Raw genomic sequence first — 144,179 nt, 5'->3', positions numbered from 1 at the left:
CTACACGGATAAAACAAAGAAAAATCATATTATGTCTAAGGGTTTGTATCTTAGGGACTATATATGTTTAGCAGCAGTCTAGGGTTCATTCACAGTTTTAGTAGCACTTAATCATTAACTAATCATTAACAAGCTTTAGCAGCACTTAATCATTAACCAATGTAATATTTACGAAGTAAGTGTTAGCAGAGCCTACTACAATCACCACTTAATTACGGATTATGCTTACTATTAGTTCACACACACAGAGAATGAAATATATATATATAAATGTACAAAAGGTATACCTGTTAAAAATTCCCCTGGAGTTCAGTGAAGAAGTATTCACATGAAGTGTGTTTCTCTCAACGGGCGAGGGTTGAGCATCAAGGAGTGAAGGGGTTCAGCCCAGGTCCCGTCGTCAGCTTTCGGCGACGGTCCTCCGAATATCGCAGACCCGAGAGGTCACGAGCTCTGAGAGGCGTCCCACTGAGAGGGAGATGCTGGGTGCAGCCCGCGGTCCAGGAGAGCTCAAAGGGCCTCACTTAGGACCACCGATTACAGGTTCGCAAGATGATTGGCTTTAGTCATCCGTAAATTTCCGTCCCGGCCACAGTCCCAGGTGGCAATTACTACAAATTCTCAAGGTTTCAGTGTTGTTCTACTGGACACCTGGGCCAGGCAGTAGAAGCACCTTCCCAGCCTCAGCAGGCAGAGCCTCTGATATGGTCAAGGGGCGCTCAGCCGCCAGACTCAGTACACCAAGGCCGCGGTCTCGTGGAAATTTCTGAGCAGTCTGGGAGGCGAGGCTGGGGGGAAACGCACCACCACAACGTCTACAGCACTAGATGCTGACCGTCACATGTCCGGCTGACCTAGAAAGTGGATGGACCATACATGAGCAAAAAGTAGTGTAGTGGCATCAGCGTGCTACTGAGTTTGAGTTAACAAGCCCCACTTCTCTGCATGGCCTGTTAACTCGAGCTCAGGATGATGCCTGCAGTTTTGATGTTTGCTATCCTTTGCTGGCTAGTTCCAATGATGACTTCCCTCATTCCACCTAAATACCTTTGCTGGTGTCAAGCCTTATTCTGCAGTATACTTAAGCAATATTCTTTCATTTCCATGGTGAAATTTCCAATTTCTGACTGTTTCTTGTCTGATTATTGTGTTCTGATATCTCCTTCTTTGGCAATACATTTTTTTTTATCTCTGTTCTTATACTCAACTCTCTATTCTTATTGCATTGCTTTTTAGGACTTTTTAGGACTTTAGGACCCCACCTTCATTAGACTTTGTATGATTTTCTCCTTTAATTTCCAAAGATTCAGTTTTTCTAGCACCTCTTTCTACCACAAGTTCTGGCTCTCAAACATCATCTACAGCTATATGTTTAGCTATAACTTAATAGAAAAGAAAGTTGGAATTAACAAAATCTGCCATTTTAAAACAAAGCAATTTGCTACATTTAGGAATTATGTGTATCTCTGAAATTTTCAAATGAATATAACTGAACAAATTAATCTGTTACTGAAAGTGATTTTAAGAGGAGAAATATTGTCTAATTATTAATCAGAATTGCAAAAAGTGGCTGATTGTACCACAGTACCTTGGGATTAAAAACAGAAATTTTGCAGTATCTGTGAGCAAGGTTTAAAATTTCAATTTCTTTTATTACAAAATGTTTATTTAATTACAATAATAATATGCCATAGGTATAATACAAGATGAGAATCATGCTGTAACAACTCATGTTGCTCAAAATACAAAGGAATAAGATACAGATCTAGTCAATCTCCCCAAGCATGTTATTTCATTATCTACTATCAATAAAATGTAGTACAGTTATGTTTTACTATGCCTAGTTTCATGCCAACTAAAACTTCAGTATGATTGATCACACTTGATCTATTATATATCTGCATTGTCTTTGCAAGGCTGTAGCTTTGAAATGGAAAAAATGGCCAATGTCTTTAATACTGTTTAGAGTGTTTTATCTCAAATATCTAAATCAAGATTATATTTCTGTTATAAAAGCATGCTTTATATACGTTTTCTTTCCCCCATCCCCCATACGCGTCAGTTAATGTTAGCAGGTAAATGTAGTTTATCTGAATTAGACACATGACCATTTCTTGGCTGGTATTTTAACAAAGTAAAGATTACTTGTAACAATATTCTAACACTTAAGGTGAGTATACAAATATATTCTTTCTATTTTTTTCAAACATAAAAAATTATTCTCATCCAGAGGAAGGACAGTTGAAGTAAATGGCTGCTGAAGCAATTAGGAAGCAGAGATGCATTTCTTTATAAAGACAGAGAAATCTAGATAGATTGGAGCATTGGGCAATCATCAATGGAATGAAATTTTACAAGAACAAATGCCAGATTTTGCACTTGGGATGGAGTAACACCAGTGTGCTGGTTTTGGCTGGGATAGAGTTAATTTTCTTCACAGTAGCTAGTATGGGGCTATGTTTTGGATTTGTGCTGGAAACAGTGTTGATAACACAGGGATGTTTTCGTTACTGCTGAGCAGTGCTGACACAGAGTCAAGGCCTTTTCTGCTCCTCACCCCACCCCAGCAGCGAGTAGGCTGGGGGTGCACAAGAAGCTGGAAGGGGACACAGCTGGGACAGCTGACCCCAACTGACCAATGGGGTATTCCATACCATATGACGTCATGCTCAGCATATAAAGCTGGGGGAAGAAGAAGGAAGGGGGGGCATTTGGAGTGATGGTGTTTGTCTTCCCAAGTAACCGTTACGTGTGATGGAGCCCTGCTTTCCTGGAGATGGCTGAACACTTGCCTGCTGATGGGAAGTAGTGAATGAATTCCTTGTTTTGCTTTGCTTGTGAGCACGGCTTTTGCTTTACCTATTGAACTGTCTTTATCTCAACCCATGAATTTTCTCACTTTTGCTTTTCCGATTCTCTCCCACATCCCACAGCGAGCGGCTGTGTGGTGCTTAGTTGCCAGCTGGGGTGAAACCATGACAGCCGGGCACAAGTATAGATTGGGAGAGGAGTGGCTGGAGAGCAGAAAGAGATCCGGGGGTGCTGGTCGGCAGCAGGCTCCGTGTGAGTCAGCAGTGTGCCCTGGCAGCCAGGAGGGCAAACCACATCCCGGGGAGCATCAAACACAGCATAACCAGCCTGTCAAAAGAGGTGATTATCCCGCTGTGTATCCCGCAGCGTTGGTATGGCATCACCTCTACCACAGTGTGCAGTTCTGGGCCCTACAATTTAAGAAGGATGTGAAGGTCCTGGAATGTGTCCAGAGGAGGCCAACAAAGCTGGTGAAAGGGCTGGAAGGCATGTTCTATGAGGAGCGGCTGAGGACTTTGGGTTAGTCTAGTTTGGAGAAAAGGAGAAAATGAGGGGCGACCTCATTGTTCTCTACAGTTTCCTGAGGAGGGGACATGAAGAAGGAGCTGCTGGTTTCTTCTCCCTCATATCTAGTGATAGGAGACATGGGAATGCTTCCAAGCTGTGCAGGCGAGGTTCAGACTGGACACTAGGAAGCATTTCTTTACCGAGAGGGTGGTCAAACACTGGAACAGGCTTCTTAAAGAGGTGGTTGATACCCCAAGCCTGTCAGTGTTTCAGAGGCGTTTGGACAATGCCCTTAATAACTTGCTTTAACTTTTGGTCAGCCCTGAAGTGGTCAGGCAGTTGGACTAGATGATCGCTGTAGGTCCCTTCTGACTGAACGTTTCTATTCTATTCTATTCTATTCTATTCTATTCTATTCTATTCTATTCTATTCTATTCTATAAAAAAAAATACCAGCAGCTAATTCTCCAGAGTTACCCACAGCTGGAATTTCAATCCCATTGTTATTGTGTAGCTCAAAGGTATGGATGTTTGCAACATCCTTAGGATAAAAAATTAACCTACACCACCTCAGAATAGCAATGACAGATGCTTGATAACTAGTATATGGAAACGCACAGACAGAATTCTTTAAATGGCTTGGGAGGACGGGGGTATGACTCTGACCCCACCAATCCATGTACATTTTCATGTTGACAGAGCTCATTTTAATGCCTTTCATCACAACCTACACTGTTTGTTTCCTCCCCTCTGACATCTCTTTACTTACATCTGCTTATTTATTTTGTAGGATCTATGGTGAACAGGATCTAGGAACTGGTCCACCTGAAAACAACTTGCAAATTTGATCAGACCTTCCACAGAATAAGAGATTGTTAGTTGCTCGATTCAGTTCACCGTCTGGCTCCACAGTCAATTGTGTCAATGCAAAAGAGAGGCAATGCACTCTGACTTCAAATGAGCAGGGAAAAATCAGGGAGGCTTTTCTTAATGTATGAAAGATGACTAAAGAAAGCGTAGGGAAATGAAGACTGAATAAAAACATTATATATACCTTCAGATATTGAAAAATAGAAAAGTCTTAGGCCAGTGCTGCTGTTGAATGTGGAACTTTACCCTAAGAATCACTGCAAAATAGGGTCAGAAACAGCCCTAAGACGGCACCTGCTCTATCTCTAATATCAAAGCACTTTCTCATTCCTGAAAGACATTTTTGTAAACTACTCTTAATGATTCAATGATGGATTTCCACAATCTGCCAAGAAACCTAGAAATATTAAAAAAACCCTGCCTTCTCCATAACCTCTCTGAAACCCTTACATGAAAGTCTTCCTAATCTCTCCTATAAATCACATGTTCTGTGATTTGGAACTATTACTGTTTGCTCTGTGTATCACAGACAGAGAACAGATTAACGTGTTTCTTTTTGCAGTGGCTTTTAAGTATTTGAAAATTGTTATCATATCCCTCTACTCTTGTCCTTCTATCTTATCTCTCAAGATCAAAGATTTCAAATTTTTCCCTTGTCATAGATTTCTCTGGATTTCTGAGAAAGCTTTTTTTTCTCTTAGATTCTTTGAAATTATTCTACCTCTTCTTGAAGCAAAACACCCCAAAAATGAATTAAATACTTCAACTTAGCCATTACCATTGCTGAAAAGTAGAAGAAAAAATACACATCTTACAAATTGTACTCTTCTTTATATCCGATATACTTGCCCTTCTCACGAATGAGTAAACCAGGAAGTAGCCATATGTCTAACTCAGATAAAATATGTTTATCTGCAAAGAATAACTGAAACATATGGCAAAACAGAAAGTCTTCCTTTTGCAAACAAAGCATGGTTTCAATATGCAAATAAATTTCATATTCAGATACTTGAAATGAAACACATCAAACAGTATTCAACAAGCCCAACTCTCGCTCAGCTTGTGATCTGCGCTATTCTATGGATCCTTTTATTTTTGCAGAATTAGTATTTAGTTGTTCCCCACCGTATTGCTGTGTGATTATTTTTTCCTACCTAAATTCATAAGTTTCCATCCTTTCTTGTGGTGTTGTCTCCTACTTTTTCATAACATGATTTCAATTTTTAAAGGCTATTTTGGATTATCTGCCATTGCAGCTCCACCACACCAATTGTCTTTCATTTGTTTACTTGTTAAGTCAATGTTTAAGGATGTTAATAAAAATCCTGACTAGTACTGGATACAGGACAGACACATAGAACTCCACTTGACACAGACTTTTGATGCTGAACCACTGATAACTACCTCCGATTTGATTTTACAGCTAGTTTTGTTTTCACCCTAACATAAATTCATCTTGACCATGTTTCCCTGCTAGCTTACGAAAATGGCATGTGATACAGCATTGAAAGCCTTATTAAAGTCAAGATATCTAATATTTACTGTTTCTTTATCTATGAGGTCTGCTATCCTCTCAGAGAAAGAGATCAAACTGCTTTGATATCATTTGTTCATGACAGAGCTGTTAAGTTACTCATCTACTTGTCCCCCTCTTGATGTTTATAGGTAAGTAGTTCAATTATATTGTTCTATTTCCCTCCTTCAAAATTAAACAGATTCCACTAGCTCTCCCTTTTCGTATGAACTGCATTCAGCAGCTCATTGAGACTGATTTCTTCAATGAAGCTAATTAAAATCTTTGGCCTTTCCACTTTTTAGAGAACTAAAATTCTCTTGGTCTTTCTCTTGCTTCTCTTGCTGTACCAGAGCGGTATTTCACATTTGCCAAATTGTCCCTCTTTAGTCACATCTCGTTTCATGTCTCATGCTTGGGAAAGCTAGGATAATCTTGAATTATAAGAAAACCAAGAGCCTATGCTGTTAATAAGTCAAGGAAGATTCATTCATATTCAAAGGCTTTAAACAGGGCCTAACCCAGGAAGATAAATGTGCTGTATTAAACTGGTCCCTTGAGGGAAAGGATAGGCAAGGCATGTAAGGATCTCCGTAAGGAAAAGAAATATATTCTACAGTAAAATGTGAAAAGGACTCACAAGCAACATTTACTGTAGTAAACAAAATAAGGTCATGGCACAAGCTCAAGCACTAGTATGCATCTGTCCACATCATTTAACAGTTAGCACACTCCTGATCGAGTTTTAGCCTGTTCAAATCAGCACTCTTCCAGAGGGTGCACAGAGGAGTTTGGGAAGTGGCATGGACCAGTCACTGTTCCCTACAGGCAGTATGGGACAAGGCCATACTGGTTTGGAGGAAAAAAAGTTTAACAATATGGATATGGGATGTGTGGCGCCACATCTTCTTGGGGCTACAGAATTGTCCCTGGCTCATTTTACATACTGGTATAGACACAGCCACTAATTTTTGCCTAATTAATCAGTGGTTTCCTTTACTTTGAGTGCTCCAAGTGTTCTGGATTTGTCTGAGTTTGTCCCTGTTTTATACAATTCTCTTCTACTCATCTGTGGCCATTTGACCTAACTTCTGCTTTCTTTGTGCTTACTTCTTATATTTGAGGTCAAACAAGAACTTATGATTTATTTGGGCTGTTGCTCTCTACACTGTATACCCTCTGCATTGGAGGAGTGTGTAGTTAGTACAATAGTATACTGTATTTAAGGTGATACCTGTCTTCCTTTAGTCTTTTCTTAGATTTACCTCCTGTGAAATATTATGTATTAATTTTCAGAGCTGAAGTCTGCTAATTTGGAATCTGATGGTTTTATTTTGCTGTATTCCTTTCATCAAAACATATCTGAGTAGTCAAAATCCTTCACTGTCACTATCGATGGTAGGCGATTCTACTGGTTGCTCATTAGAAGCTTTGTTTTAATGATCTTTCTAGGTTAATTGTGTTTACTGGGCCCTCACCAAGATAATGGTCTACGTGCTTGTTCCCTTTAAAAACTATCCAGAAATTTCAGTACATTTATCTGCTACCGTATTACAGACTCCAGACCAAGTGTCCAAGCAAACATCACCGAGCCTCTCCTATATCTACCCATATGGTCAGTATAGAAAGTACAATCAGCCTGTTATGACTTGATATAGCAGAGAATCAGTAGGATAATTAATATGTATTACTATAAAACAATGTAGCTTCTTTGTGAAGGACAAAGGGGGATAAAAAGGAGGTGGTGTTTGCTTGACACTGGAAACAATGCAATCATCAGCTATATATATTTGGAGGAAATGATCTGAAGTGTAAGTTGGAAGAGCATTCTTAAGAAACAAGAAATTTACACATGAACAACAGTGAAACGGGAGCATGTTAGTTTGGAACGCACCAACAGATATAAACACGCTTTCTGAAGAGACAGAAAGTAAGATAGCCTCAGCATGCAAGAACTAAGCCATTCTGTTCATTCAAAATCCAACTTACTGAAAGCTTCCAGCAGCTTGTGATAGAACATTCTCATGCCTTGAAGCTCACCGTAATGGAAAGCTGTGGGACAGAGGCTGCAGCCCCGGATGAAAAAAAAAATTCAAATTAAATGTGGTAGTGTAGGTGCTAAAGAGAAATTGTCTAAATGCAAAAAACCAAAGAAGGTAAGGACCAGAGACAACTCAAGAAGTCTCCATTGTGGTGAAAGAGCAGGCCTAATTGAGTAACGTGGCAAAATCCAGATGGTTTTAAAATATTGTTAGTAGAAAAGAACCATAAAAGCACATTATATATGTATAACTATGTATAGAGTTGGAGGAGAATTTCCCTAAATAAAAAACAGTTTCAAAACCATAAGCAAGAAACAGCTAGAATAGCAAAAACATGAAAAGGAAAGGAGTCTGATCCATATCTCTCAGTTAACCTCTCAATTAACTATACGTTGCCTGCTTGCAGCATTAACTCTTCAGCACAGAGATTTCTGTTTCTGCATGTCTAAAAAATTCATAAACTACATCAGTAAATTACACTTTCATGTTTTTAAAGTGGTTGTCAATGCTGTGATGGAACCCTGCAGCTCTTGAACTGGAAAAATTACCTTTTTTGAAGTTGTAGTTATTTTCCATTACAGATCTGCCAAAATGACTGGCCTAAATTTGAATTATATTACAGGAATATACCCTGTAAGCTGATAGATGTCTATCCTTCATTACATGCTAACTGGTTTAGTTATAACATTGCTTAATCTTCACTTTGTTTATATACAAATCTTCTAAAATAAGTACTGACAAAACTCAGAGGTCTTATTTTGTTTCTCAGTCAAGATTCAGCAGAGATTGTGATACAGTGCTCAACTACCAAGGTCATAGAATCATAGAATCATTAAGGTTGGAAAAGACCTCTAAGATCATCGAGTCCAACCATCAACCCAACACCACCATGCCCACCAAACCATGTCCCTAAGCGCCTCATCTACACGTCTTTTAAATACTTCCAGGTAGGTGATGATGAAAATAAAATATTTTCCAATATATTTACTAATATATTAGAAAACATCATGGATAGATAAAATTATTCACACCCATTGAAATGTAGAACATACACAAAAAAATTTAGGTGCCATTTTTTTTTTCTAACTGTGCAGTAAAAATAGTCAATCTGATTCAGTTGAAGGTAGCAAACGGAATATGTGAATTGCTTTTTTCCTCAGAACGTGAATTAACTGTAGAACTTGACAGAGACGGCAACAGCATTCAAAAAGTGCACATTAGTGTGATTTAAAACCACATTACGTATTACTTAGATGCTAACAAGGTCAGGAGAATTTTACAGTCTGAAACTAGTACAGGAAACTACTGCATCCATGCTTGTAAATCAAATTATCTAGGAAGATTCCTGGGCATTGGAACCTGATTGCCTATACTGTTAATTGTTGGAATGGTCCCTCACACAGATTTGGTCCAAGTCATCTATTATTCTCCAAAACAACTGCAAATCTGAATACAAATCTGGAGCTTGCACAAGGGACCAGTCCCAGTAGGCTGTCTGGATGCAACTACAGTTTTGGATAGCAAGACAATTTAAAAGTAGGCATATAGAGTATTTCATGTCAGTTGGCCTCCAAGCCAACTAGGTACATTTAATTTACTAAAAAAGATGCAACCATAATGACTGCCTGGTAGAAAGGAATGCTGAAACTTTTAAATATGCATAGGAAGCCTACTGATATTGTACTTAAAGAATATATAAAAAAGAAGCCAGCATGGCTTCAGCAAGGGCAAGCCCTGCCTGATCAATCTAGTGGCCTTCTATGATGGAATGACTACATCAGTGGACATGGGAAGGGCTACACATGTCCTCTTTCTGAACCTCTGTAAGGCCTTTGACCCAGTCCCCCACAACATCCCGCTCTGTAAACTGGCGACGTATGGATTTGAGGGGTGGACTCTCCGGTGGATGAGGAATTGGTTGGATGGTCACATCCAGAGCATAGTGATCAACGGCTCAATGTCCAGATGGAGATCGGTGACGACTGGTGTCCCTCAGGGGTCCGTATTGGGACCAGTACTGTTTAATATCTTCATCAATGACATAGTGGGATCGAGTGTGCCCTCAGCAAGTTTGCAGATGACACCAAGCTGAGGGGTGCAGTTGACACGCCTGAGGGACGGGATGCCATCCAGACGGACCTGGACAAGCTTGAGAAGTGGGCCCGTGTGAACCTCATGAGGTTCAACAAGGCCAAGTGCAGGGTCCTGCACCTCGGTCAGGGCAACCCCCAGTATCATGGGCAATGAAGGGATTGAGAGCAGCCCTGCCAAGAAGGACTTGGGGTTACTGGTGGATGAAAAGCTGGACATAACCCAGCAATGTGTGCTCGCAGCCCAGAAGGCCAACCGTATCCTGGGCTGTATCAAAAGAAGTGTGGCCAGCAGGTCGAGGGAGGAGATTCTGCCCCTTTCCTCTGCTCTGGTGAGACCCCACCTGCAGTGCTGTGTCCAGCAATGGAGCCCTCAGCACAGGAAAGACATGGACCTGTTGGAGCGGGTCCAGAGGAGGGCCACAAAAATGATCGTATGAGGGCAGGCTGAGAGAGTTGGGGTTGTTTAGGCTGCAGAAGAGAAGGCTCCAGGGAGACCTTATTGTGGCCTTTCAGCACTTAAAGGGGGCTTATAAGGAAGATGGGAACAGACTTTTTTAGCAGGGCCTGCAGTGATAGGACAAGAGGTAATGATTTTAAACTGAAAGAGAGTAGATTCAGACTAGATATAAGGAAGACATTTTTTACGATGAGGGTGGTGAAACACTGGCACAGGTTGCCCAGAGGTGGTAACATTCAAGGTCAGGTTGGACGGGACTCTGAGGAAGATGTTCCTGGCCATGGCAGGGGGGTTGGACTAGATGACCTTCCAACTGAAACTATTCTATGATTCTATAATTATAAGAATAAACAAGTATTCTTTTATAAGTATATGTTATGACTAGTGAACTGTAAGTGGTGTTTTATACATCAAAGCTGCATATGCTAATAAAGTATGATAATCTGTAAGACATGATTCGAAGCCACCGAGGCAAAGGGCTCCGGAGCGGAGGATCGCGCCGGGGGACCCTTCCTGAAGCGGCGAAACCGCGGCGAAAACCGCGAAGGCAACAGCGCAGGGGAGCGAGAGGGTGCCCCAGCCCCCCTCCCCCGAGCCGGAGGAGCGAGCTCCTGACGAGCGGCAGCTCTGACTCAGCGTGGGCGGGGCCAGGAGGGACGGCGGCCGAACCCCCTCAGGTACAAGAGCAGTCCCCAGGGAGCGCGAGCGACCCGGAGGGCGGGCGAACAGGGCGTGGCGCGTCAGAAGGGCGTGGCGTGGCAGTTTGCGCGGCAGTTGGCACAGGGCAGGGCGTGCGAGCAGGGCGCAGCCCCCCTCCAGGCTCCAGAGGCCAGCTCAGCTCGTGGTTGTCGCCCTCCCAGAAGAGGACCTGGCCATGGTATCCACTCGGCCGAAAGCCATCGCCAGGAGAAACGTGGCGACCCAGACGGAGCCCCTACGCAAACACACATCTGTCCAGGCCTCCGGCTGCAGGGAGTGCCTGAGGCTGTCCCTTGTACAGGAGGGCAGCAGAGACGATGCCTGTGTGCGCTGCGACCAGGTGGATGATCTGCTCAGCCTGGTGGCAGAGCTGAAGGAGGAAGTGGAGAGGCTAAGGAGCATCAGGGAGTGCGAGAGGGAGATAGATTGGTGGAGCCGCACCCTGCCATCCCTGAGGCAAGGGCAGCACACGGAGGCTCCGCAAGAAGCGGAGGAACCCCTGCCCTCTTGCCACTAGGCAGAAGGAGGAGACCCAGGCGACGGAGGGGAATGGACACAGGTCCCTGCTCGGGGTGCCAGGCGAACCCCCGGCCGGCCTTCCTCGCCTCAACCTTCCCAGCTGCCCCTACACAACAGATACGGGGCTCTGGAACTTGAGGGCCAGACGAACGAGGACGAAGATGAAGGCCCATCCAGGGGGTTGCCCGAGGAGAGGCAGCCAGCCCCACAAATTACGACTGCCTCCGCTAAGAAAAAAAGGAGGGTAATTGTCTTAGGTGATTCCCTTCTGAGGGGGACTGAGGGCCCAATTTGTCGGCCGGACCCATCCCACAGGGAAGTCTGCTGCCTCCCTGGGGCCCGGGTGAAGGACATTACTAGGAAACTCCCTAGTCTCGTGCAGGCCTCCGATTACTACCCGCTACTGGTTATACAGGCTGGCAGTGAGGAGGTTGCAGAGAGAAGTCCCGAAGGGATCAAAAGGGACTTCAGGGCACTGGGGCGACTGGTGGGAGGATCGGGAGCACAGGTGGTGTTTTCCTCGATCCCTTTAGTGGCAGGGCAGAACACCGAAAGGAACAGGAAAACTCATCGGATCAACACGTGGCTCAGGGGCTGGTGCCATCGGCAGAATTTTGGCTTCTTTGACCACGGGGAGGTTTACACGGCACCGGGCCTGCTGGCGACGGACGGAGTTCAGCTGTCTCGCAGGGGGAAAAGGATTCTCGCGTGTGAGTTGGCGGGGCTCATCGAGAGGGCTTTAAACTAGATTCGAAGGGGGACGGGGATAAAACCAGGGTCTCTAGAGAAGAGCCTAGGGACCGCACGCCATTGTCGGGGGAGAAATCGGCAGCCCAGCTGAAGTGCATCTATACCAATGCACGCAGCATGGGCGGCAAACAGGAGGAGCTGGAAGCCATTGTGCAGCGGGGTAGCTATGACTTAGTCGCCATCACGGAAACATGGTGGGATGAGTCGCACGATTGGAGTGCTGCAATGGACGGCTATAAGCTCTTCAGAAGGGACAGGCGAGGAAGGAGAGGCGGTGGGGTAGCCCTGTATGTTAGGGAGTGCTTCGACTGTCTAGAGCTCAATGGTAGTGATGACGAGGTCGAGTGCTTGTGGGTAAGGATGAGGGGGAAGGCCAACAAGGCAGATATCCTGCTGGGGGTCTGTTATAGACCACCTAGCCAGGAAGAGGAGGCAGATGAAATATTCTACCAGAGGCTGGCAGAAGTCTCCCAGTCGCTAGCCCTTGTTCTCGTGGGGGACTTCAACTTTCCGGATGTCTGCTGGAAATACCACACGGCAGAGAGGAAACAGTCGAGGAGGTTCCTGGAGTGTGTGGAGGATAACTTCCTGACGCAGCTGGTAAGCGAGCCCACCAGGGGAGATGCCTCGCTTGACCTGCTGTTCACAAACAGAGAAGGGCTGGTGGGAGATGTGGTGGTCGGAGGCCGGCTTGGGCTTAGCGACCATGAAATGGTAGAATTTTCGATACTTGGTGAAGTAAAGAGGGGGGCCAGCAAAACCGCTACCATGGACTTCCGGCGGGCGGACTTTGGCCTGCTCAGGACATTGGTCGAGAGGGTCCCTTGGGAGACAGTCCTGAAGGGCAAAGGGGTCCAGGAAGGCTGGACGTTCTTCAAGAAGGAAGTCTTAAAGGCGCAGGAGCGGGCTGTCCCCATGTGTCGAAAGAAGAACGGGCGGGGAAGGCGACCGGCCTGGCTGAACGGGGAGCTCTGGCTGGGACTCAGGGAAAAAAGGAGAGTTTATCACTTCTGGAGGAAGGGTCAGGCAACTCAGGAAGAGTACAGGGATCGCGTTAGGTCGTGCAGAGAGGAAATTAGAAAGGCAAAAGCCCGGCTAGAACTCAACCTGGCCACTGTCGTGAGAGACAACAAAAAATGCTTTTATAAGTATGTTAATGACAAAAGGAGAGCCAAGGAGAATCTCCATCCTCTATTGGATGCGGGGGGGAACGTTGCCACCAAGGACGAGGAAAAGGCTGAGGTACTCAATGCCTTCTTTGCCTCAGTCTTTAGTAGTCAGAGTGGTTATCCTCAGGGTACTCAGCCCCCTGAGCTGGAAGACAGGGACGACGAGCAGGATAAACCCCCCATAATTCAAGAGGATGAAGTTCATGACCTGCTATGCCACCTGGACGTTCACAAGTCTATGGGGCCGGATGGGATCCACCCGAGGGTACTGAGGGAGCTGGCGGAGGAGCTTGCCGAGCCGCTCTCCATCATTTACCAGCAGTCCTGGTTAACTGGGGAGGTCCCGGACGACTGGAGGCTCGCCAATGTGACTCCCATCTACAAGAAGGGCCGGAAGGAGGATCCGGGGAACTACAGACCGGTCAGCCTGACCTCAGTGCCGGGGAAGATCATGGAGCGGTTCATTTTGAGGGCGCTCACAAGCCACGTGCAGGACAACCAGGGGATCAGGCCCAGCCAGCACGGGTTCATGGAAGGCAGGTCCTGCTTGACCAACCTGATCTCTTTCTATGACCAGGTGACCCGCCTAGTGGATGAGGGAAAGGCAGTGGATGTGGTCTACTTGGACTTCAGTAAGGCCTTTGACACTGTCTCCCACAGCATTCTTCTAGAGAAGCTGGCGGCTCACGGCCTAGACAGGTCCACTCTTCGCTGGGTAAAAAACTGGCTGGACGGCCGAGCCCAGAGAGTTGTGGTGAACGGAGTTAAATCCAGTTGGCGGCCGGTCACGAGCGGTGTTCCCCAGGGCTCAGTACTGGGGCCGGTCCTGTTCAATATCTTCATCAATGATCTGGATGAGGGGATTGAGTGCTCCCTCAGTAAGTTTGCAGACGACACCAAGTTGGGCAGGAGTGTTGATCTGCTCGAGGGTAGGAAGGCTCTGCAGAGGGACCTGGACAGGCTGGATCGATGGGCCGAGGCCAACTGTATGAGATTCAACAAGGCCAAGTGCCGGGTCCTGCACTTCGGCCACAACAACCCCAGGCAACGCTACAGGCTTGGGGAAGAGTGGCTGGAAAGCTGCCCAGAGGAAAAGGACCTGGGGGTGCTGATTGACAGCCGGCTGAACATGAGCCGGCAGTGTGCTCAGGTGGCCAAGAAGGCCAACGGCATCCTGGCCTGTATCAGAAATAGTGTGGCCAGCAGGAGCAGGGAGGTGATCGTGCCCCTGTACTCGGCACTGGTGAGGCCGCACCTCGAATACTGTGTTCAGTTTTGGGCCCCTCACTACAAGAAGGACATGGAGGTGCTGGAGCGTGTCCAGAGGAGGGCAACGAAGCTGGTGAAGGGCCTGGAGCACAAGTCTTATGAGGAGCGGCTGAGGGAACTGGGGTTGTTTAGCCTGGAGAAGAGGAGGCTGAGGGGAGACCTCATCGCGCTCTACAACTACCTGAAAGGAGGTTGTAGCGAGGTGGGTGTTGGTCTCTTCTCCCAAGTAACTAGCGATAGGACAAGAGGAAATGGCCTCAAGTTGCGCCAAGGGAGGTTTAGATTGAACATTAGGAAAAATTTCTTTACTGAAAGAGTGGTCAGGCCTTGGAACAGGCTGCCCAGGGAAGTGGTGGAGTCACCATCCCTGGAGGTATTTAAAAGACGTGTAGATGAGGCCCTTAGGGACATGGTGTAGTGGGCATGGTGTGTTGGGTTGACGGTTGGACACGATGATCTTAGAGGTCTTTTCCAACCTGTATGATTCTATGATTCTATGATTCTATGATTCTATGATACTTTACTGCCTGTTGTTTTACATATTTCAGCAATGTAACCTTCCTAGCTGTCTGAATGGTTTTTTGGTAAAATGGAGCTAAACAATTAAGAGGGCAGCAGAGAAAAGTGTGAATTTTAAGAGTATCAGTGTTTGGTTTTGTTTTTGGTTTTTTCCCCCTGTAAGCTCAGGCAAGTCTCTTCAATTCTAAAGCTGAAGAGATGGGTGTGGAGAGGAAGGGACTGTTCCTTGAGCCTAATGCTCATTACTGCTATTTGCCATATTTTCTGCATGCTAAAGGAATGGGATTAAGGGAATACCCTCAGCGTATAAAGTACTGTAATACGATTGAACTAATAATCTGATTACAGAATGAGCTGTGCACTGCTCAGGACGTACACAGTGGATATAGTATGCATGCAAACATGCACATACATGCGTACCATCATAAGAAAAACTTTGCATCACAGTACTTCTGATCTCATTTACAATTTAAGGATCATTGTCTGCCAAATCTATTACTACTACATCCTTATTACCCCCTAAAAATTCTTTGTGTCTGACAAACATACCACACTGTTCACTGGATAAAGAAAAGCAAAACTTTGATTAATTTTAGTCATGTAACACAGACATATAGATTATAAACATACACTTTTCAACAGTAAAGTAGGCAAAATGTTAAAAGGAGCTGAACCATCCTCAGCTTCCTTTGAAATCATTCCAAGCACCAAAACAAAGTTCTAGGAAAGACTCAATTATTTACATTTATTTAAAGAAAATCTGATTAATTTCTCTAAGAAAAACATACCTTCCTGAATAGCATACTTAGTAAGTATGCACCTGTTAGGGTATTAAATAAACTAACAGGAACGGCTGTGGCAAATGCTAACTGTATATTATATGCAAAGGCGTTGGTCAGCCTATTAACAGCTGCAGTGTTGATATAATTGGTATCTGGACTCATTTACCTACATAATTGTGTCTGTAAGAGCTGAAATCTATAATATTTTGTAAAGGGCAAAAGATTTGGGATTGGATTTTGGTTTGGCTCTTTATGATTTATTGAGGAATTCAGAAGTTCTTCTTTCCTTCAGGCTTAATGTTAAAGGTAAAATCTCAGGCAGTCTCAAATGACACTTGGAAATGACAATATCACATGAGACAAGGCAATGAAAGTCAGGGAATTGAAAGAAATTTTGTTTGCCTTTTGACATTAAGAGAGCTAGTGATTTTTAAGCAATCCCAACCTCACGTATTAGCTGATGTATGCTAGACAACGTGTGATTTAACACGTATTAACTAATTAAGATAAACACAAGGGAGCTTTGGCTTCAATAAGATTACTTAAAAGGTTAAAGTGTTTCTCAGTGGAGTCCAAACTTTCAATAAAGCCATCTTTCTTTGGATACCCTTCCCCCAATTCAAACAGAATATAAATAGTTGCCTGAGACTGATTTACAGTTTTATTAAAGTAACTTCTTATTTCAGCTGGAAAACACATAAATAGAAAAATGCCTTTAAAATTACTAATGCAGAGTCCAATCCAGATTGTGTGCTAGAAATCTTAACTGTTTTAGCTTGTTGAAATAGAAAAGCATGTAGAAAGATTATAGATCCAAGATCCTAAGATACGTTCCACCCAAATGCCAAATAGACATAAAAAGGGAAGTTTTGATTTTGGATATTCATTGTACTTTCTTAATTTGTAGTCTATTTTTATACTTTTATTTGGGTGTTCAATTGTTCATAAAATTCCAATACCTTAATATAGCCAAAATAAGAATAATCATGCACATTAAATAAACACCACTATCAAAAGAAAAAGAATAACGAAACCAAGAAATGAGTTGTATATGAATATGGAAATTGGAGGAAGTTAGGTGATAGTTTCTACCTTAGTGAACAACTGTCACTAAGAGACAATTAATTGTAGATAATTTAGTTCAAAGCAAAAGCTGATTTTGCCACCTGGCCTGTTGTAGGCCAAGCAGCTGGCAGTTAGTAAAAGTAACTTAAACTGAACCGAAAATGTAACAAGACAATAAGTAGCTGTCACAGTGATTTATGTCTTCTTAAACAAGATTGAAGGAGATAAAGAAAACAGCATAATAGCTCAGAGAAGTAAAACGGCTGAATTAAGTGAAAACATGACAAACAAGGAACTGGGAAAATTACAGAAAGTGACCAGAACAACCAACCTGTGAACAACTCAGAACGAAGAAAAGCTGAGTACTCCTGAGTTACATAATTTCTAAGTTCTCCAGACTCCCAGGATATTTAGAGAACAGATGTAAGATCTCGTTAACGGGGATTATACATCACTGGTGAGTTTTGCATAGTTATATATGCAGCCAGTAAACTTTGTTCACTATGTTATGGACAGTCTTTAGGTCACTGGCTGCCCAACTACCCAGTCACCAGAGTGATAGTTTGGCCAATGGATTTGACATCTATGGGTGCGTTCAAAGGTTGAGTGAACCAAAGTAAGCTTTTTGGATTGAAAGACTGTGACCTTCCAGCTCTTACTGATCTCAAACCCCTTATTTAATGGGGCCCGTAAAGCAATTCTGTATGGTCAATATGCTACGTCCTTCAAAAATAACTCACTTTGCCTAGGAAGGAATGACACAGAAACACGAATTTACATGAATTCTTAATTCAGAGCTTTCTGTACATAACAGTTTTCATTTACACTCGATTAGATGAAACATTTTGAAAAAGGAAATTGAGTTATGATCTTGATACTTAAAAAAAAGACAGCTACTATCATCCAACCTTTCTCAGACATTAATAAGCCATTAGCAGTTATTGGTAATATCTCAAGAGCATCATGATAGGTGCAATCATCTTCTCATCAACATACACAGGAGCTTGGATTTTAATTCCAATGAATCACGAAATTATTTAATTAAAATTAAATGTTGAACTCCTGAGTTTTGCTTAAACTCAAAGTCCCTTTCAATCTACTTAACTTTCCATATGATGAACTTACTTCTCTGAGCACAACTTTGTTTGTAAGAATATGTATACCCTCTATGTGCCAGACGTGCACTGAAGACTTTTCAAGCTTGCTTCTTTTCCTCTCCTGCTGCTATTTACCCTTCCCTCTAACCTCTGTTATTTGAGTCCACTGGGCAATCTCACTCCTTGCAAGCAGTGTAAGTGGGTCCAAATCACGGGAAATGTCACCCAGCATAGCCGCTATGCATGAGAGACATTCAGCAGCTCTAATGGGTAAGCTCTTCCAGCACTCTCATGTTTCCATCATGCCAGAAACAACACGAAGACAGGTCAGTGTTTTCCGTAAAGCCTGTTTTCCAGAGAATGCGCTTTTGCAGGGAAAAAGTTGTGGCAGAGGCCCCTGGGCTACTGCATATCAATTTCATTTTAAGTCTTGTCATATTTTTCTGTTTCAACATTCCTATGCAGACAGGTAAGGTGCAGCTTGGCCAGGTTTTCTAAAACCTCTGTCAAAACAGAAACTCTTGTTGAGTTCTTTTCAACTTTTGAGCAGGCAGGCTCAAATGACTGGTACAGCTAATAGGAGTATAACAGTATGTCTCAGTAACCAGTCAGACTGTGAGTCTAAAGTATGAGACCATCAAAACTACGGGTATAGAAGAAAGGACTAGGAGCAAAAAAGCAGGCCTCGGGATGGAAAAATCTTAGGGACAGAAAAGGCTGGGAGGATGTGATGCTCAAATACCTGCTTCCACCAATCCTCGTTTTAGCTGTTGGATGTACAAGAGCCCTGCAATCCACGATGAGAGAAATAGAGTGGAAAATATCTTCTCTGCATTCATAACTACAGTCTCTGCACAACAAAGATGTGAAAGCAGAAAGGATTCTCAGCAGGAATATATCCTGTCACAGTAGATTTCAACCACCTCCTTAACACTCTTGCATATATTTCTGATTATGCAAAGAAATTAACACTGTATCCATGTATCTCTTTAAATGCTTCATTTCTGTATGTTGTTTAATTCCAAAACCAAAGTTTGGAATTAAAAAAACCCCATCAATCAAAAGAGTTTAAATGAAGCAGAAAGAACTGAGACTTACACCTTGGAGCTTCTTTTCACTCCTAGAAAAGGACTATTCTCTTTTCTCCCCCTCTCCGTCCCCACCCCCTACCCTCCCTATTTTTTTGGTTCTGATTAATGAATCATCATGTTTCTCCCACAACTAGCTATAATAAATATATTTTTCATGAATTAAGTAACATGCATGCAGTTTCTGGGTAGATAATAAGTGGAATCAATTAGAACCAGCTCTAACTCACTAGTATCATTGCAGCCAAATTTCCTGTTTGCGTCACAGATCAAGACCGCTACTGAATCCAGAAATTACAGTGCAAAAAGCTATAGCAAAATGAACAACACTATTTTTTTCTTTTTTTCAGACCAAAGCCTCAGCTAGTCTAAAAATTTGTAACTCTAAGAAACACATTTTTTGTGCAATTTCTATGACCATCAGTAGGGCCCAGAGGTAAAAGATGTATATGTCTTCTTTGATACCTGAAGGTAATTTTGTAGAAATATTTTGTTACATGTAGTCACTGTTACCTAAATTTATAGTATTGTCTATTTTGCTACCACATTAGAAATTACAACTGTGCAACTTTAAGCAAATCAGATGCACTAAAAAAGCTTGCTCAACCAAAAGGTTATGCACAGACCTAACACCAAATGCAAATCCTGTATTCTCCACCAAATGTAGAAAAAAAGTATTTCTTTGCAATGGAAACAAACATTTCTAAATTAACATTAACCTACTGAAGTCATGCCAAAGAAGAAACAGCTGGACTAGTATATAAAACAATACCTTCGCATTTAAGGATTCCATTGAGGAAGGAATTTTCCATGTCAGCTGAGCACTGTGTGGGAAAGAACTGGTTTTATTGTACCATGGTTGTGATCAGAAATATTTATTTCTTTGTTGACATTTACCGAGTTTAATATGCAAACATAAAAATCCTCCAAAAAAGCAATGGAAACCGTTTTACAATCATAGCCTTTCAGAAACCAAATGCACTATAAGTCAGCATAATCACAGGAAAAATATTTCCATAGATTTTTAGTTATCTCTTAGAGTTTTTGAAATTTTAGTCATCACCTTGGAGTCTGAAATCTCCTACTTATCCATAAAATACAAAAAAACTGGCATCATTGAGGAAAGATCTTCTACCTCTGCTTTTTCTTGAAGGGACCAAATAGTTTGGAAAGAAATACCTGCGAATAAATTAAAATAATGTGCTCAACAAAATACTGTAAGCCTCTCTAGATGATGACTAAGCATAATAAATGGTTCTCTTGTGTTTCTGTAATCTACAATTTTGTAGTATTTCAGTAAAAATTTTCAGAAGTACTTCAGGAAGAGATTAAGAAGTCCTTGTAACTGCAACAACTTAAGGCACAGTAGTTTTACCTTAGACCTAAAAATTTTACAGAATTCTGTAGAATAATATCACCATATATTATGCTTTATTCAATAGGAAAAAATTATATTTTCCTTGAACTCTTTTTAAACCTACTAGGGATAGTTAGGTTTTGTGTGTAGTTCCACATTATTCATTCATTTCTCATAGGACTCTTTAGTCAGTTTACAGCAAAATTTACTAAGAAGTGAACAAAATCAAATGCACGAGATAATTCTTAATTATCGTTAATTTCTCACTATGTTGACACAACTGAAAACGACTGAATTAAATTCACGCCATTGATAAAGCTCAATATTGGCATAAATATTATTATTCCAGGTATATCTTGTCAGTATCCTTCAACCTTAAGACCTAATTAGAATTAATTTAAATTTGCTAAAAATGGGGGATGTAAATGTGGTCATTTAGAATGAATATAGACTCTCATAAATCACACCTGAAATAAGAACTCAAGTGGGCTAAGACACAGGTATGCATCCTGACAGCAAAATAAGGAACTGCAAATTACGGCAAAATGAACTTCAATTATTCTATTTAGTGAAGAGCAGCTGTATTAAATCTGGAGATAACAATTCACTTTATGAGTGGAACAAATGAGCAGTTTGCCAGTGCTGAAAGGGAGCGGTCTTGTTTCCTCACTTTCTCCCTGTTCCTCTTGCTTTTGATTCAGTTCCTTCCATCCTACTCTCAGTAATGCAGTTTTCCCACCCTGCCTCACTGTCCAGGATACAGCATCCATATGATCTCAAGATTAAAGATTTAATGAGTTAAACTGCTTCTGGTTTTCCCAAGCTAGTTTGCTGACATTTTAGTGAGCTGGCTATGCTCATGTGCAAGGTAAGCAACGGACATTTGTGGCCAGAATGGGGGAAAGAGAAACAAGAGAGGGGGTTTCCCATCCTGCCCTGGAGAGTTGTTAATGTGTCTACATCTATTTCATGTAACCATGTCTTACTAGCATATTTTAAAGAGGAATTATACTGTTCATCCATTAACTCGTAGCCTGTATCAAAGTTTCAGGATCTATTAATATCTGTGGGGAAAGAGAAACGAAGGCAAAAGATTTTCTGCCAATAAATGTAAAAAACATGAATCTGAAGATTTCAAGAAATCTGTAGTTGGAAGAAGCAATCCTGAAAGTACTACAGGCAACTAGAGGACAGCAAAACACAGTCAACTCTGTCAAGTAAAAGGTCATTGTAACTTGCCTATCTTGGAACAAAGTAATGTTCCCTCTTTAATGAGTTTGACTGAGCTGAACTTTGAGTAGATTGTGTGCTCCCTAAGAGATAATACTTTCAGAACGACAAATCAGGATTCACCTCACTTAACCAGATGCCTATACCTAAGTTTGTAGCTGAGCTATATAGGGGTCCCTATATGGTCAATAGAGCGAAACAGGCTCCTATAGGATGTGCCTCATCTTACCTGTTTTAGATAAAGGATAAGACAAATTCCTCTGAGAAGTGCCTATTTCTTCAGACAATGAACAGGGAGTCTACACAGGCTGTTGTAAGTATCCATACTTACAAGAATTGCAATCACAGTAACAAGTGGATGGAGTTGAGAGACAAACAGCAAAAAATCACAAAAAAAATCCAGAGAGATAGTAACTAAGACTCATCATCACAGAAACTGCAAACACCCTCTAGGGGCATATCTTTGGAGACTGAAGATTTCACCCATGTCCGGGTATGATACCCATCCTTTCTTCACTCTTCCCCCCTGAGTAGCATAAAAATAATGGGAGAATCCTATTTACCTTGATGAACTTAGGGCTTAGACCTGAAGTCTGAATGAGACATGGGGTTATACTTTCTTTTAATAAAATAGTAATGAAAGATTGAGCATGGATGATAAAAGTATAAATTGTAGTAGGAAAAAATACAAGTAGTCAGGCCATCACACTTTTTATGGTTTATGTGGGAGTCTCCAAACACAGAAGATAGAAAGGGAAGTTGAAATGAAAATTAAAGAAATCACTGTTAGGCAATATTGCCTGATAAAATAAATTAGCTATCCTTCCGTCTCCTTCTTACATCACATTTTATTGTTGACTATACTCATTGGGATATTAAGGTCTTTAAGACAAATATATTGTGAGTGTATCTACAGAACACCTACCCTACATGCCCAATTGGAAAGCAAGCTTATTTTTGCTGCCAATTTTTATTAATCATTTTTGGCAACTTCCACATTCTGTTCTATTTTGCTTCTCTAATCAAGTTCATAAGCTGGTATGTGGAATGCACATACCTGGGGGTGATATGGCAGCCCTGTTCAGCACATTCAACATTGCTTAAGAAGGGAGCTGTGGTCCAGGAAATCCACAATCCTGAACACTCAAGAATAGACCAGCTACCTGACTGGATGAAAGAATATCTGTTTGCCTAACTGATTCTGGTTGTCCAGACACCACACCACTCTTTTATATCTGCTTTGACAGTTAGGGAGTTTGTAACCTAGCCTCTTAAAAATTGAAAGACACATTCTAAAAGAAAAAAAAAAGGGGGGTGTGCATCAGAGAATAACACATTCTATCTTCTTATCTCAAGCAGAGAGGACTATACTGGGAGAAACAAATTACTAAGTTTGTACTTAGTACTAAGCTAACAGCAAGAACCTCTAGTCCCATCTCCGCAATCTCTAGTGTATGAGATATGCAAGTTGTCTGTGCTTTGTATCTGAGCCCTGCTCTACAACCAAAAGAACATGGATAGACTTAATTTCCACTTTGAAAATCACATTAGCAAATACAATTTCCTTGATAACTACAAATTCAGTGGACACTGAAAGAAAAAAAACCTACTTGTGCAATCAAATGCACCTGCTAAGAAAGAAACCTAAGAAAGAAACCCCTTTTCTCAATATCCAAAGTTGCTCAGAAGCTTAAGCAAAAACAAGGCATAAGAATTAGAATGGAAAAGAATATTATCAGTGTTCATATGGACTACAGAAATCAAAGACATAGCTATACTAGTAATACTGATTTTAGTTCTAAGAATCACATATCAAAAAAGAAGAAAAGAGGAAGAATACAAAAATAGCAGAAGGAAGTTCAGACAGGAATTTTAAATACGTTAAAAATATAACAAGAGGTATAGAAAAAACTACTATACAAAAGGAAAAAAAATGCTGGACTGTAATTTAGAAAGGAGATGACTATATGAGTATATAAAAACAAATAGTACAATGAAAATAAACTGGGCTGCTATTTCTTCAAAACAAAAAACCGCTAAATTCAAAATTAACAAAAATAAATGCTTAAAACTCCCTTTTTCTCAAGGGAAAAGTTCTTGTTCTTGTCTTGTTTACCATCAGGGGCTGAACATGGAGTTCTTCAGACAACACATAGGCCTCTTATCACTGTTACCTAATAAGCAGTGTATCAGGAAATGTAATAAGCATCAATTAATATCCCAAAAGCCTCTTCCTTCCCCTTACGATATATCCAAGGTTCCCACCACACTCATGACAGACACAATCATATCCTGTCCCTGAAACTGTATCTTGAATTTTACCCAATTTCTCCATTCTTATTCAGGCAGTACCCATCAAATACTGACTATTCAGAAGACACTGTCAGCTAATTGTGTCATTGTCAATCCCTGGGTCTCTGTCTTTCCTCTTCCTTATATCGCTATTCCTTACTGTTCTCCTTTACCCAGCAGCCCTAAGTAACTTTTACCTTTCCTTCATTTTCTCAATCCAACTCAACAGAGCAGAGTCTTCACATATAAATCAAGCCTCACAAGCACTGACTGGCAGAACCTAAAATGAAATTTTATTATTTTCTTTATAATTTATATTATAATATATAATGTTTAATTATATATTATTATATAATCAAATCTGTTGATTATTCTGTAAATGCAATAGATTCTTGCCTTTTTCTCTGAAGAATGGGTTATCAACTCCAATCATAGGCTGAATATCAGAAAAACGAACAACAGCTTTCATCCAGTACAGCAATTTCTATGTCCTTGTGTATGAAAGGACTTAAATACCTCCTAAGGAAGCACAACAGTTTTGTCTTAGCAACCATGTGGCTCAGTATAAATCCTAAGCAACAAGCACTGAAATAATCATCTTCTTGGATATGGGCCTGTTAATACCCTTAAAAAACCAGAACTGGTAATCAAAATGATGTGTGTGTTTTTCCCAGCCAACCTGAAGGTCTGTTAACAAGATGAACATTATTACTTCCAAAAGAATGTTATATGTCTCAGTGGAAGCATCACCAATATTTACTCAGGTTTTATGAAGACTGCAGACTGGAAATGGAGACACCAAAGAATGTTAGCAAATTAGCTGAACCTGTTTTCTCAATTTTTCTATTAATAATTTTCTGGATTTGGTTCTATCACTTCTAAAACATTAAACTGAAACACTGGAGCTTAAAATAAAAGTGGTAATGGAAAATATGCATGTTGTGCATTGTTTCAATAAACAATCTGGAAAAGTGCACAACGCTTATCAAGAGATCAGAAAACCCAACAGGCATTAAGGCTTTCCTAAAGACCCTCTTTCTTAAGGCGTTTGACAACGAAATAATGAAGTAGTAAGCTGTGCATTGCTGGCAAGTATTACACAGCTTCCAGAATTTACTAAGCCAAGCTACCTTGATTCTGAAATGAAACACCTTCCCTATTTACAGACAGAAGACAGGTGTGAAAGCCACTCTTCCCTTTCCTCCAGAGCAGAACTACAACTTTACAGTTCTGTACCTCTGCAGCAGCCTCCTTGCTCTCTGAGCTAAGATGTGAGCAGGCACAGCGGAATGCACTTAGCTGCTACTCACTACTTGAAAGCCATTTGCTGTCTCCTGGAAGACGCAGTGAGCCGTAGGCGAGCGTCCTTAAGCACAGTCCAGCTTGTAGGCTGCTTGTTGAATCACAGTAAGCCTCAGTAAAATCATCTTAAATATGATTAACTACTGCTGCTGCCAAAGAAGTTGAATTTAGGAGGGATATGGATTTGAATATAGTGATAACAGCCTTACAATTGAAGTTTTGGTTTGGTTCTCCATCTAAGTTTAAACTGGGTTGTAAATTGAAAATCAGTATGTAAACCATACACATTTACACAAAAAATACACTCACAGTGAATTGATTTTTAAAAATATCTGTAGATCTTAAATAGCCAGATCTGCTGGCTATTTTTCTATTTGTTTGATAATTTTTGTATAGAAAAGACACATAATATAAATACTAAAGGAGCAAACAAAAATAAAAAATGTGCAGTCAAGTATGCAGAGGAATACAAAAACATTGATGTAAACTTATTGCATAATTTTCTATATAACAAATGTCAATTAGTTTCAGGAAAACAGGGCAAGCAATTTGCAAAAGCATGAGGTACTTTCTGGCTAGTTGTTAAAGTAGTACTCGATTTCTGTTAGGATTATCTATTGCTATCTATTATTGCAGTGATACAAATATACATACTACAAATTACTTTAGTTGTCTTGTACACAGATAGCTACAGTGGCTGGCAGTCTTTGACTTAAAACTGATGGGTGACAGCTACATATTGCTATATGTTATTTATTTAAAGAAACTACACATTTGTTGATTAATATACTTACCAAAAAATCTGGATTTCATAACCTGAAAAAGTGTGCTCAAGTTTGAATGTTTCACTCATCAAAACTTGTTCAGACAGTGATTTATGGCTACTAAATTACCCTCATGAGAAACTTACTTTTGAATGTGTAAATCAGACCAGAAATCTAAAGGTAAGTTAGGGGGGAAAAAAGCATCTGAGGTACACACTTATGTATACGTTTTATGAACCAAATTCAAAATATTCAAAATATTACGATACAGTACAAAAATAATACAATACAGTTTATTCCTATAAACACATAATTTCTTAATAACAATGGAATTAATGTATCATAATCTAAAGGGATAGAATTCATATGCAAAAGATTCAAGAACATATGAATAAATTAATTTGACTTGCACATATTACACTCCTACTTATTTTAGTTAAAACTACAGTTCTCTGTTCAGCTCTTTCGCAATAGTAGCCTAAACACTGGAGGTCTTCCACAGCGCCATTTTTTCTGGCGTTTTGATGTCAATGTTAAGTATATGCCAAATATGAATATTTTGAGTTGATAAAACTGTTCTTCCATTTTACAGCACTGTAAATAGCGACATAAGATGAAAGAAGAAGCAGAATTAGACATGAGTACTGTAGGTCTAGTTTTGATTTCCTCCATACTGATATTACAGAATTGATCTGATTCATTTGGAATATGTTTCCAAAGATTACTCTGGAATTCATGTCTGAATTTGATCAAATAAATTAAAACTCCTTGGTACAAGGCACTTAGAATAGATTGATCAAAGTTATGCCAGTAATTTAAAAAGGAGTGAGAAAATCATGTTTGCCAGCATTTCACAGGGAAGAAAAGATATCTACTACACAAGTTGGAACACCTGAACACACGGTTTTGGGACATGCACAGATGGCCTGCTGTAAATCTACAGCATCAGAAATATCTTACACTTGTTATGCACACACGGATCAGTTGTACAGCACATGCACAGGAGGCATGACATGTCCTGGATGTGCCCAACTCACTCCATAAGCTGGGAAAGGCTGATCTGCCTGTTTGTCCACAAATAATCCAACTAGAGAGACTGCTGCTGCTCTGCCTATTGTTCAGGATTGCAGATCATCCCAGAAAGTGGCAGGGTAGTAGATAACTTGCAGTAATTTACTGGCACACTGTTAAAGCAGTTAGTTGGTTTAAAGAAAAAAAAGTTGGATTCTACTTGTTGGTCCCTAAATTAGTGTTAACTGGTCAAGGTAATTCATATTAGTGAGCTTTAGACTAAAAATTAAACTTAATTCACATCAAACTCCTTATAGAAGCCAGATTATTTAAACAAAAGCATAGATTTTAGTGATTGAAAAGCAAAGAAAAATGACCATAAAGCTACAGATAGAAGATGGACCAAGAGAAAATAAAGGCAGATTCATTTGTACAAAATTAGGAGAAATGTAAGGAGAGGAAAAAGGTCAAGATGCAGAAAACAAATTAGGAAAAGTATCCAGCTCTGTACCTGACCTTCAGAATAACTATTAGACACATAAGGAATAAACAGAAGCACTAGAGGATGTGATACTAGGGATCACATGTGATACTAAGGGACTAAATATGAAAGTAGTACAAAACCACCTGAAAATTGAAAGTAAAAAATTAATAAGGAAAGAAGGCATGGGAATGAGAAACTTTTGGGGAGGCACAACACATTTCCTAATCCTTTTATTTTAAATATTAATACTCTGTCTCTCTAAGCATATTTGGATCCTAGTGGACTTTTCTCCAAGGACTTAAGTCACAGTTTTTTAAGCTAACTGCTGCATATATTCTAACAACTTTGATGTCGTTATGCTCTTAAATATTTAAGCATTAAATATGGTCTCACCTCTAACTTTTCTATTGCACATTTTACATAGTTAAGAAGACTGACATCATACTTAGCTCACAGAAGTGGCCAAGTCTTCCCTGTCCTCTTTGCTTCATTTCTTCCCCTGATGTGGTGATAGAAAATCTTATCAGGAGAGTGGCAACTCTCAGAAATGAAGCAATGAAATCAGCTCAATTTCAAGTTTTCTATAATGGCCTTAAACATGCTGCAAAGTGTCTGAACTTCTCTCTTTAACAGGAAGTATCTTATATACAGAATTTTTCTGTCACATAATTGAAATGGTAAAAATAGCAATTCTGGAAAAAAATCAGATATTTTAAATAATCAAATACAAAAAAGAAAGAAATGCAGAAGCACTGAAAAAAAGGACTGGCATGCAAGAAAAGAATAATCAAAATCTGACAAAATCCATTGGCTTTGGCAAGTATAGATTAACTTCTGTAGGAAAAAAACCCACACCAAGAAAGAAAATAAATCACAAGATAATGTTAGAAGCAAAATCACTATGATAATCAGATATGTCTCATTTCAGTTTGCTTCAGTTCCTCCCTTCTTTGTACAAGACACTGGACAGTATCACTATCATCTGGCATTATCTGCAGATAAACTAACATTGATTTTTTTTTTAATGGGCATGTAACACAAGAGATACTGAAACAAGAAAAAATACAATGGTTAATACAAATAAATCCAGACTAACAATTAAAGCATAGGGTTAATTAAGACAGACGTTTAATCACCTTTGATGTTACGTGACAATGTAAAAAAGAAAAGCACAATAAACTCCAGAGATTCTGCCAAAGCATGTAAGATTTAGTTGCTCGTTCACTCATTCTTATTTATTATGAAGCTTCAACTGAAGTGTAACATTCTAGTTTGCTTTAGAAACAAAAAGGAATAATATTTTAAAGTTTAAGCAGAAAACAAGTAACCTCTGACAGCAATTTAAACAACTTTTTCAACTTCCTTCCCCATCCAGCAAAAAACTATTAGGCATTTTTCTCTTGGACTTATTTATCTCAGTTCCATTTGGATTTTGATTCTTTTAGATACAAAAAACTGGGATGAAATAACACGTGTATATTGGAGTGTGAGTTTACTTCAGTGCATTAATTCTTTTTACTAAAGAAGAACACTGTGGTTGAAACGGTTGACAACTGTTCTGCATCTCAGTGTTCTATAAACTTTGTTTCTTATCATTGGGAAATTAACACATTTTTATAGTGGCACACTTGTGTGTGAATTTTAGCTACAACAAAAATCAAAAAGAATTCCAGAGTTCATCATATTTCAATTATCTCTTCCTCATTTCATAGCTTACAGAAAAACATGTCACATTACTTTCTTCTCTATTATTTAATTTTATTTTATATAAATGTTTTACTTACACAAATGGAGCCTTTTAATCCATCTAACTGGGAAATGCATTCACTTGTTTGAATAATCCAGGTCTGACATTTAAATCAGGTATATTGCATGTATGTTTTTGCCTGTGCATATCTCCCTCACTCGTGAGGGACACCTGCACAGTGAAGAACAGACAGATCTTGTTGCTCCCTGATAAGGTCACCGAGGCTTAGCTATAATATAGCCTTGCTTAATCCTCATTGGTTTTGCCTACTGAGCACAAGGCTGTTTCCTTGACAACACAGCTGCAGTTGCCACAGCATCCAGAGCCACATGTGATGTCCAGGTTTAGGGTATGGCCCAGCTGAAAATCGATTATTCAATGTTATTTGCTACAAGTCATTTTTGGCTAAAAAAAAAATTCAGTGAAAATCTTCCTTACATTCTATTTCTACTGTTAATATTAAGCCCTTTGCTATTACTGAGTTACAGAAACATCTCCTATATGGGATGGACACTTCTGAAACTCAAGAGCCATAACAATTCTTGTCTTGGTGAGCACACAGTCTAAGGGTATTCTTTATTCAAGGCATGTCATTTGCATGTGATACGCAAGTAAGAATTAATCATCAGCTTGTGATATAAGAAGGTAGACAGAATTAGGAAATATATATTAAAAATGCAGTTATAATATGGAAAGTGAAAATATGACTAATGACATCACAAACAGAGAGACGATATTACTTTTTTTTTTACTTTTTGAAATGTTTTTTCAAAAAGTGACTGGCATACGTTATACCCAGTGAACTAGTTTTGAAGGTGAGAATCATGCAAGACCATGCAAAAACTATCCTATTTTTTAAGCCCACCTCACATCTTAAACAAGGTAGTCAACTGTCTATCTTGCTGATGCTAATAAGAGATTTGTCATCTAACAGTATCACTATAATGACTTGGTATTAAAATAACTTCTGGGCTTTCTCTGCTGAAATGGCTAATGCATTAGGAAAAGCGACCCAGAGAAGTTCCTTTCTGGTGTTTTATTACTGCTGAATTAGAGTGAGGTTATCTGATTTATAAGTGCTCACAGTGTGTTTATCAGTTACATGACACAGTAACCTTGCCTAACTTGTGTTTTTGCTTAATGAATTCCACATACTCCTGGAGCTTTTGCACATGACAGTAATTCATCTGGATTTAAATATTTCCTGGAAATTTCAGGGATAAGATGAAATTGCTAGGGGTATATGTATGTAACTGCTGAAAACCATCTTGTTTATTGCATGGGAAGTGGACACTGGGCAATACACAAAGATTTCAGAAGCAGAAGTATGATTAGATACTCTGGTTAGAAGTTGAAGACAGACACACTGAGGACAGAAGTAAGGCGCAGAATTTCAACATTACTGACAATTAGGCATTCAAATAACTGCTGGAGGGCTGTGTGGAATATTCCATGAATTCTGGATGATTTTCTAGGTTATACATTCTACTGTAAAGAACAAGAAATGCATGAAAATTCTACAGCGCCGTACTACTCAGAAAAGCTTATTAGATGATGACAGCATTATAATCTATAACTCATTACTGAGGAAAAGAAGTGTTCAGAATAAATCAATATACAGTAATCTGTTACACCAGCAATTTTAAAGATGCACATATTCTTGAGTTTCATAGAAATAGAGCAGACTCGCCCAGGAACTATACATGCAAGGTTCCAGTGATCAGCTAATTATATGTACTTTGTTTCTGTGAAATGCAGGAACACTGAAAATCTGTCTTTCACTGAGTTTGAGCTTAGCAAGACATAAAACTTGGTACTCAGAGGTTACAGCTGTACTCATCACTTAACTGTGCTCAGTACCACTTCTCTGGCAATCAGCTAACTTCCCTAGAATAGAACAGTACTATTAAACTCTACTATCTTCCAAAACAGGTTGTCTGCAAGCCAACTGGAATGACCCACAGCCTGTACAAACTCCCAAACTTTGGAAATTTTTAGCAATGTCCTGGGCAAAACTCTACTCCCTTGTACAAATACTAAAACAGTATCGACAACTGACTTCCAGTGAGGGGGGAAAAGCTGTCACATTAGTTGCAATGAGAAATAAGATATATCACCAAGAATGAAAAATACTTTAAAATAACTATTTTAGATTATAGCCTGCTCATTTTCCAGAATTCTTAGACTCTGGTGAACCAAGATATTAATTGCACACCACTTAACACAGTCCAGCTTTTCAACATGCTGTGACAGCTGATGCAACTCAGTGGTCATTCACTTCCATCTATGAACCAACAACCAACAACTTTTTATCTAATTTTTTGTATATTTTTATTTTCCTCGTTATTATTGCCTTCTAGGTTAATTTCTATGTTATTTCCCTTTCAGGTTTTCAGAAATGTCAAAGTTTTCACTAACAGATTACAGTCGTAGTTCAATGATTTTAAATGATATAAAAGGCCTTCTAATGAAAAATATAAGCCCATATGAATGTTTTATTTTAAAGAAACAAACCACAAACAGGTTTTTTTCTATTTTGCTGAGTGAGTAGCAACTGGATTTTTTGTAATCTTGCTGTTCTTACTGTTGGTAAAAATCCAACAGTAGTGGATAGGCTTAGAAAGACTGGAGCTAACATATCTTCCAACAGTGCATTTTTTTCCTACTCCAGTCTTCCGTATGTTATTAGACAGAGCAGATCACCCCTTCCTAAGCAGAGGGATAAAAATATTTACAACTGGTTAGTAATCATCTCATCTATAAAAAGTTGGGTAGGCCTAAAGGAAAGACACACAGGGATAAAGTATATAATGTAATAACAAACTACAGTATTCTCAACATGAGGAAAAAATTAAATTTTAAGGATATTTAGGAAAAAGAAAATCTTATTACTCCCAAAAGTTAATCACAATAGGCATCATAAGGACATACATTATTTTCATGGTCGCTTTGCATAATCTGTTCCGTTTCAACCTCCACAATCACCACAAATTTGTCGCTTACCCCCTTTCCTGTGTTCTTCCACCTCAGTTATTGTTGTCTACATCCTTTCACTCTGTCTAGCAAACCTTAGCTTCTCCACTGTTCGAACTTCTATCAGTGCTGCAACCCCTTCGAACGAAGTGACTCCCCACCTTCCTCACTGTCTCCTGTCCCCTGCATGGCTTCCAATCCTACCCTCCTCATTAACCCTGTTCTTGACTATAAAATCATCTTCCAGTTGCATGGAACCTTTTTTTGCACACAGAAATACTACACTTTCAATGGGAAGTGGCTTAACTTTCACTTTTTTAACATAAAGTGGCAGGATACCTCCTGCTTGTACATTAACTTTAGTATGTGCAATACATATATTGTACTGTCTCAGTACAGGTCCTTTTCATATTTTTTCTTTTCATTTAATAATAAGAAGTGAAGAAGTTAAGTTTTTAGCAGGCCTGAATTTTGCAGCAATGCAAAATTTTGCAGCAATGTCCAAGTCAACCAAACTGCACTTCCAGAAGTATGCAAAAAAGGTGGCTTCCCTGTCATGGGGATCATTTTACTGGAATTAGTGCTGACTATCTTGGAGGAAGGATGGAAAACGTTAACAGAAAAGGATACATTAATGGAAAAACTCAAAGAAGGAAGAAAGGAACAAGCTGCTCCCCAGATCCCTTCTTTGTGAAAGGTAAAAATAGCGTATTTACCATTCCTGGTTGCTACAAGAAGTATTTAATAATTTGTCATATCAACTGGCTAGAACATATCTTGGGGCTTCTATTCCCTTGGGAAAGAAAATTTTGACTCAATCTGCTTCAAGATTGATCACGTTAGTGTCATTCTGACAGCTATCAGCCAAATTTCTATCCCAATCATACACTTGGAAGTGTAATGATGACCTATCTACTATGTAATTCACTCACAAACTGGCACTATTTGGTTCACCTATCATGACATAATTATGACTGCAAATCATACTATCTGCAAAGACAAAGAGGCACAGCTTTTCTCATTGCTGTCTCAAAGACAGTACAAACTTAAGCAATCCAGAATTCAATGGACAACAAACAATCAAAGATTTTGTGTCCACATGTGAAAAACTTTTGGTTACTCTGGCTGGTGCAGAAAACCTTTGCTGCATCTCAATATTCAGTTGCTGGCATAGCTAAAGTAGCTTCCCTTCTTTGAACCATACAACAACCATACAATCATCAGTCCTCTGGGGAAATGATACAGAGATTTGAAGCATACCCACCCAGCCATACTTCATAGTAATTGTGCTTTCCATATTTATGATATCAGCTTCCAAATAACCCCATTCACTAATTTGGTAGGTGAATAACTTATCTGCATTCGTGGCCAAACAACAACAAAAGTTTAAGCAATTCTGCTGCCTTGCAGTTTGATCCTCAGTAACTTCTGCACAAAAAAAGAGGTTGTAAATGTAAATATCCATGCAAATCTCGTTTTCTCACTCAAGCTTCCTTTTTAGCTCCCTATGCTTGGGCCCATATTTATAGTCAATTTCATAAGCTCTTAAAAGCTGATGTTGAATAGTCTCAGTAAGTATTCTTGCAAAATATTGTCCAGAGTATATCTACAGCAACTGATTAGAGAAGTTTCAATTGTACTCAACTTCATTTAACTCATTTGTTGCAACATTTTTAAGAATGTTGCTTGCAAATTTTATGTGGTTTTTTGTTTGATGTTACAATTAATTTACACCATCTTGAGCCAAGACAGGCAAGCCAAATGGTTTACTGCAAAAAGTAATGAAAAGAGTAATATCATTAATGTGGTTAGATGAAAAGCTGCACTAGATCAACAAAGAGCTCTGGAAAAATTAGGCCAGCTGCAAGGTAAGATGTAAAATACAGTCAGACAAGCTAAGCTGAAAAATACTTTGTAGAGATGCAGAGAAGCTTAATCCTTTCAAATGGCAGACTAACAGAGCTGATGGAAATGGTGCAGCTGTTTCATAAGCAAATCTATAATTAAATGTAATTAAGGATTTAAACTAATATGAACTAGTTCTAATATTAACTGCCACAAAACTTTAGCCCAATTAATATCTGAAGAGCAACTGGCTTTATCTACAGATCACTACTGATATGATTAGCATATCAATAATTTGTACTAAAATTGCTGGAGAGGATTTGTTAAATAATACAATTGCTCCATGTTTCCGTTTTGGTTCTCTTGTAACTCCAACTAGACTTAAAAAAGAGAATAAAAAAGTTGCTTACAGAAGGCAAAAGGAAGGAGTTGAATTTAGGAAAAAAGCTATGGTTATACAAAGTAAACTGTATGTGTTACATAGAATGTGCATCATATATACCAAAATAATTGTCGCTTTTACACACACCCATTCAGGCTTTCATTGTTTATAAAACAACTCTTTCTTCGTATATTCAGTTCATCATCTAGATGACACTCCATAATGCTTTGTAAGTCTCCAGAGGCAGCTGCTCAAGACATAGTGTACCCATATTTTGATAGATCTCTTTAAAATCCAGATCAAATACTTCAGGGATTGAGATTGTCATCACGATGCTTTCCTATTTTCAAGTTTGTTTTTGACTCCACAATTTCAAAGATAACTTCTTCAGCTCACTGAATCTCAGCTGATTCCAAGAACAAATTCTGACTCATCACATAGAGTGAACAGTTTGAAGTGCAGCAGTAAAACTCCTCTTACCAGTCTATACTTTATTCACACACTCAGACCTGGCTATTGACGCTCTCTCTCTACATCAGTCATAAAAAAGCCAGTCTTAATCCTGACCAGAATTTGCACTTTAACTTACATCACAGGCCACCAAGCGCTCTATAAACAAAACAGCACTCAAAGCCATGCTGACATAGAGCATCAACATCACCACCTGTTTTGTTCATATGGATAAGGAGTGAGGCAAGCCAATATAAATTCCTTGTATTGATTTATATTTCTGTATCCAATTATTTATCTTTATATTCTGGGACTGTATGGCTTTGTATGTCTAACAGGAATATTACTTGCAATGATTGGGGGAGAGTAGGCATGGAAAGCAGGAAATATAGACTTTGCTTAGTGTGTAAGAAGTACTTATTCTGGCTTTCAGGCCCATAAGAGGACAACCCAATAGTCTTACAGGTACAGGTTCATTCCTTATGAATTTAGAAAAGGCTCATTTTTTATCACTCTGTCTGAAGCAAGGTTTCCTCTGATTTCAAAATCATGTACCTGTCTTCAGAAAAAAACCAAAATCAACAGGCAGCATCAATTATTACAAAGTTCACATCATCTTTTTGAGCAGGTTACTGTTCCTCATATACAGTTAAATTACACAGTACAAAGTAATTTATCATACCAGCTTACTAACTTAAGTTAAAATACATAAAAGAGAGTAGGGGACATTATTTCTTTCCTAATGTCAATACAATTTTATTAAAAAACAAAAGTTGGAAAATAAACGGACTTTTATGCCAGTTCAAAATGAGTTTTCTCTCTCCAATATTATTGCTCTTTCCTCTTTTGACAATGACTACTGTTAAATTAAAGACAGTAAAGATTTTCTCCCAGGGCCAAGAAAAGTAATTGCAAGTTGCAACATTTCAATCCCATTTTCATTTTTAAAAATGTGTTTTTTGAAGTATGTCTTTCTTATGCGCTAAGCAAAAGCCATTAATTAAGCTAGTAATGATGAATACTTTCTAACAACTCTAGGGTACAGATTTATAAAGAGATAGTTTCATATAGAAGGGGTAATACTGCATATGTATATACATGAGTTATGTATGTTTACAGATATATACACATATATGCATAAAAATAGATATATTAACTAAAATTTATTCTGAAATATAAGAAAAAATCTATATACATGTTCTATAATGTTTTAAAAAAACTCAACATAATGCAAATACACATTTGCTTTTATAATCATATCACGTGCTTCCAAAATTTAGTTACATGTGCAAAAAAGCCTGTATTCTTGAAGAAAATAGGACTACTAGATAGTTCATGTAGTTTTCATGATAGAAAAGAAAAAAAAACAAACCACCACCCATACAAAGAATACATAAAAACAAGTCTGTTCATAATACCATTTAATTTTGTAATTAATCTAAAAAGGAAATTCAGAAACTTAAGGTATATACAATAACTAGTTTAACAGCAAAAGTACAGGTAATATGTTAAATCATTAAAAAATCCTCTTTCAGACTGACTGCTCTGGGATCAAAGTGAGAAATAGATAATACCAAGAAGGGACAGAATGGGAGAGTACTAGACTGATAATTTCTCTTATAGTTTGATTTCTTATAAGTAAACATCTTCCAGACTAATGTAGAATTACATCTTTAAAAGACTATTACAACAGATCCACTTTCAATGCTGTAAGCCAATTTAATATCAAAAATCCAGAAGACATGCCTGAATTAAGAAAAACTTGGCATTCACTGTATCTAGCAGAAAGGATGAAGAATTCTGATGAAACCATAAAACACATATTAAAGTTAAGACTAAAGAAAAGGTTGTTGGGCAATATTAAGACCAGCAAAGCAGCACAGTTTAGGTAGCAACAAATACGGTGTACATCTGCTAGTGTATACTGTGGTGATTTCCAGAGATTGTCCCTCAATTAAATGATAGACTACACCATATTTTTGCAGGGACAATAAAGTAAGTGGATAGCTCAGTATCCAGCTGTGGATAGCACACTGAGAATTAGTCCCAAGTTATATTAACTGATGAGCCACCACAAATAAAACATGTTTAAAGTCAAATGCTAAACTAAGAAAGAAAGAAAAAAAAAAATCCCAAACTGGAAAGTATGTTTTTAATCTTCACCTCATACATTTTCTCAGGCGTCATCAGCTCTTGTGTTTAAATCCTATCATAAAAAATCCTCTGAGTCATGGCAAGGCAATAAACAGTAATTACTGGCAATAACTATAAATTACAATGTATAATTTTCTACTCCGGTTAAGCTTATAGTCTGCCTATCAAAGGACCGCACCTGTCACAAATGAGATCCAGTATATTGATCATAATGTCAAGTCAGACTGGTTCCTAATGATTTAGCAGGCTGGCATTTTATTGCGAGGACTAGTGTTTTGTGTTCCAGAATTTGATTTTATTTTCTCTAAAAAATAAGCACAAAATGGATCTACCATAAAGTGGATTAAATAACAAACAATTCACCAAATTAGAAAAAAATTAGAATTTCATACTATACCTAATTTGAAATTGTAAATAAAAAATACTAAATTGTGTAAGAACAGAAATAAAACTGAAAAAAAATTCCAAGTTTACAACTTGATTGAAAGTAAATCTTCAAATCAAAAAATCAGTGGTACAGTATTCTTGCCAAAATATTATAGGAAAAGATAATCCTAAATCCTTTAAGTAGATTGCATTTTATCTTAACAATGGAGCTGGAAGCCATTGCGCAGCGGGAAAACTAAGATATAGCTGCAATCACAAAAACATGGTGGGATGTCACACAACTGGAGTGCTGCAATGGATGGCTATAAACCCTTCAGAAGGGATAGGCAAGAAAGGAGAGACGGTGGGATAGCCCTGTATATTAGGGAGTGTTTTGGTTGTCTAGAGTTGATGATGGTGATGATAGGGTTGAGTATTTATGGGTAAGAATCAGGGGGAAGGCCAAAAAGGCAGATATCGTGGTGGGAGTCTGTCATAGACTACACAACCAGGATGAAGAGGCAGACAAAATATTCTATAAGCAGCTGGGAGAAGTCTCACAATCGTTAGCCCTTGTTCTCGTGTGGGACTTCAACTTACCAGATGCCTGCTGGAAATACAATACAACAGTGAGGAAACAGTCTAGGAGGTTCCTGGAGTGTGTGGAAGATAACTTCCTGACACAGCTGGTGAGTGAGTCAACGAGGGAAGGCGCCCCGCTGGACCTGTTGTTCATGAATGGAGAAGGACTTGTGGGTTGACAATTGGAGGATGTCTTGGGCACAGTGATCACAAAATGATAGAGTTTTCGATTCTCAGAGAAGTAAGGAAAGGAGTCAGCAGAACCGCTACCTTGGACTTCCAGAGGGCAGACTTCGGCCTGTTTAGGAGACTGGTTGACAGAGTCCCTTTGGAATCAGTCCTGAGGGGCAAAAGAGTCCAGGAAGGCTGGACATTCTTCAAGAAGGAAATCTTAAAAGCGCAGGAGCAGGCCGTCCCCATGTGCCGAAAGATGAGCTGGCAGGGAAGACTGGCCTGGCTGAACAGAGCGCTTTGGCTGGGACTCAGGAAAAAAAAGAGAGTTTATGACCTTTGGAAGATGGGGCAGGAAACTCAGGAGGACCACAAAGATGTCATGAGGTTATGCAGGGAGAAAATTAGAAGGGTCAAAGCCCAACTAGAACTTAATCAGGCTACTGCCGTGAAAGACAATAAGAAATGTTTCTATAAATACATGAGCAAAAGGAGGGCTAAGGAGAATCTCCATCCTTTATTGGATACAGGGGGAAACATAGTGACAAAGGATGAGGAAAAGGCTGAGGTACTCAATGCCTTTTTTGCTCAGTCTTTAATACTAAGACCAGTTGTTCTCTGGGTACCCAGCTCTCCCTGAGCACCCAGCTCTCCCTGAGCTGGAAGACAGGGACAGGGAGCAGAATGAAGGCCCCATAATCCAAGGAGAAATGGTTAGCAATCTGCTACACCACTTAGACACACACAAGTCTATAGGGCCGGATGGGATCCACCCGAGGGTACTGAGGGAGCTGGCAGAAGTGCTCACCAAGCCACTTTCCATCATTTATCAGCAGTCCTGGCTAACCGGGGAGGTCCCAGTTGACCGGAGACTAGCAAATGTGACACCTGTCTACAAGAAGGGCTGGAAGGATCTGGGGGATCTACAGGCCTGTTAGTCTGACTTCAGTGCTGGGGAAGATTATGGAGCAGATCATCCTGAGTGCTATCACATGGCACGTACAGGACAACCAGGTGATCAGGCCCAGTCAGCATGAGTTTATGAAAGGCAGGTCCTGCTTGACTAACCTGATCTCCTTCTATGATAAGGTGGCCTGCTTAGCAGATGAGGGAAAGGCTGTGGATGTGGTCTGCCTGGACTTTTGTGGAGAAGAATTAAGAGGTGGCCTAATGAGCACCAACTGATTAAAGAGCAGAAACAGGTGAAGGGAATTGTGAGCAGACATGTGGTGGTTGCCGGAAGGAAGATATAAGAGAGGCAATGGAGAGAGACAGGGAGAGAGGTGCAATGAATGGAGAGAGAGATGGTAGGGCTGCCCTGTTATGATAAAGGCTGTGCAACAATTGGTGCCCGAACAGGGACTGAAAGAAGAAAACCTGAAGAAAGAAGGTCTTGGAGAAAGAAAATAGAAATATCCAGTGGCGAGTCCCGCTGAACTGCAAAAGCTGTTGAAAAGAAACAGGAAAAAAGCCGTTGAAAGGAAATGGGATAGAAGCTGTTGAAAGGAAACACAAAAAAAGCCGTTGAAAGGAAATGGGATAGAAGCTGTTGAAAGGAAACACAAAAAAAGCCGTTGAAAGGAAATGGGATAAAAGAAAAAAGCCATTGAAAAGAAACGGATACAGAGGTGAGCAGCCGCGGGGAAGTTATATGAACTTTATACATTGGTCATGGGGCAGTCGGCATCTCAGTAGAAGAACTGCAGACAAGGAAAACTTTGCAACTAGAAGTTCTAGAAGGAATATTGTGTGTATGCAGCTCTGCAGAAGTTGTGTCCTGCAGAGCAGGTGTTGCAAAATGTGACTGATTCAGCAATTCTGGAGGGAAAATCAAAAGATAAGAAAGATTCATTTGAACTTGCGCCAATGGCAGATGAAGCTTTACAGCGACAGAGGCTAAAGATGAACTTGTTCTAGTGAATGTAATGGCAGCAATTCTGGAGGGAAAATCATAAGAAAGATTTATTTGAACTTGTGCCAACGGCGGATGAAGTCTTGCAGCGATAGAGGCTAAAGCACCATTTGTTCCCGCCCTCCCACCCCAAGAAGATCTGCTGCAGGGATTCGTACCCCCACACACACATATCAGTGATGTTCTAGAGGAAAGTGAACTGTGTGATGGAGAATAGGAAAAAGAATTAGAAATGTTAAGTTTGTGTAAGGAGGTACGCAAATCAATAAAAGAATATGGGTTATGGAGAATAGGAAAAAGAATTAGATTAAGGAGGTATGCAAATCAATAAAAGAATATGGGTTATGGAGAATAGGAAAAAGAATTAGAAATGTTAAATTTGTCTACCATATGAGGTGATTAAGGAGGTACGCAAATCAATAAAAGAATATGGGTCACAGGTTTCATTTGAATATGAACTTGTTTTAGTGAATGTAATGGACAATTTAGCAATTGATAACAAAAAAGGGGGTGATGTGGAGAAGAATTCTGGAATCGGGAGTTTCGGATAGGACTTTGGCAATGCTACAAAACCATGAACAAAAAAGGGGGAGATGTGGAGAAGAATTAAGAGGTGGCCTAATGAGCACCAGCTGATTCAAGAGCAGAAACAGGTGAAGGGAATTGTGAGCAGACATGTGGTCGTTACCGGAAGGAAGATATAAGAGAGGCAATGGAGAGAGACGGGGAGAGAGGTGCAATGAATGGAGAGAGAGATGGTAGGGCTGCCCTTTTATGATAAAGGCTGTGCATGTATGCCACAACAGACTTTCGAAAAGCCTTTGACGCTGTTTCCCACAGCATTCTCCTAGAGAAACTGGCGGCTCACAGCTTGGACAGGTGTTGTACTCTTCGCTGGGTAAAAAACTGGCTGGACGGCCGGGCCCAAATTGTTGTGGTGAATGGAGTTAAATCCAGTTGACGGCCGGTCACAAGCGGTGTTCCCCAGGGCTCAGTTTTGGGCCAGTTCTGTTCAATATCTTTATCAATGATCTGGATGAGGGGATTGAGTGCTCCCTCAGTAAGTTTGCAGATGACACCAAGCTGGGTGGGAGTGTTGATCTGCTGGAGGGTAGGAAGGCTCTGCAGAGGGACCTGGACAGGCTGGATCGATGGGCCGAGGCCAACTGTATGAGGTTCAACAAGGCCAAGGGCTGGGTCCTGCAACGCTACAGGCTTGGGGAAGAGTGGCTGGAAAGCTGCCCGGAAGAAAAGGACCTGGGGGTGCTGGTTGACAGCTGGCTGAACATGAGCCGGCAGTGTGCCCAGGTGGCCAAGAAGGCCAACGGCATCCTGGCCTGTATCAGAAATAGCGTGGTCAGCAGGAGCAGGGAGGTGATCGTGCCCCTGTACTCGGCACTGGTGAGGCCGCACCTCGAATCCTGTGTTCAGTTTTGGGCCCCTCACTACAAGAAGGACATGGAGGTGCTGGAGCGTGTCCAGAGAAGGGCAACGAAGCTGGTGAAGGGTCTGGAGCACAAGTCTTATGAGGAGCGGCTGAGGGAACTGGGGTTGTTTAGCCTGGAGAAGAGGAGGCTGAGGGGAGACCTCATCGCGCTCTACAACTCCCTGAAAGGAGGTTGCAGTGAGGTGGGGGTCGGTCTCTTCTCCCAAGTAACTAGCGATAGGACGAGAGGAAATGGCCTCAAGTTGCGCCAGAGGAGGTTTAGATTGGATATTAGGAAAAAATTTTCTTCATTGAAAGGGTTGTCAAGCACTGGAACAGGCTGCCCAGGGAAGTGGTTGAGTCACCACCCCTGGAGGTATTTAAAAGACGTGTAGATGTGGTGCTTAGGGACATGGTTTAGTGGTGCACTTGGCAGTGTTAGGTCAGTGGTTGGACTCAATGATCTTGAGGGTCTTTTCCAACCTAAATGATTCTGTGATCCTATGAAATTACTATGTACCTGTCCTGGCCAGGAGCTGGAGCAATATGCACAGATATCTTACTGGGGCATGAAATACATAGGTTAACGCTCTAAATGTATGTGTCTGGGATATATAAAAGGTAAACTTAGTCATCTTTTCATCAAAAATTACTCATCATCAAACCCTTTCTTAGAATTTTAGATTACCAAAATTTTAAGGATTGAGCAAGGAAACATACCAACATACAGCCAATAGCCTCCACTTTCTTTGCTTCTCTTTTCTCTCTCAAAACACCTTCTTTTCTTATTACTCATGAATGGACTCTGAACTAAAAGGCCTTTGCTTCATCTATTTTATTATTCTATTGATTTCTTTGATCTACAGCTTCACACAAGATTCTAGTCAAAATGGTGATTTTTTTTTTTTTTTTTAAATTAACCAGAACTCCTCCTCTAATTTTTTGCACATTCAAGTTTACTAGTAATTGCTTGCTTTTTTTGGGAAACTGGCATTTTATTCTATACTGAATGTCCTATCCAGAAAAACTGTTTTAATGAGAAATGCTTCAATAATGGTTGTGTAATCTCTATCCAGAACCTGATTATTAATGATTTTATCTTACTGCTTTACATACTTGCTAGCTTGAACATGTTGAAATATTCCCAGGCTTTCAATGTGCTAGCAATACAGCATGCACATGTTTCATACTACAAAATGAAAGTGTTTATCATACATCAGTAGTTTATGAGAACACTGTGATAAATCCAGGTTCAGTAAACCATTTGCTAGCAAATTTCTGTTTAACTTAACAAAATTATATGTTAGCAAAGAATGTGGTCAACTGTTATTTACTGTGATATACATGCCTTTTTAAGCTTTAAATTATATCTTGCTCGGTGATGACAATACTTAAGAAAATCACCTATGATAAGGATGATATTTAAGCTTAACTTCTTTGATCACGAAGTTAAATCTTATACGTATTTTTTCTATGTAAATATATTGTTTTCTTCTGGCTGCTGTAAACGAGCAGATTGTTAAAGAGCTGCTGACAGAACTTGCTAGACTTCATAATGCTAGGGCAAAATTATTTCCCTTAAACTCACACATTGTCTTCTTTCTTTTGTGGAGACATCCTATATATTTAGATTACGAGTTTTACTTACATTGCCAAGACCTGATGTAAAACCCATTATAATACAAGGAAATACAACTTTGTGGAAAAAGAATGAGTTTTACAGACTGGTTAAAATGTAGAAGAATTTTAGGCCTTCTAATATTTCTGAGATATGAAATAAGTATGAAAGGAAATGGAATCTCAATTGAGTAAAGAGGAAAAAAATCCTCTCCAGTGAAGAAATATGACAACATAGAAAGAAGAGGGGTAGCAGAAAGAAGTGTGAAGGAAAATGAGCAGCTCTTATATAGGAGAAAACAAACGCTGATAGAATTAAAGATAGTATGCTTCCTGAGTCCTCACAAACTTGCACAAACAGCTGTCAATAAAAATTATAGTAATATCAGTTGAATAAGGAGGAGGAGGAAGTAAGCAAAGGTTGGAGAAATATTATGAATAAGATTCAGCTAAGGTCTGAAATGGAACTTCCCACAAAGTGAGAAGTGGTATTTTTTTATTATTTTTATTTTTAGGAATTTTGCCATTTCACCCAACACGGTTTGAACTGTTATTACATTTTTTTCCCAAACACTATTCCAGAGAATTACAATTACAGCATTACAAATGTAAACAGAATATATATATGGAATACAAACTATACCTGAATATCCAGAATATAGGATAAATAAGGTTTGCAATAGGAATATTACAGCATAGTAGCTACAGTTCTCGTAAGAAGTTCTTGATAGATACAAGGACAATGCATGCAAAAGAAGAAATTAAATAAGTTAGAATTTTGCCCTGTCTCAATTCTCCGTTTTTATGCTTTAATCCTGAATACGATCTTAGAAACTGAGACAGGTCTTTCAACTACATGAAACTAGCGCAGAGACAATTCTGTGACATGACACCAGTAGGATGGGTTCAGCATAACACTGCGATAGAGGGCAACTGTAACTTTCTCATCAGGGTAACTTACTCTCATTGGTAAGCAGCAATTCCTTGTGACAGGATTAATTTCTGAAAAAGTCAAAGATGGATCACTGTTAGAGGTCAGCATAAATTTCTAAATGGTATGCTTAAAAGTTATGGCTGGTACACCTAAACTGCCTCCCCAGTTAACCCAGGCCGGAATGTAGTGAGCAGGTAAGTGAGCTCTCAATAGATTTACAGAATTCTATGAGAATTTCTGCTAAGCATTATCATTGTCTCTTACTTTTCTACCACATGTATTTTACTGATTATGACTGAAGACACATTTGGATTAAAACCAAAAAGCCCTCAACCTTCAAAGTGTTTTTTCCTTTAAGTAACATTCATACCACCAAACAGCTCTTGCTGAGGCAAACTGTAATTACAAACTCTTTATACAGTTTTTACACCTCCACTATTTAATAATTACATCATTTATGCTTCCATTATTTGTCCTGAATTTCTTGTAGTCTATCACCTGGCAAAACATGCATTTTTTTCTGCTTGTTAAATTTCCACATTACAGACTTGTCTCGTAAACCATGGCTGAACCACGCCTGCATATTCTGAACACTGTAAGGGATCCTCCCTGAAAATGAATGATCAACAATTAAGTCGTCTTCACTAGTGAGGATATCTTCATTAGAAACAAAACACAAGCTGTAAAATAAATATGGATCATCATATTCAGCTCAAAGATGAAGGGAAAAGACTAATCATATTTAAAAGTCTCTGTGGTGTAATACAGACATAGAGTATAATAAATCATAAAGCTGAACAAAACAAAATGTCACAATTATTGAAAAACTATACCTCTTTAGCAGCTGCTGTTCTATATGTTGACAGGTTATATACAGAATGGAAATATTTACTTTTAACCTTACAAAAAGTTTGTAAATAGTAGCTCACAAATATAGAAGTGATAGGGACAATAGAAATATATTATCCAAATATCAAAAACTATCATAAGCAAAGCAATGTTGCTTACTCTATTTCACAAAAAGAAAAAGTAAGCCAGAGATATTTGTAAAAAACTGTTATACTCATTCTCTTCTCTTCACACAAACCAGTTGATGGTTCACAAGACAAATGTTTCATGAAGCTGTATTTATATAATTATTCAAATTTCAAAAATATGTAAGGAAGGAAGAAAGTATTATTAATTCCATTAATTACATTCAGAATTCAAAAAAAATGTAATTATTTTATTTTTATTCAAATAAGTAACTTTATGGGAAAGAAACTACATTGCAGCAGTAAGAAAGCAATCGTTATTTTTTTGTTTATTAGTGATTTGAAACACTGAACTTTGTGTTTGCAAAAGAGCTTATAAAATCATTGGATGTTTTAAAAAAATACTTAAAAGCATATACACATGTGCTTGCACACCCACACGTAATCTATACATAATTCTTCTTATGAATCTTACAGGTTTCTGTAAAGCTGGGTGTCATGAGACAGACGGGATAGAGTTTGACTTCCCAAAATGTCCTTTGATTTTCTCCCTGAGTTGCATTGGGGTGGTTGCGATCACCAAGATCCATTCCCACTAGTAAAGGGTTTTCCATGTTAACATACCAAAGCAAAGCAAACTTAATTGCTTAGCTTTAAACAAAAATGATAAGATGACCAAATCTTGAAACAATTGAACCAAAATTCATATGCATTTAACTGCTGCACTGCCCGATTTTGTTTGCATGAATGTCTGGGTCTGTAAGAAAGCAATTACAATGTCGCAATTTCATTCATTTGATTTTGGCTATGTCTGCCATTCTTGGGCTTTCCATATCTGATTCCTCTCTCACCATGGAACAGAAACTATTAAAAACATTCCTGAAAAGGAATTGTTGAACAGAGTTTCCGAAGGCAGCTAATCATAGGAAGCAGTTGCACAATTCCAGAAACAGAATTATATGAATCTTAGGTTCCACGTATCATATTATGCAGTAAATTTTATTTGCATGGTGAGATTAATTTGATGCTGTATAAGCAGTAAAGTCTGTCAGGTACATTTATGTCTTTTTTCAAAATTAAAACTATTTTTCTCTGCTTCACCTGGCCCATTCAAATAATATCGTGCATTAATCTGTAAAAAAAAAAAATTCAAACCAAAGGATAGAATTTATTTGATTTAAAATAACTTAATAAACAGTATGCTGCACTTGCCTTTTATAGGCTTTGGCCTTTTGTTATTCCAAATATGATGGAGAAGAAACCAGAAATTTATACCTAAATCTTAGAAAGGCACCCTTCTCTAAATGGAGGATACCCTGTCTCTGTAAGATTCTTGTGATGCATGCAGAATATATGGATTATGTGTCTGCAGCAGGTATGAGCTTTAGTGAAAGGATTTTCTGCCACCCCCCAATGGTAAACTGACCAAAAGATGGAGTAAGTTGGCTTTATTTACATAGTTTATTATCTACCATGCAGGAGAATTCTTGTCACAGAAAATGGGATCATTTTCATTTTTAAAGTGGAAATGAAACAAGAATTTATTAAATTGCTATGAGCAGCAAGAATTCTATGAAAGGTTATGCTAAACCTTCAAATCCTCTACTGAATATAATTTCAAAAAAGAGGAAATTCTACCAGCGACTTACTAGTACTTGTATTGTATAAGAAAACATTTAATATCAGTAAGTAGCCACTCCTATAACTGCAGTTGAAACAGTTGTTTTGAATGGTGCAGCCTGAGCATCTGTATTCAGTATTGTAAAAGAGAAGTAACAGTATGGTGAGAGGTAAAACAAGAAAAAGGGCAGAATGAACTTTACTGTTAGAAGTCATCAGTGAGAAGAAGAAAGAGAAACAGTGATGTGACATATCACCTTTTTATTGACACTGAAGACAGGTCTACCTGAGTATATACCTAGACAAACACTGCTTCAAACTCACTAAGGTTTTCAGAAGAGGCAGGAAGAAAATGGTGCATTCTGGATATTGTTAATGATTCAGTCTGACAAATGCTGCTACTGTGCTGCTAAAAAGGAACTTGTCATTGATAATAACTTCTTTGGGAGCATTCATTCTGCATGAAAAGCTAAGCACACTGACAACTACCTGATCCTAGGGGAGAAAGCAGCTTTTGAAACCCAAGGGCAGAAAAAGATGTGCCAGACTTGGAACATAAATTGTGTAAGATAAATTAGAATTTATATCATAGTTTCAGAATAAGGCACAATATACATATGAACACAGGCATAATTATGCAAATTTGGGGATACATGATTAATGGTTTCCCAAGATACTTGGGAAAAAGATACTCTGTCCAGTCTTAGTTTTTTTTAAAAGCTGGCATATTCACTAGCTTTTTTTGTGCATACCTGACAGTCCAACCATGATTTTGCTTGGTTTTAATTTTAAATCTCATTCATACAACATTTCTCTGGGATGGAGCAGGACATCTACCATCCCTTTGGGGAAGGAACTTCAAAACTGTAATTTGCAGAAACACTAAGCTGTCTAGATAGGCATGTGGCAAACATCCATATGCCAAATAGCTTACAAAGTACTTGTACAAAAGGAACAGCTGAAGGGTTTTTTGGCCTACCACTCTATACATGACTCAAATGGCCAAAAGGGACAAACTCTTGCCATTGAACCTAAAAAGCAACTTTAACAGTTTCTACTATCACTCTGGAGAATGAGGGGAAAAAAGAATGATCAGAGTTGTTACCGTAAAAATCTGACATAACATGTAATTCAGAATGTGTATAAACTACTACCAAAACAAAATGCACATATGAGCCTTGGTAGGAAAGAAGGATTAGGGCAGTCGATGAAAACAAGAAGACACATCACCAAATGTGAAGACCTGAGGAATATGAAGAAGGAAATAAATGGAAACATATGAGTAAGAATATTTCTGATCACAGGAGAGAATAAGAATTAATGGAGCAGAAAGAGTTGGAAATGGGAATAAGTGGTAAGACAGCTGGAGAAAATCAGAGGCAGAGTAGCACACTATTTTAGATTCTTACTACTGGTTTGAACATAGAGCATTCTACGTTATTATATGATTTGAAGTGATCCATCAGTAATAGTAAGGCAGTCATTGCTCCACCACACAAGTCCCTAACAGTTATAATTTCTGTCACTTCTTTAAAATGCTTATTTGTGCAACAACTTAAGGTATGAACAGTTGGATGGCTTTTTTGCATTTTTCACTAGTGCCTGTGTTAAGGCATTCTATATTAAATTAAACTTTTTTACAGAATTTCACTTATTTTAAGGCAGATCGTTTACTCCCATTTAAATCTTCTATTCAGATTGCGTATAGTCAAAAAAGAATCTGCAGCCATTAAGCACAAGCACAACATTATCCCTGTCGTTATCAGCAACTCTGATGTCCAAGAAGAAAAAAAACACCTACTGGAATCAGTCCGAGAACGAATTTATTTTGCCATAAGATGAGAGAAATGTGCAACTTGAAAGATAAATCATTATTGTAGAAAAGAAAGTCTACACATATCTTCTCCTTATAAAATTAAATTCTAATACTAGCATTATCATGTCATGATTTATCATTAATTTATTGTTAAAATGAGCACCTGGGTATGTTAGCCCATGGTTTCTCCCTTGTCTAGCTACATCAACATCACTTTAATTTTTTTTAAACTATTTACATCATCAGTTTTACCCTAATTATTTAACAATGGTTGTGGATTAAAGAACAATTGTGAAAGCCTAATGTTCTACGAAGAACATTTCCAATTTACAGTATGCTTGACCAATGTTCTCATTCAACATAATGAGAAAGAACAAGTATCCAAAGGTTTTAAGTGCTGGCATTAGTTGCAAAGATGCTAGCCAAATTCCAGATCACTTAGTTACATTGTGCTTACTTGCATTCCCTCTCCACTCCAGAACAGACACACTACTCTTCATTTTATACCTTAAAAATATAATTGAACAGAATTGTTAGTGCACAATAGCTGTCCTATTGCTAAAAGAAAAAGCAGTTGCATTTCAGTAATAGCCAAAAGAATTCTAGTTACGTTGCATACATTCTTTAATAACGCTAGACAAAAGCTATAGTGAAAGAACATAGAACATGGTGTACAGTTAATGAGCATTTATTGAACTACAAAGATAAAATACTAACTGATGAGGCCTTGTGAGTATTCCAAATACTATTCAAAATATATCAGGCCATTGATACATAAAATAATGCATCCATAAAATGACAAACTTATATTTTGTAACTGTCTGGAAAAGTCTGGTTTCATTAACCTGATTTGTATCTCGCAGAAACACTATAGCAGAGACTGAATTCAACTGTGCACAGCAAAAATGCAACCGACTGGAGAGAACTTTCATTCATCCACATCAAGTGCATAACTATTCTGTGCATGAAAGAACGACTACAAGAAAAATGTTCACGTAATTTAAGTTAAGATGTGTGTGTGGATGTGGGTAGTTATTGGGACTGATTGAAAACATCCTTTGCCAGTATGTTTTACACACAATTTCCTATGGCAGAGAAATAGTGAGTCAGAATTTCAAGGCTCTGTTCAAGCCATAGAACTGAGGCAATTTGTGTTGCCTCGATCCCCTTTGTTCCATCCCTAATGAAACCCTCTTCTTGGCTAGCTATCTGTACAGTTGCATTCCTTTATGAATCTTTATCCAATTCCAGTCTCTAATCTTCTAGTCTTTTACCCCTTGCCTACTGCCTTTCCCAACCACTCCTAGCACGCTGCTAAGGGATCACAGTCTGCATCCTGGAATCTCCACCCTTCTGATGGAAAAAAATTACCATACAGGTATTAAAGGAAAGAAATCAGTAATAAAAAGGAAAATAAACTATTAAGAAGACTGAGATGCTCAGAAATGGGTAATCAATTCAGTGGCATCACAGTGACCCCTTTAAAATAAAAATGTCCTTAATTTCCCATTCCTTTGTTTAACACACTTGCTTAAATCTGTATCTACATGATACTCTCTAATTTCCCTGTAATTTACTGTGTGCTTAAGACATGTATGTACTCATTATTCAGACAGGTTCTAATGAGCTTTCAATTTCCTTTTCTTTTGCTTATGTTAATTTTCATTCAGTCAGGCAGTTTGGCTCTTTATTTCCATCACTTACGTTCAGCTTTTACTGTTTTGATGCTTTCTGTATAAAGTGTTCCTTCGCTCTTGAAATGGTTGAGAAACAGTGTCTACCTTAAAGCCACAGAATCTCCTCAAGAACTTTCAACGAAAGGCAGTAATTCTATACATTTTAAAAAAAGTAATTTTAAAAAGCTGCTTTAGTAAGTATTCTTACAAATGAAACCAAAGAGCATCAATATTTCAAACATTATTCAATACTATATGCCACTATGCACTGGATAGCAATTCCTGACAAACGCATCAGACTGGACACACTGAATTCTCATTTGAAGCTGAAAAATTCTTCAGACCTTGGCTTAAATGTGGAAGTGCCATAACTGAACTAAACAGAACCATATTGTCTTAGTACAACAAGCGAGTTACAGTTCTGTGCAATTGGTTACATTATCTTCTTCCTTACTTGGTTACCAGTATGGAAAATAAATAAAACATCAGTCAGCCATAACACTACACTTGTTCCTCATACTGGAAGCATTTTGCCCTGTTTCTTCTTCATAGTGTCAGAACCTGTCTGCAGTTCTCTTGCCTTAATCTTGCCCAGTAATTTATTGAGTTTTATTCAGGTTGAACCTACATACTAATAAGCCACTTTGCAGTACAGAAAACAATGCACCCAGTTACAATCTTTTCCTGCACACAGCGTACCTGGAATTTTCCAGACTGCATCATGCACTCTCATCAGTATTTGAACACAGGTGACACACTTGTTTAAAATATAAAGAGGCTACTTAAGCAGTAACTGCAGTTCTTGGATATATATTGTATGTAGCCACATTAGCACTGCCTAGTGTTTGTTCTACAACTACTTAAAGCAGGGGACTTTTTTTTACAGTATTTGTACAGCACACTGACACCTTAGCAATCTTTATGCAGATAATAAAAAGAGCAGAATATGCCATAGGAACCACAATTCCTCTCCAGAGATACAACCCCCCAAGTCCAAGCCAGGCAAGGAGAGAGAATAAAGATGGACAGTAAATATACATATAAAATATATCTATCATACAGCTATTGGAAGCAAGACAGCACTTGAAACATCAGTTCAACTTGCAAGTCAGATGCCTGCTGGTCTTGTTTAAAATTAACAGTATTACTACAGCACTGAAAGCAATGAGCAGAGAATGGAGCTTTAAAATACACAAAACAATGTACTTCTTCACATAATGAAAGGTAATATAATTTGTTCATAGAAAGCCTGGCTAACCTGTGGAAGTCCTTACCACAGACCACTGTCAATGTTAAACATTTACACAGATTAAAAACTGTCTGCATGTGTTCATGGAAGGAAAAGTTAATTGCACTAGCTTATGTGGATGCAGAAGGTCCTTCATCACAATCAGTCTTGGCTGGGAGAATGTTCTGCAGAGTGTCTTAGTATATGCTAACAGGATGCTTTCCCCTAATTTCTTCCCCTAATTTCTTCTTGTTATTGATCATTGTCAGATTCAGGGAATTGGACTACACGAACATCTGGTCTGAATTAAAATAGCTGTTGTCCCGCAGCAACAAAGAAAACCAAGGCAGGAGTCAGGACAGGGTTCCAGGGTCATGGTGTTCTAAATGTCAGTATGGGCAATGGAACTGAGAGATGTAGCTAGCAAACAGCTGCAGAAACATGCAGTGAGCACAAACCTCAAGATCATGGTTTTTTGTTTAGGGCTTGATCCTCTTCTGCCCTCAGTACAGACACGTATAAGAATCTAGAGGTTATAAGAATCCCCAGGAGGAGAGTATCTGTGCAGGATGAGTATAGTTGAAAATAAATTTCAAAGAGGACATTATCATTTGATCATGCCAGAGGGAATAAATTATGTTAAGTAAAATGAATAATCAAACTAGAGAGGGGAAAGTGGAGAAAAAGCCATATCAGAAGTGGAGGCTATTTAGACTCTTTGTAACTTCCCAAGAAAGAAACAAGGCAAGCAAACAATAAAAAACATTAAATTACAAAAAATCAGACTTAAGTATGTTTACAAATGATCTTAGTGATGCAGCAACAAATTCTGGTGCAAAAAGGAAATTCCTGAACCCACACGTTCTTTAATTACTCTGTATCAGTTTAGTGCTACTACTGTCTGCACGACTTCAATATAAACGCAATTTAACTTAAGAATTCAGGCACTTCTCCATTTGACTTTTCTTAATCTTGGTTGTATTAAGATGAAATCATTCCTCCTAATCAACTCGCCCTTCAGTTTAGAATCTTGAACCTTTAAAAGTACTTTGATTGTCCTTTTGTGATAAAAGCTTAGGTTTATTGATAATAACTTTAAAAACTGAATTTTTGCCCTTTTATTCTTCACGCATACACTATTACATTCAGGTGATTCAAAACTAAAACCCACAAGAGCTCTAGGCTTGATTATGTCATAAGCTGTTTTTTTGTTCTTCATAGATGCTGTTTCTTTCAGGAGAGCAAAAGGAACGAAACCCAACAGATATCCCTGGCACTTCAATTTCTGTGCTCAACAAATTGCTGTTTGATGTCTCCTATTCCTTTGACCATTATAAATACAACCTGCAGATAATTCTCTCCTCTTTCAAAGCAAGTCCACAGGAAGATGCATGAAGTTTAAAATACACAGTTTTAGGTGAAAAATGGAGATGTGTTCCATAGCCCAGTATTAGTGTCTAAAAACTACATTATTCAAAGTACAGTATCCTGTGGAAAATCAGTTTGGAGTTTCCAGGACAGTCCCACTGACATTCCTAGCAGAGAAGTAAGAAATTAACAGAACACAGAACAAATAACTGTATTGTTTAAAAATAATACGTGTTTTCAGCAAGGGTAGAATTAGGGAAACAGTTATCTTACCTGTTTGCAAGTCTGCAAGTATTTTCCTTTGAACACTCTCTGGACTCAGCTTTCACAGTGCAGAACACAGATATCTTTCCAAGTTCTTAAATTCAGGGAAAGAATGAAGTAAAAATTGATTACTACATTATTCCATCACTACTCAGAATTCTGTAAGAAAGCTACATTAATTTCTTAAGAGCTAAGTCAGCCTTAGATGAAACAGCAAACCATTACTGAATTTACATGAGAGAAATTCCACATCTTTTTCAGAATTCTACCTTATTTGACTAGGATTTTATTATGTCCTTCTCAGCAGACAGAACAACCAATGCTATTTTTAAACAAAATTAGCTATTTAGATATCCATTGCATAGGACAATGAACTTGAAAGAATATATTCCATAAAAAATTCTTACAGATACAGGAAGTACCAGCTTTTCAAAGTCAGAGGCGATACGGAAAGAAGTTCTAAGCTTAATCAGTTCTGATTTGCATTTTTAAAATCAAAATAAACTTCTGTTAATGACTACTTACAGCAACATTTAGCTATATATATATAAAGACACACACATTGATTTCTGGAGCTGAGGAAAATATTCCATGATGAAGCTAGAATAGATTTGTTCTTTGCATTCTGGCATATCAGAAACACACTATGACGGTACATACTCCCACTGCAAACATTATTGGGGGAAAAAAAAAAAGATCAAGTTTTTTTTCTTCCCTTAAATTGTGGGTACTTTGTAACTTAACATATCCACAAAACTTTAATCTTTAAAAGGATATAAATATTAAACATCTGCCCTGAAAGTACGTCCCCTCTGCATTTATATTGAAGCCTTGCAGACAGTAGTAGCACTAAACTAATACAGAGTAATTAAAGAATGTGTGGGTTCAGGAATTTCCTTTTTGCACCAGAATTTGTTGCTGCATCACTAAAATTGAAGTTTCCTGTTACTTGATTCATTCATGTGCCACTAATTATACAATGACCTTCTCAAGATATAAATGACTGGCCAATTACACATTTACTTTTACAAAACTCTGTAATTTATTTTGATTTAAAGCACACCCTCTGTAAAAGCACAGAGATTTAATCAGAAGACTTCTAGAGGAACAGAATCTGTAATATTCCAAGTTGTTTATGTCAACTGTTAATCATTACCACTTTTGAAAATTATGTTTAGTTTGTTGTCTGCCTGTCATTAACTAGATCCTCTTGTTCCTGGCTTTTCTAGATTAAATAATCCTTTAGCATTCTGTACTGCACCGAAAGGTACTTGAAAACTTAATTAAATCAACTATAGATCTTTTCCAGGGAAAAAAGCTGGCCAATTTAATTTCCTGTATTTTCCAGATGTCGTTCTTTTCTCTATGGTCTACGTTTTTGTAACACACTTTTCAAAATGGGAGCACCAAAACTATGCATGGTATTTCAGCGGGATTCTAAAACAAAGATGATCTACTACAAACAAACACAGAGCAAAAAACAATACCAGTGAGGCTTATTTCAAACCAAACTGGCTTACTGCAGAGCCACACGGGCAGCTGTATGGGCACACAAATGCTTCTGAGACTTCTTACACGAACACTACTGTTGAAAAACATCCTTGTAAATGCGTAGCACACATTTAAACTGGCAGAGCTTTTTTCAGCAGTTTTTGCTCGCCCTCCCCCCTTTCATACAGTGCCAACGTAGTAATTTGTGCCGTTATGTGAATTGAGCTGGGAAAATTACCCCAGATTAAATTTTTATTTTTCTTTTTCCTGCCAGATTGTTTTTCAGCGTAAGAGTCCCCTGCTCTACACCATCTGCGCTAGGACAAGAGCAAATTCGGCAACGAGCAGCCTAAGGTTGGGGTGGAATGGGGAAGTAGTGATTTAAATACGTTATTGAACAAGCAGCTAGACACGCAGCCGGGAGGAGGCGGCTGGGGCCGGCAGGGAGCGCGGCTGAGAAGGCAGCCGCTGCACCGCCCGCCGACGCTGACAGACCTCACAGAAAAGGGCAGAGGATCATCGAACAGGACGCCGAATGACAGGGGCTACCGACCGCCTGTGACTAGAAGGATCCTGCTGGCCCCCAGCCAGGAGCTCCCTTGTGCTCCGCCGCTCCCTCCTCAGCCCACGGGCAGCCCCGCCCTCGGCGAGGGAGGGACGCCCGCCCCGCCCGCTCAACGCCTAACGGCCCCGCCGGAGGGGCGGCTGGGCCGGAGAGCGGCCGCGGATGCGGGCACGCGCTCCTCCTCACGGCGCGCTCACCTTCCTCCTCGTTTCCCCGCCCCGGCCACACCCGCGACCCCGCCCCACCTGCAGCGCATGCGCAGCCTTCCCGCAGCCGCGCGCGCTCGTGGCGGTTGGCCGCTGCGGCAAGCGGGGACGCCTTCCCCCTCCTCCACCGCGCATGCGCCGGGCCCGGTCGTCGCGGCAACGGGACGCGGTGCCAGGCGATCGTGAGGGCTGCCGCCGCCGCCGCCGCCGCCTGTCATGTCGGAGATTTTGTGCGAGTGGCTGAACGAGGAGGTGAAGCTCTCCCGGAGCGTGGGTGAGTAGGGGCCCCGCTGCCTTGGGAGGGGGGCTCGGGGGCCAGCTGGCTTGCCTGCCAGCGCAGGAGAGTGCCGCGGGGTCAGGCCTTCGTCCTGCCGAGAGATTTCGGGGGTTCCCCGGGGCCAACTCCTGCTGACCTACCCGTGAACGCTCCCACTTCCTCGCGTCCAGATACCTCCTCAGGTACGTTTTTAATCTTCATGCGGAAGACAGTAATTTTCGAGGTGAAGTTAGTTTTCCTCAAGGTGCAAGTGCTCTCAGGAGATATGAGGAGCTTAAGCTTCATCTGCTAATAAGAACTCCAGAGGATAAAAATCTTTTAATATGTTTGCAAAGCAGTGCTTTGTTTTGAATGGCAGGTGTTGTGCTGGCTTTGGAGAAGATTTGTTCTGCAAGGAGGGAGCAACTTTCCATGGAAGAGAAGCACATTAGATCTAGCTTTGTTTTCGTTTGCATTTTTTTACAGAAAATTTAGTAATTATCATTTATAGATATTGCCACAATCTTAATGGCTTATGACAATATTTACTTTTTAACACTGAAAATAAGAATTAAATGACTACCTAAAGCTTACATTGCAAAATAACTACACTGAAAGCAGATTTATTTGTGACTAGTTGCTGCTAGATCAATCTCCTAAAATTCCTCTGAATTATTTAATAAAGTTTGGACTTAATTTTGTTCTAAAAATAATAACAAGTTGTATTAAGATTAATATATGAATTATTTTAATTATCTTAATTTTTTTTTAAAAAACAAACAACAAAAACCTGAACTTAGTTCCAGGATCATTTTCAGAAGAATTTTCTACTGGCTACCTCCTAGGAGAACTTCTACACAAATACGGTCTTCAGGATGACTTTAATCAATTTTCACAGAGCAGGTTAGTACATTTGGATAACGTCTCTTACAGAAATTAGACAAAATATCTATTTTTCAGTTAGGATTTGCTAATGCAGAGGGAAAGACATCTAGAACTTACCAAGATTTTATACATTTATCAGTAAGTCAACAGCTACTTGTATTTGACACACAGATTAGCTTCATATTTCCAGAGAGATTGATCATACGACTTCAAGAAAATTATGCATTGTGATTGTAATTACAATAGTAACAGTTTAGACCAAAAGTTCAACAAGCTTTTCAAGGATGTCTCTAAGATTGGAGATAGTGACACTGTCCCCGTGAGCTGTGTAGAGCCAGGAATCCAGAGGAGTGGTGTGGTGGTGACCATTACGTCTTCACTAAAATGCAAATGGTGGAGATGCATTGTGAGGCTCTGAGTGAAGCCCTGGCAGAAGATCGTATATGAATTTATAACTACAAGTAAACTGGTGTAAGAAGAACAATGAAGAAGAACAGAAAAACCAGGAAGTTGATAAATCTTGTGCAGATCTGTGAGCCTTGTTATGTTGATGGTATGTTCATGGGTTTCCTTGGCTTATGCTCTATTTTGGCAGACGTTGGTGCACATGTATATCAAGTGTGCCAGGCTGTACATCATCTGCCTGTTTCTTCTGAATCTCTTTTTTATGTTATTTGCACTTCTCATTTATTTATACCCTTTCCTATCCAAGTCCCACCAACTTGTAGGAGAGCAGCTTGAGCACAGCTAACAAAGGCAGTCAACAAACACAGCAGTTTTGCACAGCAGTTTTTTGGCTCTGCTTCTAGGGCTTCTAGATCTCTCTAGAATTTATGGGATCATTGGAGAACTCTTGGTAACTCTTTGAGGAACTTTAGAGTGCCTGCTGCTGCTGAGAAAGGATAGCTTCAGGAGGCTTTTACTTCTAGCAAACTCTAGCAGCTTCTAACAAGTTTGGTAAACTCTTCCTGATAAAACAGTGCTTTGAGCTCTTGTCTCCAGCTGACTTCTGATTAAGGAGGTGCAACTAGTGAAGATGCACTTCAGTAGATGCGAGAAGAAGTTAGAAACTCTACTGAGACAGTGTATGCGTGCTCAGCAAAGGTGGTGATGCATGACAGGGCATGATCCCCAGTACCCACTGGAGCAACGACTCAGAATGTCAGAGGCCTTAACTCGGATTGCTCTCCAGAGAAAGGAGGCAATCTCAGGCTCTAGGGAATGTCCAGAGTCTTTGCTTAGCCTTGGGCAGGGGGAGGTGGTGGCTTTGCCTGATGGGGTGTGTGCACGTGGAGGATCTGTGTCACCAAGTCAAGCTGCTGCAGAAAGAGGTCAGTAGACTGTTCATCATCACAGATGATGAAAAGGAGATTGATTGGACCTTCTCGGAGACACTGCAGATATAGGAACCTGAACCCGCAGCTGTGCTGTGGGAGATGCAGGCAGAATCTGTTGTGTTGGGAAAAGGAGGTGACTGGCAGCTTGTGAATTCTGGCATGAGAATGAAGGTTCCTGCTCCACCTGCTGATCTGCAGCTGCAGAACAGATTCATTGCCTTGGTAGCAGATGAGAGGCTAGTGGCTCTGTGCAGCAAAATATCTGAGCTGGCAAAGCCTGAACCACACAGGAGCACCAGGAGGAAAAGGTGAGTGATAGTAGCGAGAGACTTTCTCATCAACGCCCATCTACTGACCTCACATGCTAGACAGGGAGGTTTGCTCCTTGCTAGGGGTCAGATCCAGAACTGCGGAGGCTCGTCCAGCCCTTGCACTGTTACCCCTGCTGCTTTTCTATGTGGGCACCAAGGATACTGCCAGAGAGACCTGGAGCATATCAAGAGTGGCTCTGGAGGCAAAAGTCAAAGGCATGGGGGCCCAGGTTTTTTCTTCCTCAATGCTGCTGGTGAGGTGGGAAGGCTTGATGAGGAGCGGATAGATTCTACAGTTGAATAAGAGGTTGTGCAGCTGCTGTCAACAACAGGGGTTTGTTTTTCACAGTTGTGGGATCCTCCTTGAAGATGGAGGACTGCTAGGAAGGAATGGGATCCACCTGACCAAATTGGGCAAAAGCATCTTTGCCAACAGGCTGGCAAACCTGGTGAGGATAGCTTTAAACTAGGAATGAGGGGGGAAGGAGATGATTACTCTCAAACAAGTGAGGAAGTGATGGCCTAGACTGGCAAGCAAGAAGAGGAGGGTGATGTGAATAAGAGGCGCAAAACAGTGCAAAAGGCTGCCTGCCCCAAATGTATGTACGCCATTAAGGAAGTGCTGAGAAGACAGCATTATGGAAGAAGCATTCACACTTCTGGTAAATTGACACAACTGGCTGCCTCTCTGAAGTGCCTGTATACTAATGCATGCAGCATGGGGAACAAAGGAGGAGTTAGAGGCCTGTGTGCAGTTGCAGGACTTCAGTGTCACCAGAATCACAGAGAGGCAGTGGGGTAGCTCACACAACTGGAGTACTGCCAGATATAGGCTTTTTCGGATGGACAGGCTGGGAAGGTGAGGAGGAGGAGTTGCTCTTTATGTGAAAGAGCAGAGAAAATGCTCTGCCTTGGATGGATGATGACCAGTCAAAGTCTTATGGGTTAGGATTAGAGGAAAGACCAAACTGGGTGATGCTGTGGTGACTGTTTGCCACAGATCACATGAGCAGGAAGAAGTACATCAGGTTTTCTTGAGACAACTGCAAGAATTCTCATTTTCACAGACCTCGGTCTGAATAGGAAACTTTAACCAAGTTGGTATCCGCTGAAGAGAAACATTGCCAGGCACAAGCAATCCAGAAGGTTGCTGAAGTGCATTGATGATAACTTCCTGAGAAGCGTGATTGAGGAGCTGAAAAGGGGAGATGTTCTACTAACCCTAGTATGTACAAACAAGGGAGGTTGGGCGCAGCACTGATAGTGACCATGAGATGGGGGAGTTCATGATCTTGAGAGGAGTGAACAAGCTGAACAGCAGCATCACAACCCTAAGACTTCAGGAGAACAGACTTTGGCTTGTTCAGGGATCTGCTTGGAAGAATCCTATGTAAAATGGTCCTGGAGAGAAGAGGGGTCCAAGACAGCTGATTGGTTGTTTTTTTTTTTTTCTTCCAATGATCATCTCCTCCAAGAGTAATCCATCTCAATGTGAGTAAAACTGAACAAAGGCAGCAGGAGGCATGAATGGAAGAATAAAGTGGTACCGACAAAGCTCAAACATAAAAAGGAAGAATACAAGATGTGGAAGCAGGGTCAGGCGACCCAGGAGGAGCACAGAGACACTGTCTGAGTTTGCAGAGATGGCTTTAGGAAAGCCAACTCCCATTAGGAGTCAAAACTGGTGAGGGACATGGAGGGAAACCAGAAGGGCTGATTGCAAAAGAAAGGCTAGAGAAAACATGAGCCTACTGCTGACTGGGGCACAGGACCAAGTGAAAAAAAAAATCAGTGCTTACATTGAGGAAAACACTACTTGTGCTCCCGAATTTTTTCGCATTCTTCCCAGGGCTCTGAAATCTCTTTTGATTGACCTCAGACTTTTTGTTGCAACATCATTTGTACCTACGTGAAAGAGCAGGAATGGGTTGTAGTGGAGGTTATAGCCTAGAAGGTTGTACTAGGCTCTTCAGTCTTGTGGTAATGTCCCTAATTTGGGCCCCAGGGAGGCAGCAAACTTCCCTGAAAGAGGGTCCAGGTACTGCAAACAGGTGCTTCCATTCTGCACAGGAGGGAATCACAAATGACCATAACTCACTGTTGTTTCTTCTTGGCACTAGTCTTAATGCAGGTTTTGTTGCGAGGGATTGGTCTCTATGACCTTGGCAAGACTACTTGTGCAGGTTCCTCCTCTATCTCATTATGCAATGCGTCCACTGTACCCATGGCTTTGTACCTGTTCTGTAAGGGTATCTTAGAGGGTAAGGAGGGATTTCTCTTGCCAGTCCATACTGTAACCGTCTTCCACCCCTCCTTATCGCTTGTAATGCTGCCTTCCTCCTGGCACAAAGCAGATCCGGGACCTGCCTCCATAGTGGCCAAGCTGAGTTGGCATCCATGCATCGCAAATGGCACAGTACAGCTCCGTTGACCAATCTGCGTCTCAGACTCTTAAATACTCCTCAGTCTGCCATGCAAAAGGCTGAGGTACTTAATGCATTCTCTGTCTCAGTCTACTCTACTGGTAAAACTTGCACTCAGAAATCCCAAGCCCCTGAGGCTAGCGGGAAAGTCTGCAGCAAGAAAGATTTATCCTTGGTGGAGGAGGATCAGCTTAAGGAACATTTAAATAAATTGGAAATACACAAGTCCATGGGACCTGATGGCATATACCCACCCATGCTGAGAGACCTGACCGATGTCATTTTTGGGCCACTCTCAATAATCTTTGAAAGGTCTTGATGACTGGGGGAAATTCCTAAGACTAGAAGAATGCAACTGCCACTCCTCTCTTCAAGGAAAGCAAGAAGGGGGAATTGGGGACGCCTCACCTCAGTCAGCCTCACCTCAGTCCCTAGGAACTGATGGAGCAAATACGCACGGAAACCATTTCCAAGTATATTAAGGACAAGAAGACGATTGGGAGTTGTCAGCATGGATTTATGAAGTGGAAATCATGCCTGACTAACCTGACAACCTTCTACAATGAGGTGGTGGACTCAGTGGTTGAGAGAAGATCAGCGTATGCTGTTTACATTGACTTTTGATGCTGTCTTCCTTAATATCCTCTTAGACAAACTGAGGAAGTACAGACTAGGTAAGTGGACAGTGAGGTGGACTGAAAACTGGCTGAACTGCCAGGCTCAAGGGGCTGTGATCAGCAGTGTGAAGTGCAGCTGACGGTCAGTGATTAGCGGTGTAGCCCAAGCGCTGATTCTGTGACCAATACTGCTTAACATCTTCATTAACGGCCTGCATGATGAGACAGAGTGCACCCTCAGCAAGTTTGCAGACAATACAAAACTGGAAGGAGTGGTTGATACACCAGATGGTTGTGCTGCCCTTCAGAGGGACCTTGATGGGCTGGAGAAAAGGACTGACAGGAATCTCACGAAGTTCAGCAAAGGGAATTGCAAAGTCCTGCGTCTGGTGAGGAAAACCCCATGCCTTCAGTACCAGCTGGGGGCCAACTGTCTTGAAAGCAGCTTTGCAGAGAAGGGTCTGGAGGCCCTGGAGGAGAACAAGTTGACCATGAGCCAGCAGCGTGCCCTTGCAGCAAAGAAAGCCAACAGCATCCTGGACCACATTAAGAAGATACGGCTCTGGTGAGACCACATCTGGAGTGCTGTGTCCAGTTCGGGACTCCCCAGTGCAAGAAAGACATGGATGTATTGGAGCAGGTCCAGAGAAAGGCCCTGACAGTTATTAAGTTCTGAGAGTTTCTGACATATGAGAGGGAGGAGGACTCTTTGTGGTGTTCTTTACCACAGTACTCCATGACTTTGTAAAGATAATTTGATGTTTTCACCTTCCTTCATTATTTTTTTTCTAATAATTACTGACATTGATCTTTTGACAACTATCGAGAATTGAGGCAATGTTTTCTCAATTCCAAGATTTTTATTCTGCACATTAAATCAATTAATACTGTGTAATAGTCATTGTGTGGTCCTGGAATCTGGAAAGATACTGTACCTGCCTAATCTTACTTAATATCTATAAAGTAATACTTTTAAAGTTTGGAGTGTGCTATTAAGGAAAAGCATATTATTCATGAATCATTTGGTAAGCTGGCATCACTTTAATATGTTTTAGCACAGCCCAAGGCAAGATCATACCTGTTGGGGTGGTGGCGGGAGAAATGTAGGTTCATTTTTTAGGATAGGCAACTGTAATCTAGAAAGCACTAGCAGAAAAGAATGTGGGGTCATTGCAACTAACTAGTCAAGGTCTACTTAACTGTATTAGCTGCTTAACTATATTAACTGGTGCATAGTTCTTGGATATATAAGCAAGGGAATAATAATTGAGAAAGTGATACTACTTTTTTAGAAGGAATACTACTGGAAAACTTTTTCCAGTTTGGCCGTCCATATTTGAACAATAAAATATTATAGTTTTCCCTGAACTCTCACAATGATATTGAAATAAGATTTATAACAGTTTTGTATAATGAGGCAAGGTTAAGAAATTCCACCTGATCTGATTACAGAACAAAAAGTTAAGAGGTGATATCACCACAGCTTCTCAATGTATGTGAGGTGATTTCTGACAATAGGGCTCACCTTAACCTTGACTCAATGGCAGAAAAATGTTCAATAGTTGTAAGCTGCAGTTATATATAATTGTGTAAGAAATAAGGCATGGACTGTTGTTGTGGTGAATGGGGTTAAATCCAGTTGGCGGCCAGTCATGAGCGGTGTTCCCCAGAGGCCGGTCTTGTTCAATATCTTTATCAATGATCTGGATGAGGGGATTGAGTGCTCCGTCAGTAAGTTTGCAGATGACACCAAGTTGGGCGGGAGTGTTGATCTGCTTGAGGGTAGGAAGGCTCTGCAGAGGGACCTGGACAGGCTGGATCGATGGGCTGAGGCCAACTGTATGAGGTTCAACAAGGCCAAGTGCCAGGTCCTGCACTTCGGCCACAACAACCCCAGGCAACGCTACAGGCTTGGGGAAGAGTGGCTGGAAAGCTGCCCGGAAGAAAAGGACCTGGGGGTGCTGGTTGACAGCCGGCTGAACATGAGCCGGCAGTGTGCCCAGGTGGCCAAGAAGGCCAACGGCATCCTGGCCTGTATCAGGAATAGTGTGGTCAGCAGGAGCAGGGAGGTGATCGTGCCCCTGTACTCGGCACTGGTGAGGCCGCACCTCAAATACTGTGTTCAGTTTTGGGCCCCTCAGTACAAGAAGGACATTGAGGTTGCTGGAGCGTGTCCAGAGAAGGGCAATGAAGCTGGTGAAGGGTCTGGAGCACAAGTCTTATGAGGAGCGGCTGAGGGAACTGGGGTTGTTTAGCCTGGAGAAGAGGAGGCTGAGGGGAGACCTTATCGCGCTCTACAACTACCTGAAAGGAGGTTGTAGTGAGGTGGATGTTGGACTCTTCTCCCAAGTAACGAGCAATAGGACGAGAGGAAATGGCCTCAAGTTGCGCCAGAGGAGGTTTAGATTGGACATTAGGAAAAATTTCTTTACTGAAAGAGTGGTTAAACATTGGAACAAGCTGCCCAGGGAAGTGGTTGAGTCACCATCCCTGGAAGTATTTAAAAGATGTGTAGATGAGGCGCTTAGGGACATGGTGTAGTGGGCATGGTGGTGTTGGGTTGATGGTTGGACTCGATGATCTTAAAGGTCTTTTCTACCCTTAATGATTTTATGATTCTATTATAGTGAGAATAATGAGCTTCTGGATTGTTTCATCTAGGAATAAGGTGAATACTGTATCACCAGAACATTGGACATTTTGATAGAATTCTGCTGTAGCTCAGCTGACCTCAAAAGCTTGTTGGTTCATGTGAAGAAACTATTGTGAACTCAAGTCATAGAGCAGTATAGAAAGCATGATGTTCTGACTCAGGTTGAAGTTACGGATTTGTTGAATGAAATTTGATGTGTTAATTGCAATACAGTGATAATTTATTGTTATTGCGTTTTGGCCTGTATAACTATTGACCTTGAGTGCTTCCTGAGTACAGAAGAATCAAGAGAAACATTAATCTGCGATCCACTATTTCAGTTTTGAATGTAAATTGTTCATTGAGACCATAGTCTTTGTTTTCAACACTACTCCAACACGTGTCCATTTCTTTTTATTGGAAAAGTGTTCTGAGTGTTAGTAGATTAGACTTTTTTAATAATTTCCTATATTTTGGCTAGTTAGAGCTCAAGTGGATTGATACAGTTAATATAGAAACTTCATTCTAACTCTTTGTATTTTTTGTGGATGGTATAAAATTAGCTGCAATTGGGGGTAAGCTTTTGCTGTCAGATGCACTTTGTGTGTGCATGTATCAAGATTTATATAACTCAATGTTCTCTATTTGTTCCAAAAGTTATGCCTAGTAGACCAATGCAGTTACAGGTACTGCAGTATAAAACCTAAGCCAAAGAGTCTATCACATTACTTTAAGGAAGTCCTTTGTGTTTTTTTTTCCCCTCCTATCTTGCTATGAGACAAATGTCACGACCATGCTTATTGCAGCAAGTTGCAATTGAAAATAAGTTAATGTTCTGATTTTGTTGTTCTTGTTGTTTTTAATCATCTAGAGTTGCAAATGCAAAACTTAACAATTTTTCTCGCCTGGAGCCCACGCTTCACCTTCTTGGTGTACAGTTTAATGAGAACGTGGCCCAAGACATCATGACAGGACAGCATGGGGCTACAACAAAGCTTTTATATGAATTGTATATTGCTTTAGAGAAAAAAAGAAAGGCAAAGCTCACTGGAGTAGCCATGGAAGCAATGAGACCTGCAGCAACTGCAAAGCTTAAATCTATTGGAAGTGTTTTGTATCGAGAGGTAACTAACTATGCCTATTTTCTATGAATATATAGGAAAAAAGGTAGCATATTTACATGTACCTCTGAAGCATGTTGCATGCTTCCCCTCCCCACCTTTTAAATCCCCTATTCAAAACCCAATACTTATATGGAAAAAGAAGCAGTCCTTTGCTATGTCTTATACATAGACAGTTGGATTACATGGTTTATCTGTGTTTTGTATTCCTTTGTTTTGTCTCATTCTGTGTTACCTGCTCTGTTTTTAAGCTTTCTCCAGACTTAAAATACATGTAGCAGCAAAGGCTAATAGTTGTTCAGCAGCTGCCATTTTACTCATTTGATCAGTGCAGATTGCAGTCTGCACTGCAGTCTAGGTATCAACTTCGACTAACTTTCCCTCCAGGAAACCTATTTATAACTGTGTTGAGCTATGTGCCACAGTGGTTTGGTTCCTTCTGTTGCACGTCACTCCATATATTTATACTACACTCCAGCCTGCAATAACCGTATGCTGAGTAATACGAAGAGGAAAAAACAAAGAGGAAAGAGAGTATCTAAGAGGAAGTCAGCATCAATGTAAAAGATTCTGTTAAGGACATTCTTCTTGTCTTCAACAGTAATGTTCAGTATGTGCAGACCATAATTTGTTATCAGGATGAGCAATCTTTAAGATGCTATATATTGTGAATCAAATTCAGCTGGGTGAAATTTCACATTTTTTTCTGGCACACTTCCTGAAAAATAGTCTACAAGCAGAAAGTTTACCAACAAGTGCAAGGATAGTCCAAACAGTCGAAATATCCCTTCATCTATAGAGGGATAGCTTAAAGAAGATAAAGCAATTGAGAGTAGCTCTGTCAATAGATAGGTTCCGAATGGCATCTGAATCATAGAATAGTTAATGTTGGAAGGGGCCTCTGCAGGTCATTTAATCCACGCCCTCCCTGCTCTAAGCAAAGTCAACTAGAACAGGTTGCTCAGGTCCTTGTTCAGTTGGGTCTTGAATATCTCCAAAGATGGAGACTTCACAGCCTGTCTGGGCAAATTGTTTATCACCCTTTCAGTAATTTTTTTTTCTTATGTCCATGTTGAATTTTCTGTATTTCAGTTTGAACAGAATAGAATAGTTCCAGTTGGAAGGGACATACAATGATCATCTAGTCCACTGCCTGATCACTTCAGGGCTGACCACAAGTTAAAGCATGTTATTAAGGGCATTGTCCAGATGCCTCTTAAACACTGACAGGTTTGGGGCATCGACCACCTATCTAGGAAGCCTGTTCCAGTGTTCCAGACTACCCCCTCGGTAAAGAAACGCTTCTTAATGTCCAGCTTAAACCTCCCGTGGCGTAGCTCTGAACCGTTCCCACGGTTCCTGTCACTGGATACCAGGGAGAAGAGCTCAGCACCTCCCTCTCCAAGTCCCCTCCTCAGGAAGCTGTAGGGAGCAATGAGGTCACCACTCAGCCTCCTTTTCGCCAAACTAAACAAAGTTTGGCATTGTTCAAGTTCAAATCTGCATGTTCTTTTCAATGGAGCTAGTCCTGTTGTTCTGTGTATGTTAACACAGGAAAACACAGTTTCAAATGACTGTTGCAAAATTATCATATTTAAATATGTTTCTTCTGTTTCTGACTCTTCATTGCTTGATGTTTAATTTTAGCGTTTGAAAACTTTAACGCCACGTCAGGCTGACTTGCAACTACAGCAGATTTCAGAGCATTTTGAAATAAAATCTAAGGCAATAGAAGATAAAACAGCTCGTATACATATTGCAGAACAACAGAAAGTTCAGAAGCTCCAAGAGGAACAGAGAGCCCAAGACATTGAGAAGGTGACTACTTACTTTTTATAGACTTGTGAAGAAGTATTTTCTTAAGCTCATGTATATAATGTGTTAGTTAAAGCCAGTGTGAATGCTTGTTAATTCTGTGCTACACAGTCATGTTTATACAAAAACAAGGAAAAGGAGTACGTATGGCAATCATTAATATGTAGATATAAAGCCAATATACTGTTATAAGACCCTTAAAAACATTAATATTTAAAAATCACTTAATGTTAAATGAGAGTATTTGCATATTGTCATGCATGGAAAATATTTATAGATTTGAAGACAAAGTGTAAATTTCACAACTGTATGTGTTTAAGGTGTCCTTGTAAAAGAGGTTTGTGACATTCTTCATTTGTGAAGAAAAGATGAAGCATTGTTCAAAAGCAGGGAAAAGACACAGGGAAGGGGACCTATGGTATGGCCTCAGAACATCTTGTAGCTCTGTGTAGCTGTTCTGATAAAGTAAAAAAGAGGAATTAATTTCTTAAGAAACGGGAACACTCATCCAAAGTACAGCCTGTAGTTTATACAGCAGAACTAGCCAGCTGTCCAAGGGGTGTTGAACCACAATGAAAATGAAGGTGACTAATTTGAGATGCATTCTATATGGCTAATTAAAGGGAGAGTGTCTTGCTCTGGTTATTTAGCTGTTCTATTGCCACTGTATGAACAAGAATGAAAAAATGTCTCTTCGTGAATCTAGAAAAGAAAATACAAGCAATATCCAAAGTATTCCAAATAAAATCTTAAAAGAAAATTTATTAATATCTTGATACATTACATATTTATTTTTAACTATCTTTGCCTCTTTGTAAAAAACCTTTTTTCCACTCAATTCCACCTTTAACTGCATGTATCTGTAGTGCACTTTTAAGTAGTATAATTTAAATGTTTGTTACTTCTTGATCATCTGATCAGTGGTAATATTACTTAATGGTATTGTTCAGTGGTAATATTACCTAATGGTATTCTCAGTTTCTGTACCAGGAAACTGGTATTCTCAGTTTCTGTGCTGAATTCTGACCTGAAACAGGTGCCATACTAGAGCTAGAATTTAATACAAGCTCTTAAATGTCTATTAGGCACCGAGCATGAACTGTTTTTCTTTACAGATGTGCTTCTGTTGCACCACATTATTTGTTAATGCAGACGTAGCATATATAGATGTAGCATTTTCTGATAATGGTACTTAAAAAAATATATCTTAATCCTCAAATATTGAGAACATGGACTAGCATATTGCTAAACTATCAAATTATTGAGAATGTAGAATGATCCTTTAATTTAAAATGCATTTTACAACATCTACTTCTTGATATAAAAATGGTGATTTATGAGTGCAGTGGCTGAGAATAGTCTTAAGACAAGGCTTAATGGTGGACAGAAGATAAATAATTTTTTGCTTTCATGGCATTTTAGTGATCCACTTCAAAAAAAAAAAAAGAAAAGAAAGAAACAAAAGTCATTTGCTCAAGCCCAGAGCATGATAAGCTCTTCTATTTTCTTCCTGGAAGATTTTTTTAATTATGGCCTAATTACATTTACTTCATAGACATGTAGGTAGTGTATTAGGGCCATGTGGTGTACTTTGTTTCAACTCAAGTATCTGAACACAAGATGTTGAATATTCAGCATCGCATAGGAAGAAGGAGACAAAATGAAATAATGGCCAGGATTCGAGCAGCCATTATACAGATTCCAAAGCCACCACCAAGCCACACCATAAAAGCTATTGAAGCCAAAAAATTCTTAAAGAAGAAAAGAGAAGCAGAGGTAACTATCATCTGTATTCTTTTAATATTAATTATATGAACTTGCAAAACATATGATTTTTGGGAGCATTTACATTTACAAATACTGTACTTGCACCATGCAAAAGCTGCTGATACAACTGTTAAAATGATATAGTAGACTCAACCAGTGAAAATTGGGCTAAATATTAATATGATTATGATTCTGCATTTGTTACTTAGTAAAAATTCATTTTGATGTAAGAGAAAGTTCTTGTTGAATAAATATCATAGATAGGTACTAATTTAATTGCTGACAGTATTTTAACTTCTAGTCTTCTGAGTAGAATGTGTGAAATAGAATCATAGAATCATTAAGGTTGGAAAAGACCTCCAAGATCATCGAGTCCAACCATCAACCCAACACCACCATGCCCACTAAACCATGTCCCTAAGCGCCTCATCTACACATCTTTTAAATACTTCCAGGGATGGTGACTCAACCACTTCCCTGGGCAGCCTGTTCCAAGGCCTGACCACTCTTTTGGTAAAGAAATTTCTCCTAATGTCCAATCTAAACCTCCCCTGGCGCAACTTGAGGCCATTTCATCTCATCCGATCGCTAGTTACTTGGGAGAAGAGTCCAACACCCACCTCACTGCAACCTCCTTTCAGGCAGTTGTAGCGCGCGATAAGGTCTCCCCTCAGCCTCCTCTTCTCCAGGCTAAACAGTCCCAGTTCCCTCAGCCGCTCCTCATAAGACTTGTTCTCCAGACCCTTCACCAGCTTCATTGCCCTTCTCTGGACACGCTCCAGCACCTCAATGTCCTTTTTGTAGTGAGGGGCCCAAAACTGAACACAGTATTCAAGGTACGAATAAAAGCATTAATGTTTCCTTCTCATTTGTGCATGATGAAATTTTGCACCAGAATGTAGGAACTTTTCTGTAACACACTATAAAACTATCTGCTCTCTCAAAAATATTAGTAACAGCTAATTAACAATAGTCTTAGGTCAGACCAAAAGATGATGGCAATGCAGCAATAAAAAAAAAATTCTGTGTTATCTAGTGCTGAAGAGTACTTGGGTTGTAATCTTACAGTTCATGGATTGTATTGTCATCAGGAGTGCAAATATTATCAGTTTTCACAACTGCGCAACCACAATATGCATTTACATATAAAGTGTAGGAACATAGTTGCTTAAGTAACTATCAGGGATAAATTCAAGCTACTAAATCTAAAGCAGATCATAGACCAGAATATCTTGTTTCAAATCCCTGAATGGTGGGAATTATATAAACTGCTAGAGTCTACTTAAAATCAGAATTATCCTGCAGAATGAACAGCTACAAAATCTTAGGATTTTCGGGCTATGGTGGACATAGGTGTAGCTAGGAAAGGGGGAGGGCGAAAGGAAAAGAAAAGTAGAAGAAGGAAATAGTCTTCCTTTTTTTCTTTATCTAGCTGATGTGTAAAATATTTTCAGTGTAAACATTTCTGTTATACTAGCATGACATAAAAATAATTCCCTAATACTTAGACTATTGAACCTTCCTTATGATGCTTTGTGAAGAGAAAAGAAATACTAAATTTTGTGTTATTTCTTCAGGACACATACAAGGAGATTAAAAAGTTTGAGAAGTCTATGGCAGGAAATGCCTCTGCAGCACACAGCCAAGTCACTGACAGGTAATATTTGGATATTAGATTGTTAAGATTAGACAGGGCGCTACCTCAGATGTCTACTATCTCTGTAGACAGCTACTTGAGGAAAATGTAATGGCTTGTTTAGTTTAAACTGTGATTGTCCTTTGAGTGATTGTCCCACTAGTATGGCAAATATTCCAGCTTCCGCACTGTTACAGTTACCTTACCTTTAGTTGTAGTAGGGATGGCTCAAGCTTGCTTCTCTCCTTTTTGCTATATATGCAGCAACAAAGGACACAAAGTGCATCTCTTCTTCTCTGTTTGTTTCAGTCACTGAGTCTGTAAGGTCAGTTAGACTTGCAGAGAGTTGAGAATGGTTGTGGATGTGCATACACGATAACACATTTCAAAGAAAATAGAGAAAAGTAACCTTTCTCCTTAGACTTATCTGTATGTTGATTTATTTGTGAATAATTTTAACTAATAGTCATGCTGTCACTTTTAGTGATATATTATACCATACTCAGAAGAGGTGGCACTCATGCTTACTGCTGTGGATAATTCTGCATGTAAACAACCTGTGATTAATAACTCTGCAAAACTGCACTCAGAGTGTATGGATATACTGAAGAGTAACCCATCTTTCTTTGATATTCTGTGAGCCATCCTTATTTCCTCTTTCTGCAGAATTTGGCTTCATATTAGCAAATGAACTAATTGACCATTGGCTCAAGTCAGTGCTGGACCCCTCTGGACTTAGTGGTCATTGTGGGGCATAAAAGCATCAAGAAGTAGCCACAGTGCCCACAAAGAGTGCTGTTGTGTGTTTGTCAGACTTGCACATGACTATACAGGGATCTGTATGAAAAAACCTCTAAGAACTATAATTCCTATAAAGTCAGCGATCTTTTTCTTTTTAATCTTTTCAATCAGCAATATACAAGAATCATTGCAAATACAGAAGCTGCAAGAAACAACTCCAGAAACTACAACACAGAAGGCAACTGAGCTGTTAAATATTTATTCAGATGATGAATATATAAGGAAAATTCAAAAACGTTTAGAAGAAGATACGTTTGCTAGAGAACAACGAGAAAAGAGACGACGAAAAATGCTAATGGAACAGTTAATAGCACATGAAGCTGAAGAGGTGAGAAAATGTATGCTGAAGTATATAAACCATGCACAATTAGTAATCTAAAAATTTGTTTACAAATATAAAAGAACAGAATTTTTGGAGGATTGAATAAAATTTGGAGGGGATAAAGGGAAATATATACACTTATCTCTGAAAATAACTTTTATGCCAACCATTGTCTTCCCTTGAAAAATATGGAAGGTTGTCCATTCTTTCTCGCCACCTTTATGTCATACTTCACCCTTATGGATCATAAAGGATCAAATGAAGGCAGCAGAGCTAAGATTGCTAAAAATCAGTTGAAGACCTGCCTTCTATTCCCCCCTCACTCCAGAGTTGAACTTTAAATTACCAACATGTATACTGGTTCTGAAAAAGATACTTATTAAAAAACGACAAACATGGCATTCCTTGGTTGAAAACCTGTATTTACAAATATGTCATGTAAAGTTTTTGATCTGGACTGGGTGAATTCTGAAATGCTTGTGGTGGGTGATATGAAGAAGGAAAACACTTACTGTGCGGATCAGAGCTTTGATTTTTGATGTGTTATGGAATAAAAGATGTGTCTCTGGAGGATGTCTGTGTTGTGACTAAAAATGGATGTTGCAGGTTATTCCATTTGAATCCTGTCCCATAAAGCACAAGGCTTTTCAGAATCCTCCTCAGACTCCTCATTTGAAAAGCAGCTCTTAGATTACTGACTTCACAGATCTTCTCTTTCATAATGATTGTATCAAAAGAGAACCTTGTAGCTTACTGGGTTTCTGTGATTTCTAGTTATCTTTTATCTCAATATTGCACTGTGAGTCCTTAGCTTAGCTCAAATGTGTTGAACCCAGTATAGCCGAGCCTGTCTGCACTGCTGTTGCATAATAACAGCACTTCAGATGTGTGGCATCTCTGAAAAGGAAAGGTGTGTATATATATATATATATATATATATGTATTTAAGCATTGGCATATAATGTTTGGAGATGGTTTTGGAGTTGTTAAGAAAAAATTTAATTTGTTGGGGTAGGCATGTAGAAATTAGATGACTTCTCAATGTCTATCCCAGACCTATATTCTATGAAAAATACCTGTATTGGCTTAGACCAAGAGTCCGTCTATCCATGTATCCTGTCTCTGAGCTCTCATTCAAAGAGATTTTATATCATGTTCTCATTGGTATGCATAGGCCATGAAGAAGCTTTGCAGCCCAGTTGTCTGAAATCACTGTAGTCCCAAAACTTGCTCTTTACCTGCTATCAGCTGTTGCAGCCCCAGCACAACACCAGCAGCCTGGTCTAGTGGTTCTGATAGCCATGGTTATCAGCTGATGCCTATGTGGCCAGCAGCAATCACTGGGGCATTTGGTGGATACAGCAGCTGTAAGCCAGCAAAGCCAGCCAGTGCTGTCGAGGAGGTCATACAGCTGGTCCACCTGTGGTTGTAGTACAAGCCTTGTCAGTTTGACATGGAGGAATTGTTGCAATGTGCTGCCAATCAAACTGGCTCCAGTGAGGCTCCAAAGCAAGGCAAAAGTAACAATAGTGTTCCTAACTTCCCAGGAAGAAAAATCAGCCTTGGTATAGGAACAATAGAAGTTACAGACTGCAGGAATTAGAAGAAAAGACAAGTGAGCAGCTGACTGGAACACTAGTATGACCAGATCAGAGAATCTGTTTAGTGATAATTTTGTTCTAAATTTGTTCTTGCTCTAAAGAGGAAGAGGTGTCTGGTTGGAACTCTGTCAGACTTTGGAATTAGAATTTGCTTGACTTAAGAGAAGTGCGAAGGAAACTGAGATATTGTCTTTAAAAAATAAAAAAATATACAAAGTATATTGTACGTTCTCCGTCCATTAGACATCCAACCAGAAAGGATTTGTAGACTGAAATTGTAGCTTTCTTGTAGATCTTAGGGTCAGGTTTTTACCTATACTGCACAAAACTTGAACACAGGGCACGGGATCGTTTAGAGTCCAATGAGTTTCATCCCTTCAGAGTGTTTTAGTGTGCTTCATGTCCATACGTATAAACCTCTACTAAAAGAATCTTGTTCAAGTTTTTGAGTTTTGGCACACTACAAGTTAGAGCCTGGGAGAAAAAATTCTTTACCATTACATGACACTCCTCTATGGGGAGCACAGAGTGATGCTAGTCAGATTTTCATAAGCAGGAGTTGAAAGTGTTTAACAGTAACATGGCTTCATCCCAATTGAATCTTTGATCTCCACCATTTCAACAAAGTATTTGTTCTAAGTACTCGCTATTTTTAAATGTGCTGTTCAGATTTTATCTCTCTGAATTTAAAAAGTTATCAGGAAGAAGTTACTGTTAGCAATAAATTGACAAGATGAAAATGGGAGGGGGAAAGAATTGTTACTAGATTATTGCTTGTCAACCAAATAGATTTATGTATGCTAAGTTTTGGTAAAAAATTTTATGGCTACACAACAGGACAGAATTGTTTCATTTGTATGTAAATTAAATAAAGAAGTAGACAAATCGAAGAATGTAATATAGTAATTGTGTATGAACAACATGAAACATAAACACATTAATGTTTGGCCACTGGATGCCACTGTTGTCTCAAGTAGGTAAGCTGAAAAAAAGTGTGTATTATGCTTTCTCAGAAGCAATTTTTCAAATGATTACTAAAATGTCCCATTTGTGGTATTTATGATTTCTTCAGACACTTCACAGTCCTCTGTGGAGAAGTTGATGTAAAATATTAGGTCAGAAAATTGTACTACCATTTTTACTTTGTCTCCTAGTATGCCCAGAAGTTTCAAAACTTTTCAGCCTTAGGTTTTAGTACTTTGTCCATTCCAGTCTGCATGAAAGATAACTACCAAGGCTTCACTCCCCTATCCAATGAGCACCCTTTTTGAAATTGAGTTTGATCTTCAGAATCCTAATTTGTCCATTGCGTCGCTCTGAGTTAATTGCCTTTTCATATATTCTTGTTCCTCAAAAAATTTCCTGCTGGCTCTTTCTAGGCCTACGCAGCATGTCAAAATATTTGGTCACTTAGAATATCGAAGTTCTCTACCCTTCAGTTAACAAAGAAAAGGTCTCTTTTGGCTGCTCTGAAGTGTACTAAAGAATCATCTTTCCATTTCCTTTATAAAAAGCGCATTCACCTAGATGAGGTGCTTTAATTTCTCACTGGGCCAACTATTTGCACCATACAGTTGATGGTTTGAATATGACAAATGACTGTTAGGTGGCTCCTTCAATCCCCTGTGAATTAGGATTTAAAGATCCGTTTTCCTCTGGTGGAGTACTTACTGCTATACTAATGTATGGTTAAGGATAAGCAGTTGTAACTAAAGAAAACAATGAAGGATTTTGCAGCCTTTCAATACTTAAAGGGGGCTTATAAGAAAGATGGGGACAAACTTTTTAGCAGGGCCTGTTGTGTGACAGGACAAGGGGGAATGGTTTTAAACTGAAAGAGGGTAGATTTAGACTAGAGATAAGGAAGAAATTTTTTACAACGAGAGTGGTGAAACACTGCCACAGGTTGCCCAGAGAGGTGGCAGATGGCCCATCCCTGGAAACATTCAAGGTCAGGTTGGACAGGGCTCTGAGCAACCTGATCTGGTTGAAGATGTTCCTGCCCATGGCAGGGGGCTTGGACTAGATGACCTTTAAAGGTCCCTTCCAACCCAAACCATTCTATGATTCTATGATATTTACCTGTAATAGGAAGCAAAGTCTGTGCAACCTCTACTCTTCTTTGAAATCTTAATGAAATACAGAGTCCAAAGAAGCAGTGGATAAAACTGAGGCAGCAAAGGGCATCAAGTCTCCTTTTATTGCCTTGGCTTCATGAATGTAAGAGGCAAATGGACAGATTAACTCTTCATTAGCAGTGCTATTGGAAAATTTTATCACCTGAACTATATCAAATGACACATAGCATGAATATGAAAATATAAAGTGCATATAAAGTTGTTACTATTACATTGTTTTCCATTTTAGTTGCATGCATGATGATGATTCTGTGCACAGAAAAATAGTGTACAAACAGTACACTACAAATAGAGTACAAAACAAAACACATTCAAAATTAGATCCTCATTTTCTGATAAACTTTGTAGAGAGACAATATTGCATACAGATGAAGCGCTCTGGGATTAAAGCCTGAGATGACTGCATCTTTGCCATTAGAACTGTGATGCAGTGTCATGAGATTCACTGCTGGGAAAAGTGGAGCTCACATTTTGGCTAAAATAAGCAAAATGTTGAGGGATTTTTTTTTTTTTTTAGCTTAGTCTTTTCAAGTCGCCAGTTTTTAATTGGAATGTACTTTATTCCCAATAATTTTGAAGGGAAAGGAACTTAAAAATCGGAAAGAGTTTTGTTTGAAAAATATTGATTTCTCCCTAACGTCAGCATTAAAGCATTAGAAATCTATTACAGATGTCCTGTTTGCATGTAGGAGATCTAGACCTCTTTGTAGAGTTCTTTCATAGACAGTATGATAGTATGTAATGAAGTTTGATTTTTCTTTTATAGGTGAATTTATGTAATGTGTTCTGCCCTCTCTGTCACAGACAGCTGATCAAAAATAAACCAGATTAAAAGAAAATAGAAGTGATACTTTATTCTGATTTATTTTTTGTACTATTACTAACTGGCTTTACTTCTTCCTCTGCTCCTAGGAAAATGAATTTGAAATCTTCAGATCAGTTCCTAATTTAGGTCCTTAAATTTGAATACATTTCATAGCAGTTTTGCTGCATCTGAAACAAATGTCCAGGGGATCAGAAATATCCTCTAAAATTCTGCTATAGGAGTGATATTTGGCAATGGGGCTTGAAAGCTGATGCTTTTGCGTAGAACGCAGAAGTGGTTCTGGACTGTGAAAGCAGTGAGGCAAGACTTTAGGTTAGGTTAAGCATCAGTTTAGACACCAAAAACAGTCTAGAGAAGTGTACAAGAATTTTTTGAAATATGCTGCAGTTTCTTTGCACACAGGAAATACCCAAGTTAAAATTGAGTTAATCTGAACAAATGTGTTTTTACTGAGTATCTCAGTTAAGAATACTTAGAATTCACTTCTGTAGTTCTACAATTCTTATATAGTTTATAAAAATAGTACTCATAAATTGATACGTATGTTGTTCCTGAATTATGTTTCAAATGAGCAGGTAAATGCAGTTATATGACTTCATTCATATTTCTCATATGAGACACTGATGAGTTGTCTATGAAATAATTTATAAGCTGTGCTTAATACTCTTATTTTTTATCTTTTAGGAGGCTTACCGGGAGGAGCAACTTATTTACAGACTAGTGAGACAATCTCAGCAGGAGCGGAGGATTGCTGTTCAACTCATGCATGTTCGACATGAAAAAGAGGTGTTACGGCAGAACAGAATTTTCAGGGAAAAACAATATGAAGAAAGACGACTGAAAGAGTTCCAGGAAGCTCTTGATAGAGAAGCGGTAAAAGATTATTTGCTCCCTGAATTGCTGCAGGACTGTTACAGTACCTTCCTGTTATAAAATGGAATTTGTATTGTCAACTCTTAGAACACTTTTCTAGGGACAGGGTGATTTAATGATGAAAATATTCTTTTATCTAGGTTCAAAGTTACAGCTAAATTAATAAGGGATAAAGCTGAGCAACTTGAAGTCTAATTTTGATCTTTTCTTCCAAACTAATTTTAACTTTATAAGAAAACATCTCTGAATGCTGAGTTTAAAAGGCACAGTCTTGCAGAGGCAAAATGACGAAAAACAATGACATAAGACCTTGTTTCAAGAATCATGTTTTTCATTTCCTTTAGATGTAATCTGTTAACATCCATTTTGGACAAATGCTGGAGGAGTTTCACGCATGAGCGCTAATTTCTACCTTGGAGCTTGGGGTTTAATAAATTAAAAGGACTCATAATCCTGTGGCAAACTGCCAAGTGCTATGCTCATCGTAAGCCATAATGTGATGGTAGAAATCTTATTTTGCTCCTGCCAAAAACGATTAGCAGCTCCAAATCCTCTAACACGGCTGGAATTCTATGTAATCAGCAGCTATAGCTGTTGATTACAACTTCTCTTTAAGTACGCTTTTGGCCAAAAGGAACACACCATCACAGGAACTACTGATAATTTTCTACCATAACCAGAAATCTTTCTCAAAGATTGAACAGCATCAATAATATCAAATTATTTGCTGATCAGAATGTTGTAAATTAAATTATTTGTCACATATTCTAAATGAGTATTCCATTACGGGTTTCAGTGGAACTAAGCCTTTACCAATGCATCTGCATTGTCGTTTCTTAGGAAGAGTAGACAGCATCGTTTCATGTTTCCCTGCACCCTAAGCACTGAATATGTTCTTAATCTGTTTGTCATGAAAGAAGTAATATATTTCTCCGTTATTTCATTATATTTTAGCAGTTAGAAAGCAAATAAACTGGAATTTATAGAGTGAAAAAAATTTTTAAATTTGTCTATATGTTAATCTGCTTGCTAGCTATCCAACTCTGGTTGGAGAATCTAGCTGTTTTCATTTCTTGACTTAAAGGAACAAGTTAATTTTCATTTCCAGGACTGTGCATTTCTGCTCTTTCATTGTCTTTGCAATCTCAAATTTACTCTTTAAAAAAAAATTCTAGGCTCTTGCAAAACAAGAAAAAATTGATTATGAACAACAAATTATCAAAGAAAGAGAACGCCATGAGAAAATTGCAGTTGAAAGAGCTAAGGCACGTTATAAAAAGCATTATTCTATATGTTGGGAAGTGATCGACCAAATCATTGATTTGTCAACAAAAGTAGGAGAATATCGTCTGCTGACAAACAAGTGAGTATGGTAGCTGTTAGGCAAAAATAACAGCTGTTTGGTAGCTGTTAGGCTTCATTATTTAGGCTGGTTTAAGCACCATAACATCTTCTGTAGATTCTCAGATATTTCACAGGACAGCTCCAATTAGTTCGTGTGGGAAAATAATATTACTTTTGTGTGAGGATTCACTGATGTGTAATACAGGGTGAACTAATGCTAAAGCCTTAGCATAACTTCTTGAAAACTCAACTAGCTTGAATACTTAGGAGACCAAGATCCACTACTTCTACAGCTTGTGGAACTACTGATTTCCTTTTTTATGAACAAATTCCTTAGTTTAGAAGTTAAAAACTGAGTGGTGCTCATCTCATTCTAGATTGCTCAACTAGCTGAACACTTCCTCAGTATAATATAAACAGAATGAATTTCCTAAGATATATCAACCTGCCTAGACTGTTGTAAGAGTAGCAACTCAGTACAAAATCTTCCAAGCCCTACATGCTGTGATTCCCTCTTCTAATGTGCCCTAATTGCACAGGGTTTCTGAGAATACCCTAAAAAGGCAGTAACCTCTAAGTGCCTGTGCTGTAGGAGTGTTTCCAAAACCACAGAGTGGGACATTGTCGCTGTTGTTCTTTCATTAGTATTCAGTGATTAGACTATGGGGTAAGGCTTACAGCATTAGAAAGTATGCCAAAATCTTCATTGCCTTTTAGTGTAATTGTGTGTTAAAATAATAAAGCTGTAACCATATGAAATACATATCATTATATTTTATGGAAATTATATAAATTTAGGCCCAGTAAGTACATGATAAAATAGTCAGCCTACACACAGCTTAGTGATGATTTGATGATTTCCTTGTCCGACACAGTGATGGTTCCAGTGTAAACTAGTGTCACATTTGCTTGTACTGAGTGGTGCACAATATGTACAGATATTTGAAATATCAAAGTATGCATATCAAGGTTGTATCTGCATTTACTGCCACTACCAGTATGCTTTGTCTGTCCTTCCATACACTTCACTGTGCAGAATGAATACAATAGGTATTCAATTATTTTTGAACAGAATTTATTTAAAGCTATAACACTCAACTATCTACAATCATTACTAAAAAAAGGAAGTCCAAATTGAAGTAATCGTAAGAAATAGCAGAAACTTTCATTTTGACCATTTGTTAAATTTAAGCTGTTATTTATATTTTTTATTTAGCAGCCATAGAATTCTAATGTGACATATGTCAGCATCCTGTTTGCATTTAGCTTGCTACTTTAGGCAGTTTGTCTTGCTGTTTCATATGAATATTTTTCCTTTCTAAAAGAAAAAAAAATTGAGTTTATTTACTCATATAATTCTAAATTAATTTTAGTTTCCAGGAAAAAATTCTATAGATCTTTAGTGAGAGGAGGCTTTACCCCATAAAAGGGAAGAATATTTTGGAGCAGGGAAAAATAGCTATAGCAAAACTGTTACTACACATCTCTGCCAGCCAAATAATGTGTGGTGACACATTTGTGAAAATACTGAAGCCTACAAGTGCCTACGGCTGTCATATAAGTAATCAAGCTATAGTAATTACAGAAAACATTATAAACTATGCTAGTTTAGCATATGCTTGTTTCATGGTTGTGATTCTTGTAAATTTGGGTCCACTATTCTCAAATATCGAACCCCTTTAATTTTTGCTTTGTAATGCATTCTTTTTTTTCCCTTCTGCAGCAGAATTCCATTAAAACTGATGCTTGATTGGAAGGAATTTTTTTTTAATGGAAAACCAATGTATGAACAAGCCTCAATTCAACCTTTGCCAAATGAACCAAGCCCAGAACAACTTGTAGAGCTGAATAAAATGAATCTGTTAGATGAAAAAGATTATGGTGAATACAAGGTACATCAAACTGATAAGACATAGTGGAAGATAATACACCTTGATTTTTCATAAACATAAACATTTTGTTGTGGTATTTCATTTTGTTCTTTTACTAGTTTTTCTAGTTTACTAGATTTTGACATGCATTTTCTTTTCATTGCCTGAGGTTCTATATGAAATATATGGCTTTGGCTATATTTTTTGTTGGTAGCACTGGAGAACTAATGCAATTTTAAAACACTGTTATAATTTCATTCTTGTATATAGCATTGGTTATATTTCTCTCTTGAGTCCGTAGAACCAACATATTAATTGCAATGCAATTGATTTTTGGCTAGTTGGAATTTGAAAGTGTGGTTAATGCTACCATGTTTGAAAATGCAACAGAAAACAGCCAGCAAAAGCAAGTAAAATTAAATACTGTATCTGTTACAAAACCTGACAGTCTTAATTTCAGTGATTTTGAGTTAAAAGTTTCTAACAAGGTTTACTAGTTTGAGTGATCCATTTATTTTAAGATGGTACTGCTTGTGAAAATTATTAAAAATGGCTGACATTTTTGTTAACCTTCTATTAGAATACAAGTAACTATTTTTCAGGGTGCCTTGAAACTTTTCTTCAACTTTACAATACCTTAATGTAATTTCACAAGTGAAAGGTGAAGTATGAATGTTTCCCTGTTAAAATGTATTGTACAATTTTTTCCAAATTATATTAATGATGCTTTTCTTTGGAAAAAAAAAATCCCGCTATGTATTTAGTCTTTTCAAATAATCTGTTTAACCAAAATATGGCAAAATCATGGCAAATAACCTGTCTTTGACTTATTGGGAAATTATAATAACAACATATATGTGTGCTTTTATCCATATCCTGAACCAATTGGTACATTTTCTTTTGCAGTGAGTATAAATGTTTGTTACAAGTTTCTGTGATGAATGCCTGACAGCTCAATTTACTTTGGTTTCAATTTTAACATGTTTTTCTGATTTATCTATTTATAAGGTCCTTGTTCAGACCATGTCAACTCAAGTAATGAATTTCATGATCACTTTCTTTAGGAGAAAAAAGGCATATATACAAGACCAATAGGGAGGACATATAGGACAGACAGGCAGGAAACAGTTAGTGGGGAGCACTAATGAAAAATTAAGTTTTTCAGTCATATTGTTGTTTATCTCAGTAGTCTTCTCTACATGTAAGGGCACTGAAGGTTGTAAATGTTTAATGACACATTTAAAGACTCTTTTTCGCTACCAGTGTGTTTCAAACCCACACTCACATAGTTAATTTTTTTTCCAGATGTTGTGAGTCTTATGCCTTTCTGAATCAGTATACATCAAAAGCTGGTATCATATGACATGTGTAAAATTGTTGGCACCAATTCATATTTATGTCTTCTAAAAACCTAAGTGGACAGCTACATAGTTATCTGCTACTAGATAAAAATGTGTTGGCAGGGCATTCTGGCAAAGTTTATGCTGATTTTCTTAACCCTTGAGAAAAAAGCCCAGTACAGGCAAATTGGCATCTCTCAAGAATACTATGTTTACATTAGGAATACTGACTAAAAGTGTCAAATATATTTGATAAAATTAAAAAAAAAATACAGTGCTATCAGTCCATTGCACATGCTACATTAGATTAAGCTTGAGAATACTTGGAAACTACCACATCATCAGTTGTGGCTAATCACTTAATAAATTAATGGAATCACCCAAAACAAGCATAACAGTAGGCACTGCTCAAAATATCAAATAATTTCCAGTTTCGATCAAGAGTGTTGACCAGGAGTTATATAACCTTCACCTGGATACCTGAAAACTTGTTTCTGACAGGTAAGCTACTTTAGTTCAAGACAGGCCAAGAAATCTGAAAGGTGAGTGCTTCAAATGGGGAGCCCATTCCATTTGGAATTGATTTTTCCTACAGGTCTGATGGAATTTAAAGCAATTGATCCATCTCTACTTATATGTTTAAGGAAGAATGGTTCAGATAAGAAAAGGATTTGTTTTTTTTAAGCATGTCTTTTCAATTACATATTAAGAATTACATTTTCTGAGATATATTGGAGAGTGGATATTGTGCAACCCAAAAAGATTTTTTTGTTTGTTTTTACTGATTAAAAATAGATGATATTTTAATTTAGGGTGATAGTAAGTTACATTCTGTTATTCTATCTAATGCACATATGTTCAAAGTCAACACTGATCAAGTTCTGTTAGCTGAATGTGTGCTGTGGCAATATATCATTCATGATAGTAAGTTCAGGAAAAGGTTGCATATTCTACCTGGAACATGAATTAAAAACATTATCTTTCTGTAGAAGTTTGAAACTGGTTGCTTCTGTTGTTGGTGGTGAAATATTTAATTTATAGAATGATACAATTGTTTAGTTTGAAAGGGATGTGGAGGTCATTCAACCTCTTTGCTCAAAGCAAGGCCAACTTCTAAGTCAGGTAAGGTTGCTCAGCACCTTGTCTGGTCAGCGTTCAAGTATTTCCAAGGATAGAGATTCCACAGAATCTCTGTGCAACCTGTTCCTGTGCTTAACCACTCTCATTGTGAATATTTTTTTTCTTCATTTTTTTCATAGTTGGAATTTCTGTTGCTGAAACATTTGACTTTGCCTCTCAACCCTTTATTGTGCACCCCAAATGAGGTGACAAGCTAGAATCTAATTGGGAATATTATTAGTCCACATATCTTCCAAAAAGTTATTTAGTAGCCTGCAACCAAATAATAATTGATACAGGACTAGTATTATCCTGCATACTAAAATGTTCTCTTTTAGCTTCTCATAATATAGACTGCACATCAGGACTTTCCTAGTGTTATAAGATCCAATACTGGTAGAGCATGGTATTGGTGAAGTGATTTTTCCTGTTTTTGGAATTAAAAAAAAATTATTCTAGGAATCTGTGAAAATGGTTGTAGGAGTATTTGTCTGTCTCAACCAGGTATTGTGATATAGATGGTGAATATCAATAAATGCTTAATGATTATGACATAATTACAGCTTTTAACAAGAAGCTATTCTAAATAATATTAAATAATATTATTATTTAGTACTATTCAGATTTGGTTATTGTATGTATTATGTTTGTGTACAAATACATATAACTAGAAAGATGAAAGACAAGGCATATTGACAAATTATTCGCTAATTTGTCATTTATACAGAGTATGACAGGGGAATGGTGCCCAACTGAAGAGAACAGTGAAAACAAACCTCCTCTTAATAATAACATATTGGGTCATGTGCTTCGTAGACTGATGGAGATTTTCTATCCTCCAAAACCCAAATCTTCACCACCTGTATTTCCTCCATTTCCTATCAAGGGATGTATTTTGGGAAAACTTTTTAGTGGAAAAACTACCTGTGTAAAGTTTATTGAAAAAGGTAGAGATTTTTTTTTTCCCTAAAATTCTTAAAAATGTTTATTTGCGTTAAAATCCCACTCTTACAATTAAAATCATTTGGGCAAATCCTTGCATTACTAATCCTTGAACCTCAGATGCATCTGTATTTTGTAGAGGTTGGTTGCAAGTCATTAATTCATTATCTTCCAAATAAGATTAAAAACACCTGAACTTGAATATATGTTAATATAGTATTACTTCTGCATTGAGAATTTGAAAATGCTTTTGGCAAACTTCTCTGGGGATGTTTGTTATAGAAGAGAATAGCAAAATAGCTATGTGATTGTGGATACACACTGTGCAGTGGTAACAGAGAAGAGACAGTGGAAACAACTTACATCAAAAACCCAAACGAAATAATTGATTTAATTGCCAGTAATAGTATGTATGCTCAACTCAAACTGTGAAGTTATCTAATTTTTTTGTGTATTAGTTTGCAATATTCAGGTACTGTCTGTTGATACTCTGGTTCAGGAGGCCATCCAAGCTTTTCTTAAAAATGAAATGAAAAGTGAACACAATGTCATTCTACAAGAAGCAGAGAGTTCTGAGGAACAAAATGAGGTAACCATTTTTGTTAATTTTGATTTTGGCTCCTACAGGGAGATGAGAATGAAATATATAAGGAAGAAAGCATATTGTTTCAATTTTTTAGTCAATTTAAAATTTAATTCTAAGTTTTGACTTACAAGACTTCAAGAGTCAGCATGAATTGACAGGCTTGTTTTTCCTGTAATATGTAGTTTCCTTTCTAATCCATTTCCTTTCATAATCGATACAAGGTCCAGAAGAACTTATCAAAATCACCACTGAAAGTTCTAAATAAACTCCATACAGAAACATCCATCAATGGAACCAAAGGTGTGTATATATTTTATTTATATATGTATATATTTATTTATAAAATTTAATTTTAATTCTTATCTTATCTCATTAGATTTAAATGACAATTCCCCTTTCTCATGTATGTTTGAGGTAGTATCCATGACATCTGAGTTTTCACAGTTGTTTCCATTATGAATTTCCTGTTTCCACACATTCCGGTTGTCTGGGAGCAGCAAATGCAAGCTGCTCCATGAGGGAAGGTGAGCTAGGTGACAAGGGCAAGAGCGAAGCAGGAAGCGCCAACATTCACCAACAAGAGTGAGGATATTGACTGAAGTCAGGGTCACTATCAGGTCCAGAGGCATTGATCAGCGTGAGCCTCAGTCTGGTGATAACCTAGCAATTCTGCCAATGAAGCAAGTCTGAGGTCAAACCAGAAACTCGAGTCAGCAGGTGTGGATCAGATGAGACAGTATACGAGGTGCAGACATGGTTACTACACAGCTATAATGTACCACAAGCAGAGTCCAGGATGAGAAATTCAGCTTAGAAGCAGCTTCAAAGGAAGGAAGGGCAAGCCCTCACTTCCCCTCACTTTACCTTTCTTTACAACAGATCTTATCAGCAAAGGAACTGACACTGGGCTCAGCCACCTAAATTCAGAATCACAGAATGATTGAGGGTGGAAGAGACCTCTGGAGTCCAATCCTCCTCCTCAAAGCAGGGTCACTACTGAAGGTTGTTCAGGACTATGTTCAGCTGGATGCTGAACATCTCCAAGGATGGAGACTCCACAACCTCACTGAGCCACATGTTCCAATATTCCGTAACCCTTACAGTTAATATTTTTACGTTTAAATGGAATTTCCTGTGTTTCAGTTTGTGTCTGTTGCCTTTTGTCATTTTACTTGGCACCACTAAGAAGAATCTGTCTCTGTTTTCTTTACTCCCCTCCCTACCCCTGATATTTCTACATGTTGATAAGATTCCCCTCAGGCCTTCTCTTCTCCAGGCTGAACAGTCCCAGCTCTTAGCCTCTCCTCATATGTAAGATGCTCCTAGACCTTAGGAATCGTCAGGGCCTTTCTCTGGACCTGCTCCAATACATCCATGTCTTTCTTGCACTGAGGAGTCCCGAACTGGACACAGCACTCCAGATGTGGTCTCACCAGAGCCGTATCTTCTTAATGTGGTCCAGGATGCTGTTGGCTTTCTTTGCTGCAAGGGCACGCTGCTGGCTCATGGTCAACTTGTTCTCCTCCAGGGCCTCCAGACCCTTCTCTGCAAAGCTGCTTTCAAGACAGTTGGCCCCCAGCTGGTACTGAAGGCATGGGGTTTTCCTCACCAGACGCAGGACTTTGCAATTCCCTTTGCTGAACTTCGTGAGATTCCTGTCAGTCCTTTTCTCCAGCCCATCAAGGTCCCTCTGAAGGGCAGCACAACCATCTGGTGTATCAACCACTCCTTCCAGTTTTGTATTGTCTGCAAACTTGCTGAGGGTGCACTCTGTCTCATCATGCAGGCCGTTAATGAAGATGTTAAGCAGTATTGGTCACAGAATCAGCGCTTGGGCTACACCGCTAATCACTGACCGTCAGCTGCACTTCACACTGCTGATCACAGCCCCTTGAGCCTGGCAGTTCAGCCAGTTTTCAGTCCACCTCACTGTCCACTTACCTAGTCTGTACTTCCTCAGTTTGTCTAAGAGGATATTAAGGAAGACAGCATCAAAAGTCAATGTAAACAGCATACGCTGATCTTCTCTCAACCACTGAGTCCACCACCTCATTGTAGAAGGTTGTCAGGTTAGTCAGGCATGATTTCCACTTCATAAATCCATGCTGACAACTCCCAATCGTCTTCTTGTCCTTAATATACTTGGAAATGGTTTCCGTGCGTATTTGCTCCATCAGTTCCTAGGGACTGAGGTGAGGCTGACTGAGGTGAGGCGTCCCCAATTCCCCCTTCTTGCTTTCCTTGAAGAGAGGAGTGGCAGTTGCATTCTTCTAGTCTTAGGAATTTCCCCCAGTCATCAAGACCTTTCAAAGATTATTGAGAGTGGCCCAAAAATGACATCGGTCAGGTCTCTCAGCATGGGTGGGTATATGCCATCAGGTCCCATGGACTTGTGTATTTCCAATTTATTTAAATGTTCCTTAAGCTAATCCTCCTCCACCAAGGGTAAATCTTTCTTGCTGCAGACTTTCCTGCTAGCCTCAGGAGCTTGGGATACCTCAGTCTTTTGCATCTCTCTTTCAGCGGCCCCACATTTTCCCTAACCTTCCTTTTGCTGTAGAGACACCTGTAAAAGCCCTTCCTGTTGCCCTTCTGATTATACGTAAGACAAGGCCTTTTCCCCATGAGAACCATCCAGCATTGAAACAGATTGCCTGGAGAGGTAGTAGTCTCCATCCTTGGAGGTTTTCAAGATCACACTGGGTAAACAACTGAGCAACCTGGTCTGACCTTTTAACTGATGCCACTTTGAGCAGAAGGTTGAACTTGAACTAGGAGACCTCCAGAAGTTGCTTCCAACCTGAATTAATCAATGATCCTATGACTGTAACAATTGTATATACCTTCGGTATTGATTTGTTCAAAGAACAGTAATGAGGCATATACTTTTATCATTTATCTATAGTAATAAATATTATAGTAGTAGAATTGTCAAACTTTGTAATGTACCTATTTTAGGCAATTGTCCTGTCAAAAAGGATCCATCTGGGCAAGAATTTAAATCAGCTAACAGTCAGGATGGCCTATCCAAGGTTTGTAATCCGATTTTAGCTTCTACTTTGTAAAGATGCATTAGTTAAAATGATTAAATTACTTAAATGGTGACACCTTTTCATCATTCTGAATCAATTTATTGACCTCACTGCAGCATTTTCTGTATGAAATATGAAAAGGGTTATTATGTAAATCTATTGCTGTATATGTTGGTTAGAGTTGTACATATTGTTAAAGTTCTGTATCTTCTTGTTAAGTCTCACATTTATGTAAGATACGGTACTTTCTATGTAATTTCTAAGTTAGCAAAAATGTATTCCTGATCCTGCTGCTGCTAAGCAGATCATTCATCCCATGACAAGATTTCTTTTATTTATGTTCAAAAATACTTAATTCTGCAATGATCTCTTTGACTTTGTTGCTCACTGGAAAATACTTCAAAAGCTAAGATATAAAAGAATCCCTATAGAACTAATGAAGTTAAATGCTGTTGTAGTGGATTTAGGGTGGTGAAAATCAGAATAATCTTAGAACCAGGACACTTAATGTTTTATTTCTTGGCCTTCATATCCTTTGTTTCTCAACCTTGTTTCTGTCTGGCATTTTCATGGGTGTAATGATGGAAATCAATTGGAGATTTCAATTAAATTAGGCCTCTTTTACATCAGCTGAAACTATTTTACATCAATTGAAACGATATTATAGGTAATAATATATAGTAAATATAAATAAACAACAGAATAAATATTAAATTTAAATAAATAAATAAATAAATAATATATAATTTGTAATATATAAAGTAGAATCATACTGGTTTTGACAGTGAGTGTTGTGAACACTCTGAGCATATTAGTCTTACGCTGCACTCTTCCACAGCTATCTGTACGTGCCCAGCTTGGTGCCGCATCACAGAAATTGTTGAAGAAAGGAAGAAGTATTCCTGATGAATTACTAATTGACATCCTATTGGAAGCCATTAAGTATGAAATTGTATAGCTTTTTTCCCTCAGTTATTTAGAATGTAATAATCCAGCTTGTAGTCCAGATTCAGCCATTTCTCTTTATTAAGGTGTTTTTTGAACACTGGAGTCTTCTTCTTGGAAAGTGGAGCTAATTAGTGAAGTTAGTTAATGCTCATTTTATGCTAGCAGTAGAATGCTAGCAGTAGAGTCTAGCCCTAAATTATGCAAACATTATTGTACACTGCTGAAGGTAAGTAAAAATATACATGACTATGACATAGTCATTAAATATAACTAATGTCTCTATTTTGTTTGCTAGTTGGAAGCTATTCAGCACGTGCCAGAGTTTTTTCTTTTAGATTTTGTGAAATGCATAATCCAAGCGTTCATACTTCAGCAGTTAGGTTACTAGTTATTTTTGTGTACTTTTGTTTGACAGAAAATTGTCTCAACTACCCTGAGATGTGCGAGTAGCACTTAAATTCCCACATGAATCATTTAAGTTATCTTACTCCCATTAGTATATTTTAAAGTTACGAAACAGATTTTGCTATTTGTTACTTCAGTGCAAAAGTTAGTAGAGCAAATAGTGAAATTACACCTCTGATCATGGTCTGTATACAGAGTGTTTTTGAAAACTATGTATCAATTACAAAATTTGTTTTGTTTTGTTTTTTTTCACTTTTAGTTAGGCTTGATGTTATTTTTCTGATTTAAAATCCATTGCTTTACAGTTTAAGTTTTAATTTATGTCTGTCATATTCTGTGTTCATCAGGATATTTAATATACTGAATTCAGAATGAAAGACTGTTAGGGCAAGCTCTTCTTTAGGTGTTATGATTATGCTATCAATTCACTGTATAATTCTGGTTCTTCATTTACTTTTAGCCAAACACCACCAGAGAAGGGGTGGATTATGGATGGGTTTCCAATGACAATTAATCAGGCAAAGCTATTTGAAAAAGCCTATACAGGCATTGATCCAGAAGTAAACGACTCAAATTCTGGAAAGCTCTCACTTGTTATAGATCCCAGAGCCCCTAACAAGCCTCCTGTTATCTCACCTGCATTTGATGTTTCTGTATTATTGGATATTTCAGACACTGTGGTACTGAAACGTGTGGCTAACCTGAAGCGTAAGTTTCCAACTACTTTTAACAAAGTAAAATGATAAGCATATCCTGATGTATGGGAATGTAAAGATTGTTATAATACTGAAATGACTAAATTGTGAGTACTTTTCAACATAATAGCAAATTGCATATTTTAATTAAAAATACTAAATTATGTAATATCTATATTTTTCTCTGACAATTATGAAATTAAAAATTGTTTAGATTTCTTGACAGCTTTCTTCTCCATTTGTAAGGCCCCTTTTAACTTTAGCTATTTAAATGTATATGACTAGATATAAAGTAATGCATTAATTCCAAACATTATTTACCAGATATACCTGTAAATTTTATTTATTGGAGCAAAATAGCATTACTGCACAATTTCTCTACATCTCACAGTATCAGTTTCATTAATTGTGCATGATCACGTGAATGCTTCCAGATTATTTAAAATAATTTTATTTGTTTCAGTCAAAGGCAGATCAGAAGTGTGCAAGTGCATGTGTATATGCTTATTTGTATTTGTACTGAATTCTTACTGGAGCTGAGATAGCATAGTGGCTGGTGTTAGATATCATGTAAAGCAGCATCTGGAAAAAACACAAGTTACAACAGAAATATGCCTCATTATGAATGAATATGTGTAAATAGTATTTTTCTCCAGGAGACACACTTGGAAAGTGAGGAAGGAAATGATAAACAAAGGAGTGTGCCAACATTCAATCCCTGGAAGTGCCAACATTTATACCCTATTAATTACTGCCTTTGTCTTGTCTTCAGTTAGTCAGTGAACAATCAGAAATTGTCAATTTTGGCCCACAAAGGCAAAGGCATTAAAGGCTTTTTGAAGGCTATTTCACTTCCAGACCACACATTTTTAATTGCCGTTACTCACCTTGGCGAAACATGAGTTTTTTTCATGAATATGTCCCATATTGTCGAAATTATAAGGAGATTCCTCTTCATTGTTTTCACTGCAGCACTTACATGGGACATGGCTTGAATTAAAGCACCATTTACCTTTAACTTTTATGTATAGGTAGGAGTGAGGATGAGGCAAAATCATTCTAACAATGCGGTGAAGATAAATGTATAGACACTTGAAATGTATACACACTTGAAATTCTTGTTAATTTAAAGACCTTGTGTTGCCAAAACACTTTGAAAATGTGATAATACATGATATAATCTCAGAAATCCAAGCTGAATTTATTTTATAAGATGTAATGTGGTGATAGAAAGAGTCAAAAAAACAATAAAAAAATCAGAAATCTATAAAAAATGGCTTATTTCTAATCAATTAAAGGGTTTTTTAAATTTAGAGAAGACTCAAAGAGAGAGAATACCTTTGTCTTCCAATGCAATGGAATATCTGCCCATTGTTGTGAAAAGGAGTAGTTACTTCAAGGAAGATTCAGATTAGACTGGGAAAATACCTTCTAACTGTTTGAATAGATAAGCCTGAAAATAGTCCACCCACAGGAATGCTCCCTCTCTACAGCTGGAGATTTCTATGACTGCAAAGCATCCATCAGGAAATGCTAGTGCTATAATTGGCTATTCATTTAAACAGAGGAAGAGGCAATACACTGTCTTCAGGTCCTTTGCAGCTTAATTTTATGTTTCTATGGTTTTCTCTGACTTTTCCGTTCTTTTAGGAAGTTTGGTATCCAATTTTTAAATCAAGAAATGTAAGATCAGGGGACACTGAAATTTTTCTTTTAATAATTATCTTACTTTGGGTGAATAACTACCTGCATAATTGCCTTTTTCAATATATGCTCATATTTGCTGTTTTCCACACAGCAGATAAATTAAGGTCATCTCAAGCTGAACAGGAGAACAACAATCAAAATTCAGATGCTGATACTCTGGAAGAGAAGATTGACTTAGACAGGGACCAGGTGCTACATAGGTATGTTATATGAAGTACAAAAAAGTTGCTTCAGCCAGATATTTAGGCATGTAATTAATCTGAATCTCATATGTGATCCGTGATAGTACTGGCATGCCTAATGTTAAGAGTTTACTTAGGAGTTTCTCTAATGTGGAGCCTAAAGAGTACTTTCATTTTTGGCACAATATAAATAATCCCAGGAGATAAGAATTCATGTGTTTTGCTTTTCCAAGGTATTTTTCCAAGGAGGATTTCTTTTTCAGATGTATATTGCATGAACCATACATATACATACACATGTATATATGTACCTATGCATATATATATATGTCATACATCATGTGACTGCCCTTGAGTGAAATGCACTTGATTCGAATTACAAATTTTCTAAAATGGTATCTTCCAGTTTTACATTTATAAAAAAGAATTAGTTTTGTATTTTTCATTGAATCATTAGATGTTTAACTTTACATAAAGTTTACATAAAGCTTACATAAAGTTTACATAAAGAGCAAAATCAGGAACAACAAGTTTTGTTTCTAAATATTTGATACTATTAACTATTTCAGAGTATTAGATTATTGATTATTATTGTTTTAGTTGTGATATAAGAAAGTAGGTTTAGCTTGTGACAAGAAAGAGCAGGAAATACATAAGACTAGTTAACAGTAGGATTTTGAAAATTTTCCTATGTTGAAAATGAAGGCATTGATGGGGATGGAGTATTATTTTGCAAAAAATATTACCTGGATTTGTTTTAGTATTAAATTGGATGGTCTGCTTTTTCTTTTGTTTATTAATTTGGGAAAATGTTTTCTTTTCCATTAATTAGATTTTAATTTCATACATGAATATGATTTTTGTAGAATTTCAGGCTTTCTAGACACGTGGCCAAAATTAGAGAAATGGTTTTCAGTCCATCAAAATATTCTAGTGAAAGTCAATGCAGAGACAGAAGAAAGTCTCCTGTGCGAAACAGTGAAGGAAATTATAATGGAAGAAATTGCAAAAAAGCAGAATAGAAGTAAGTTTTCCTGTTCTTACTTTTTACAATTCAGTAAGAAAAGACTTTGTCCTTTATAATTAACACTAATAATTAATATATAAAACTATATGGAAACATACATTTTCACTGGCACTGCAGGACTTCGGGAATGTGTAAGTTAGTGATAACTGCCCCAGAACTCTGAACTTTTCTGTTGTGTTTTTACCTTTTCAGAGGGTATGGACCAATTTCACATAATTGTAAAGATCACTTGAGAAGAAGTTTTAAAATATTTTTTAAAAAGTGTCAATTGGATTTATTTAAATTCCATGAAGTGGAAGTGATTACTAAATTCAGTCCTTTCTTCCTGGTTTAAATATTACAGCTAGCATCTTCACTATATGGGAGAGCATAATGTTATAAGAAAGACTAACTTGCCATTAACATATATTCATTTATCAGCAGCAGCTTAAAAACATGGATAACTTGGAGTGGTTTTGACATGAGTTTTGGTGCATCTTCATCCCATTTTTCGTCTTAATCACCCAAAAGAAAAGAATCATTTAAAAATAAAAAAGGAAAAAAAATGAAATATACAGGGGAAAAGATGCATCAAGTAAACCAGGATTAGTAGACTTCTGAGTAATCAGATTTTTTCTTCATAATTATTGCAAGAAAGTCTTGATGTGTCTTCTACCACCAAAAAAAAAAAGTATTAACTTGAAAAGCACTCTTAACAGTAAGTTTAGACCACTACTCCTGCACAAGGTTTCCAGTTCATGAAAAATTCTTGGAAATATCACACCTGACAGAAAACGGGAATTGTTTTTTTTATGTGCTATTAATTGTGTGTTCATATGCAAGGGTCTGCTCAAGAAAAATCACCAGGAGAAAAGCTTTTATCAGGTACAAGTCAAGATCTGCTTCCTCCCATCCCTGTGGCACTACCACCAACTGAACCAGGATCAGATGAATGGATTTATGTTGATGAACCACTTCCCAAGGTACATTCATTCGTGATTAAAAGTCTTAGATATCAAAGTATAGATTTTTCTCAGTATTTTATGCATATTCTACCTAAACCTTTTGTCTCACTGCATGTTGTTTTCCTCAATATTTTTCAATGAAAGATACACTAATACTGTATTATAAATATCTAAAAATACAAATAACAGTTGCTACTAAAATATATAAAATAAGGAAACACACTTTAAAATTTTGATCTTTTTTTTTTTTCTAAATTCTTCACAATGATGATGAAGAATAGTACATGGATGCCAAAATAATAATAATTTTTAATATTATTAAATACTAGCATAGACTTAGTAGGTCGGTTTCCTGTCTCTGACAAGGGCCAGTTGTAGAAAGAATGTAAGAATGGGGAGAGTGTGCACTGATCTTTCTCCTAGGATACTTTTTTCTAACATGTTTTCTGTGAGGACAACAAACCTTCTTAGCTTCCAATAGTCTGAAATTTTGGGGTTTCCTGAGGTGACTTTGTATCTGCATCTTTGTATTTAGTAATAAATAGTCAATAGACTTTTCTTCCGTGATTATGTCTAGTTGCTTTTTTTGAAGCAATTTACTTCTTGATCTCCATGATATAGCCTATATAATTATGCTCATTTTGAAAAAATATTTCTGTCTCTTTACTTTAAACTTGTTGTTTGCTTGGGTCATTCTATGACCCTACTTCTTGTATTGTGAGATACAACGAATAATAATTCTGTACTCATCCTCTGAAGTTATTCAAGATGTGACAGGTATCTATTACATCTTTATTTTGCTCAGTGTTGCTTTGCTTCTCTAATCCAGTCATAATCTGTTTAGCTCTCCTCATGTGGAGCAGTTCATATGTTCAGTCATGATTCTTGCCCATCTGTCTGTCTGTTCTAGTTCTACGGTAGATTTTTTGAAATGGGTAGCTGAGACTGCATGCAGTATTTGAGATGTAGATTTGAAGGGTCCATAATGATGCTTCGTATCTTCTTCTGTAATCCCTTTCCTAATATTTACCAGTTTTGCCTTCATGACTGCAATTAGCTCACAGATGCTGAGTTTCCTCTACCCATGGGCTTTATTTTGCATTTCCTGACAGTCCGTCAGTCAAATGTCACTTTTGCAACACTAGACAGTCAGCTTAGATTTTTACCGGCTTGAACAGTTGTGTACCACCAAGTTTTGATACTTAAGTACTCACTTAGTATCTTCACTTAATTTATGAGTATATCCAAAACCACAGATATTGGAGTGTTCTGCTGGGAGTTCCCATTCATTTTGAGTGCTGCCACTTTTTTCCAAAGAAATGCACAGTATAAACTATATGTTGGTACAGTGTCTATAATCAGTTGTAAATAGTTGTAAATCAAAAGAAATGCATAGTGAAAAAAAAATCAGTAATATGATTTCATGAAATAATCTTTCTTGTATTTGCTGATGCTACAGCTAAATGGGTTACCAAGAAATATATCAATTAACTTTGATGTTTTTAAAAAATTCACAGGAGATACCTGGTTTTCTAGTTCCTTACTGGGAAATGGTAGAAGATGCATATATGAATACCATCAAAACTATACTTAGATGTCTAAGGGATGAACAGCACTCTTTGATTTATTACTTAGCAGATGCTAGGTGAGTAGAAATAGTAGCTTATTACATTAATATTAGTATTCTGTATTTTGCCTGTGGCATTCTATATATCTTTTAATACCAAAATTATTTTTACCATAATTTACAGAATAAAATTCCAAGATTATCTGAAGCGTCCAGATCTTAAGCAGGAGTTTGTTTCTCAGTGGCAATCAGATTTTAATTCAATTGCTGATGACCTGCGAGAAGATGAGGAAACAAAAGCAGAACTGCACCAAAGAGTTACTGTAAGTAAATGGCAAAAGTTATAATATACCGTAAAGTGTTATTTCATCGTATACAAGCTCGATGTAAGATGAATTATATTATTATTTACATTTTTTTCCTTTTTACCACTCCTCTTAAACTATTTCACTTCCTCTTGTACATAAAGTGTTCTTCACAACTATTTCTGTGGGTTTTGGCCATATCTTTCTTATGTCTTACTTCTTTTTTTAGGTTATACTGTGGTATTCTGGCACATTGTAAAATAAATATTTCTTTGCTTTCTTTTTCTTTATGTTTTATGGTTTTCAGAGATTTTACTCACAAATTTGGACATTTCTATTACATTCTAACAAATCTTGGCAGTCATTTAGTTTTTCCATAAATAATACATGGTAATACATGTTTTCTAAAACTGATTCATAGAAAGTACAGAGAATTTGTTTGAAATGTTTTGACTCAGGTGGATCTTTGCTAGGTCTTACATGTCTTTTTGTTCTTCACAAAAATCCATAAGAGTAAAGGTCCAAACAAGTTCAGAGCCAGATTTAACATAGGCAGGAGGTAGAGCTATCTTTGAATTTATCAGATTCGCATTTCAGAACAGACAAGATTTTTAGTTGAAATCATATCAGGAAATGCTCCCAGAAAAGGGGAAAAATAATGCTGGCAACATTGTTAGTTGAAGGGAACATTGGTGAAGTCATGGATGAATTCACTGAGATGGAAAAAGCATCTGTAGTATTATTTCAATAGAATGAAGTAGAGGACTTAAAAATCATCATCCATATTCCTAATTTCTACTAAATGGAATTATAAAAAGACTGAAATCCATCTGACCTATATTTTAGAAAGCTAAAATTTAAAGTATTTGGCCTTTCACTCCTAACAGAAATACGTTTGACATTGTCCATTTCAAATTAGGTTAAGAGGAGGTGATAGTCCCATATGAAGCAGTGAGACTCAGATACTGTTATAAGGCTAAGCACAGTGAGTAAGGCAGTTTGGAGTAAATATATTATTTCCAGAATTTCTGTTTCTGAATGACCCATTCTAGTCCTTGTGGATCCCAAACCTGTGGGTGAATGTGAAAATGATATTTCCTCTATGCTTTTAAGCCCTGCCCATTGTACCTCCCTGAATGTGAGAATTCTGTCATCTATCATTCCTTGATGCTAGAAAAGGAGAGAGAGGAAATGAAAACAGTGATAATCTGTGGAATGTTTTTCCTCAAACGTTTTCAGCTTTCCCAGACTGCTCAACTCTGTCATCTCAGCTGGACCCTTTCTGAAACATTATCCACACTGGAAGCTGCCAGCTGTGAAACCTGAAAACCAAATTTCTCTGATATCAACTGGAAAATGTAAAAATCCACCCCATTTTATGATGTGTGAAAAATTCCTCAAAGGCGTAAAGCCCAAAGGGCAGTCAAGGCTTTGACATCCTAAAGATCCAAACTCAGAATCACTGTGGATAAAATACGCAGCCCATCTCTGTTACACTGTCTTTCAGCAATTTCTCCCAACTTCCCTCTCACTCCATTGCTATCATTAAACATGGTCAGTCACTTGGTCCCACTACTTCTCTTGTTCCAGATAGGAGAAGACTTAGCACATGCATCCATTTTTTCTTTTTTTCACCCACCTGAGTACAAGGAAAGAAGGAGAGAGAAGCTGCTTGCTTCACTTTGAAAAGAGGAAGAGTGGTGGGAGAGAGAGAGTTACATAAAACATGCTTTTAGCTTCTCCCAGAGGAAGATAGCTCTCTGTTTCCCTCTCCAGTTATCTTCATTGTGACTTGAATCAAAAAATCAAAACTATGACTTGAATAACATGAGGACAAAGAAGAAAATGCTCCTCCTTACATGTCTCAGGAAGGTACTGGAAAGAGCTTTTGTACATCAATTTGTACAAAACATCAGTTTGTTTTGTTTGCATAGTATTGAGTTTATGTGGCAAGGTTTTGGTAGCAGAGGGTCTGCAGAGTTGGCTTCTGTGAGAAGACATCAGGGGCTGCCCCCATGTCGAACAGAGCCACTGTCAGCCAGCTCCAAACGGACCTGCTGCTGGCCAAAGCTGAGCCCATCAGCAACAGTGGTGGTGCCGCTGTGATAGCGTATTTAAGAAAGGGTGAAAAACGCTGTGTGGCAGCTGTGAGAGAGGAGTGAGAAAATGTGAGAGAAACAACTATGCAGTCACCAAGGTCAGAGAAGAAGAAGGAGGAGGAGGTGTTCCAGGCACCAGAGCAGATGTGGAGAAGACCATGGTAATGCAGGTTGTTCCGTTGCAGCCCATGGAGGACCACAGTGAAGCAGATATCCACCCTGCAGCCTGTGGAGGACCCCAGGCTGGAGCAGGTGGATGTGTCCTGAAGGGAGCAGCAGCCTGTAGAGAGCCCACACAAGAGCAGGCACCTGGCAGGAACTGCAGCCTGTAGAGAGGAGCCCACGCAGGAGCAGGTGTTCTGGCAGGACCTGTGGCCCATGGGGGACCCATGCTGGAGCAGTACGATCCTGAAGGACTGCACACATAGAAAGGACCTACGCTGGAGCAGTTCTTGAAGAACTGCAGCCCATGGGAAGGACCCACATTGGAGAAGTTCATGAAGGACTGTATCCCCCACTCTGGAGCAGGGGAAGAGCACAAGGAGGAAGGAGCAGCAGAGACAATGCGTAATGAACTCACCGCAACCCCTCATTCCCCATCCTCCCTGCGCCACTTAGTGGGCAGGAGGTAGAAGAGTCAGGAGTGAAATTGAACCTGGGAAAAAGAAGGGGTGGGGGAAAGGTGTTTCTAGTTTTGTTCTATTTCTTACTATTCTGCTCTGTAATTAATTGGCAATAAATTAAATTAATTTCCCCAAGTCGAATCTGTTTTGCACGTGACAGTAATGGGTAAGTGATCTCCCCATCATTATCTTGACCCATGAGCTTTTCCATCATATTTTCTCTCCCTGTCCTGTGAGGAGGGGGAGTGATAGAGCAGCTTGGTGGACACCTGGCAGCCAGCGAAGATAAGTTGTATGCTTGCATCTTTTTTATTTAGTAGCATATCCTTACGTGTATATCCTACAATGTGGGCAACAAAATATCATGACTATCTGATAGCCTTCACCTTTGCTGCCTTCCATCTATGCCATCACTGATGTGTTAGGTAGCCCAAGGACTACTCATTTGACAGCTTTCCTGTGGCTTTTGTCCAACAGAGGACAACTGGATTTGTCTGAAGTCTTTGAACGGGGGGAGAGAAACAGGATCTGACATATTAGGCTGAGACCAACACCTGGTGAATATGGAGTCACTTATCACCAGAAGCCTAAGCTCCTCATTGCAGGGCTAGTAGTCTGGAACACCTTTTATCTTTATCCCAAAACAGGTCAGGTAGGGTAGAACCGCTTGGAGCCCGAGAGACAGCTCATCTTAGCCTACCTTAGCACTGCATTTAACAGCGCTCTTCTCTTCCCATTGCCTCTTATTAGAGGTCTGTCACACTATTTCTGTGTAGAGATGACAATGGGGAACAGAGGGTTTGCATGCATGTTGTATGCTTAGTAGGTCTTCAGTGCTGTCAGTGAGCCACATAATGCTGCTATTAGAGATAGTCACTAGTTGAAGAGTCCTTAGTTATAAAGAACATTAAAGAAAAATGGCATGGAGCTATAAAATTTGGAAGAACGCTTGAACTCTGACATAATTTTCTCAGAATTTTTCATATTGCACATCCCCTTAGAATATTCTTTATAAGTGTATCAGTTAGCAAACCATTCAAGTGGAGAGTTCTTGGTGCAGTTGGGAGCTTAGCTATTCATATTCTTACTTCTTTGTCTGCTTAGATAGATCTTCTCTGCCTGAGGAAAGCAAGGCAGCCTACACATTCATCTCATACCTTTGTATTCTTCTCTCTGGCACATTTGTTAAAGCTACTTTCTGTCAGCTCACTGTAAGCACATGACTTGTTGACCAGGCTTTGACATTTATAACAATAAAGAAAAAGCCCCAACTGGAAAGATGCCCTATGCATAGGCAAAAAATACAATTTTTAATAATACATATAAGAAAAGGTATTTAAGTTTTCTTTTATAGTTATTTCTCATATTTGATTTTGTGTTTTAGGACCTAAGAGATCTTCTCTGGGATATCTGTGATAACAGAAGGGAAGAAGCAGAGCAGGAACGTACTGATATCATGAATGATGGCTGGTTACCAGATCATAGGGGCATTGCAATGAACCATTTCTTTTCACTTATGCAGGTATGGATCTATTACAGAGTCTGCAATGGAAGGGGACAATGAATGAGATTTGGAGGACTGTAAGCCTCAGAGGAATTTCATATGGTTGGCTCCAAATAAGTGAGGGATTGAGAATTAGATAAGCAGATGTTCATGCCTCTTCTGAATTTATCTAGAAAGTTAAAAGACAAAAAGTAGGTGACATTCCATACATTTAACTGTTTGGCAGGCAGAAAAGGTTAAGAAAAATACCATTGCTATTGTCCAACCCTCCAAACTTTCAATAGGTAGTGTATAGTGCTACTTTTTGCAGTTTTATCAGTCCAGTGAATCATCTGAGTTTTGTAATAGAAATGTTAGAGCTGTTTATCCTTCTGTGATCATATTGACATCTGCTCTTAATTTAGAAATTACATAATTCACTGCTGTTGTAGACCCACTTGCTGCCAAGCTTGTCCTTATTTCCCATACCACAAAATTATTTCAGCTGTAACTTCACAAATGTGGCTTGAAATTTTACTTACAGACTGAAAAAAAAATTGCAAGGAGTGTTTTTGAGAATGTGATGTCATTTGTTGCTCTTGAGAAAATCCGTTAAAATATGACCCAGCATTCACATATCTAACTTTAAAGTTTTCAGGAGACCATCTTCAATTAGTTGGCTCTCCCCTCCCCTCTATTAAGCCTTTCGTCTCATTCAGCCTGACCATTTATTACTTCAGTTCCTGAAGTAAAATAAGATTTCCCTGTGACTGCTGTTCTAAGTGCATAGATTTGATTTTAGGGCTGGACTGGACTAGACGACACTAGACTAGTCTAGACTAGGTAGGCTTTTCTGTAAACTGAGTGACCATTCTGTGAAAGTTTTAGCAACTTTAAAGAAGACAATGAAAACAATGCTTTAAACACGTGCCATGTGATGCTAATCTGGCTGAAAAATCAGTCCTAAGCAGTTTAGGGTGGGCTTCCTTCCTTTAATTCTCTGTGTTGTTTTTATATGTTTAAACATATAAAGGAACCACTCTCATCTCATATGAGTGTTGTGGTAAGTTAAGTTTGTGAAGTAGTCAGTTGCTATAGTAAGGAAATTATTAACTCTGTTTTCAGAGAGCCTAAATAATGCCCTAAATAAAGACTTAAGGCCACTGACTAAAGAGAGAGGTCGAAGTATCAAATAACTGTTGAGTAACTGAACCACATTCATCCTCTAATTAGGATATTTATAGGACAGAATATTTAAAAAAATATATCTTGAATTAGATGCATAAGGGAGCCAAATTAAAGTAATATTGCTGAGCTTAAATCTTTTATTTTTTGCTTTTTATATTCATGTATAACTTTACAATCCTAATTCTATTCTAGCAGAATTTCATGGACATGTATGATGCAGTCCAGAGGAGACTCGCATGAATCTAATTTAATCTGTCTTCTGTGGATATGCAGAATAGCCATTTAAAATTACAAATACATGTATTAACCATATATAAGCTTTTATTTTCCTGAAAAAAAAAAGCAAAGGATACCATTTTTTCTTTCTTTACTTAGCATATACTCCCCCAAATAAAAGAATTATTAATGCGAACACTACAGAATTAAAAATACAATAATTATCTTTATGTTATGGCTTTGTTTGAGAAGCAGCCAAAAATAGGCTTCTTTGGTCTTAAACTATCTGTCTGTGGGTTCTTCTGTGGGAAGTTCACATATATTCCCCAGGTGGCTCTATTACTGTATAAAGATAGATTTGTATAAATGCCGTTTATCAGATTTCTCTCCACCTTTCTGTGTACACATTGTTATACTAGAAGTTATTTTCACCTTAACTTATGGATAAGTGCTGGTTTACACCACAAAGGTTTTATCCTTCGTTTTGTGAATGTGGTTTTGTGCATTTTCCCATGAATATTTAGTACTGTTTTGTCAGTTAGAAACTAACACCATACTGTATCAATAAATCAAAACATGACAGGTGTTAAATGTTTTTTGAATCTTACTTGATTTCTTCCAAGATGATTCACACAAAAAAAATCTTCAAGACACTTAGGTGTGTTAAGTCTGTTGATTTCTTTGGTGCAGAAAAAACTGTCTGACTGTTCAAATTTTCTCCATCACTTTTTATTTTATGCTATTAAGGATTTTATTTCTTTTGAACAAAAAGATCCCTATAATTTGTTGGTACCCATGTACTTGCTACTATAGAAATACATATACGTCAAAATATATTGTATTTAAATATAATACATCAAACATTATTTACTGTAAATAATTTTTCCCATTCTAACAACTAAGATTTTTTTCAAGCCTTAGAAATACCAGTATGAAGACATTATAGATGCAAGTAGAGTTAGGTATTGAATACACTATAAATTTTCAAACAAATATGGTTATGTTTATTGCTCTCCCTCAAACTCTTAAGATTTAGAATTGCCTCTGCTATCATGTATTTAAAAATGTAACAGAAATTTGTTTTGTCCTGTTTTGAATTGCAATCTTTCTGTCCTTTCTTCTTGAGGTTGAAGTGGATCGTTTCCAAGATACGAAGAGACTTCTTCATGACTATTATAGGGCAATGGAAGGAAAAATCCCAACGGATGACAGTCAAGATTTTACTAGAATCCCATTGTTAGATATTATTGATGTAGAGCAGAAAGAAGATCAAAACAAATCAAGAAGGTAGAAATGCATTATTAAATTATACAAATATCAACAAATACAATCCACTGATAGCTTTGTAGGTGTATGTGGAAATATATGTGTGTATTTTTCAAAGGATGGGGAAATAAGAATTTTTAAGTAGGGATTATAGTCAAATGATGAATCTTGAATCATCTTACAGGTTTAATTTATCCCTGATTTTTTACTGATTTACGTATATAATTTTCACTAATGCATCTCTGAATTACAAAACATTTTAAAAGCTGCCTTAGAAAGAAATCTGCTATAGAAATGTTTCCTACTTCCTTCTGTGTTGCTGACAGTTTCCAGCACAATCCTCACCTAACTAAGTTAAATATTATTATGGAACATTAACAGGTTTAAAATTTGCACCAACAAACGTAATTAAATGGGTTATGTAAAGACAAATATAAATCAAAGCAGCCTACAAAGATGCACAGAACTGAATGCCATATTAAAAGGTAAGGGATACCATCAAATAATTTCACAATATCAAAAATACTGTCAACAATGACAGCTTTTTAAAGTAGAATCATAGAATCATAGGATAGTTTGGATTGGAAGGGATCTTTAAAGGTCATCTAGTCCAATGCCCATGCCATGGGCAGGGACACCTTCAACTAGATCAGGTTGCTCTAAATAATTACAGTTCATTTAGAAACTATCTGAGTAATGAGTCTGTGCTTCTAGCCCATGTGGAATATATCAGCAGATCACGCAGTCATTTGACGTAGTTTTATCCATCTTTTATTATTCCTTAGCTTCTGTAGTTAAACTAGACAGTTTTCTTGTCATCCACACATTTTACCACTTTTGGTCAGAAGGGAAAGTTCATCCCTTTTCTGCTGCTATGGCAAATTTTGAAAATAGCATTCTCATTTTCTTAGCATATTCTCCAATGTAGTTATAAATTAACACTTTTTATAAAGAGGCGTGTGAATTATGCCTTATATTTTATTTCTAAGGATTCCTCTAGTTTCTTGGAAACTGCCTTCACCAGAAATAAATACTACCAAGTCAAAAAGCAAGGTAACTCTACAGAAGAGTGCTAAGGATGAGAATTCTGAAAATGGACTGGCCACTTTTGGGAAAGATGAAAATCTTATTACTGATACATGGCAAACAGCAGTAACAGCAGTATCAAATATGGTAAGAATGTTTTATTTACTTAAACATTTCTGGATGGACAGTCAAAGCCTCCCATTCAGTAGGCAGCCTAAACACACAGCCTTTGCGCTGTGTATCTCAATTTCATGCCTCTTGCTCCACCACTGATATTTCCATTGAATATGTTTGTGTTTCTATGAGGAAAATATTGGAATCTGTGTATTATCAGCACCTCTGTATTTGTAACTGATCCTTCCATTGCATTACTGAGAGAAATACTTTGAATGTTGACTCTATGTATCTACTTCTTCCATGATAAACTCCCCTCTTATCCCTCAATAGAAGCGTGAGAAGAGGCACAAGTATTATCCTGTGATGCAATGTTTGCTCAAACCTTTCACAACTTCAAAAGCTATGGTTACATCCTTTTTTATATATAGCTAAAAGTAAATTAGGTGGGTTTTTCAAATGCTTGGTTTCTAAGTTTGCTTTTTCTTTTCTCTTTGAACATTGTAAAATAAGTGAATTTCTGTACCCTTATGGTGTAGTTGTAGTCTTACTTTGCATACTATTGATTCTTACATTTCTCCCTTTTCCTGGAGTACAGGTAATGGGTTACAAGAATTAAACCCACTATCTCTCTGTCTTGCATTTTTGCTGTAGAATTTTATTTTTGATAAATAATCTAAATGTAATAAATTTAATTAGTTAAAATATCTCCTTTGTTTTATTTATGTGTGTATATCTCAGTAAGTACTTTCAGCAAGTATAGGCTATTTAAAAAAGTAGTTGCACAGTGTTGATACTATGTACTTTACTGTGCGTGACTATGGTGTCAAGGTAACAGCTGAAATACAGTCTAAAGAACTGGAGGAAGAAAAAGAACGTCAGCAGCTAGAACTGAAAGAAGATGTGAAATCTTCAAAGATACTATCAGGCAAAGCTACTGGGAAAGATGCCAAAGATGCCAAAAAGCTTTCTGCCAAATCAGCTACTAAAAAGAAAGGTATTTGAAATGCAGACTTTGTTTTAGCAATGCTTGAAATTACTGAAATGTAAATATGTCAGTAATACAGAAAAGAATCAGCCAAGACATTTAATTTGGATTTAATTTGTCCTCCGAAATGTCAAATGTCACATAGCAATGTGAAAAGCTGGTGGTGATAAAGGAGTGCAGAGGCTTTTGAATTGCAATTGCATTTATTTAATCATATGTGTTGTCGTTATTACTATGTAGGAATAAATATTCTAAATAGAACCTAGAAAGTAAATATTAATTTTTCTCCATGTGCTGTTTTGGAATTGAATAGTTAGAACTAGTTTATCAAATTAAATAAAATTCCATTAAATTCTGCCTACTTTCCATCCACAAGTCAAAATATTTCAAATATTAAAATAAAAGTACTGGAATAGCTTGGATAAATTGTCCAATCCCCCAAGATATTTTGGAATTAATTTATCAGCCGCATAGTGGCATGGATCTATCAAGGTCCATCATTTTTATATATAACTGTAACATAGTGTAAATAAAGAACATAAAATCTAATGGCATATGTAGTCCTAAAAAAGAGCAGACTCCCATTGAGGTAGATCTTGCTCTTAGGCCGGGCAAGGATCTGTCCAACCAGGTGAGAGTACAAAATTTATTTGCCAAAGAGAAACAGACCTAAAAAACCCTATTTCTTTAGCCTAGCAATTCAGGGAGTCTGCTGGAAGGAATCGTGGCTGTTTATACATTTTTTCATAAATACTTCCTTGAGCAGGTAGTGGTTTAAGTGACTTCCACTTCTTTCTGCAAAATGTCATGGCTCCAGCAGGAAGCAAGGCTAGTAGCCTAAGCCTCGTATCTTTTGTAAAGACATTCTACATAGCAAGAGAGGGGCTCAAGCCCTGCAGATGTGAGAGTAGCCTGAAATTCAGGACACTCCATTTCCAAGTGAGAAAGCTGTAACTGCAGAGTTAAGATGCATAAAGCGGCTGACTTTTTTTCTTTTACAGATATTTTATTTGCACTGTACTCAGTGCTGTCTCTCTGATTCTGCTCATAGTACAGTGAACAAGTGTAGCCCTGCAAATACTTAGCCATATGGATATCTAATTTGTGAGCCCCAGGGAGTCTTAGGTGTGTGCTTAGCCAAGAGAGTAGCAGATTTCCACATCTCTAGAAAAGCTTTGTGATAAAAAATCAGCAGCTGTCACCTATTGTATGCTAAGTGGCGAGGTTGGGGTTTGTGGATTGCTTCTTGGAACTAAATTTTTGTTCAGACCTGGTACTAGATGACTTACCTGAAATCACAAAACTATAAAGTGACAGAACTGCAGCTAGAACTCAGCTGTGCATTCCTCATGGTAAAAGATGAAGATATATAACTGATATATCTGTAACTGAAGTATCAACTTTGATTTCATGCCAAATACAGTGTTACTGTAGTGCTCCTGTTACAGAAGAATTCCCTAGGATACAGCTATGGGCTAGTAACTGAGTGACAGAACTTACCACGTGATTTTATCACTTCTAGATTTGACCTATTTTTTTCCATAACAGCTCCATCTGCTCTTCTTCTAGGACAAAGCAGTTACAAATATTTTAATATTTTTGAGTAATAGTCAAAGTGTTGTGACTGCAGAATTTCATGCAATCTTTAAAAGCATGATAAAATACCTTTACAATGTCTGTTCATAGATAGGTAAGTTAAAACAAGCTGCAAAAGCAGCTAACAGAATGGCTTAGAAAGGCATGAAATAACATACCTCTCTTTTTGTTCTTCTGACATACTATGATTTTTTTAAAATAGCATTATTGTTCTTTTCACTGCTATGATGATAACCTATGATATTTACTAACATAGCATTTTTACTACAGTTTGCTAAACTTTAATTTCCTCCAGAAGGAACAGCTATTGTTCAAAAGAGATTTATTTATGGGCTGGTTGACCCTCTTAGGGTCAAAGAGGACATTTTGAACATCTAGGATCACAACAGAGGCACCTACTCAGTCATGATTTTCCATTCAGAAATACATTTTAGGATGTTATTTAAACAATTTTAATACATTTGCATATGCTGGTGTAATTTTATGCAGTGTTAATCTTAGCATGTCTTGCAGATGTAAATCACATTTGAAGAAATCTAAATACGTTATGTTGACATAAGACACCTGAGTAACCACCTTTGTATTCTCATAAATAGTCACATCAAATAAGGTGGAAAGTACCATTTTTCATTTTAAAAAATGTGCTGTCCTGTGGGTGCCTCTGTACGGATAGACAAACTTATCAGCGAAGTCCAAAGACTGAGAGAGGTCTGTTTTCCTGCAGGACCACCTTCTGCCTCATCTGTGGTTGAAGTCAGTCCAGTTCCTATTACCCCAGAAGAATTAAAGAAACGAGAACTGACACTTAAAATAAAGGAAGAATATTTCAGTGCCTTGAAACATGAGGGTATGTTACTATTTGGTTATTTAAATTGTGGAGTGATTGTTATTCCTAATTTAGGTAGTGTAATAGTTAAAAGTTAGATAGTTTAAAAAAATAGCCAGAAAGTAGTAAGGGGAAAATGGATGGATAAGTAAGAAAAAGGAGGAGAGAGAAAGGAGTGTCTGGAGAAATCAGGAATTTTTTTAGGATGGTAGTCATCAGTGATTTTGTGGTAAATATATTAAAATAGAAATGTGTTTTTCATTCTTCTTTTTATTCTCTTCTGTTTCATTTCATTTAATTTCATTTTCCATGACTAAGAAAGCATTCATCATGAGAGAATAAGTTTCACATAGGTATTCAATTGAATTGAATACAGTATTTGAAATGTTTTGATCTGGGAAAGAATTTGTTGGCAATTATATATTTCATTGATGCTCTTCTCTCTGGTTCCCTCTTCCTCAAGCCTCATGGGATTCAAGACATAGATTTTGTTTATTCTTCCAAACTCCTTTCCAGACAGACCCTTGAAAAAACTATGTATTGTTCAGTCATTCTGTCTCTTTGTCTGTCTTACCCAGTAACTTCCAAACCAACTAGTCAATTTCACCCAGACGTAGATGTTTGAAAAACAGAAGTCCCAAATTGAAAATGGGTTGAAATTTTTTTTGAAGATAGGTTTAGACTAGAAGAAAAAGACCTCATTCTCACTGAAGGGAAGATAGAACCTAGTTGTTAGAGATTCTGTTTGGCAACAGTTGGCAAGCCCATCATCATGTCTGTTATCTCCTTGGCGAGCTAACTTTTATGTAGTATTTATTATGAAAAGTAGAGGGCAAAAAGCAGTTAATGAATAAAACACAAATTCGTACGACTTCTTTAGGTCCACACCAGACCAAATGCTTGTACACCTATCACTTTCAACATGGTTTATCCAAACGCAGCTTAGGAGTAAATATTCTAAGATTTTGGGATAATGAGGAGAGGAATGGTAGTAACTTTGGAGATATTAATAGTATGAAGATGAATTTTAGTGATTCATTGACATGTTTTGTTTTGTTTTCTTGAGGTTGTTTCATTTTCATCTTATGTTTAACAAAAATCCAAGATAAGAATCTGAGGAAGACTAAACATATTGAGCTATATTCATAATTGCACAGGCACATAGCTGGTACATTTGGGAATCATAGTTTCACTTGCAGCTACGGTAACTAGATGCTTGTGATTTTGGTTATACAGATACATAGACAGTAGCGAAGTCACTAGTTGGGGACAGTTGCTAAGTTTTTAATGTTGATTTCATATTCCATTTCTCTTCTGCATCAATGTGCTTTGCCTTTTACTCTGCTACTGTTAAGAGAGCAGCTTCCTCAGCGGACTGTGCAGTACCTGCTTCTGAAAATGCAGGGAAACAAAAATTGTCATACTGTCATCTTTGTAACATACTGATAGTAGCTACTCAAAGAAAATGCAGAGAAGTCACAAATAAGGCAGGCTTAAACTGTATTAAAGAAAGGTGACTAGACAGGCACAAAGCATCCTCTAAGGTACTTTCAGTTGCTCAGAACCTTTACTCTTATGTCTTTGCCATCAAATAAAATAACCCTCTGTGAGACCCAAATCCATTCTATGTTTAAAATTTTGAACATCAACTCTTTCTTGTTCAAAACAGAAAATGTGCAGAGAACATTAAAAGGACATGCCTTGTTTTTTTCAGAGTCCATCTTTCTACATTGGTTGCCTAAAGACAGTTTCAGCCACAAACCTAAGTATTTTGAAAACTTAGTAGCATATAGAATAAGGATTATAATGTAAATAATTTTACAGTATTTAACTTTGAAGTCACTGTACCAATTACGAGATGATATTAATTGTTTGAAAGATTCTGCAGTACAGAAGGTTAAATACAAAGAAAAATCAAGTTGAATACTGAATTTGCCTTCAGGATTGAAAATAATCTCTAGCTACTGGTCGTCTTTTTTACTCTTCTTTTGTAAGGCTTTGAATGTCTTTCAGTGCCTGTTCCATGTGTCTCTCAATACATTACGTTAGCTTCCTTTTCATACACTTGGCATCCTTTTCCCTTTGGACATTGCTGACCTGTTCCCATTTCTTGTCCTTTTAGCTCCTTTTTTTAAGTATTAGCCTCTCAGTGAGAAACTGATTTTTTTTTTCTCAATTCTTCCCATTCTGAAAACTAAAAATCATGTAATTCTCAATGTTTTTAAAAGTTTTGTGTAAATACTCTATGCATAATTTTGGTAGAAGTGAATTATTTTCTTACTGCTCACTAACCAAACGCTTTTCTAATGCAACCTGAATTTTAGGGTATAAAACAGTCATATGTAGGAAGCTTGGAGCAAAACCAGTGAGATTAATTCTAAAGGGCTGGGGGTTAGAAACAGAAAAGCAAACTTTTATTGTGATTAACATACATAATGATTTAGATGTGTTTTCTTTAAAATTTATCCATAACAGGGTACTCACACTTGTATCATGAAGCTTCTAGGTCTGTTGCTGTATAGTGTTAATTTAGTTTAATGTCACTGTCTACTAAACATCCCCTGCACTTCTATATTAGTTTTATTAAGGTATTTGTTACCTTGTGAATTCTGATGCTTATAGAAGACACACTTTTGTAAAATACATTGTGCAACAGGGGTGATTGTTCACCCCTATTTGTTCAAGAATGTGAGAAATTAAATAAATATTTTACTGCCTAAAAACAGGTTAACATGTTAAACTTTAGGTGCTTAAGACTGAGTATTTTCTTCAAATTTTATAAATATTAATTATTATTATATTACTGTTTAAACAGAAGTAGCAGCAAAATCTCGACTAGAACTTATAAAAGAAAAAGCTTTAGCATTTGTTGAAGAGCTAACAACAAAAGCAGAAGAGGCTTATAAAGATATGGAAAAGTGGCTTGGATCCAGGTTCTTGGCAGAAATGTCCAGGTAATGTAAATCCAATTTTAAACAGGAACCTTTTTTTTCAAACTAGACTGAACTGGTAAGGATAGTTGTTTAAATAGAAGAAATAATTAAAAAAAAAAATGTAGAAAATAATAATTTCATTTAATGAACTGGAATTTAATTTTCTCTTAAGTACCTGAATGGTAATAACTCATTTCTTGGATGATTAGAAGGTTATGCTGGCAGCAGTAGAGGTAATTATCAGTTCTGCTGTTTTTCTAGACTACAGATTTAGCAGATTTATAAGCATCAGCAGACAACCAGTTATTCCATTTAGTAATAGCCTCTATATCATTTCAGTAGCTTCTGAAATGATTGTGGAGTTATTTTCTTTTCTGTGCTTTACACATGCTTGAAAATTCCACCTACTGTTATTACCACAACGTATAACATTTCTCAAAATTCTTTCAAGGTCCATTAAAAAAAGAAGTTTTTTTTCACAATTTTTCTGTCCTAGTAAATAAAATGTGCTTGGGACCACTCTATGACACTTAGGCCATCTGGCATAGAACAGCCTACGTCCATATCATTAAAGGATTTTACTCTCCAAAAGAAAGGGGTCACTGCCTTTTGGAAAATGTTTCTGGCCTGTACTAACTTTTGAAGCATACCTAGGGCAGTCCTAGTTGATCCATGTCAGGGCAAGCCCAAGACAAGAGACATGAATGTAGGATGTGGAGGCTTTAATAGGCAATAGCTCAAAGAGGCTGAGCCTCTGCCTTCCAGCCAGTTTTATTTGCTCTCCTGACAACAACCGCTGCCAAAGACACAATATTTACAGAACATCATGTCCTTTGACCTGACACCCCAGGCCAAACCTATGTCTAGTTGAACGTTACGGAAGGTAATGTCTTTCCCTGTATAAATTGTACTCATTACACTTGAAACAGGAGTTCATATGCCCCTCCACAATGCTACTCTAGAAAGTGCTTTGAACATCTGGGATTTGGGGGCAGAGCAGAAGACAAGACATTGAAATAGGCTAAGGGATGATTACAGATGGAGCATGTATGCTCCACCCCTATAAAAATTACAGAATAAAGAAAGTCTCATCCTTTCATATTTTTCCATCAGGTCTCTTCAATGGCTTAGATCTGCCTTTATGTAAATTTCTTACCACAGTCAAAAGATTTCTTGCTGCCAGAGGAAGAGTGCACTTCATAATGATTTTGCTGAGTACTGAATTAATGCAGAGGATGTGTAATTCTTACTTCAGGAAAGCTCTCAAAGTGTAAACACATTAAAATTTGAACCTAAGTTATTAACGTCATGTATTAAAAGTACTCATTGTTTTCTGCATTTACACTTTCACAGTGTTGAAAAGCTGATTGAGGTTGCACGACATCATATTGAGAGTTCTAGCAAAATCCAATATGAAATTACTTTAGAAGAAACAGATTTCTTCGTCAGCAGTGATGTAAAAGTGATTCCTGACCCTGTTCCTTCACCACATGTTCCACACATAGAGACCTCTGGAAGTGGTACTCTAACCATTTCACAACTTACTACACTTCATAAGCAGTTTCTACAGGTGGCACCTAAAGGTAAAGAAAAATTTTTCCTTTTCACTCCTGAAGGACTGTTAGTTACCTACTTAAAATTTAAAATAACTGCTGAGAACTACTAAACATTAGTTGCTTATATTGTTAAAGATCATACTACAATTAAAGATCCTGCTACATATAAAAGTAAAGTCATAGTGCAGAATATTGAAAATGTGAAATAACAGACCACTTGAAAGTTTTTAATGTGTTTGCTATGGGCTTTATATCCTCAAGACCACGTGCTTAATATTTCTCTAAAAGGTGTCTCTGTAGTATGTTTTTATGAATGGTACGTATCATGCTTACTTTGCTTAAAGATGCAAGCCTTTAACTTGTTTACGAATTCATAGCTCAGTGAACACTGAAGCTATATTATTTTAAAACACTTTTTAAAAGAAATCAGTATTTTCATGAAACTATTATATAGGGTCTATTATAACTGTTAACCATTATATTCTTTAAGTCAATGTGTGCCAGTTGTTTTGGGACAATGGCAAGGAATTATTGTTTAAAATAAGGTCCCAAAGAATATGCAACAGCATTCTTCTGCTGTCTGGTGACTATTAAGTCAAGATATTTATCTTTTTGGATAGCTGGATTAGGATGGGAAGCACAAGCTGTGCAAGTCATCTTTAAAATACTTCCTCCCATTCTCTTACACACTTTAAGACCACATAAATCGCATTCCAGATTTCCTAAGGCAACCACTCACCTTCATTATAGACACTCCACAAGAAAAGTCAAATCCTTTCTCTCCTAAAACATCAGGAAAATTTTTCACATCCTTCTGTCTCCCTTTGTTCAATAAAATGCTCAACAGAAAATACATGCCTCCTTAGTAGTTAGTCTCTTACTGAACAGAAGAGGGAAAAACACTAAAGCACCCAACACACTGGCAGTGAAGCTGTTGGACAGCAGCTCTAAAGGATATACAAAAAAGTAACAAACTAATCCCTGACTTGGAGTACCTCTAAACAGATCTAGATTGGCTGCCAAACATCTTAATCTTCTAATTCTTACTCACCTGAGTGGTCCTCTGAGCATTCATAATGGAAATCCACACAAACAAGCACACGAGAGCAAATCTAAATAGAATAGATCTACCAATCTTCTCTACTAAGTAAATTCCTCAAGTTGTTCTGAAAATTGAATATTAGGCTTATTTTCTATGACATTATGGAGATTAGATGAAGAAGAACATTACGTAGAAATCCAAGCAAAACAGGGTAACAAAGGAGAAATTATCATATTGAAAGAAATAAACAATTTTCTCACAGGATATTTGGTAAATGTCAGAAGGATGTCTTTTCAAGATATGTTTAACAAATTGCTGAAATGAAAGCAAAAAGTGGGAGTGCTAATATATTTAAAAATTGTTTGGTATTTACAAAAGAAATCTTACAAAAATTGTAAACAGTTTTGTGTTTCCTAGGAATTTAAAGTATTAAAGAACTGCAGATTCATCACAGACAACTTTGTTCTATCCCGCACACTTGGTCCTCCATGGAAGCACATTACTCACCATTCTAAGCACCGATGGACAAAAAATACAGCCTATACTGGATCTTCCTACCTACTGACACAGTCTTTCATTTGATAAGGAAATACTTAAATTATTATTTTTTTATTATTCCAAGTGCCATTGCCCACACTCAAGGTGGCTCTGCAGTATTTGTTAATTTCACTGACTCTTTTGATCAATTTGTTAACAGTGCTTTAATATATTGCCTCAGGAACGTGCTGCTTTTTTATAGGAAGAACTGTGGCAGGTCTTAAATGGAGCAACTAACACTCACTTTTTTTCCTTTTCTCTTCTACAGTCTCTTTGGATATGTGCTGTTCTTATCAACAAAATTAAACTAACCATCCATTATATCTTATCCCCTTTGATTCCCTTTAGCACCATATTCTTCCTATGACTACATCTATTGTCGATTCAATTAGCACACATCTGGAAAGTCTCAATTAGATGCTTCAGAGAATGCAATTTTGGTAATGTTTTGCATTACCAAACAGATCAAAATAGATTCTATCCCACACTTTTGTTCTCCACCTTATGACTGAATTACACATGGGAATTTTAAATTGTATTTGGTTTTTCACATTCGTGTTCCTCATGAACCATTGCAATTTGAATTATAGAACTGATTATTCATCAGAAATAATTTTCAGTCAGGTTTAAAAAACTTCTATATCCAACATCCAAAAAATGTTTAAAATGCTTGTTTATAAAACTATAAAATAGTCTGCTATGATGTGAACCAGTGAAACATAGAGGACAGCCTATGACCAAATTGTATTGTTACTTCTTTTCAAATTGTAGACTTGTCAATTGAGTTTTAATGTGTTGCTAGATTTGGAACAGATAGGCATATTGAAGCATATTAAATTTCAGCTGAAATTTTACCTTTTTAATAGAATATTTTGCTGAGTGGAACAGTCAGAATTATATGCTGACCCTGAATAATGTCTATATATGCTTTCCCTTCCCAAGTACTTTTGTAGAAAGAATTCAAGAGATTACAATAGTAATCCTCATAATCTGACTTTGATGTGAACAGAGAGTGAAGTCCGTATGTGAGCATAGAAATAAGTTTGTCATCTTTAACTTACCTTTTCTAAGACTATATTTCTTTTCAATATGCTTTTTTCAAAAGTTGAAAATAAGAAAGGTTAAGTTTGTAGACAGAGGAAGTATCTTTTACTAGACAAATAATATAGATAGAAAATGCCTAAACTTTTGGGATATAAAGCCCCCCTCCCCAAAAAATCAGAGATCCGGAATAGATACAATACCTCTCCTTACAGATAATAGAAAATTTGGTAATTCTACTGACTTAGTTTCACTTACATCTCTCTTACTAAATCATGTATGTTATTTAATTTTAGAAATCTATGACTATTTGCCTGTGGTGTTTAAAAATCTGTGTATCCAATTACTTCTATGAAACATATTTAACTTGTTTGTATATGTTTCTGTGCATTTGAATATATATATCCAAGTATTAAGATTTCAGTCAGCATGACAGAGGAACTCTCCTTTCCCCTCATTGCATCTGTGCAGCAACAAGCATACCTTACCCTGTGTGATTCTAAATTTAAAATCCCAATTCTTGCTAATTAGTGAAAATTAGACATATAACATAGCAGAATCAGTAATAATTAGTGAATAAATGAAGTAAATATTTACAGTGAAAATCACCTGCAGGGGGTGATGAGTATCTCAATATCTTGGAAAAAATGAATCATATTTTTGAGACCCGTGTCTTTTTCATCTAAGGACAGAAGTATCCCATATTACTTGCTTTTAGACTTCTAAAGTTAGGTGAATTTAATTCAGCCTCAGGGTTCATTTCATTCATTCATTCCTTATAGCATTGCTGCAGACTCTGGTGCATAACTTGCATAGATCATCATCTAAACTTCTAGTCAGAAATTGTTATGGAAACATTTTTCTTACTGAAAATGGAGGGGAATAGAAATCTGTTTGAGAGTTTTGGTAAAATATGATGAAAAGGGAATAAAATGTTAACATAATTTTCATCTCTAGTATGGATTTACAATCTCTTCATATTTTGGTGCCTGTGTAAATTTATAATCTGAATCTTTACTACAGTTCTTCAGTTTAGGGAAATATTTTCATATAGCGCCTGTATGAAAATATTCTGCTGACTGGTGTATCATTAAGAAACAGTCTCTTTTGTATATCTGTGCCTTATAACTGAGGCATGGTGATTGCTCTTTATTTCTCATGTCCCTTTAAAATGTTACAGTCCTGGTTCACAGGGTGCACATCTAGTGTACACTTATGCTGCTGTCATTCTTAATGCTCCTTTTTGAATGTTTATTTTTCTGTTTTCAGTTTCACTTGTGGTCATAATCGTAATTTCTTCACTAATTAATTTTTTGCATTTGTTTATTATGTTTCTGCTCTGCTTATTGAAACATATATAAATGCTTGTCAATGTCACCTTCTGTATCGGTGAATGATACTCACTTTTAAAAAGATGTGAATGAAAAACAATTCTACCTTGTGTAGTTTTTTCTACATTAGTTTTCCTTTTGATTTAATTGATGACAAACTTCTGTGTGAAAAGGAGGTTGCTTCATAAGTAGTACATGCTGGCTTCCTTTTGTATCCTGTGTTCTTTCCATAGTACCACTGCAACATGGCTTTCCCATGTTCCCAGTTTCCTCCCACTAGTCCATCTCTTGTTCCTTTCCATGTCTGTTAGCCTCATTTGAAAAAAAACCCAGCTGTTGTCTTTTTTTCATGTCATCTTACCTACATGTTTTGCTTGCACAGCTATGGCCAGGATACACTGGATGCCGTGTGTGATCTGGAACTGAGTTTAGGCTGACTTATGCCCCTTGGCCACAGAGTGGATAAAAACTGGTCATATCCCTGCTTTTTCCTCAGTGGGAGCGTTATGAGGATCTTTCTCCTGTACCTCAGAACTGAAAGAAATTTATAGGACCTTCATAACTCTACCCTACTGACAAACTTGGTTCAAATTGGCCATTCTAAAATTATCAGTGAGGGAGAACTGGCAGACAAACAAATTGATGTAGAGACATATAGGCAACACAACTGTATAACTTTTATTTCCTTAGGTAAGCATGATAAGAATATACTAGAAGGGAGGATTTGTAATGAGTATAATCATAGTTTAAATGGGTTATAGAGCTGATCTGATGATTCATGCCTCTTAGCTATCTATTTACTGTTCTCACGCACTGTAGGATATGCTGTCTTTCTAAAGACACATACAACTGATCACTTACAAACACACAATGTCCCAAACATATTTTTCTGAGAGTTTAAACTCTTGTGTTTTGAAATAAAAAAATTCAAAACTTGAAAAGGATTGGTAACATTGAAGGTCCGTCTCACGGGGAATCTTATCCCTCACAGTGGCTCACAGAATGTACTCCATTTTTCTAATCAACAGTAAGTTTCTACAGGTGCCAATACACCTCAAGAAGCAGTCGGCCCTATAGATGTGTTACAACCATTTTGTCCCTTCCACCCTTCCTCTTGTGCAGTTGCAGATCCATCAGTCCTGCCCCCCAACTCTTTTTCACCTTTTCTTGCAGTTTTGTGGTTGCCTAATGTTAGGGAAGGTTTTTAATCCTTACTATATGTTAAGAATGCTTCTCCTCCTGTATTTTTGGTCCTGGGTATGGTACTTGGGCACATGTCAGAAAAAGCTTCTGTGGTCTAGTTGTTTTTGCTGTCCTTGTGGACCACAGCTGCTACCTCAGATTTAAAGTTCTTTAAAAGAATCACTCATAGTGGAAATGTATTTAAACTGCATGTTCCTAACACTTTTTAATATTATGACCTTTAAGGATGCTCAGAATAGAATGGAGCAGACAAACTGTCATTTTTATGACAATGGGAACAAACAGTTCTTACAAATTGTAGAATGCATATGTGAAAATTTGCCCCTTCTTGTAAAATAGAAAAGAATGGGGTACAAGGACTCTTTTTCTTAAGACCTTTTAAAGCACCAGAAATGGCATTTCTTTCTATGATTAGCTTAATGTAACCGCTAATTTTGCCTCTTGACGTACATATCATAATAAGGAGGGTGGGGAGTCAGATTGTTCTTAGGTCATTTCCTCAGTGTTTTACTTCTGCTATTTCCCAATGAATAGATTTCTAGTTTTATTGCCTCGGTTCTGCATGGACTATTTGACTGCTTTCTTTTCACAGTCATGACTTATGGCAACAGTGTACTAAAAGAATCATTAAATTACTTGCCAAAAGTTGGAGATTCACGAGCTCTAGAGACTGAATTTTCTAAAATGTCAGCTTATGGCATTTGCTCCTACAAAATGTAAGAATGACCATCTTGAGAACAATTTGGGAAAATAATATTGAGAACAATCTCAATGCTTTAAGAATGTTTCCATTTTGAGAACAAAAAGTGAAGCTTATATGGTTCCTCTTTCGTAAAGCAGTAATAAAATCATTCTGCAGATAAATATATTTTAAGAAGATTAGGTCACCTATGCCGTGGAACATCTTATGCATTTGTGACAGGTATTTGATTATGTATTTACGGACTTGCTCCAAGTTAACTTTTCTGTTAATGTCAGGTGTAATGGGCATTATAATAGGTTTGTGACTTCAGTAGTATTTTCTGGAGACATTTGCCTGAAAGACATTCCAAATTCCACTCTCTAACTTTGTTTGTTTTCCTCTGTTTCAAAAGTGGTATTGATGCTGCTGCACATTACTGGTTGCACATTCTGGTAGTCAAAAGGAAATTGGAGTCAAAACTAACCATTTCTTACAAGCGTCCTGCGTAGCCTCCAAGTGATTTAAGAGTTGATCTCAGTTTTCCTTGTTTTCTTTTATTTCAAGTCACAGGCTAGTCCCAAATTAACAAAATAAATGTGGATGAAAAAATAAAAAATACAATTGATAATTTATGAAATAAAAACTAATTTATATTTAGTTGTTTCTTTTTAAATTATAGCCATAAGAGCACTGAAGCAATTTAAAAGCAAGAGTAATTCTTCTAGCAAGAGAGAAGTTGGTGAAAGAGGGAAAGAGAAGAAAGTTTTGGAACATCAGAGAACAAAGAGGAATCGCCAGTTTCCAAAAATATGGCTAACAAAATACTCCTGGTTAAAATATGATGATGAAAGGGGAATAATGTTTTGTGCACCATGTCGTAAGCATAATGTGGATTTGGGGGAAAATATTAATAACTTTTGTTCTGGCACTGATGACTTCAAACTTGAATTTATAAATACACACCAGAGTAGTGAAGCTCATGCCTGGGCTACCTGCATGGAAGCTGCCAGTACTGCTTCACCAGATACAGCTTCTGCTGAGCAGATGTTGAAGAGCATGAACTCCATAACATTAGGCAGAGTAGAAAATATTTTTAGAACATGCCATGCTATTGCTAAATCTGGTCGTCCCTTTACAGACCTTGACTGGATGTGCAAACTAGATGATATGAAAGGAGTGGATATTGGTTCTGTATTTAGAAATGACAAGTCAGCAAGAATGTTTATACATTTTATTGCTGAAGTCGAAAGAAGAGCTTTGAAAGAGAAACTGGAGAAATGTAAATTCTTTTCTGTTATTAGTGATGGAGTCACAGACAGTATACTCAAAGCAGCTGCAGTTGTCTACGTACGCTTTGCAAATGAAGGAAAAGTCCATTGCCAGATTGTTGGGGTTCAACCTGTTCACAAAACTGACGCTTCAACTATAAAAAATGCAATTGAGGAAACATTACAAATAAATCTTCAACTCAGGCTGGCAAGCCAAGACTGGTCAAGAAAATTAGTTGGGTTTGGAAGCGATGGGACAGATGTCATGGTAGGAGAAAACAGTGGGGTAGCTAAACTTCTGAGGGAAATTCAGCCTTGTGTACAGTCTGTGCATTGTTTTGCTCACCGCCTAAAGCTGGCTTACAAAGGAGCGCTGAAAAATATTAAGCTATACAACATCTTAAGCAATGTCTTGAGAAATATGTATTACTTTTATCATAACTCACCTCTAAATAAGACTAATCTCAAAGCCACATATGAAGCCATTAAGTTACGCCCAGGTATTCCTTCTCGCATTGGAGGCTCCCAGTGGCTTCCTCGTCTACAAACAGCTCTACAAATTCTCCTTAAAGGTTATCCTGCAATTGTTCTACATCTGAGTAAGGTAAATGATTTAAAATTTGGATGTAACTTCAGGAAAAATGAATTGCTATGGCTAATTTTGGTCCACATACCTGATGCTTGCTTTTTCTATGTTGATTTCCAGATTGAAAGAGATTCAAGAGCCTCAAACCGGCAGAAAGTCAAAGGCCTTTTACGCGTCCTTCTGAGAATGGAGATAGTCAAGTTCTCTCACTTCTTATTGGATGTCATCAATGTCCTCAACATTCTGTCACGTGTTACTCTGGATCACAACTCTTCCATTGCAGACATATTTGCAACTGTGCAGTCAACGCTGGAAACACTTCACATGTATCAAACAAGGTCTGGCATTTCTACCAACTGAACCATGATCTCTTAGAAAAAGAGTATTATATATTGTTTTGTATTCTGTATTTTTCAGAGCTGGTCCAAAGGAACGCCTGATGGAGACCATTCAGCACTTTCATGGTTACCAGCTTGTTGGAAATGGAAATATTTCAGCAGTACGAACCAAAGTACTAAGTAATTTGGTGAAGAGGCTACGTGATTGTTTTTGCGATGCAAGTCAAGATGTTTTGAGAGCAACTACTATTGGAAGTTTTAAACTATGGCCTGACAAAATGAAACAAGGTATAGAACTGTGATAGTGGCTATTTGAAGTGCACCTGCTAAAGTTTTTAAAAGCATAAAAATAATTTTATTTTGCCTCTGTTATAGAATTTGGTGAAAAGGAAGTGTCTGTCTTGACTAAGCATTATGAAGTCATACTAGAAGCTGCTAGTGTGAAAATAGGTGAAGTAGAAACTGAATGGAGCATGTTGAAATTAGAGCTGTATAACAGGTAATAAGAAAACTGCATTTGTGTCTATTTATTGATTTACTCAAAAGGATTATGGAAATACATTTAGTCTTAGTTATAATTATACTTCTTACCATGCCTTTTAGATTTCAGAACATCCAGACCTTGACATGGGATTCAGTGAATTCAGATTATTCAAAGAAGTATCCTAACATCCTGACATTGGTAGATTTGATCCTAACTCTGCCAGCAAGCTCAGCTGAAACAGAGCGAGGCTTCAGTCAAATGAAACTCACCATGATGCATTTGCACTCTAAACTAAGGTCTGAAAGTGTGACGGATCTTATGATAATTCAGATGAACTCTCCAGAGATCAAAAAATTTGACCCCCAGAAAGCAATTCATTTGTGGAATGCTACTTGGCAGAGAAATAGAAGACTACAGGGAGTTGATACGATGACAAATGAAAGACCAGAATACTCCTCTGAGTTTGATTTGGAGAGTCTCTGTGGAAGTGAATAGATGAAAACTGTTAGTTTTTATTTCATAGTCTTCTTGTAACATACGTGGAATGCCTTGCAGGGTTAATGAGTGTAAAATTTATATTTTTTTCATAATGTATTATAATGTTAAAATATGGCCTTTCTTTATGTTCCCTGCTGAATCGTCAGTAGATGTTTACATTTTCCCTTCTATACCTGACTTCTGTAAATCTGAAGACAATGAACAAAACTAATGAAGTACATTGTTACCTTGATGACATGTGGACAGAGAGATGACTCATAACTTCTATCTGATGGTTTATTGCATTTAACTGAGTCAAAATACATTATAACCACTGGAGTTAACTGTCATCTTGCCATCAGTCTCTAATAGGTCAAGAAGCTTCATGGATTCTGAAAATCCTGATTTTCTTTTGATAAATGGGTGGAAAATCAGTGCATTATTTCTGTTAAATGATTGCTTGACCTCTGTAGCCTATGAATTTTGGGTCATACCTTCTTTCCATATCTGTATGTGTTGCTACTTTTTATTCTCTTGTGGATAAGGTTTAACATGACCTTTCACAGATTTTTGTCAGACTTGTCCTTCAGAAGACTTTCCTACAGATCCGTTTTCCATTGCTGATTATTAATTGCACAAATCAGTCTTCCCATAGCAAATACTCTTACAGCCAGGATATGACTAATATACTTCACAGCTTGAACCACTTTTTTTCCCTGTAAAAATGTTTGTGAGAGTTGCAATAAGAATGCTGTATCTTGATTTTTAATCTAGGAGCTGAGAATGAGAATTGTTTGAAGTAGTATCTGATTTCATAATTTCATAATTCTACATGTTCTAAATGCAACTTTCTACCTGATAATTTCCAATCAAGGTAAAGCATGCCAGCAGAATATATTTCTATCATCAAGGAAAAAGCAATGATTTATACCAAAACGTAGCTAAAGTGAAATCATTAATGGCCCTACTTAGTTCTTCCAAGAGTGATGAAGATGAACTAGAAATAATTGGGAAGAAATGAATGTGAGGTCATTCACCTTTAAATCAACCCTTTTCTAAATCAAGATCAACTCTACTTTCAATATAAAATATGTCTAGTAATTGCAGAAGACATATCATATACACAGACAAACACACACATATAGTCTTTTTTTTGTGTGTCTTGCATATATATTCATGCTGCTTCTAGGTCTAAATAGTATGTCAGAAGTAGAGTAGGTTTTGAATGCATGCCTCATTAGGGGATGTTAGTCCACCCAAGTAGAGTTAATCTGTAGGAATCAGAAAAAGAGATCAGTACTGTGCATTATATGGCTGATCATAAAAGATCCATCATTGAAATATCTTCATTTGTAATTTCTCATATAACAAAAATGTTTAGTTATACTTTACCTAATAAGCCACAGGATATATATTATACAGGGTACTTTATTAGATATGTGGCTTTGCTAATTCTAAGGATTTTCTCTTAAGTCACATAATACCAAGTTTTTCCCCTCAAAGTTTTCAAATGGGAAGATTTTAACTATGATGAGATTAGAAAAAGTTCGAAAATGTGTCCCCAGAATGACCAACAGCAGAAGACAAAAAACAAAGTAACAAACAAAAGTATATTTAGAATCTATAACACTGAAGTCACTTCCACGATGCACAGGGGCTACATCACATTTTTAGTATTAGGATTGAAAATTACGGATACATTGCCCTTGGAAAAATACTAGCAAAATATTAGTATCATAACAAGTAGTTGGAAAGGGATATCAATAAGCCATCCATGTCTAAAAATGGGATCAAGTACAGTCAGACAATCTCTATCCAGTATTTGCCCCTCGTTCTCTTTTGATAAGCTTTTAAAATAGTCCACTGTAGAATGTGTGGTTTGTTTTCCTTAGTGCTTTGATGTGCTTCTGATTATATGGTTTTTTTACTACTATCTGAAATATTTTTGTTGCAAATAAATTTTATTTCCTGCCATTCTTCCTAACTGCAGCTATGGAGAGGGAGTTATCCCTATCCTCTTCGTAACATTTGGTTTTAACTGGAAAACTACTGCTATATTTTCTTATAATCTTCCTTTCTTAGATGAAACTAGCAGAATTCCTTCAACCTTTGCCTCTGAGGACATGTTTTCTAAGCCTGTGATGATTCTTGCTGCTTTCTTCTGGGTGCTTTTTAGTTTCCATACATACTTCTGGATCTGCAAATTCCAAAATTGTATGCCAGCAGAAGCCTTAACAGCGGAAAAGAATGCAAGGATTATTTACAGTGTCTTCTCATGTACTTTCTGGTGATATTGTAATCTGCCATAATCCCTAGAGCCTTTTCTACAGAAATTTTACTTTGTAAGATTCCCATTGAGGCATTTATGCAGTTCATTATTTCAGCCCAGTGTGGCACTTGACATTTATTCTTATTGGATAGTGTCCTTTTTATCCTAGACTATATCTGCAATTTGAATTCTAATCCTCTTCTCCAATATGCCTGAAGTCCTTTCCTGATTGGTTTTATCTGCAATGTAATAAGTGTATTAATTTGTGCAGTCAGAGTACTTTGATCTGTTTCCAGTGAAATTTACTTACTGATCTTGACCATCTCTCCAGTTTTTCAAAATCTTTTTGAATTCTGATTGTTTTTCCAAAATGCTTGCTATCACTTCTAATTAAAAGTGTTTCTACACATTTAATATTCTACACATTTCATTTTCTATTCAGTCTCCTATGTCATTCAACAAAAACCTGTTGGGTTTGGTTTCTTTTTTTTTGGATTTAACAAAGAGATTTTGTGAAGGGTGTACCTGTTGTGAAACCAGTCTTGTTAGGTGGACAAAGCTGATTCTGGGAATTGTTTTCCCATTCTTTCCCAGACAACATTATTTCCTTTTACCACTTGCAAAGTACCATTTGCAGAACACCAGTACTCTTTTCTCAGCACCATATGTGTAGCTGCCCACTCATAGCATCTCTCCATGATTATAAAACATTGGCAACCCCTGAATTAAATTGATGAATCACCTTTTGTCTTGTAATATAATCAGATATTCAAAAACTGTTCCATGCTTTAGAATATAAAAACAAATACATTAAATCTAGAAAAAAAATCTTAAAATACATTGAGGAAAATTATTTGATATCTTTTTTATATGCTTATGAGGGATTTCCTCTCTCTTTCCGAGACTCCCTCATTCCTCATAGGTATGTCATGAGGAGGAATTAGGTCACACTCCTTTTGAAATTTTTGAACTATTTTAAGTTTTTGAAGACACTTTGGAATTGCCCCACATCAGATGTTTCAGGAGGAGATAGTAAAGTAAAAGAAATTACCCTACATCACATCAGCATTTCTATAATTAATAGATAGAAAGTAACTTAGCTCTGAGTGAAGGAGAGGGTTGTTTCTTCACATTTGCCACAGAGGAAGAAAAATGGGTAGACACTGCAGATCACCTGGCAGTGCTTACTCATCTTACAATATTACAATAATGCATGTTTGCCATAGGCTTACATCAAACAATGTCAAATTTAGCTGAAAACTATGTTCTAGCATGTTCTACAATCCAATCAAAGTTCTATGAATTGTGATTGACGTTTTAGACTCCAATCCTTTAATCCCGTTTCAGACATTATCTCTTGATTCAAGTTCTTTAATTTCCTTGCCCCTCAAATACTTTTTAGGTATGTTTCTGAAGTCATGTAGCCCCACATGACTAAAAAGTGACACCAGGATATTAGTATCCTTTTAGAATTTTATGCAGAAAAACAAAATTCAATTTCATTTTAGGAAGCCAGAAACTCATAGGAAATAAAGGAATAACATTTTTTATTGTCATATAGGGACATCATAGTAGGAATTGAACAGTTTAAACCATAAGATAATGTAGAAAGAAGTTAGATTGCCAGAGTACTAGCGATCAGATGTGGAAAGGGAAATGTTTAATAAAACATGAAATAAAAATTATGATAGATGAGCTTTTCATGGTAAAGTACTAGACAATTTGAGACTGCAAATAAGATGTAAAAATTCTTCTTGTTATTTTAATATAAAGTTTTCACTGGCTTCTTAGTGGACCATAGCCTATTCTCCCCATGAACCACTAAGAAGTTACCTGGTTTATTGAATCTTCTGTGAAGTCTCCCAATAATGATACTTCTGTGATGTAGGCTTTATTGTGCCATATGAAAATGATTCTAATTCTTGTGGCTTGAAGTTCTCATCAAAATACAAGTTCTGGTTACCTTAAAATTATTAAATCATCAATCCAAGGTGCTTCAGGGAACAGCCTAACTCACGTGAATTTTAAAAGATGTTCTTTCTCAAAGTAGATAACTCAAAAACCTTCAAGAGGTGACATCAGATCACTGTTACCAGTCTGCCAGTATTTTTTCCCAGCTTTTGCTTTCGTGCTGAAATTTATGGTAGGACGTAAGGCTTCAAGTCCATGTGTTCCTTCCTTCCTTCTTCCTGTCCCAAAAGACATTAAGCTTCCCAAATCTATTTTTTTCCTCTTCTCTCCAAGCTTATATATCTATGGGATTTCTCTGCTGTATTAAGACATGCTGAGGGCATTACTCCTGGTTTTGCTGATTGGAGGCAAACAGGTCTACAGAGATTGTAGACTCTTAATTCAAATTGGCAACTTGATTTTGAATAGTGACATTATGAAATTAATATTCAAAGACATTCTTAATATTCCTACCACTTAAATCTTTCTTCATAAACTTAACAAATTTCACTTCACTGTTCCACTTCAAAGAAAAAAGTTTGTTAGCCATACAAATCAGCTTTGTCTCAGAAGTTTGATCATTTGAAACTTATTTTACATTTTCTGTCGTTACTGCAGAGGTTTCGCAGTGAATCTTCACTCAGCCAGCGAAGTCCATTTCTGAAAGAAAAGACTCATATCTGTCTGTTGAATTTTGGTATACCTAATTTTGTGGTTTAATACTGTGCATGAAGTTTGAAGTTTCTATTTGCTTATAATAAAATCCATGCCTATTTTAAAAAACAAATAGGTTTTGTTGCACTTATTTATTTTTATCTTATGATTTCTTTAAAATAAAATTGACTGAACTATTTATAACTCCCACAAGCCAATTCTGAGAAGCTTGTTAAGCAATTCAATTTTGTTTCAAAGTTTAACAAACAATTGTCTGTGTTTTCCATCCTATTCTCTAACAAACACTTGCTCTCAAGAGTAGAGATAGTTTTATGATTGATTAAAATAGAGCATAGTGAAAGAAAAGGTTGATAGGTATTCAATACACAGAATATGTGTGTGATTGGTATTTGTGAACTGATGATTAACTGTCAATGTAGACTGTGTGAGGATGGGTTAGTGATCACAATGCAGATCAGGACAAGTATCAAAAGAAATGCAGTGTATTGGAATATTTGACATTTTGATATTAGACAGGCCACACATGATTTATTTTAAATGAGAAAATTTTATGTCTGGCTTGAAAGATATTACCACTATCAATAGTACATAGTAGCAAAATAAATAATTTTCCCATATGGCCATTAAAATTAAAAAAATAGATTTCCTTTAAAAGAAGTCTATTTAAAACAGTAAATATATTTTTTTTATATATTGACTTTCTTTTATTAGGTTTTATACAAAAGAAAGTATTTATTGACATTTTTATTGACTTGATTAATTTGAATCTTGGAACAAATTGCCTTCCTGATGCATGGATGAACTTAACGCTTCCAAATGTAAGTTAACCCCTATTTTCGTTTCAACTGAAGTATTGGTTTGTGTAGAAGATGCAGCATTGTCTGTACTATGATAAAGTCACAAGTATAAATATTATAGGGCATTATCAGTTTTTCCTTAAAAATCTTCTGTTTCACTAGAGAAAGATTCTGCAAGCCACTGTGCCAGATGCTTTTGTCAGCATGATATTTATTTACGATTTTTGAATTATATCGGTTCCTTAGACACCATTGAAAATTCATTTCCAGGAGTTAAAATAAGACTGTTTATGTTCTTCATTCCAAGACAGGAGAATAAAATTTGGAGCTGTATGACCTTAAACTTACTTATCCAAGATTTTCAGATTTAGGATCATGAAAAATTATGTGTTAGTCTTTCCAAATCTTCCATCACTGAATTCTCTGACTGATTTTACTTTCAGATGTTGCTGGTAAGCCTATGGGATGAAAAGGTTTATTTGTTTTAGCATACTTTGATAATTATTTCTGACAGTAAGCCATGATTCACATTAAGATTTTAATTGGATTTTACATGAGGGAAACATCTGTATTCAAATTTTCTTCATACAGATGAACTGCTTGAATAAACCATTTTAAAGTTTCTGAGTGATGGACTTCCACTGAGTTTAATGAAAATTAGGCACAGCTGTCATCATCATCATAATCTAATCTTAGCATAGGAAATTAAGTATATGGGGAAAACATTGTTTATTAATAGACCACATGTGCATGTATCCCATGTTCTTGATTCTTTGAGAATTTTTAGTGCTTATCAGTACTATTTTTATTTTAATAACAGCATTTCCTTTCCGTAAAAGCACCATTTTAAAATGAGACTTTTAAATTTATAGAACTTACATACAAAAGGAAATGCATGAAGCACAAGCTAAAGTGTATGTTTATTCTGCACTGAACTCACAATTTCAAATTATAATAAGCGGTACTATACCTGCCAATGTTAGGGCAGACGACATCTACAACATTACCAAATTGTCTCACTTTATGTTGCCCCTGGCCCTTTTTCCTGTAAACACATTGGTTCCTTCTCGAACTCCAGTCTGAGGCAAACCAGACACTTCCCTTGACAGGGAGATTTGGGAGTGGGGCAGAAGATAGTGTAGAGGTACATAGTAGGGTCTCACCACACCGGTAGTGCAGAAATGAACTGTGCCAATTTTGTTCCTTCTATGAGATACAGCCTTCACAATGCTGTGTCAGGAGACTTTACAAGTATTCTCCTATTTGTGTACCCCACTCTGCTATCCACATACAACGTCTTCAGTGGTAAAAAGAGACATTCAGCAAGCTGCAAAGCAGCTTTTGTACTACTACCTTTTTCTAACTGAAAATAATGCCGGAGCAGAGAAAAGCCATGTGGTGGACACCTGTAAGAGTAAGCAAAATAGGCCCAAGCATTTACCAGATTTTGTACTCATGCTGCGAAATTGTCTGTTCAATTCTTAGCGCTTTCCCAGATGGAGCATGGTTCAGGGCTTAGCATGTACTAAGGGCCGTTATCTCATAGGCAGTTTAGATATAGACCCCTATTTAGGGAGTCAGAGTATTTATTTAGAGGGTATCAACTGCACCTGCCAATTGGCCTCAGTGAGAGACGGTGGTCTGTGGCCTGTTTTGTTTAGTGATACATGTCCTTTATACATCTTTGAAATCCCACTGCGGAACCTTGTCCATCCTGACCAAGAAAAAGACCTAAGGATACACAGTATATAGAAAGTGTATGTTATGCATGCATATTTGACAATATTTATTGTTTTGTTTTTATAGTTACAAAAGCTGGCATCTGCATTCACAGTGAACTCAGAACTTACTGACTGGCGCAGATTCTTGCTAGCAGCAGCACAGCCTTGGCCAATGCCATCTGTGACACAACTTCTCGAAACGCTACATAAGTTCAAGTCTGTTGATGTAGCTGGATCAGGCTTTGTTACACAGGAATACTATATGCAGGTTATAATTCTTTTCTCTTTTGAATAATATTCTTTTGTTAAACTCTCTGAATTGAATGATGTATTTTGGGGTTTATTCACATTCAGAAATTCAGTCTGAATTAAATGTTTTGTTTTTTGAGGGTGCTTTCTGGTGAAAATTGTCTTCAGCAAATTGAAAGCCTAATATCTATCTTATCCATAGTTCCACAAATCAGGCTAATTAAGCTTACTTTTTACTTCCATTTCCTACTTTCCTCATAAATTAATTTCAAGTGAAAATCCTTCCTGTTCTAAAGAAAATATTCTGTGAGCACTTTGACTACTATTAACTTGTTTGACACTGTATCTATAAGGCAAAAAATCTGCTCCAAACAGAAATAAGTATTTTAGTTTGGGCTCAACAACTCTACTTCAATTAAATATTTCTAGAATTTTTCCAATAATGAATTTTTGCAAATGAAGATTGTTTTTCAGACCTTGAATACATGGAAAATTATAAAATTCTTTGATCTATTCTTTTCTCTAAAGACAACTTCTATTTGAATCGCTGCATAGTTCAGCAAGGTTTTTCAGGAAGCAAGAGTATTTTCTTGAAAGAGTATTAAAAATACACTATTCTTCTTTTAGCAAAATTCTGCTGATTAAATTTTCACTTACTTTTACTTTGGATTCTTAATCGTATGTAGGATGACGGATGGTTCACTCTTTTAATGCGTACTAGCCATATATATCTCATATATATGTACACATACATATATATATGTAGATATATATGTGTGTGCATGTATACACAAAAGTTCTACGGTTCTGCTAGTTTATATTTGTTTGGTGATACTAAAATAATTTTCAAACTTTTAAATAGATTTCATAGAACTTTTATTGCAGTTTGTTTTCCAATCACATAGTATTAGTTTTCTTCAAAAATTAAGTAGGGGCTGTGTTATTCCAGAAGCCTGTCAGTTTCAGAACTACTTTGATTAATTTAAAACTTCCAGGAGTGCCTGCCAACCCCTACTCACCCCAGACTTGCAAAGAAACAAGTTCTGTAAAGCCAGAAAACCCACAAAATGTGCAAGTCTATCTGCATCTATTTGTCTATTGATGTGGTAATTTTTACTGAAGTGTGAGAGTTTAAAAATAAGCTAACCGTTACAAGACATGAAGACTGTGAATATGCATTTTTAACAGAGGATCCTAGTTCAAATATAATGTTAACTGAGCAATTAATTTACTCACTTCAGGACCAGGATTGGCTCACATTCAGTCAATGATAGTAAATATCATTAACTTTAAATGGCTTTAAAATAAAGTTGTTGGGGGAGGGAAACCTCAATCCATTCCACTCCTACCAGTTTGATGCCAGTGCCAGCAATAGATGCCCAGAGCCTGGAGAAGGATCACAGGTCAGCAGGAGAGCTGCTGAAGAGCAGCACAAAGGAACTCCAGCCAGTAAGGCAGCTACATTGGGGGCCCAGCTGAAATGCTTCTATGCAAATGCACGTAGCATGGGGAATAAACAAGAGGAGGTAGAGATGTGCAAATACCTGCGGGGCTACTATCTTACTGGCATCACAGAGACGTGGTGGGATGGGTCCTATGATTGGAGTGTTGGGATGGAGGGATACAGGCTCTTTAGGAAGGACAGGCAGGGGAGATGAGGAGGGGCTGTCGCCCTCTATGTCAATGACCAGCTGGAGTGCATGGAGCTCTGCCTGGGAATGGATGAGGAGCTGACCGAGAGCTTATGGGTCAGCATTAAAGGGAGGGCAGGGACAGGTGACATTAGGGTGGGGGTCTGCTACAGGCCACCCGACCAGGAAGGCCGAGCGGATGAGGCCCTCTATAGACAGATAGGAGCAGCCTCACATTCACAAGGCCTGGTCCTCCTGGGGGACTTCAACCACCCCGATATCTGTTAGAGGGACAACACGGCAGGACGTAAGCAATACAAGAGGTTCCTGGAATGCATCGATGATAACTTCCTTCTCCAAGAGACAGAGGAGCCAATGAGGAGAGGTGCTACGCTGGACCATCTTCTCACCAACAAGGAGGGGCTGGTGGGGAATGTGAAGCTCGAGGGCAGCCTTGGCTGCAGTGAGCATGAAATGGTGGAGTTCAAGATCCTTCGGACACTGAGGAGGGTGCACAGCAAGCTTACTACCCTGGACTTCAGCAGAGCAGACTTTGGCCTCTTCAGGGATCTGCTTGGTAGAGTACCATGGGATAAAGCCCTGGAGGGAAGAGGGGTCCAAAAAAGCTGGCTAATATTCAAGGATCACCTCCTCCAAGCTCAGGAGCGATGCATCCCAACAAAGAGGAAGTCAGGCAAAAACACCAGGAGGCCTGCATGGATGAACAAGGAGCTCCTGGACACACTCAAACACCAAAAGGAAGCCTACAGAGGGTGGAAGCAAGGACAGGTAGCCTGGGAGGAATACAGAGAAATTGTCCGAGCAGCCAGGGATCAGGTTAGGAAAGCTAAAGCCCTGATAGAATTAAATCTGGCCAGGGACATCAAGGGCAACAAGAAAAGCTTCTATAGGTATGTCGGGACAAAAGGAAGACTAGGGAAAATGTGGGCCGTCTCTGGAACAAAACGGGAGACCTCGTTACCCGGGATATGGAGAAGGCTGAGGTACTCAATGAACTTTTTGCCTCGGTCTTCACTGGCAAGTGCTCAAGCCTCACTGCCCAAGCTTCAGAAGGCAACTGCAGGGACTGGGAGAATGAAGAGCCGCCCACTGTGGGAGAAGATCAGGTTCGAGGCCATCTAAGGAACCTGAAGGTGCACAAGTCCATGGGACCTGAGGAGATCCACCCGCGGGTCCTGAGGGAACTGTTGGATGAAGTTGCTAAGCCACTATCCATCATAGTTGAGAAGTCATGGCAGTCCGGTGAAGTTCCCACTGACTGGAAAAGGAAAAACATAACCCCCATTTTTAAAAAGGGAAAAAAAGAAGACCCAGGGAACCACAGGCCAGTCAGTCTCACCTCTGTGCCTGTGAAGATCATGGAACAGATCCTCCTGGAAACTATGCTAAGGCACATGGAGGACAGGGAGGCGATTTGAGACAGCCAGCATGGCTTCAGCAAGGGCAAGTCCTGCCTGGCTAACCCAGTGGCCTTCTATGAGGGAGTGACTACATCAGTGGACATGGGAAGGAGTATAGATGTCGTCTATCTGGACCTCTGTAAGGCCTTTGACCCAGTCCCCCACCACATCCTTCTCTCTAAACTGGAGAGATACGGATTTGATGGGTGGACTGTCCGGTGGGTGAGGAATTGGTTGGATGGCTGCATCCAGAGGGTGGTGGTCAATAGCTCAATGTCCAGATGGAGATCAGTGACAAGTGGTGTCTCGCAAGGGTCCGTACTGGGACCGGTACTGTTTAATATCTTCATCAATGACATAGACAGTGGGATCGAGTGCACCCTCAGCAAGTTTGTAGATGACACCAAGCTGAGGGGTGCGGTCAACATGCCTGAGGGATGGGATGCCATCCAGAGGGACCTGGACAAGCTTGAGAAGTGTGCCGATGTGCACCTCATGAGGTTCAACAAGGCCAAGTGTAGTGTCCTGCACCTGGGTCGGGGCAACCCCCGGTATCAACACAGGCGGGGGGTTGACAGATTTGAGAGCAGCCCTGCAGAGAAAGACTCTGGGGTACTGGTGGATGAAAAGCTGGACATGAGCCAGTAATGTGCGCTCGCAGCCCAGAAGGCCAACTGTATCTGGGCTGCATCAAAAGAAGCGTGGCCAGCAGGTTGAAGAAGGTGATTCTGCCCCTCTACTTTGCTCTGGTGAGACCCCACCTGGAGTACTGCATCCAGCTCTGTAACCCTCAGCACAGGAAAGACATGGACCTGTTGGAGCGTGTCCAGAGGAGGGCCACGAAAATGATCAGGGGGATGGAACACCTCTGCTATGAAGAAAGGCTGAGAGTTGGGGTTGTTCAGCCTGGAGAAGAGAAGGCTTCGGGGAGACCTTATTGCAGCCTTTCAGTACTTAAAGGGGGCTTATAGGAAGGATGGGAACAGACTTTTTAGCAGGGCCTGTTGTGACAGGACAAGGGGAGGAGCAGGGGCAATGGGAGGAGTTCATTGCAATGTTAAACCCTGTGGTCTGGTCCAAAGGGACCAGGGGTGGCGATTGTAATGGAAATACCTTTAAATTGTTGTAAACCATGTTTTGAGTTGCATGTTACAGGAATTACTATAGCAGGAACCACCTGAGCCAATGGAGAAGAAGCCTTACAAGAAGCAGTACAAGTGCAGCAGTGACCCAATCTGAGCTGGCTTTGGTGCCCAATAACTCCATGCAACACACCACCTCTCCTGACCTGAGCGACCACCATATGAGATGGAGCCCAAAGTCATGGACTAAATGAACTGAATGGACATTTTGTGGACATTCATGGATATTTTACAGACATTTCACAGGGATGGTCCATAGACTAAGGGAATGACATCTGTGTATTATATAAAAGGATGGGAAGGGGGCGTGGTGGATAATGAGAATGTATTGCATAGTGTGGGACCTAAGTATGACATAAATGGTATGGAATAAGGGGTATATACTGTACTGATTTCGGATGGGATAGAGTTAATTTTCTTCCTAGTAGTTGGCATAGTGCTATGTTTTGGATTTAGTATGAGAATAATGTTGATAACACACTGATGTTTTAGTTGTTGCTAAGTAGTGTTTACACTAGTCAAGGATTTTTCAGCTTCCCAGGCTCTGCCAGGTGCACAAGAAGCTGGGAGGGAGATAGCCAGGACAGCTGACCCAACTGGCCAACGGGGTATTCCATACCATATGATGTCATGCTCAGCATATAAAGTCGGGGGAAGAAGAAGGAAGGGGGGACGTTCGGAGTGATGGCGTTTCCCAAGTAAACGTTATGCGTAATAGACCCCTGCTTTCCTGGGGATGGCTGAACACCTGCCTGCCGATGGGAAGTAGGCAATGAATTCCTTGTTTTGCTTTGCTTGTGTGCATGGCTTTTGCTTTGCCTGTTAACCTGTCTTTATCTCAACCCACAAGTTTTCTCACTTTTACCCTTCTGATTCTCTCCCCCATCCCACCATGAGGGAGTGAGCGAGCAGCTGTGTGGTGCTTTGTTGACGGCTGGAGTTACACCACAACAGGAATAAATTTTTTATGACAAGGGTGGTGAAACACTGGAGAGGTGGTAGATGCCCCATCCCCGGAAACATTGAAGGTCAGGTTGGATGGAGCTCTGAGCAACCTGATCTAGTTGAAGATGTCCCTGCCCACAGCAGAGGGGTTGGACTAGATGACCTTTAAAGGTCCCTTCCAATCCAAACTATTCTATGATTCTATGATAATATGCAATGGTGTATATTCATTTGTGTATAGACCTACCTCCTGTTAGTTCTTCCAGACTTCCATGAGAGTGATGACTCCGAACATACAGTCTCATACAGTTGCTTAAAGACTAAAAAGGACTAAAAAGTTCATAAAGACACAGGTCACTCCACAGCTGAAGCTCCTTTTTCAGAAGAGAACTATATAGGAAGGCACATAACTTAGGTGCTCAACAGAACATTATGGGAACCCCCAGAGACTACCCAAAGCAACTCAGTTCAACAGTCTGCATTGCTCTGAAGATTTTGCTCTGCAACTGATTCATATTGCAAAGTTGTAATGTCTGTCACCCCTATTTCATGTTTGAAAACATGACCAAAACTTTCTTCACCTAAAAACCTCATGACAACCCTGCATATCTGCTGTATATGAGGTCCTACAGTTCATGTTGCTGACGGTACTGTGGTTTGGAATTTTTGCATATACAGTTATGAGAAGAACAAGAACAGAGTTTTTCAGACTTAAGTAAAATTTAGTCCTCTAATTTCAAATTAATTGATGAGGAACATCTGAATTGTTTTTATTGCAATGTTTGTTGTATCCTTTTGCAGCAGTTTATGGCAAATTTTATGAGGTCAATACTTGTTTCATTTCTTTCTTATTTATTTCTTTCTTGACAAAATAATGATTCATGTGGAACATGGTGAGTCAGTGCAATCCATAAAATTAAGGAAAGAACAATAGCAGAGAGTTAGTAAAATAATTGTTTATCAATTGTTATCATTGATATTATATCATCTATAGCAAACCGTCTGATATATTTCTGATAAAGATCTCAAAAATAACATGATGTCTATTTTCTTATTATTAATTTGCTCAGTTTTCCCAGCTAACTCACATGGGGAAAAAGAGGAAAACTAGCTTTACTAATTTCTTTTCCTTTCTGAAAATCTCTTGGAATTTCCTTTTTTGTCGTATTTCATTTTCTTGCTTTATAAAGAAAACAACATAATAATAATGCAATATTTTATATAATCAAGAATGCAGGGATTCACCTGAAATGTGGAAAAGGATGTTGCTAATGAAATTTATAACTTTGTTACAATATTTTAACTTAATGCCTACACTGAAAGACTCTTGCATCTCTCATTAACATCTGTGATTCATGATGATTTCCATTTGAAATTTTCCATATTAGTCTATTAATCTAATAGGGAATATACTGATATTTTTTCAAATGTTAAAATCTTTCAATAAAAATGGAAACAAACTTCATTCTCTGTTTAATACTGAGACTTACATGCATTTAGAATGTTATGAAACTTTATTTAATTTATTTTATTGTCTTTACAAGAAACAATGACAAGCAACATTCATTGAGAATAACAGGAAGAACCTTCCCCTGAGAATTTGAGGTGCCCCAGCTGGCCCCTCTACCTGCACGTGTACTAGTAAACTATACAGTGCTAGGGAATATCTCCAGGTAGTGGTACCCAAGTGTCCATACCGTGACATTGTTTGCACAACCTGGCATGGTTTAACATGGGCCACTTCCAAGCAAGTGAGTTTTTCTGTAGGCAGTCTGTTCATGGCCATCCTGTTTTAGAAGGTAAGATCTAGCTGATATTTCCTGTGTGTTGGGTCTAGTATTGGAGAATTGGTTCTGGGCACTTTTAATTTACAGTTGTAGGTATAGCTCTGTACGCATTACAAGACACTTAGTCTTGTTGTTGGGAGCAGGCAAGCATGGGAAGAGCCATGCTTCTGTCATTCATTATACAGAAATGTGTGGACAGTTTCTTCCAAAAGTACAGTTAGAACAAAAGCTATGGGGTAGCATAGGATACCCTAAAAGCAAGAAACCAGAAGACATGTAGAAACTCTGCATCATATTCTGCTTCTTGGGCAGTGTAGGTTTACAACTACCTAATTCATTTTCACTTTTTTCAAGACCATAGGGTCACTTCTATGCTACTCCATTTTCAGTAATTCCTTAAGTATCTGTTACAAAGTACAAACAGCTACTTAATCACTCTGATGTCATTGTATATCAGTAAGAAATTCAGCTTGATTCAGACTGAAGTCCAGGAATTAAGCTCTTAGTAATCTGTCTGTTGAACAGTTACAAAGCATAAAGACCACTTTATTTTAATGTCTGAAAATAAATGATTTTTTATTTTTTTAATCAGGTTGGCTTATGGTTTAATGGAAATGAAGATCTAAGCAGAACAGAAAGTTGCACAGAACGTTTGCCTTTAGATAGGCTAAGACATCTCATAAAGGTAACTTTAAAAACATAGGTATTTTGAAGACACCACTCATTATTCTAACCTGAGAGGTGTCATTCAAAATTTCTTGGGTCTCTTTCTTTTTTTCCATAACTGCAGCAATGTTTCACTGTTTTTTGAGGTCAGGAGGTGCTTCAGAATATGATTTCTATGTATAAAAAATTCAAAGTTAGAAATAATATAGAAAGGAATCTAGGATTTGTCCTTCAGTATTCTAAATCATAGTCTACTCAGAAAGACTTAATTATTCCTGTTCTCCTTTGAACCTCATTTGTTTTGCCACACAGTAACCAGCTTTGTAAAGAATGGGAGGCAAATGATCCCTGCATCTAAGCTTGTGGAAATCTCCATGGAAGACGGAAGTAATAGTGTGATCTGAATACAAGAAAATGTTTTGGACCTATTTGTTATGATACAAGATTTTACGAATTTCTCCTTGTTCTGTGAAAGTCCTCAACCTAGAAAAGAAAATACTACAATTTCTGTTTCCTTGAACTACTTAGACACAGTTCTGATTTATCTTCATTTACACAGCCTCAACACATTTTTGAAGATAATATCACTTATCAGCAGTCATTACTTTTTTTCATCCTTTTCTCTAGTCTTTGATTTGTATTTGATTAAATTCCATTTGCAGAAATTAATTTACATATTTTTGTCCTTTTACAGTTTTTCTTCAGTTTATTTGCTGATACCAGAAAAGATCCTGCTCTGCTTAACTATACTGAGATGCTACTTTATTTTGCCTCCCACTCTGACCCGGTTGAAGGTGTTTACAGAGCACTTAGCATTGCTACTGGAACATATATTCATAGAAAAGAAGAAGCTTCTCTTCCATGTGTGGTAAAACATTAAGAAAAATATCAGAGAATAGTAGTGGTGCTTGCAAATTATAAATTAGCTAGATTTCTGTGTATTTTCTTATCCTGGGTAGCTCCAGTCTTACAAGTAGTCCCACTGACTTCATGGGAACACTGCAAATAGTTCCACTGACTTTGGTAATAATACTCAGAAGTATTCTTCCAGAAGTCTTATAATTTGCTTGTCAAAAAATAATGAAAGTTTAAGATATTTCCTGGTAACTACTCCTTGTACAGATGAACAGAGGACATTCTTTGACCTAATCTTAGACAATTAAGTCCAGCTATCAATCCCCATGAATTAGACCGTAGTGTGATTTATAGTATTGTTATCTAAAGATATAAAACCTGATATTATTGTTGGTCTTACTTTCTTTTCTATTATGTTTCTTCGGGGTTTTTAGAAGTATATACACCTTTGTTGTTATTTTCAAGTGTTTTGGTTTACCTGTAAATCAGAAAGATTAATAATTAATAATTAGTTTCATATGAAATAATTTAAAAATTATTTCTAGAGCCGTGATGAACGTATTGTCACATCAAATGAAGCTGGCCTTTTGAGCATTGCTAGTATTTCTGGAGTATGTTGTTATTTTTAAAGTCTCAAAACTGCCATTAGTGTACTGCATGCATCAGTTACTTACTGAAGTATAACTCATTTTTTGAGACATAAAATATATATCTGTACACATCTTGGAAAGAGCTTGCTCTTCTAGATAATAAAATGTTTCACTATGCTGTCACAACCACAGTGACTCTAGCATTTGCCTAACACTTAAAATATAGTTGTGCTCTCCAGAAACAATATATCAAGGGCATTATTTTACCACACAGTGTAATCCTATACATATTCATAATTACATTTTATCACTTCAAATGACAAAATGTATTTTTGAACTCCCCTATGTCTGCTTTTATTTGGCACAGAAGAGCTTTTGTCCATGGGAGAGACTGAATAAGACAATTTCCTTTTCACATTTCATAGAAAGAAGGAGAGCACACAATGCTCCCAATTACATACAGTAGATCTGAACTTAGTTTCCCATATATCAGTGGAAAGTTCTAACTCTCACATCATTGGATATAAAACAACACAACCTGTTCTCCTCCTTACTGTTTTCTGCTTGGTTTGATCTGTTTGGTTGGGACTTCTGTAAGATTGTAAGTAACTGTGCTGGCATTTTCACTTATGTGTCAATGACTTCTTAAGGCTGTGAGTCACAGGTGAAGGGAAACATTTCTTTCCAATCTGGAATTAACAACATACCTCTGAGGAGCAAGAGTTATACCCCATCCAACCTGAGAATTTCCTCATGCTTAGCTTCCCACTTGATGTATTGGCTTTGTGAATCTGTGCTGTCTGATGTATGTCTCACAGGCATACAATGTATTATACAAACAGTTTGTGTGCCTAATTCATCTTGAGGAGTCCCTTAGAAACCTAGAAATATCCAAGAATTAGATGCTAGATGAACATCTTGCATGTGTGGATTCTCTTTGACTTTATCATCATTTTTTATAGGTTGGTGCTCATAATTGCAGGGCTGATAGAACATAATTTTAATCCTTTCTTTCTTCTTATGCCTTGTGTCCCATATGTGTACGCTTTAACAACAATGTTGAATACAGAAAAAAGGGAACAAATAAAATCCTGTTCCACTGAAGTGAATGAGTTTTCACCATTGGCTTCACTAGGGCCAGCATTTCATGCAGGATATTCAACAACCACAAGGGGACAAAAAGTAAATTATGAGTTGGTATCGTGTCATGTTTGAGTCAAGCTCCATCAAATATAAAGACATAGATTCCTGAAAACATCCAAAGTGGTTTTCAGCATAAAATTAAGAACCTAAACCTTTGTCTACCTGTGGCTGTTTACCTGTGATCTAAATATCCCGGTTCTCACTACAGGTACTGGAAATCTAGTAAATATTATCAGTGGAATATTCATCAGTGGAATATAAAGAGCTATCCAGCTCATCCCAAAGAAGTTTTGTAATACACTTTAGATAGCCAGCTTATAAGTAGGCGCTTACACAGCAACACCTAATTTAAGTTGTCTCTTCTCTTTTTCTTGTTCTGTGCTTATAATTGTACTGAATTCTCATTTCTGTAGCTACCTACAGAAATACGTCTGAAGCTTTAACAATGTTAATAGGAGAAGATCAGAAAAACATATTCTAGAAACCTTTGTTGCTTTTACTAACTTCATAGCAAAGATCCTTTCACTTAAAATGCTTAGCTTTTAAGTCTCAATAATTTTGTTATTGGTTGTGTAGATCTTACAGCTAAATGTAAATATACAGTGGGAGATGATAGAAAAACTTAAATGCTGATATTTGTGTAATCTCCACTGTTGAGTGTTAAAAAGACTGTATCAATGACTCAGCTCCTCCTGTGTTGAAAAAGACATGTATTAAGTCCTGAGACATGTAGCACAAGTGTGACTGAATCTTAGCAGTCTCTGCCCCCTAATGAGGAAAGAAATGGTATGTTCAATTAAATGCAATTTCCTGTTGTTGTTAGAGGTTAGTCTACACAGTGGCCTAATCTAGTCAAAGCGTTGTTCACCTGTGTGAGTTCTTTTCTCATCTTTGTCCTCACGAATCTCTACAGTGGGATTTTTTTTTTCTCTTTGGCTATCTCTAGTATCACTACAAAGATACCTCATTGCTTGTTTATAATAAAGTCCTAATTTTTCTACATAAAGCCTTTCTCATCTTTTTCGGTGGAGAGCTGGTGAACCTATGTTAACTGTTAGCCAAAATAAAGTTCTTGCAGTGACTCCTTGATTTGGACTAGAAAATTCATGCTGCTTTTTTCATGTGAACATCCAGAATTACCAAGTTTACTCCTTATACAAACACAAAGTTCTTAGTAGAGTATTGCAATTTGTAACTATTAAATATCTTTATGTTTTGTTGCTCTGAAGAATATTTATTTCTCAGTGGAATGTTGGCCATGTTCCTGGAAAAAGCTGTTTATTAAATTTCTACTAATGATAACTTTATGGATGTTTCTGGACTCTCAGGATCTATTCCTTCATCCTATATTTCAGTAGATAATTTTGTGTGAGCTGACGATTTTTGTTTTGTAAGAACTGAAGTTTGGAAGTATAATCCACTGATCCTTAATGAATGTCTAACTGAAACAAATGACCTGCTGACAGACTATTTATCACCAAGTATTATACCTATGCTTTATTTTCTTAGGCTTTTTCTTATACTAACATAGTGCCAAATGAGAAAAATTTAATAGAAGATGAAAAAGAAGTCTTGAATTACACGAGTGAAGGAATAATTTCAGTGGCAAGTCTACTCAAAGTGTTTAATACTGGAGGAAGTAAAGATGAAGATAATCACAGATTTAGTAATCTGGAGAAGGAAGGCAGCTATGATAAGGTAGGCTGGTTGATTCAAAGAAGGTTTTGTACCTTGCATTATATGTTAAATAAATACCTGCTGCAATCTTTGCTTTTCCCCGAATTTTTTTAAAGACTTAATAAATTGACCACATATTATTTTTTCTTAAAGCATTTCATCAAAATATACAAAGAATTAGGCACTGAAGATCTGACACCCATTCCACTTGCACTCCTTTTGAAGCATCCTTTCATTCAAGACCTGATCAACAGGTATCAAGAGTACAAGCTTCCTGTAAGTATTGCTTTCTGGGACCAAGACCCTTGTAAGTAAACATATCGAAATTTGCATTATCCCAGAAATGTAAATGTAATTAATTTAGATACTGCCAATTTGCAGTGTAGACCAGATACACAGCATAGCAGGTTGTAGATTAGATCAGTTGTTTTGTCTTCCATGAAAACTCCGTCCATCAAAGACTGTACTGCTTTCTGACTTTTTTTTTTATACCTGTCTTGCTGACCTATAGCTGCCTACAGGTTTTCTACTGCCTTGTCACATGTGGCATTGCCTTTCCCCCCACCTATAGGAAAGAGCCTGGTTGAATTATCTTCCCAACAGGATCTTACTGCAAGACACTATGGGATATGTGATAGAACACATTCCACCCCAGGCCAACCAGGCTGCAGAAAAGGGCATGGAGAGGTAGTACAGGTTCAAATGTTCTTCCCTGCCATACTCTAGAGCTTCCCGATTACCTGCGCCTATGTTTAAATGTGCATTAAAACAGTTGCACATAAGGCAAGTTTGAGCCAGAGTATCAACCTATTAAAGGTGTCGAACTATGGCAAAAATACATGATATAGGGGTGTAAGAAAGTAGTGTGAGACAAGATGAAAGGATGCTTGCATTTGCATGCCCAAAGATCAAACATAAACAGTCTTCACAAGTTTGAGATGATCACCACCAAGAGCACAGTGTCCCACAAACTGTAAATCTGAATAAGATACTCCAGGAGTAACTTGCTATTTCTTAATTATATTCATCACTTGTAAGAAGTGAAGTGCCCAGCATTTATTATATCACTCATAACCATTGGTAGTAAAAGATAAGATATAAGAATAAAAAAATATATTTACTCTGTCAAAGAAAGGCTTAAAAATTTATTTGCTATAGTAGGAAGAGATACAAAAGGAAAATGTAAGACAAAGACAACACAACTGAAGATTATAACTATCAATAAGTATCTATCCTGCCTGTGTTAATGTCTCAGCCAATTTGGGAAGATAGAATGTTTGGTCATTCCTCTCTTCCCTTCTCCAGTCTTTCTTCCTGACCCTTTTTGTTTAATCAAGTACTGCATTTCCTAATTTGAACATTTTTTCTAACTTCACTGAATTTCTTGTAGACCAAACCATTTCTTAAACTCATAGCTCTCTGTTCTATGCATGATCTATCTCAAGAACTGTTCTTTACACAAACACCTGACTGACTTCACAACATTTAACATAATGCAAGTTCCCCATGAATATCAAATGTGATGCAACATAAAGTGGCACTTAACTAGGATGTAAACTCGGTAATGCCGTATGCATATACTCTGCTATTTCCAGGGAGTGGGACTTCTTTTCTAAAACTGAATATCAAGAGCACAGCGTCTATTCTTTATCAAAATTTTTAATCTTCCTGTACCATTTTCAGGAGGAACTATGTTATATAGCGTAAAGAGTAGATTGTAGTATACGTTTAAAATTCATTAGCTATCATCAATCACCTATGTTGTTTGTGGCTGGTAGGATATGTTCCAGGCAGTACAGTTATAAAAATTGTCAGTCTATGACAAAAGGTGTAGGTGAGAAACTATTGTATATGAATCTTGGCAGTAGCCGAGTGTTTCAGTGCACATGCTCTAGCCTAAAGGAGTTTCCACAGCTTGTGTACCAAAAACATATTGATATCATTGCATTTAAATAATACATTTTTCTACTTATTTGGCAGATTCATTTGATGCCTGTATCTCCTGACTTGACAGTTAGATGATACAGAGCTTCAGTTTTTATTTGTAATACTTAGAATTTCCTCTTGCAAGAGCTTATACTGACTGTATCTCAAATACAGTGCTTTATGGTTTCTATACTTAAAAAGAGAAGATTATATTCCTCGCCTGTACTGGTAAGTACAGACTGCTGCTTTATGCATGAAATCAACACTTCACAGTCTTACTTTCAAATTCTGACTAACTGGGGAAGAGCTAAGACCACAAGTTCTTACTCAACTTCACAGCAAATTATTATATTCACCAGCAAACAGGCATAGAGACCCAGTGGCCATTGTTTTATGTAGGTTAGGATTCTGGTCAAAAACATATGTACTGCAGGAACAGTTTTCCTCTGACAATTGTTTGAAGAACTGTATTTGGTGAACAGGTGAGCTTTTTCTTCCAAAAACATTTCCAAAGTAAGTAAACAGTATTTTATCATCAATTATTTTTTCAGAAATTCTCCTGAGACTATAAAAATCTCTATAAAAATGAAATTCAACCACAGTGCTGTTATTTTGAGATCTTTTACAAGATAAATATAGCAAGTTAGGGTGTGGTTTCTAAGGTTGAAATGTTTCTACTACTGCAGTCATAAACAGTGGAAAATAAAATGTTTTGCGAAAACTGTAAAAGGAATATCTAGCTTACAATTTTTTAAATTTGAGTTAGGGCACCTGACTCTTTCAGCCTCTTGATGACCTGTTCAATTTTAACCAATACTATCTCTGATAAAAATATTTTCTCTATGTGAGATATATTCTTGTCATTTGAAGGAAGTTTGTTTTCTCAGTTCATATACCAGTGGGCTGGCAACATCCTACATGATTATGACATTTCTGTACAAATGCCAACAAATGAATAAGCTTGGAAATTCTGTTACTTTTTCATCTGGTCTTTTCTGTCCTGATTAGAAGTCTTTCTGGTCCTGACTAGAACTTTCAAGTGGTTTGCCATTATCAACACATTTTTTTCATTTATCAGATGAAATTTATTCCTTTAGAATAGTTAGACCACACCTATATGTGAGTATGTGTTTATGAATGCATTTCATTACATTCTGAATGAAATTGCCTTTGAACACATTTAATAATAAATGAGAAAATATTTTTATTAGACCAACTGATTCAGATGGAAGAAGCAAGCAATTCTGCTTTTTCCACTGCATAGCTTTGTCTGTTAAGGTTGGTCTATTCAGGGGTTCTCTTCAGGCCTGGTATTATTTCTTGTTACAAATTTTGCTTTCTATCCTGAGACTGTCACAGATACAGTAATACAGAAACAACCACACATTTTAATAACTCTGCATTTTGATTGTGATAAATTTAAATAGAATCTGGGATATATTCTACTTCTATAATTCTTAATGCTTGCATTAATCTGTTATTTCAAGTGGACTACATTCTTAAAACTACTGAGGGTAACAAGGTAGTTTGATAATTAGCATTCAGTTTGTTGATATCAAACCTATTATGCATTTGATAATATTATGTTACATTTTTTATCCTGCTTTCAAATCCTGAATAGTCCTTTTTAAAAAACTCTAGTTTTGAAGATAGGGATGTCACATTGTATTTCTATGCGTCTGTGTTTTGAATACATTTAACATAGGCCCTTGCATCAAGCTTGTTTCTTCTAAATTAATTGTCATATTATTACTGTTGTTATTGTGTTGGTTTTGTTAATCATCTCAGTAACATTACTCAGATGTTCATTCAAATAGGAGTTCCACTCAGATAGGATTTCTAATGATGTATAGTTAACATGTCTTCATCAAAAAAAATTTATTAGTATGTTGAACAATTATTACAAAACCTGTTTATACTCACAGCAGCCATTTAATATTACACAACACAACAAACATTCAGAACTCCATGTATCATTTAACAAAGTAAAAATGCTTTCTGTCTAGGGAGAGTTCATACAGATTATATCCAGTAAGGCTTATGAGCCGGTCCATATAGTTCATAGGCAATGCTTAATGCTTTGGCAGAAGAAAACACTGCTGAATCACTGTCTACTCATAGGCAGTAGTTGTAATACTTATGAAACTTGAGAAGCCTTTTTCATGTGGTGTTTTAAATGTCCCAGTGTGCAAGAGAAGGAAAATTTAACTCCGTGTTTAAATATCTATTTTAAAAAAGAGACCTATGTTATGCTTCTCTTTATCACGTATTCCATCAAAAAAAATCTTAGGAAATGCAGATATACATGAAAAATATTGTTTCTTACATCAAAAATGATAAAAATATCTATTCATGTAACAGAAACATTAAGTTTGCTTCACTAAGCACATAGTAAATCCTTTGGTGTATTATTTCTCCAGCGTTTTGAAGTTATTTAGTTTTGGTTTCCTCTGCAAAACTGGTAGTTACATAAACAAAATCTGTCCAAAGGAAACTTTTTTCCATTCTTAACACATTCTTAAATGCTGTTCTGTCACTCTATTTTCAGCATCAGATTATAATTTTCAATCATACCATTCTTACTGTTAGACTGATATTTAACATATATTTCTGTGGCATTGCTAGAGCATAAAATTTCCACTTCCCACACATGTAAACACGATGACAGTATTGGATGTGTCTCTCTATATCATTTGCTCCATGATGATCAGCAGTAGCTTTCTCAAACTTATTTTTTACAGGAACATAGACTTGTACTTTATATCTAGAACTCTCATAATAAAATTCACATTCTATGACACCAGAAGCACTACAGTTTACTGAGATCCTCATCTGCTTCGTGTGGTAATGATAAGTACTGATAATGAACTTGCTGAAGGTTCCATTTGCTAACATTTACTTTTGTCGAACCGGAATTGAAACTCCTTTTTCTGACTCAATGTGCTGAAAAAGGCCTCTTTAAACTGAAGTATTTCTCAGAGTCAAAGATAAATGTTAGTA

The 144,179-nt window shown here is 37.8% G+C and overlaps 1 protein-coding gene across 1 annotated transcript; it reads left to right on the top strand.

The window, feature by feature from the left end:
• The first annotated feature begins 55,588 nt into the window (after window positions 1-55,588).
• SPEF2 (sperm flagellar 2) lies at window positions 55,589-119,548 on the top strand. The gene is given in 34 exon segments (XM_075136576.1): window positions 55,589-55,731; window positions 56,514-56,616; window positions 64,790-65,042; window positions 66,687-66,857; window positions 68,490-68,630; window positions 70,199-70,278; window positions 71,170-71,386; window positions 76,630-76,818; window positions 77,994-78,181; window positions 79,886-80,054; window positions 83,220-83,439; window positions 83,893-84,023; window positions 84,242-84,320; window positions 86,979-87,052; window positions 87,891-87,994; window positions 88,866-89,113; window positions 90,899-91,007; window positions 91,856-92,013; window positions 92,839-92,978; window positions 94,478-94,605; window positions 94,712-94,850; window positions 98,939-99,076; window positions 101,568-101,728; window positions 102,697-102,880; window positions 103,679-103,844; window positions 106,156-106,278; window positions 109,073-109,211; window positions 110,544-110,773; window positions 117,262-118,454; window positions 118,557-118,774; window positions 118,854-119,062; window positions 119,117-119,273; window positions 119,378-119,507; window positions 119,510-119,548. Coding segments are annotated over 34 exon segments (6,186 nt in total). The 5' UTR covers window positions 55,589-55,673.
• Window positions 119,549-144,179: the final 24,631 nt, after the last annotated feature.

The sequence above is a fragment of the Calonectris borealis genome, chromosome Z, assembly GCF_964195595.1.
Source record: "Calonectris borealis chromosome Z, bCalBor7.hap1.2, whole genome shotgun sequence".
NCBI lineage: Eukaryota > Metazoa > Chordata > Aves > Procellariiformes > Procellariidae > Calonectris > Calonectris borealis.
Note: the sequence above shows the minus strand (reverse complement) of the source record. Positions and strands in the feature narration are given on the sequence as shown.